The sequence below is a fragment of the Vigna angularis genome, chromosome 3, assembly GCF_016808095.1.
Source record: "Vigna angularis cultivar LongXiaoDou No.4 chromosome 3, ASM1680809v1, whole genome shotgun sequence".
NCBI lineage: Eukaryota > Viridiplantae > Streptophyta > Magnoliopsida > Fabales > Fabaceae > Vigna > Vigna angularis.
In genome coordinates, this window is record NC_068972.1 from 8,148,249 (window position 1) to 8,277,715 (window position 129,467).

General features: G+C 30.6%; 13 protein-coding genes across 24 annotated transcripts; 6 read left to right on the forward strand and 7 right to left on the reverse strand.

Annotated features, from left to right (window-relative positions):
• Nucleotides 1–4,622: 4,622 nt before the first annotated feature.
• On the forward strand, nucleotides 4,623–11,492 carry LOC108325002 (somatic embryogenesis receptor kinase 2). The gene is made up of 11 exons (XM_052874657.1): nucleotides 4,623–5,178; nucleotides 6,580–6,712; nucleotides 6,833–6,904; nucleotides 7,554–7,697; nucleotides 7,854–7,925; nucleotides 8,013–8,084; nucleotides 8,162–8,274; nucleotides 8,716–8,847; nucleotides 8,931–9,272; nucleotides 10,024–10,418; nucleotides 10,907–11,492. Exons 1-11 carry the CDS (start codon nucleotides 5,094–5,096, stop codon nucleotides 11,219–11,221), a joined length of 1,875 nt encoding a protein of 624 aa, XP_052730617.1. The 5' UTR covers nucleotides 4,623–5,093; the 3' UTR covers nucleotides 11,222–11,492.
• A 4,139-nt stretch (nucleotides 11,493–15,631) lies between these two features.
• On the reverse strand, nucleotides 15,632–17,921 carry LOC108325159 (uncharacterized). 3 transcript variants are annotated; one of them, XM_017558175.2, is made up of 6 exons: nucleotides 17,832–17,921; nucleotides 17,620–17,752; nucleotides 17,414–17,517; nucleotides 16,922–17,093; nucleotides 16,535–16,675; nucleotides 15,632–16,409 (listed from the first exon to the last, which is right to left on the reverse strand). In XM_017558175.2, the coding sequence occupies exons 1-6, from the start codon at nucleotides 17,879–17,881 to the stop codon at nucleotides 15,738–15,740; spliced, it is 1,272 nt and encodes a 423-aa protein (XP_017413664.1). In that variant the 5' UTR covers nucleotides 17,882–17,921; the 3' UTR covers nucleotides 15,632–15,737. The 3 variants fall into 3 exon arrangements, with proteins under 3 accessions (XP_017413664.1, XP_052729986.1, XP_017413665.1); XM_017558176.2 differs by having other exon boundaries at nucleotides 16,298–16,386; XM_052874026.1 differs by lacking the exon at nucleotides 17,832–17,921 and having other exon boundaries at nucleotides 17,414–17,562; nucleotides 17,620–17,751.
• Nucleotides 17,922–18,339: 418 nt separating this feature from the next.
• Nucleotides 18,340–23,103, forward strand: LOC108324301 (uncharacterized). 2 transcript variants are annotated; one of them, XM_017557216.2, is made up of 11 exons: nucleotides 18,340–18,496; nucleotides 18,726–18,897; nucleotides 19,103–19,147; nucleotides 19,396–19,515; nucleotides 19,663–19,808; nucleotides 19,958–20,105; nucleotides 20,204–20,287; nucleotides 20,684–20,799; nucleotides 21,680–21,744; nucleotides 22,485–22,575; nucleotides 22,684–23,103. In XM_017557216.2, exons 2-11 carry the CDS (start codon nucleotides 18,768–18,770, stop codon nucleotides 22,906–22,908), a joined length of 1,170 nt encoding a protein of 389 aa, XP_017412705.1. In that variant the 5' UTR covers nucleotides 18,340–18,496; nucleotides 18,726–18,767; the 3' UTR covers nucleotides 22,909–23,103. The 2 variants fall into 2 exon arrangements, with proteins under 2 accessions (XP_017412705.1, XP_017412706.1); XM_017557217.2 differs by lacking the exon at nucleotides 19,103–19,147.
• Nucleotides 23,104–39,208: 16,105 nt separating this feature from the next.
• LOC108326069 (putative 1-phosphatidylinositol-3-phosphate 5-kinase FAB1D) lies at nucleotides 39,209–49,868 on the forward strand. 8 transcript variants are annotated; one of them, XM_017559328.2, is made up of 13 exons: nucleotides 39,209–39,520; nucleotides 40,719–40,976; nucleotides 41,083–41,116; nucleotides 41,200–41,856; nucleotides 42,925–43,069; nucleotides 43,138–43,479; nucleotides 44,253–45,095; nucleotides 45,329–45,645; nucleotides 46,008–46,134; nucleotides 46,286–46,423; nucleotides 46,860–48,185; nucleotides 48,473–48,739; nucleotides 49,268–49,868. In XM_017559328.2, exons 2-13 carry the CDS (start codon nucleotides 40,736–40,738, stop codon nucleotides 49,589–49,591), a joined length of 4,761 nt encoding a protein of 1,586 aa, XP_017414817.2. In that variant the 5' UTR covers nucleotides 39,209–39,520; nucleotides 40,719–40,735; the 3' UTR covers nucleotides 49,592–49,868. The 8 variants fall into 8 exon arrangements, with proteins under 8 accessions (XP_017414817.2, XP_017414816.2, XP_017414818.2 ...); XM_017559327.2 differs by having other exon boundaries at nucleotides 39,209–39,515; XM_017559329.2 differs by having other exon boundaries at nucleotides 39,209–39,515; nucleotides 41,206–41,856.
• A 1,744-nt stretch (nucleotides 49,869–51,612) lies between these two features.
• LOC128195747 (dirigent protein 22-like) lies at nucleotides 51,613–52,017 on the reverse strand. Its single transcript, XM_052874148.1, has 2 exons — nucleotides 51,876–52,017; nucleotides 51,613–51,806 (listed from the first exon to the last, which is right to left on the reverse strand). The coding sequence occupies exons 1-2, from the start codon at nucleotides 52,015–52,017 to the stop codon at nucleotides 51,613–51,615; spliced, it is 336 nt and encodes a 111-aa protein (XP_052730108.1).
• Nucleotides 52,018–55,043: 3,026 nt separating this feature from the next.
• On the reverse strand, nucleotides 55,044–58,413 carry LOC108324023 (probable arabinosyltransferase ARAD1). Its single transcript, XM_017556805.2, has 3 exons — nucleotides 57,690–58,413; nucleotides 57,317–57,570; nucleotides 55,044–55,890 (listed from the first exon to the last, which is right to left on the reverse strand). The coding sequence occupies exons 1-3, from the start codon at nucleotides 58,306–58,308 to the stop codon at nucleotides 55,339–55,341; spliced, it is 1,425 nt and encodes a 474-aa protein (XP_017412294.1). The 5' UTR covers nucleotides 58,309–58,413; the 3' UTR covers nucleotides 55,044–55,338.
• Nucleotides 58,414–58,927: 514 nt separating this feature from the next.
• LOC108325603 (receptor-like protein EIX2) lies at nucleotides 58,928–62,050 on the reverse strand. The gene is made up of 2 exons (XM_017558697.2): nucleotides 59,413–62,050; nucleotides 58,928–59,292 (listed from the first exon to the last, which is right to left on the reverse strand). Exon 1 carries the CDS (start codon nucleotides 61,404–61,406, stop codon nucleotides 59,415–59,417), a length of 1,992 nt encoding a protein of 663 aa, XP_017414186.2. The 5' UTR covers nucleotides 61,407–62,050; the 3' UTR covers nucleotides 58,928–59,292; nucleotides 59,413–59,414.
• Nucleotides 62,051–63,727: 1,677 nt separating this feature from the next.
• On the reverse strand, nucleotides 63,728–65,476 carry LOC108325141 (multifunctional methyltransferase subunit TRM112 homolog A). The gene is made up of 2 exons (XM_017558154.2): nucleotides 65,294–65,476; nucleotides 63,728–64,379 (listed from the first exon to the last, which is right to left on the reverse strand). The coding sequence occupies exon 2, from the start codon at nucleotides 64,330–64,332 to the stop codon at nucleotides 63,964–63,966; it is 369 nt and encodes a 122-aa protein (XP_017413643.1). The 5' UTR covers nucleotides 64,333–64,379; nucleotides 65,294–65,476; the 3' UTR covers nucleotides 63,728–63,963.
• A 3,057-nt stretch (nucleotides 65,477–68,533) lies between these two features.
• LOC128195748 (receptor-like protein EIX2) lies at nucleotides 68,534–69,209 on the reverse strand. Its single transcript, XM_052874149.1, has one exon. The coding sequence runs from the start codon at nucleotides 69,119–69,121 to the stop codon at nucleotides 68,534–68,536; it is 588 nt and encodes a 195-aa protein (XP_052730109.1). The 5' UTR covers nucleotides 69,122–69,209.
• Nucleotides 69,210–69,261: 52 nt separating this feature from the next.
• On the reverse strand, nucleotides 69,262–71,179 carry LOC108324730 (receptor-like protein kinase 5). The gene is made up of 2 exons (XM_052874150.1): nucleotides 69,461–71,179; nucleotides 69,262–69,315 (listed from the first exon to the last, which is right to left on the reverse strand). The coding sequence occupies exons 1-2, from the start codon at nucleotides 71,177–71,179 to the stop codon at nucleotides 69,262–69,264; spliced, it is 1,773 nt and encodes a 590-aa protein (XP_052730110.1).
• A 7,375-nt stretch (nucleotides 71,180–78,554) lies between these two features.
• LOC108324200 (protein-tyrosine-phosphatase PTP1) lies at nucleotides 78,555–83,521 on the forward strand. 2 transcript variants are annotated; one of them, XM_017557062.2, is made up of 9 exons: nucleotides 78,557–78,905; nucleotides 78,987–79,083; nucleotides 79,165–79,247; nucleotides 79,378–79,518; nucleotides 79,620–79,754; nucleotides 80,935–81,083; nucleotides 81,185–81,326; nucleotides 82,874–82,943; nucleotides 83,129–83,521. In XM_017557062.2, the coding sequence occupies exons 1-8, from the start codon at nucleotides 78,717–78,719 to the stop codon at nucleotides 82,937–82,939; spliced, it is 1,002 nt and encodes a 333-aa protein (XP_017412551.1). In that variant the 5' UTR covers nucleotides 78,557–78,716; the 3' UTR covers nucleotides 82,940–82,943; nucleotides 83,129–83,521. The 2 variants fall into 2 exon arrangements, 1 of the variants encoding a protein (XP_017412551.1); XR_008247981.1 differs by lacking the exon at nucleotides 83,129–83,521 and having other exon boundaries at nucleotides 78,555–78,905; nucleotides 81,190–81,326; nucleotides 82,874–82,885.
• A 1,026-nt stretch (nucleotides 83,522–84,547) lies between these two features.
• Nucleotides 84,548–85,721, forward strand: LOC108325289 (oil body-associated protein 2B). Its single transcript, XM_017558334.2, has 4 exons — nucleotides 84,548–84,886; nucleotides 84,973–85,055; nucleotides 85,156–85,270; nucleotides 85,342–85,721. The coding sequence occupies exons 1-4, from the start codon at nucleotides 84,604–84,606 to the stop codon at nucleotides 85,596–85,598; spliced, it is 738 nt and encodes a 245-aa protein (XP_017413823.1). The 5' UTR covers nucleotides 84,548–84,603; the 3' UTR covers nucleotides 85,599–85,721.
• Nucleotides 85,722–96,598: 10,877 nt separating this feature from the next.
• LOC108326076 (protein PSK SIMULATOR 1) lies at nucleotides 96,599–108,465 on the forward strand. Its single transcript, XM_052874933.1, has 14 exons — nucleotides 96,599–96,970; nucleotides 97,192–97,704; nucleotides 99,838–99,841; nucleotides 100,206–100,531; nucleotides 100,630–100,722; nucleotides 100,863–100,953; nucleotides 102,846–102,939; nucleotides 103,745–103,842; nucleotides 104,152–104,221; nucleotides 104,769–104,872; nucleotides 106,460–106,576; nucleotides 107,209–107,285; nucleotides 107,547–107,591; nucleotides 107,668–108,465. The coding sequence occupies exons 2-14, from the start codon at nucleotides 97,373–97,375 to the stop codon at nucleotides 108,179–108,181; spliced, it is 1,965 nt and encodes a 654-aa protein (XP_052730893.1). The 5' UTR covers nucleotides 96,599–96,970; nucleotides 97,192–97,372; the 3' UTR covers nucleotides 108,182–108,465.
• Nucleotides 108,466–129,467: the final 21,002 nt, after the last annotated feature.

A 129,467-nucleotide genomic window follows, 5' to 3' on the forward strand; every position in this document is an offset into this window, starting at 1 on the left:
AATTTTATAAAAGTAAACTTCAAAGTTTAGTAACCATATATTTTATAATGTAACCGTTTATAATTAAAATATTATAATATTTCTTAAAATCACCACTATCATTAAACTATTTTATAAGTTGTCACGTATTAAGGTTATATAACTTCATATTATCACTCATTCTATATAAAATATTTGATATTTATTCATTTTTGTAAAATTTAAAATATTAATTTTATTTTAAAATATTTTCTATGAATTGTCCAAATTAAGAGATCACTAAAAAAAATTAGTGAACATCGGATGTTCAATTACATATTGGAATAAGATATTAGTTAAAAGAAAGACAATTTATTTATCTCTCATATTTTTAACCAATCTAAAACACGGATTACATACTTATGAAATTTTGATGATAAAACACACGCCATCATTTTCCCATGTACTTAAAATATTCACATGAGCAATGGATACATTAATTAAGTTTATTTTTCATAAATAATATATTATACATCAATTACGAAAAATCTTAAATATAATTTTTAAATAATATAATGGTTGTTGTATATACTATTTCACAATCATTTAATAAAATAGATTTATTAATTTGAGCATTTTAATTATATTCATATTAATTTGCACCCAGACTTATTTTCATAATTCTAATAGTCATGGGTTTTATTCAACACCAATCCATAAAGGACAGATATAAAAATACAAAAATATTTATAAGTAAAAATAAGAATGAAAAACAGATTAGAAATGAAAAGGTTAAAGATTGTAATCATGGCATCTACTTATATATTTTTAACTGTGAATAATGTGAATACATTCATCAAGTAGATGAATTAGACCTTTTGGTGCAGTGATGTAGCAGGGAAACATTTTTTTATGGTAAATTGTATGTTCTCAATCAACAACACATCTTCACACTAATGATTATTATTATTATCAAAATATAAGCCAAGCATGATTAAATTTGCATGTTATGTGACTGTCTTAATAGTGTAATTTAACATTTTGGGTTTACAACATTTTCTTCATCATAGAAAGAAAAACACTAAATTTTGCAAAAATATACATTCATATTTTTTTTCATATTTTAAACCCAATGAATTTCTATAATTAGTACAGATTTATGTTATAAGGATTGAATCAGACTTTAATAGAAGAAATGATGCACTAGAATCTAAATTTATTTGAACATAAGATGGTTTAGAAGTAAAATTCTGTTTTACAATTTTTTAAGAAAATATTATTTTAATTATTTCAAATAATAAAATATATTTTTTATTTTCTTTAAATTTTTATTATTTTTAAATGACATTATTATGTATTATTTAATCTTGAAATTAATTATCATGAAATATTTAATTTTTATGTGTAGTTTGAATTTCAAATTCTTATAAATAGAATTTATTAAATTATGATATTATATTTTTTTAACTTTATTTTTTATATAATTTAATTATTAATATCATTGTATTAATGTCAACTCAACCTCCTATTATTTTCGTGTCTTATCTAATTCAAAGATAAAGTTGAATTTAAAATATAATTTCCAATCATTCAAAGAAAATTTAGAACTGATGTTACAATACATAGTAAAAAAACTTATTAAATTTTATAATAATCATTGTACAAATTATCTAAATAAAATTGATAAGAGCATTAAAGTACAAATTCATTAGTAATATGTAAAAACTGAACTACAAAACAATTTATCCTATTTGAGACGATCTTTCATAGATATGGAAAAGGTGTGCATTTTTAAATAAAAAATCGAAGTTATATTTAATGTTTAATTAATCAGAAATAACAAAGTGTCCAAAATTAACTCGCACTGCATAAAGAATGCAATAAGTTAAATGGCAAATTTTGGTTGGTTGGGTCCCTCATCACTCACAAGGTTGATTGAAATTTGTTTCCATAGTTCACATTCTTCCATTTCATCTAACACAACACATTGTTCCCTTCACCCCAAATGTAATTCAAATGCATTTTACTGTTATATATATAAACTCTAAAATTTTATTATGTGTACAATTTTGTACTATTACATATTTTCAAAATTCATATGTAATTATTTATTTATTTTTTAATTATTTGTCGAAATAAATAAAACTTTGCTTTGTTCTTTAAGTCATGCGCATTTGTATTTCAGTTAATAAAAAACACAATAAAATATTTACCATTTAAAAAGAAATTACAAATGAGGATAAAAATAGATTAAATATTTTAAAAAATATATACTGAGTGTTGAAATTGGTATCTAAGGTACCGATATGATTGTATTTATTGTGGTAAAGAGGAAATGAAAATTTGAAGTAATTATTTATAGAAACCTAAAGTACCACGGTGTGTGGTACCTACCATATCATATCATATAATTTCATGTATACACAAGCATGCCTTTGACTAAGCTAGCTATTTTAATGTTTTGTATTTATGTGTAAGAGTGGTCAAATGTGTTATCATCATTCAGTGAAAGAAACACTGTTACAAGCTTTCTAGCTGCTGCAATAAGATCAAATGGCTTAAAGAGATTCCACTCAACTTTCCCCTATTGCTTTTATACACTGTTTAAGTTACACAGATTAATAGTTCTCTAATGTTACCCGAAAACTTTAACATAATTAATTCATTTCTAAAACACTTTTGCTAATGTTAGAAAACTAACACTTTCAAGAATAATTTATTTAAATTGATCCACAAAATTAACATTAATTAATTTAAATAATATTAACCTATGCTATAATTTTTTAAGGATTTAATAACCACATTATTTTGAATTTGAATTTACGTTTCAAAAATAATTATCAGACAAACCATCAAAATCTTGACTATTTTAATTTTATTAAGACGCATGAAATTGAAATCTCATAAGCCAACACATTTCCAAAATTGTGTAAGTACGTGTAAGTAAGAAACACTATTATTATTATTTGTATTGTTTGGTATTATTCAACAAAGTGAAATTGTACTCCAAACATCTTCACTATAATCATCGTCACTGTTGATATGCAGTAGATAAATTGTCCATTACACATTAACTAAACACATCATTAAAATATTTGTCACATTTATATTTAAAATTACAAGAATAATGTTATGACGATATTTTTAAATATAGCATTATTTAAAAATTGAATGACAATATAAAGAAATACAATAAAATATATACAAATTAAAACAATATACAAAATAAGGTGGGCCCTTAATAAATATAAAATAAAGAAGGTTTGAGTTACTTCTTGCACCCGTGTCCAATTACCCCTTTTATTCAATCAATATCTAATTTTTTCTATTCTAAGTTGATTATTATTCTTCCTAACCTAACAAATCATATATAATAATCTAACTTTGCATCTACCACAAATTAAGCATCTTATTTACCTAAAACAAGATATGCATAGTCAAGCCAAACAATTTCAAAGGAAAATTCGATGAGGTTTTTCATCATTGCTTTCTCGTGATCCTCTGCATGCTCCAATGGCGAATGACAAATGGCGACCATTGAAGCAATCGAAACAGTGATATTAACGGTACCAAAGCACGCGTAATACATACAATTGCATGCATTTTTGTTTTCTTCGGGTAAGAGGACAAAATAAATAAATAATTCATAGCAATAAAAAGACACCGGTAATTCAATGAATTGCATTTTGAGTAATTTAATGAATTGCATTTTGTTTTACTCAAAGAAACTATGAAAGAGAAAACAAAGTCGATAAAAACTGAGTCACACATTCATGGCTACAAGCTTTATTAATTCCATTTATTTTAGTTAATTAAGATTTATTGCATAATTAAATGTTAATATAGAATGAGTTAAAATAATCATCCATTGATCTCATTAAAATTACTTGCTCATGCATTTATTAGTCATCAAATATTTGTTCCACACAGTAAAGTTTCCTGGTATAAGCTGTTTACTATTTTAAATTTATGGTTGATATTTAATACTTCATTTAAAATTAAAGAATTAAAATATTTATTTTAACTATCTTCAGAACCGATTCAGAAACTTTTAAGCTGAAAACAACAAAAGATGCTGCATGAACCATTCCTAGTGGTAGGGTTAATCAAAGGCACGTTGAAGGGCAGGAATCGATCTTAATGACTGCAAAACCGTGTCAGGTTGCAAAAAAAAAAACAATTCCATCTTCATCAAATTAATTTAAGTTAGAATAAATATTATATTGACTAAAAATAAAATAAATTTATAATATATATGTTAGACTAAAACTCAACTTATAGATTGTTTTTGTAAAATTAAATTACACTTAAAATTTATTTTTTAATAATTAAAAATATCTATTGTTAAATCAAAGAGAATTAATTCTAAGTGTCTTCAAAATACACATCCATTTAAAAAATAAAATAGTATTTAAGTGAGTTTATTAAAGTAAGGTAAAATCAAAAGGAAAATGAGGGGAGCATTTAGAATAAAAAAAATAAAAGAAAATGGTGATGTGGCAGACCCTCAAAACAAAAGTAATGTTGGGCCCAGAAAACTCACTCGCATTTTGACCAAAAAACGGGGTTTTGCCCCTCCATGTTAGAGTCACGTCACTTTCCACGATCTCGCGCGAGAGCGTTTTTGACTGCGTTAGGGCAGGGGGCAGCACCGTTCGGGCAGCTTCATTTTTCTTTTTCTATCCATCTATTTTACACTCTCACTCCACGCCTCACTCAAAAAAGATAACAATCTTACACTCTCACCAGCTGACAGAGATAGAGAGAGAAAGAGAAACAGTATCTGTGTTTTCCTTTCCAAGATAGCTAGAGCGAAAGTGAAAAAAAAAAGTTTTTTATTTTTTCATATACTCGAAGAGAAGGGAAAATGTTTTGATTCTTTTAGTTTTTCAGAGCTTGTTTTGTGTTTCTGGGTTTGAGTCTCTGGAGTTGTCGAAAATTGGCGTATTTTGGTGAGATCGGGGTGTGGGTGTAGTGTGGCTGGTGGTAATGGCGGAGATTTGAGAGTTAGGGTTTGAGTTCATTTGAGTTTGTATTTATAGTGGTGGTGGCGGAAGAGTGCTGGGGTGTTTTTGTGATGGTGTATTGGTGTGGGAGGTCTTGTTTGGATCTGAAGTTATTGAGTACATAGGTTGATGGAGAGAAAGTTGATGGATTTGAGTTTCATTTGTTGGATATTGTTGATTCATCCACTATGCCTGATTTCTGCTAACACGGAAGGTTTGTAATGCTTGCATGGAGTCAAATTATTCTTTGTTTGATGATTTATTTATGCCTCGTTAAACAAAACCCGAAAGAGGGAGCTGTTTTCAAGCTTCTTTGGACTTTTGGTTCTTGCTTCCTTGATTTTATTTAGTTTGGTAAAGAAGATTCCTTTCTTTTTTTGTTTCCTTCTTGGATATGAAGGGGTTTGTGTATTCATGAAGGAGACTCGTCTTGTTTTGGCACTACTCTCTTTGGGTGTTTAATCCATCTTCATTCCCTTAGCTAAGTGACCCTATGGAATCTTTTTTGTCACTGTTTATTTTTGGTATAACAAATCTTCAAAGATTTTTCTCCTCTTAATTGATGAGTACCATTTTACGACAATGCCTTCTTGCTGGCCATCTCTTCCCAATTCAAATTAAGTATTGAATTATTACTTGTATGCGTAGTAACAGTATTTATCACGGAATGTGCCCGACCTTTTTGACCTTTATGATTACGTTCACCTCTCTGGTCAATAAAGTCTTAGTTATAATCTACTAGACAGTTTAGAATATATTCTGTGTTATAATCTACCAAACTGACCGAAACGTGTCTGTGTGTGCTGTCTTGTTGCGTTAACTCGTGAACTCCTCAATGTTTTTCAGTAATGTTTTTTGAGCTTTAAAGTGTTTTGCTCCAATCAATAAGATATGTTTTTGAAGTGTGCTTTTTTGGGCGCTCATGTGCCTGTCGTGTGTTGTATTGATAGGTGAATTTCTGTATTTTTTAATCCTGTTTTTGTGCTTGAAATGTGTTGCTAAATCTATGTGATATGTTCTTGAAGTGTATTTTTATGCACACTCGAGTGCCTGTTAGGTTGTATTAACTAGTGAATTTCTCTGTATTTTTCAATCCTGATTTTGCGCTTTGAAGTGCATTGCTCCAACTCGAACCTATATGCTATCTTATTGAAGTGTATCTATTTGTGCGTGTGCGTGTTCCTGTCGTGTTGCAATTAACTAGGTAAAATTTTCTTTATTACCTATTGCTCCAATCTGTCTACATGCTATCTTATTGCAATGTAATTCCTATGCGCATGTTTGTGCCTGTCCCGTTTGTATTTTTCAATCAGGATTTTTGTGTTTGAAGTGTATTTCTCCAACCTATATGGTATGTTCTTGAAGTGTAATTTTTTGTTTACAGGAGTTTGTCGTGTTGCATTAATTAGTGATTGAAGTGTGTTCAATCCTGTTATTTTTTTGTGCGTGACGTGTATTAGTTCAAACTCTGTGGTATAATATTTTTCTTTTGTGCAAATTTCTAACTACATTATCATGCAACTTTACTACTGGAAAAAATCATCTGTGTGGATTTGACACATGTTTATTTTGAACTTTAAAGTACCTGATTGCATGCGCTCGTGCTTTGAAACAGGAGATGCTTTGCATAGTCTGAGGACTAATTTACAGGACCCTAACAATGTTTTGCAAAGTTGGGATCCTACACTAGTCAATCCATGTACATGGTTTCATGTGACATGCAACAATGATAATAGTGTTATCAGAGTGTAAGCTGCTCGTTCCTTGATATCTGTCACATATATGTTAATTTTGTCTGAACAGTTTCTGTTAACTGAGGACGACTTCTCTAATGGTTGCTTTTGATCTTTACTTTGTTCTGATGTCAGTGATCTGGGGAATGCTGCTTTGTCTGGTCAACTTGTTCCACAGCTTGGTCAGCTCAAGAATTTGCAGTATTTGTATGTTATCACTTGATTTGATGTTCCAATGATTTTTTATTCTTTTGTAATTTAATTTTGTATGGGCCTTGTTAGTGAAGTGACAACTTTGACTTAACTTTCCTTGTTTAATTTGGACATGTGATTATAAATTATTGAATGTGATTCTCAAGTTGGTTCATGATGTAATGGGGTACTGGTTATTTGAATCTTCAATATCCAGCTGGATGGTCATGTTGTGTGTTGGCAATAATATGTGGTTTCTGTTCCTTTTCATCTGGTTTTTATAATTCTTTTAGACTGCTAGACTAGGTAATGATGCTTATCTGTGTGCTGCCCCATCCTCACTTAAAGTTATCTGTCTTGTTTCAATGGAGTGATTATTCATATGAATATTACTTCGGGGGAACATGGTGTTCTAATGTTTAAGTTTGCTATGCAAGTCAACCTAATGGATAGTTTTTTATCTGTTAGGGAAACATGAGAAAACAATAACTTGTTTTACCTTAACTCTATCCTTTACTTATGCAGAATATGGGGTGCTCCTGAATCTAATTATTGAATTTCCACGAAATATTTAGTTTTTTTGACAGATGCTTATTTTACTAATATTGATTTAAGTATTCTTTTATCTTCGTAACTTTTTGATATAAATTGTTTTTCATAATAGGGAACTTTACAGCAATAACATTACTGGCCCTATCCCAAGTGACCTGGGGAATCTTACTAACCTGGTGAGCTTGGATCTGTACCTAAACCGTTTCACTGGCCCAATCCCAGATTCATTGGGCAAGTTGTCAAAATTGCGTTTCCTGTGAGTATAGATTCTGAATTTTTTATTATGCAAACAGCTGTTTTTGTTTTTCTTTCTTCTGTTGAAGGGTAAAAGATTGATCTGGTGTTTGCAATCTTGTGGATTTTAATATCCGTATGGTTCTTAATTCTTTTCTCCTGTTATGTCTAAGGATAGCCGGCTTAACAACAACAGCTTGTCAGGTCCTATTCCCATGTCGCTGACTAATATTACTGCTCTCCAAGTTCTGTAAGTGCCACTAATACGCCATGTATTTCTCTCTTTTTTATTTCTATGTGGTGCTAATGTTTTGCCCTCAATTTGTGTCACGTGTAGGGATTTGTCTAATAATCATCTATCGGGAGTGGTTCCCGATAATGGCTCCTTCTCATTATTCACTCCTATCAGGTCTCGTACTGAAAATTGTGTTGTTGTCATATTGGTTCTGATATGTAAGTTTTTTCTGAACGTGCTTCCTGTCTCAGTTTTGCAAATAACTTGGATCTATGTGGACCCGTTACTGGGCACCCCTGTCCTGGCTCTCCTCCATTTTCTCCTCCTCCTCCTTTTGTTCCTCCACCTCCAATTTCTGCCCCAGGTAATCTTCGTTCTGTTGCAATTGATCTTTTAGTTGTAAAGGTGATTTTACAAAACTTATGGTGAGGGCTATTTCAATTTTTTATTATAATAAAGGTGTCTTATATTTGCTGACCATCATACAGACGCACCCGTGTAGATGAATATTTTAGTCATGCTATGGGACTGAATTTGTTTTTTTCACTTGTGGTGTTTAAGATCTCTTCCAGTTCTCTGGAAAAGATTCTAGCATTTTATGTAAACATGTGGAGTTTTGAAGATTAAATTCTTTATTGGCCCAATTTGGAATTTAAAATCATTGGTCAGTCATATCTTGTAATATCCTCTAGATTTGGTTGTATTGCTGCTCCTACGTGGTTTATATTTATATACTAATGTTTATGTTAAACATAAAGATAGAAGAAACAGTGATGATCCAACCTTCCTCTATATCTAATTTCAGGAGGTAATAGTGCCACTGGAGCAATAGCTGGAGGAGTTGCTGCTGGTGCTGCTCTATTGTTTGCTGCACCTGCAATTGCATTTGCCTGGTGGCGTAGAAGGAAACCACAAGAATTTTTCTTTGATGTGCCTGGTGAGCCATACTTGAACAGTGAGTGTAACAGTTTCTGAACTTGTTTAAAGAATATAATTTGACTTGATTGCGTATGTTTGCAGCTGAAGAGGATCCTGAAGTTCATCTAGGACAGCTTAAAAGGTTCTCTCTACGAGAACTGCAAGTTGCAACAGATACTTTCAGCAATAAGAACATTCTCGGGAGGGGAGGATTTGGTAAGGTGTACAAAGGACGGTTGGCTGATGGTTCATTAGTGGCTGTGAAACGGTTGAAAGAGGAACGCACACCTGGTGGGGAGCTTCAGTTTCAGACCGAAGTAGAGATGATTAGCATGGCTGTGCATAGAAATCTCCTTCGACTACGTGGGTTTTGTATGACACCAACAGAAAGGCTACTTGTTTATCCCTACATGGCTAACGGAAGTGTTGCCTCATGCTTAAGAGGTAGATCTTCTGTTTCATTTTTTTTAGCTGTTGTTCAAGTCCTTGATTCTCTTATTTCTTTCATTCCTTTCTTTGCCCCTCTCCCCCTCCCCATCTTGAATGGAACAGGGTTCTCATTGTCCTATTTACCATTTCCCCGTAGTTCTACTTTAGCATATACTTATGAAAGTAGTATAGTGTTTGGGTGGTCAAGCCGTGGGATGTTCTATTGGGAATGGTGAAAAAATGGAACAAGTTATGCACTTTTTCTCCATTAATTTGGTCAAAAATATACATTTACTCCCTGTGATTTAAAAAGGAACCTGTAGCTGTAAAAGCCCTGAGAACTTCTTCAAGTCTAAAATCTTAACTGGTCTTAGCTATTCTCTTAACTTCTTAATGTCATCTACCCATTTAGAGTCTGGGATGTTGTCCATATTTATTTTATATTGTTTAACCAGGTGTTAGTTGTCATTAACTTAATTATTAAATTTATTATCCTTCAGCTTGGAAAAATATTCTCAATTTTATCATTTTAATAGGCCATTTATTGGGAAAGTTTATTCCTTAATTCCCATGCTCAAAGCAAAAAGAGATTATAGAGTAAAGATATAAAAAAATCTATGCTGTTTTATGGAAATTTTATTTTTTTAGCTTGATTGCCAAACTGGAAGAAATCCCAAGGTGTGCATAGTAGCACGCATTCTGTGCTTAAAGTAAATATCCTTGGCCCACCTTGTATTTTTAATCATTCAAATATTCTTTATTTTAGAGCGTCCTCCACATCAAGAACCCCTGGATTGGCCAACTAGGAAAAGAATAGCTTTGGGATCTGCAAGGGGTCTTTCATATTTGCATGATCACTGTGATCCAAAGATTATTCATCGCGATGTGAAAGCTGCAAACATATTGCTGGATGAAGAGTTTGAGGCTGTTGTAGGGGACTTTGGATTGGCCAAACTCATGGATTACAAGGACACCCATGTGACAACTGCTGTAAGGGGCACAATTGGGCACATAGCTCCTGAGTACCTATCCACTGGTAAATCTTCAGAGAAAACCGATGTTTTTGGTTATGGTATCATGCTTCTGGAGCTGATCACTGGACAGAGAGCTTTTGACCTTGCTCGGCTTGCAAATGACGACGATGTTATGCTGCTTGATTGGGTATGTTTAGCGTGAAAGTATATGTTGTGTTTCTGTTATTGTTTATCATGCAGTTACTTTCATGCAGCTCATGAATAGCCGGAGTACCAGTTATTGTTATATTTATTGTTAGGAAGAATGATTGTGTCCATCTATGATGTGCATAAGATATGTGTATTGCATATGATATATATCTGACATGCAAATATGGTTAAAACTTATAAAACAATAAATATATAATACTGCAAATCCAAACTAAGATCACTATTCTTCTTCCAAGCACGATTCAGAATATTGACATTTCTTTATTCGGTAAAGTATGCATCTCAGCTAGGCCAAGGCAAGAATCACAAGTATTCGATTATATTTTGATTTCTGTTGTTACTTGTTTGAGTAGTTGAGAATTATCTGCTTATGTATTTTCCAAAACAAGCTTTCTCCCTTGTTTAAAAGTTCCCTTTTCTGTAATGTAATGTATGTAAATCTAATACAGCTGAATATTTTCACAGGTAAAAGGACTCCTGAAGGAGAAAAAGCTTGAAATGTTGGTTGATCCTGATCTACAAAACAATTACATAGAAGCTGAGGTAGAACAATTAATCCAGGTTGCACTGCTCTGCACACAAGGTTCCCCTATGGACCGACCAAAGATGTCAGAAGTGGTGAGAATGCTTGAAGGTGATGGGTTGGCAGAGAGATGGGATGAGTGGCAAAAGGTGGAAGTTCTCCGGCAGGAGGTGGAGCTGGCCCCTCATCCCAATTCTGATTGGATTGTCGACTCGACTGAAAATCTGCATGCAGTTGAGTTATCTGGTCCAAGGTGACCTTGGCACAGTAGTAAATTAAGAAGAAAAAAAAAGAAAAGAATGGATTTATTTATGACTTGTTTTTTAGCTATAAGTTTTCTTTCCATTTTCCTTTTTGGTTCCTTCAAGTTCCATATCCTCTTGATTAATCTCATGTAAGTCCGCTGCATTATATTCATTTACATTTGTGCATAGGGGTCGCTTTGTCAAGTTGCAATTTGTATCATCTGCTGTATTTGATGAAGTGATTTTTACTTAGATGAAACAATGGCCACTTAATCTTTTTGTACACCCTTCTTTCATATTCCTTCAATCTATATAGCTTATATACCCTATCTCATCTCATCCATGTTTTGAATGATTGTACTAGTAGCCCTAAAAGCCCCGGGAGTTGCATTTTATTCAGATCGTTCTTGCTGAAAACCTATGTTGAATGTGGATTTCGTTAAAGTTTTTCACCAAATTATGCAAATAGTAACATTGACAAAAATTTGAAGCCATGATTTTTGGAAGTGGTCTGTAATACACAGGAATTTTTTATTGTATGATGAGATGAGAATTTTTTATGTTTTTAAAGAACCTCAAATTGATAAACTATTTCCCATCAAGTCGACTTTTTAGCACTCCAAGGAAACTATGTTTTGGGAATATTTTGTAACCAATTCTTTTTCTAAAATATTTTCACTGGCTTTTTGTACAAAATTATTTTCATGGAAAGATATAAATATATTTTTCCCTTAATGAAAAGATTACCATGTTGGCTTTGTTACATTACTTAATGTGGTAATAATTTCAAAATTTTAGTAGATTTCAAAGGGAATTTAAACGAATATATATTTTATTGGCCAAACATGCTTTATATTATTTTTTTCAAATAATATTTCTTAAGTTTAGTCAATTTAATTAAATATGTTTGATAAATTACTCAATCTAAATAATTTTGACACATCATATCAAAATAACAGAAATAAAGGTACATGTTTTTTTATTTTATTCCAATGGCTTATTTTCTTTATTTTTTTCCTAAATTTCCAAAGTCTTAATTCTTATCTTAATTTATCTAAAATATTGAATTTCTCAAAACATTCATGTTAAACTATTGTCATATAAAACAAAAACAATAATGAATTAGAGTTTAATTTATGTTTTCTTTTTCAAATATAACACTTTCTTCTTATTGCATTTTTTTCGAAATTCACTGTTAGATTATTTTTATCCAAATCATATTTACAATTTTTTTATCAATATAAAATTATTTAATATCTTAATCATCATAATGTATGTTTTTCAAAATGTAATATAAATTCTTTGATTATTTTTGTTTAATATTAAACTGCAATAATATATAATTATAATTTAACGGTTGAATATATATATATATATATATATATATATATATATATATATATATATATATATATATATATATATATATATATATATATATATATATATATATATATATAGACACACACACACGAAAATAATATTTGTCACTTTTCAGTAACAAAAATAATTTCAAGTCACTTAAAAACCTATTTCACACCTAGCAAGAGAATAAAAGAAAAAAATATGATATAATTAAAAGAGGAATATAAAACACTAATGCATGTTAAATCGGTGTTTAAAAGATAAGGTATATAAAAAACCTCATTTCTTAATCAATCATGAATACTATGCTGTGATTTGTTTCTAATAAAAAATGGTGTGATATATATAGGTGCATGTATGACATGCAAAAGTCAATGAAGAACACGCATAAAGACGACAACATATGTCTACACCGTGTGAGATCCAATCGTGTCCATTCAACATGCACGTGTGTTAAGATTAATAATTACGTATAAAAGACACCACATGGATGACTATAATGAAGTTGAATGCAAAGACAAAAATCAGAAAACTGGATTCAGTTTCCTTCAAAACTCCTACTCATACTTTATTCTAATCGAATGCCACCCATAGAGCCATGGCTAAGTACAAGCCTTAACTTTTCATACAAATAATAAAATTAAACATCACATAAAAAAATTCAGAAATTTAAGATTTTGAGATGAGAAAATGTTTATCCAAATTATTGCTATTTCCCACGACAGAAACGGTAAAGCAAGCACTGCATGTATCAAAATCCTAGCATAAAAAGCAGAATCAAATGTCAAAGGAAACTTACTCAGAAGAAAAACTTACCATGAAGAACAGTGAGAAACTAATGTTGTTGTTGTATTGAGAAGGTGTTTCATGTTGGTACCCTTGAATCTAATAGCTGTCCAGCCATTTTTAGGCACTCGTACTGCATTTAAAAGTTGAGGTCAATGGAATTATAGGTACACAAATGTAGTCACTTATCAATGACTTGGTGCACATTTACTATTCACAGAGAAAGTAAACTTACCTTATAAAGTACTTTTGTGTTAGAGTGATAATGATTTGTGACATGTAAAAACCAAACCAAATAGATTAAAGCCACAACAACAAAGTTTGTGAAATGAAATATTGATTCATACCTGATTTTGTGCAAGGGGGAGACAGATTACCAGTTTGACCATTTAAATTGATAGCATCAGCACTAACTGGTGACCCTCCAATCTTATGAAATTCTGTGTACACCTTCTTGACATGTTTCTTCCACCATAATGCTTCACAAAAATAAATAAAAACTTAGTTAATTTTTAAAATGTTATGTAACTAATTGATTATCTAAAGAGACAGGACAACTGTAAAGGCTTACCCAATATGATTGACACATCTGCATCAAGTTAAGAAAAAGGGTAGCACCAGTGGTGGACCTACGTGTATATTAGGACGTTGATGTGCACATCCTAATTTTACTGAAATTATTAATAGGTATTTGAAAAAAAAATACTCTGTATCTCTAGTTTTATATATTTGAACTCGTTGAACGTTGTTTTATGATATATTTGTTTACCGTTGAGAGTATACATATTATTAGGAATTCAAGTATGACTTTAAATTTTACATTAAATAGAATTGAAAGAGTGAAACATGGTATAAAAATGAAAAAACCTACTAATTCATTATATTAAGGTTTTGAATTAAAAATAATTTCAATCTTTATATGGTTGGACTGAGATTATATCTCTTTAGTAAAACTCATCTCTGTAAACCTAACACAAATATATTACTTGATTTGTCTTCAGTGACTTAGGGTCTTAGATCCACAGCGCATAGGCACTATGCTACCTTGAGTACACAATTATTGTCCCATGTACAGTGACTCTTGACCAGTCACTATGAACATGCCACCATAAGGTCCCTTCCTCAGTTCAACAGCAAATCTTCTGCTTGAATTTTCCTCTAGGTTTGACTAAGCACTGAGTGATTTTTTCAATGCCATTTGGTCATGGTCTCATTATCTGCTTCTCTCCATGCCTACCAGCAAATTAGACAGTGAAGTACTAGAATTATTTTCTCTGATTTTATTCTCCAGAAGAAAACAAAAGTCATTAGACTATGTAATAAATACCACTGTAAAGTGATGCTTTATCTGGCCTTGTTCTGAACAGTAACATAGACAGTGTGAACTTTGTAGGTAGTTATAATTGGCGCAGGAAATTTTCAATTCAAAGTTTAAATGCTTGTGGTGTGGCATAGCCTGGTATATTTCGTTTCTTGTACCTAAAGATTATTGGCATTGGGTAGCTATCAGTGTTAACTTCACCAAGAAAAAAGGTAAAGCATACAACTACATGTAAACCACACATGCAATTCAATTAATAAAAAAAATTTAGAGAGAAAGGAACCATGCAGTATGCAGCCTCCTGTTACAAAATACAGGGAAAGTAAATATGACAGCTTAAATTTTTTTCTCATGACTACTATTAGGCTTGGAACTGATCAAAGATGATGTTAGAAAACATGGGATAGTATTTTGCTTGCAACAAATTTGTAGTGATTGAGAGTTTTGGAATGAAGATAAACAAAGAAAGAAAACAACAGAATCTGGAAGGGAGGTAATTTTCTTGCCATTTCACATCTTCATAAAAAGAAACGTGCATCTTCATGCTACGTCTTTCAGGCATATAAAAGCTTTGTGAAAAATAGAAGATATTTAGATGGTACAAGTTAAGGTGCATTGGGATTTGTCAGTAAACATGGTGATTGCAATCTGTTTAAACATAAAAAATGAGAACGTTGTGCTTGTTTTTTCCTTGCCTCTCAGAGCTATGTTGATATGCAGCCTATAACACTTTACACCTTCAAAGATACTACTTGCTGAATATCAGTAAATAGCAATTAATGGTCCCTTATATGACTTATTCCAGTTACAACATACTGCAAACTTAGCACAGAAATAAACTATACTAATACTTCATAATAGTATAATCTGTATCAAGGTTACAATAATCGCATACGATAATTTAGACTGCCTTTATGCTCCTGATATGGTAATTAAATACGGCAAAGACAGACATAATATGTATTTAATTCGACCAAAAATCCAAATAACTTATGCAGCAGTACAATACACACTCCCGAGCAACTTAAAAGTCACAAGGAAAAATGTGTAGTAGTATTAGAATTGTCTGTCACAATCTTGACTAGAATGCCTATTATTTGAATTATGAAATCCAATATTTGGGTTTTGTGAGGTGAATAAGTTGGGATATGAGAAATCAGAGTAAGCATCCACTGAAGGCAATCTGTTAAGCTGATGAGGGGATTTGTCATCGAGTACAAACTGATTGTGTAGGGAAGAACCAGAGTCTTCCTTGGGCGTATCAAACGAAGAAAAACTTGATGAATGAGAGCATGAGAAGGCATGCTCATGTTCCACATCATTTATGACACCACCATCATGGTCAATTGCAGTATTTTGTTCAGTGAAATGTTCCTTCTCTGTTTCAGATTTATTAGCAACACTTGTACAAAATGGATTCTCAAAGCTGCTATCTGGCACATTTGCTCTAATTTTCTTGGTATGCTTTGTACTACGGATTTCAGCAGTTTCAGCAGCAGCCAACACATCCTGTGAGTCTAGTTTGGCTTCAGTTTTTGTCCAAGACAAGTAGGGAGCTGACTTGAAAGACATGCACTGTTTACTTTCTTTTTTACCAAATGAAGTATGGGGTTTATCTTTTTCAAGTGATCCAAATTGGCTTGATGAGTGAAGATCAATTTCACTGTGTTTTTCTTCAGGAAGAGGAAGTTTTGACTCACATTGACTGCAAAATTTAACGGGGCCATTCTGATAAGGAGATAACATGTTAACACTCTGAAGTGAGAAAAAGAAGTAATAAACTAAGAATGCCATAATCATCTTATTTTTCATCTGGCTAGTAATCCTAAATAGTAATACTATGCTATACTTACAAGTAAGTCCTCATGTGTTTTAAGGAACTTGGTTTCTGAAGCAGTTGGATCCCAATCTAAATTATGCTCAACAGCAATTTCTTTCAGAAGGTTGAGTTTCTTTTCCTCTGAAGGTGCTTGAACCGACAACAGCTCTATTAACTGCCATTGTAGTTCACATGGAGCATAATGTCAATGAAGAAAATAGCTCAACTTGTAAAAACATATTAAAGCATGAATCATCACTTGAGTATATTTTATGTTTATATGCATATGTTTCCAATTTTAATGTGTATCTTATCACATTAAGTTTTTGAATAAACATGCAAATGTTATTATTTACATTGTGACGAAGAGGATACAAGTAACTTGATTGCAAATTTTTTCCAAGATAAAAGTTCATGGAACCTGGCGATTGACACTGCAGTCAGGGGTGACATCAGCTGCTGAAGATACAAAAACCTTTCCATATTTGGAAGCAAATAGCGACTGAACCTGCATTAACTCTGGCAGATCAGCGCATCTTGGTGCAGCAAAACATACACTAGATATTGCTTCCTTCAAATCAAGGGGACATTCCCTGAACAACATTGAGAAATCAGATGTCTAACTTGAAAACAATTACATTGGTTCATTCAAATTATTAATCCATAATGTGTGTCCTCAGCCAGACTAGAGTGTTAACTCCAAGAGACCTTTGCATGTATGAAACTAAATGCAAAATATAACATTTTAACAACTGCTCTGTTTAGAACAAACAAATCGAAAAACAAGTTGGTCATTCATATATGCCGTTCTTGCTCCTCTTACCAATATCAAAAACAGGCTTTTATATTGGAATGTTGACTTTTATCAATGCATGTGCATGTTGTGTGATGGTTGCTTTGTTCTTTTGCAAACCTTTGCGATTGAATCATGGGAAGGCGTGCAACAATAAGTTCACAGAAGATTTGAATGATATCTTGAGCAGCCACCATGTTCTCCTCTCTCATAACATGCTCCACCTAATACCATCATGAGCAACACCATGCGGAAAAGTGTTGAAAATCCTGAAACAGAAACATTAAACAGTATACATGCGTGGAAGCGAAGGGTATTATTGATACCTTAATAACAGCCTTGGTTTCTTGACCAGCCTCAAGTAACATAGAAACGTCATTTCGCATCTGCTTTAGCTGAACCTCTCTTCTGTTTCTAAGCAACTTTATACGAGGAATTGTGAGCTTGAGCAAGGTTGCACTGAAAATGGAAAAGAACAAATAGCTTCAACAGACAAAAATAAAAAGGAGGAGCAGATGAAGGAGACAGAGGCAAGTACCATTTGGAGGCTTTAAAGGCTTTGTTGAAGAAGCAATGAAGTTTTGGCATGGTGAGAATGAAGCTGTGTAGATATAAAATAGCAGAGGGATTAGAATACTGAAAACAGAATGGGAATTCATTAAAGATAGATACCCTTGCTTAGCAAGCAAGAAACCAGAATGGGGTGAAGCGTAGTATTCATGTTCATCAAACACATCCACATCTTCACCTGCTTCTGTTCTTACTTCGTATTCTCAGAGTCATACAAATGGTAATCATAAATGAATAAAACATGCCATACATATCAATTATTGCGAGAGAGGTTCTATTCTACAACCCGTTTCAGGTAGAGAACAATATTTTAGTCTTTTTACATTAATATTAAGGTGTATTTAATAATAAGGGGGTTCAGGTGGAACAATCCTTATGGTCGTTTTTTCCTTAAACGAACCGGACTAGATTGGTAAGTTTTTAGATAGACCGGGTCGGTCCAGTCCGTTATGACTAATTAGGTCAAACGGGTGCGGGTTTGGTCGTTTTGACAGTCCTACGCCGACCCGTTTTCGTGTCTTCCACTTAGCACCCTCCATTGTCGCTGTAGAAGTGAGAGAAGCAAGTAACTGCACGCAAACCACTAGTGAAGTCTTCACCAAAGATTCACTTCTCTTTATCCCTTTTCTTCCGGTAATTTCACTTAGCTTTCTGTTCTAAATTCCGTTATTCTTTATCAGTTGCATATCATTACATTAGCCTAAGTTCTAAAATTCACCTTTACTTGTGACTTCTATGATGTATACTTATTAATGGTCCGTACTTATTGATTATTCACAAGTTTAAACCTTAAAGGTACTTTTGCATTTAATTTTGGTTGGACAAAGAAAGAAGCTATATGATAATGATTGATTTTTCTCAGGTTGAGTATTGAAAATATTTCATTGACAATTGAGCAAAGACAATGAGTTATCCACCTTTCCATGATGATGAAGACGATAACGAACCATCTTTCATTGACGAGGCTGACATTATCCATGAAGTTGAAATGGATAATGAAGATCTTCCTGACGCTGATGATGATTCTGAACTTGGTAGGGAATTGCTGTAAAACCTTCTCATCCTTAATTTCAATATTAGTAGGGTTCTATGTGGCATGTCTTGTGTATTATTTCTCTATTATGTGAAAATTTTCAACTGTTATTTTCGTTGTTATACCTTCATTGTGTCAGAATTTAGATGTATTGTTTTTGTATGTGATAATATATTTGATAGTGATATTCTTTTGAACCGTTTCAGAGGATGAGGATGGTGATTTTGTGCACAAATTCACCGCTCATACAGGTAAGTTTTGTACTTTTTTGTTTGTGTTTAGGCATAGGTATCCTTGTTCTGCTGAGACTTAATTAGATTGAGGTCAAATTCTGGATTCTTAGTAGACGTTCCTCAATGTTTTTATTGACAATATATTGTCATTGTCATTATTATTATTATTTTCCTTTTTTCAAATTTTGAAGTCGTGTATTTTATGTATGCAATGTATTACCAGGGAATTTATGGTATTTTCTTTGTTTTCTTGAATTCTTATATAGGGGAGTTGTACTCAGTTGCCTCCAGCCCAACTGATGCAGCCCTAGTGGCTACTGGTGGTGGTGATGACAGAGGATTTCTCTGGAAGATTGGCCAAGGAGATTGGGCTTTTGAGCTTCAAGGTATTTGCATGACTCCAGGTTTACTTATGAATTGATATCTTTCCATTTAGGACTAGTGCTGTTGCACAATAATTGGTAAAGTCAAGATATGTTACTTGCAGTTTATTGAATATCCAAATGATTTTTGTTATTATTAAATTTGTGCAGGTCATGAAGAATCTGTATCTAGTTTAGCTTTTAGCTATGATGGACAGCGTTTGGCATCAGGAAGCTTAGATGGAACTATTAAAGTCTGGGATGTATCAGGAAATTTGGAAGGTAAAAAACTTGAAGGTCCTGGAGGGGGCATTGAGGTGAGATTGTTAGTCAAAACAAGATGTTATTTTGTAGTTATTAGTAAAAGAAAATATCAACTAGAAATGTAAAGAAAAATCCACCCTTATTTTTCTTGTTTTTCCCTGTTGTAAATAGTTGCTAAGTTAGATGTCATGAAACTTTTCAGTGGCTTAGTTGGCATCCAAGAGGACATATACTCTTAGCTGGTTCTGAGGATTTTACCATTTGGATGTGGAATACTGATAATGCTGCCTTACTTAATACATTTATTGGTCATGGTGATAGTGTAAGCTGTGGCGATTTTACTCCTGATGGTAGTATTTCTCTTCATCTTAGTGCATTTTTTGTTAATTGTTGTTATTTGTGCCATATAATTTTACACGCTTCTGTTTATTCTTACTTGGTACCTTAGGGAAAATAATATGCACTGGATCTAACGATGCAACCTTGAGAATATGGAATCCAAAAAGTGCAGAAAGCACTCATGTTGTGCGGGGTATGTAAATTGCTCTTTATTTGTGTTTATTGTGTTTGCTTTCTATTCCCCGGTAATACATATTGCCGATTATTCATGCCTCCAGTCTAAATAGTTTGTGCATTGCAACTCTCTGTAGTTATTTTATTTTGAAAACATATTCTTGTATTTTCCACTAGAAAAAAGGATAGGATGTAGTTTGAGCAATTTTTAAAATCAATTAAAAGCAACTTCACATGCATATTTTATCTATTTTTCTTATATAAAGTAGGGACACCATTCCTGTGATAAAACTTGATGTACATTATATCATGATAGTTTCACAAAAATCTAATAATTTTCCTGTCATCTGCAAACATTTTTTTTTTCCTTTTTTTTCTTCTATTTTCTTTTGATAACCTTCTAGAGTTTGCTTAGGCCATCCATATCATACCGAGGGGTTAACATGCTTGACAATAAATTCAACTTCAACTCTCGCACTTTCTGGTTCTAAGGATGGATCTGTTCATATTGTGAATATTACCACAGGAAGAGTATGTCTTTTCGTTGCATTTGATATTCACTGCACCCTTTTCTTTAGTCTATTGGTCTTGTCTCATGTCTTTGCCTTCGGGTATGTCTCATTATTCTAAGAAGCCTTTGGCTGTGTCTTGACTATTGATAATGTTTCTAAAATTTGTGTCTTATGACTTAAAGTTATATATGTTGCTAAAAATGTCTGAGACAATAGTTGCTTAAAAGAAATTCGAGGTAAAATCTCTAATCAACTGATTGATGCTAAATATCTTGGCATTTATTTAAAGAATAATAGCCTCCAATATCAGTTATAAAGATTTGACTGAAGAACAATTTTTGTTGGACTACTGTTGTCTTGTAATTTCCTCTTTCCTGTCAAGGGCTAAAGGGAACAATCATATGAACATGTATGGGAATCAGATCATAGAGCGAATAGCAAGACTAATTTTGGACTATATTGTACCTATGTTTTAATTTAAAGTTCACAATAGTCTGAAGCTTAATTCGACATTAACTTCAAACCAGCTGCCATCCTTTCTCCAATATACATGGTCGATATTGGTATATCTTTGTCATGCTCAAATGTACACGGATAATAGTTACTTGGTGGGCTTGGGTTTGGAAATTGAGTAATTAGTTAATTCAGCTAGGCAGTCTGTAACCTAGCTAGACTCTTAAGGAGGTCTTCAATTTTACTATTTTTGTGTTTTATGGAGGAACCAAAGTTTTCTAAGAATTTTGTCCTTAATTCTGTAGCCTATCTTGTCCTGTTTTATGACAGCAAATTCTTACACTTTCGCCACTTTATGCCGTTTTTAATTGTCTGTTTGTATCTGCATTCTACAGATTTTATTAGCGTCCCATTTTGTCTCTAAGAAACATGTTCCTGTTTGACAGGTTGTTGATAATAATGCCCTTGCTCCTCATTCAGATTCCATCGAGTGTGTTGGGTTTTCACCAAGGTATGTATTACGATTAAGAGACTTCTCATATTCTATCTATATGTGCAAATCTCGCATGTGTACAATAGAAATTTTAATGGACGGAAAGGTTTTCTGAAAGGGATGAAGACAATGATGATGATGAGAATAAATATTCCTACTTTTGTTAGATGATTAAGAAAATATAGCTGATAACATTACATCCAAAAAAATGACCCCTTCACATTTTAGACTGCGTATTCCCGTGGGATGGAAGTTATCGCCACAATAACTACCTATTTGCACTACATCGTTCTCTCTTATCTTATTTTTCTGTTTATATGCTATAACTGAATTTTACTTCTTTTTAAAATTATTGAATACCAACCAGACACGGTTATAGGAATATCATTCCTGGGTATAATATTCCAAGGAATAGGATTATTGGGAAAACAATGATACTGTGAAACAAACGTGCCCTTGTTGATATCAGGATGACAGGCATAATATAATAGGGTTAGTTTATTAAGATGAGTGAAAACCGAGGGCCTTGGCCTCATGAATTTATTAGACTTACCATAGCTGAACCAGAAGTTACTTGGTTACAGTAGAAACACCAATTCAAGAAATTATTCTACTTATTTCCGAGGAATAAGAGAGAGCAAAATGATCCAAACCTTGCTCAAATATGAATAGTTTATACATGTGGAATTTTGAATAGTTTGTTCTCTTAAATTTGCTTTAAGTAATCAATAATTTTGTTCCTTGAAATTGTATGATAGTGATTCGTGGGCCGCAGTTGGAAGCATGGATAAAAAATTGATCATCTGGGATATAGAGCATTTAATACCCCGAGCCACCTGTGAGCACGAGGTTTGTTGTAATCTTGCTTTGTTTGTGCATTCAGAGACTAAATTGGTCTGTTTTCACCATACACTGGCTTATATCTTGTGCTTTAAAGGAATTTTGCCTTGTGGACAGGATGGAGTGACATGTTTGACATGGCTCGGCGCATCATATGTAGCTACTGGTTGTGTGGATGGTAAGGTGAGACTGTGGGATAGCCGGTCTGGTGAATGTGTAAAAACATTAAAGGGACACTCTGATGCCATTCAGTCTCTTTCTGTGTCTGTTAATCGGGATTACCTTGTTTCGGCCTCACTTGATGGAACAGCCTGTGCTTTTGAGGTTGAAAATTTTCGGTAACCAATCCCTGTTGTAGCATTGCGTAAGATTAAAGCAAAAATCTTTATGTTATGTCCTTGGCTTGGAGGTGTGGTGTTACTGTACACAAGCCATATTGTTATTTTTATGTTGGAAGTAAAAACTGTAGTAACATAAGCTTTTCCTGGACCCGGGCAATTTTAGAACAAAAGGTTCGATTGTTTTACATCGTTTTCATATTATTGGCTTTGATGTCCATTCATGAATTGCGTGTTATTATATTTACATGTTTTTATAGGGATGTTCACATTTTCAAGTTAACATGGACCGGAAAACAAAATATGAATCTTGTGAAAGATGCTTCGGCATCTTCTCAGATCACATTGCCGTCCAAAAAGTAAATAATTTATAACAAATAACAATTGTTGATGCAGTTCAGAAATTAAAAAAGGGCCAAATTTAAAGGGATATTTTTCGATCAGTAGTCCTAATTCTGCTAAAGCCCAATGAATGTTGTTAGATGCCCATTATTAACAGCAGCCCTACTTTATGTTATAAAAGCTTTTACATTAACTGTGCGTAATCATTAAGCTTCATTTTACAAAATGATGTCGTAAAATAAATTTATACATTTTGTAAGAAAAAGAAAAAAACGTTTGGTGACATGATTATAAGTACGTATTTTCAAAGAAAAGAGAGCCAAATTCCCATTATTTCCACTATCATCAGAAAAGTTTTCTCTATTCACACTATTTCATCCATTTTTCCAGCTCTGACGTGTGTCGAAGGCAAGGAGCACCAAGTTATTCCATTTTTCCTTGTCATGAAAAAAAAACTGAAAATTCCACTAAGCACCGTCTTAATAAAGTAATATTTGATGTTTCAATGAATAAATTCCGTGTATTATTCCTTGCTTATAACGGTTCCAATGCAAAATTATTATAAGACGTGAGTTTAATCTAATCATTTACAGCTCAAAAAATAATTAATTGTTGAATTAATTTTTATTTGTTTTTAAGAACCCAGTCTTATTAAGACTCACACTGTATTCGTATCAGCGTGAATTTAATAGAATTTTTTTTATAACTGAAATTCAGTTTAAAACTTACGTATGAAAAGCACTAGAGTATGGTATTCATTTATGGTGTTTGAGGTTTGATCATCCAAAAGGAGAAGCATTGTCATATTTTTTATTTTTTTCTTAAGGATATGTTCGGTATAAGTTATAATCAATGATTAATAGTCTCTTTTTCTTTAAAAATGATGTTTATAACTATCTTTTCATTTGTTTAATAGTATTCATGAAGATAATATAACATTTGTTTTTCTATTACAAAAGAATTTGCTTGAAAAAAATTAAAGAGTCCGATTAACAGTTATAACTAATTAAATTTCAATTAACTTTTTTATTTTATTTTTCATTTCAAGTGATTGATTATTTCAAATTTAAAATTTGATTTAAAGGGTGTCGTTTTCAGACAACTCCGACAAAAATGGATTATCCTAAATTATTTTCATCATACAAATATAAAATTTTAAATATATCTAGAGTTAATTATTTAAAAAGTCTATTTTATATATAAATATACATTGAGAATAAAGAACAGAATAGATTATTTATGAGTTCATTAAAAATAGTTACGTTGTTCTCGTTTTTCGGCTTTTTAAAAAACATGTTAGAAAATTGTTTTAAAGTTTGGAAAGAAAAAAGAAAAAAGAAAAAACATCAAACAAGTGTTTTTTGTTTTTCTATTTTTGAAAATGATTTTTTTAAAATAAAAAGTAATCAATTTGGCCTTAATAATTTCATATACTGTTTTTAATTTACTTACATGTTGTTTGAAAATGACAACAATTTAAACATTAAGCTTTATGGATAGAATCTCATATCTTGTGTCCAAAGAAAATGACTTGTTTCAATCTTGTAAATGAAGTTTGTTGCCTTATGTAGCATCTTTCTTAGGCCCTGTGTGAAAATTTAACGCGTTAATGCACTGCTTAATTTAGATTATTTTAATTTATATAGTTTTCTTCTGAAAGAAAAATAACGTGTCAAACTCAAATTCATGTAGAGATTTTTTTTAACCACTGTTTAGAGTTTGACTTCAATTTTTGGATAGAATTTCGTGGTATCGTTGAAGCCTCGTATTTTAAATATTTCTGAGACTAATTTTGATTCAGATCTAATCACACTTAAAGTTTCTAATCCTACCTGACAATGCATTTTGATAATCAAATTTAAATTTTCTCAGCCAATTAAATAATAAATTGTTTTGTTATTTTTCTCTTTATTTTTTTTTTATTTTAGGGTCAAATAAGAAACATGCATAAAAATTTGAACCTAATTGTTTGTGGGTTGTGACAAACGAACTGATAGTGACAATGCAAAGGACGATGAAGGCAGATAGAGAAATGGAGAATTTGAAAGCATCCTTAATTTCCCAAATGGAGGGCAATGTGCCATGAAATTAGCATTTTTGTGTCTTAATTTATTGGCAACTAGCATATATTATGTTATTTGTGTCCAACTCAACACAACAAAAAAGAAAATTTCCAACTTGCAACTTTCACTTTCCTACATAAGATAACTATGTTGACATTTAACTAAACATTTATGTTTGGAAACTTTCGTCAAATACCCAATCATACTTTTTGTGACAATTCAATTCTCCACTCATTCTTCGCCTCCATAAACACTGCACTTTCTTCCAAGACATTTTTCTTTATTTAGATAGATCATTTTTTTTATAAGTCTATTTTTTGCTCAATTTTAGGAGTAAAATAAAAATAAAAACAAATTATAATATATTAATGAATAATAATTATTGTTGTAATAGTAATTTTGGTTGTTAACTGAAGTCTGATTAGTATCTGATTAGTATTACAGCAATATATGCTCGTACACAGTATTAGGAATTTAAGACGAAGTTTTAGGTAAAAATAAATAAAATAATTATTATATAAGAAAAAAAATCCACAAGTTTATTATTTTAAGTTCTTTTTGTTATAAATGATGTTTTTGTTTTTATTTTATCTAGATATTCACTGTTTATTGGTGTTAAAATTTTCACGTGTTTTTTTTATAAAAACCTTTACAATAATATTAAAACTAATAGTTCATCTTAATGATGTTCAGACAATTATGATATAAAGTGAATGAAAATTTCTAAAATTTAAGATTGAACACTTCTAACATACTTGTGTTTGAAATAAGGTATCTTAATGTAAAAAGTTAGAAATTCAAAATAAATTAAAAAAAAAATTCATTAGGCAAAAAAATATAAGATAATTAATATATAAGTAAAAGATTTCATAATATTACTTTGAAGTAAAAAAAAATGAAAGTTTTAAGTTAAAAATAATGTATTAATATTTTATATGGATTTGTTTACTATACTGAATTGTTTTAACATTTATTTCCTCTTAAAAGCACCACAACATAAGATCTTTAAAAAATCGATTTATTAGTATTTTTCAATTTAATGACTAGTTATGGTTGTGAGTGGCTGTGAATAAGTGAAAAAATAGTTACTTTCCACTTGAAGTTATTTCGTTTAGTATGAAATCAAGTGTGTCATACTCATAACTATTTGGTGATTTATTTTATCGATTAATATTGAGTTTAAATAATATTCATGATTTATTTATATATATATATATATATATATATATATATATATATATATATATATATATATATATATATATATATATATATATATATGAGGTCTTGAACTTTTAAGTAAAAGGTTTTTTCTCAACGCTTCACTTTCTGTTACGTTAGTATTGAAAGACACAATTTATTTTTTCCACACTATAGTATTTTTCTCATGGAATCTTCTATCCATTGCTATCTACTTAACTTTCTAATCAAAGAGTGAAATTAGATTAATAAAGGTTAATTGAGTTGACACTTGTTTTAATCTCTAAACGATGGTATGAGTGTGCGACAGCGATGTAAGATATTTAATCTTAAATCATGTTTCCTATCTAATTACACAAAAAACAACATTAATAATTACAGAATAATGAAATGTATAAAGCCATATAAGTTTACTTCTTTTTTTCCTATTTATTACATTAAGATAAAATAACACCAACAGATTCTAACTGTAACTATGGAGAGCAAAAAAATTGGAAAAGTAGTATTTAAGCTTACCCTTTTGGAAAGTAAAAAGTGGTATTTAATATTATTTTTTTAATTCACTCTAGATACATTTATAAATAATGTATAATTACTTATCTTTTAGAAAGAAAGAAAAATACATCGAACGTGGGAATGCGTAAGTTAGGAAGACAAAAACTGTCTGAGATCTTATCTTAGCAGAATCATGCGACACGGGTGACGCTTTCAAGATACCACTGTCACCAAATAATTGAATTAAATATTTTAAAATTTTCTATAACTTTCTAGCTACCTAGCTTCCAACCAAATTTTAGGCCATGCGCCACTTTCAATCACCAAAACAAATTAATAATTATGATAATTTACACTTCTTATATTAAAATTCAAATTATTGGATCAGTATAAAGATATTGTATGATAATTACTAAAGATTAGATATGTATTTAGTTATCTTAATTCTTATTAAAGTTTAAATAAAAACTAACTGCTTTAAAGTACTTTTACCAAAATTATTGTTTGTTATTATATTAAAACAATAATATATTAATACTTAGATTAAATTAATATTTATTCTGTGAAAATATATTTTTGATAATTTAAAAACAAATATTTTTGTTATATAAAAATTATATAAAACTCATGCAAACTAGATATAAAATGATATTTTTACATTTAAATAAACTTAAACAATTAAAAAGAAACATTAATATTAATTATTAGGATGTGGTGTGTTTAATTTTGAAGGTAACTAGGTGGTTTGTTGAATGGAGGGTTTGTTTGGTATGGAGTGGAAAAGATGGTTATCCACGATACCACTGTGTACGACCCATCATATATGCTTACTTCCTTTCCTATTCAAATTATTATATATCATTTCAAAAAAATTTGTTCACCAATTCCAAGGATATTTCTAACAAAAAATAATTCTTACTTTAACAAATAATAAAATAATAATTATTAATTATATTATATTACTGTATGGGCAGTCGCAACAATTTGTTCAATTATTAAAACTCGATTAATATTAACTCCGTCACGGTGATTCCTGATATTTAAAAATGCTAAAAAATAATATGGAAATAAAAACAATTATATAAAAAATATCACAACAATATTCTACACGATAAAAATAAACATAAAAAAATATTTTAAAAAATAAAAATAATCAAATTTAGATCTTAAAAACAATTTGACACTGTACTTAATAAAATGGCACAAAGAAAAAACAAGATATATAATTATTGATACAATAAAATAAAAAATATATTAGAGATTTGAGAAAAAAATTCAATAGTGAAACTATTGAAAGATAATAGAAATTATGTTAAAAAAATAGTTATTTAATCGAAACAAAATTTAAGAATGAAAAATAAATAAGATGATTTTTTTACTTTATCTATTATTTATGCTATTGAACACCTATTTGTTAAGCATTATCATGTAAAAAATAAATACAAATATATATATATATAAGTAGAAAAATTCAAATACAAAATATAAAAAATATTTAATTTAGATACTTTATTTAAAGATAATTGCATAAAAATTTTGATAAGAGAAAATAGATTTAATCAATGAGGATATTCATCTCCATACTCAATGAAAAAATAAGATATTATTCATACTCATACACATACACGTACATAATTAATGAGGATATTTTTTATCAAAACAATGACTGATTCAAATAATACTTAGAAAACCAAATTATGTATTGTTGCTAAATATGTTAATATATTAAATAGATGTTAAAATTAAGATCTTTACTTTAAAATTTTACTTGTTATTATGAAATTAATTTCTCACAATGAAATAAATAAACACTATTTTCATATTTTGAATCTCAAATTTTAAAACATCATGTATAATTGTAAACACTTTAATTTTGATTATCACTTTATTCAATTTTACTTACGTGTACAATAATCATATTAAACGATAAAAATAAAACTTTCAAAGGATCCTCTACTTCATTCAAGACCCAAGTAGTTATGTTACGAATTACAATTAGGGATTCAAAATAATTGAGATAATCCTTTATATTTAAAAACTGACGTAATTGATTATGTATGGTTATACTCAAATATTCACATAAAGGATTATATATGATTCCATGGATTTTCCAGCATGATCAATTATATTAAATTCCATAATTATTCGTGTTTTTTTTTTTCTCATTTGAGTGATCCATAATCACAAAAACCCATGATCATGTTGTAAAATATACATATACATAATGACAAAATTAATCCGAGAAACATGTAAACTACTTCTATACAATTAACATTGTCATCAACATAAAAAATATTGTTCGTTTTTATTTAATTATAAACACTTTTTTAATGTGATTGATTAATCATTTCTCAAAGTCTAACAGATATTTTCATACGTATTTACGGATAAATTTTAATTCAGTACATTTTTCATCATTGAATTGCTGTCAAAGTTTAAAAAACACGCCAACAAGGTCTTGTAAATTTTAATTTCAATATCTTTCACAATATGTATTTTTAAGATATTTTAAATTTTAAAAAAATATTATTTCTTGATAGGTTGAAATACCAATAACGAATGAGTTGGATTAGTTGGATTCCATCAAATTCTTAATTATACTTTCGATAGATAGAAATATATTAGTAAGTTTTTTCATCTTAACCACCATACTCTAAAAAATAAATATCAAACATCTAGTTTGTTACTTTAAAAATAATTGACCAAACCACATACATCTTGACCAATTGCGATAATTTTTTTTTTTCTAACAACTTAGTTGAGGGGAGAAAAGGAAAACAAAATTGAAAAACAGAAACTTAATGCTTCAAAAACCTTTGTTATAACAGTTTTTACTGGCGTGGTATATTTTAAATGCTCGTATAAACAAGTAGAAGGACATAATTCAAATTAAATTGAAATGGGTATAAAAGGAAGTTAAAATATGATTACAAAAATCATTGAATAATATAATTTGAAATAGGGACATTTTAATTTTTTAAGAGGAACGTGTTTTATTTGGATTTTAATTTTCAATTTTTGTTATATTATAAGAGGGAAGAATGTAAAAATTATTAGGTGACAAATTTGTAGGGGCCGGAAAAGAGGAAGAAATGGCAATTATGGATGCAATTATATGCTTCCATTCAACACACGAAACGCATCACACCCAATTATCTTCTTCCGTCTCATAACATATTTTCATCATCTTCACAAACTCTCTTCCCAATAATTCATCCTATATTAATGCATAATGCCACGTGTCCACCCACCTGTGATCCCAATCATTCAAGCAATATAACAAATCAGCACCTCTTCCACCTTCTAATCACACCACAACAACTGGACCAATATTATCACTCCACGTACTCCACCAACACATCTTATTCCACGTTCTCAACTCTAATTATCGAGTTATTACATTACCGTAAATAAAAAAAAACCATTCTATGAATATTTATTATTTTAAAACATTCAAATACTTCCAATTTTCATGTATATATTTTATTATCACTTAAAACTAATATTATTCTATATTTATGTACTTCTTAGTCATTAGTATAAGTGAATTAACTATATTCATTACAAAACTTTAAAGTTGTTTATATACGAGTCAGTGTCTCAAAATGTTATCATCTAAGTTTTAGTTTTGTATATTTGTTTATATTTAACAGGTATATTTCTTAAGTAATTCAGTTTAAATCAATATATTCTTTAATTAATATGCGACGAACTAATTAGAATAAATTGAATTGACTCGTCGTCATATATGTGTTTTACTTAATTTTGCATTTTACAAAATTTGTTACACCCCTAGATCAATGACATAGTAACTCAAGCACGGGTCTTGAACATGATAAATAACATATTAAAGGTTTTTAGGTATTTATACCTTTATTTGTTATTGTAATTCTAATATTTTGGTGAGGTATTATGAGAAGAAGAAGAAGGTTAATAAATTCACTTGGTTATATTTGAGAGAGATTGTACAAGAAAATACACTAGAGAGGATAAACGTTAATTTTCATTTTATATTTTATTATTTCATAAAAAATAAAATGAATAATACAAATTTAGAGTTCTTTTATTAACTATTAATTATATTATTATATGTGCATTCTAAACAAAATATTACCATTTATTTATTTTTCTCATAAAATTTAATCCCATATATATAATATTTTATTTATTTACTAGCATGCATTACAAAATGAGATTTATTATGATAATTAACTTGTTACTCTCTCGTGTTATGGTTAAGTGATGAAGAAATAACAAGTATGAAATGACTATTTTTTTCTCTAGTTGAACCTTACCAAAGAAATACCGTGTTGCTTATATGATATTTATATGATATAATTTATATATTTTTAAGCTGATAACTATTTTGCATAAGTGTATATAAATACGTGAAAAAAGTTTAAAGATATTAATTCATTAATGATGTGATATATCATATGTTTTACTAACAATGATATGTGAATTAATGAACATGATTGATTGTAAAATATGAAATATTGAACATTACTAAAATATTTTGAATGTGTAGATATGTATTGATGTGATATGTGTTAATAATTGTCAAATTGATGATACTCTTATTTATATAAGTAAAATTATCACACACGATGAATAACAAAAAAAATCACATTATGTTAAAGATGAGTTTTATTAGTACTCGATTATAAATATAGAAATGATGATATTATTAAAAAAAATTAAGAAGAATCTATACAATTGAGGAAAGACGATTAGACATATTAAGTTGTTAACATGTGTTAGTCTTTATGTGTTATACTAATTTTTTGAAATTAAGTTTGATGTGATTTGTGATGATAAGTAATTAATATAGAGCTGTACATTAAGTGATTTTCTTTTCCTAACAGAAAACTTAAAAAAATTGCATTAGATTATAAATAGGTTGAAGAATATATAAATAAATATTATCTAAATATTGATGTTTTTTCTCAAGTAAGATGGCTGCTATTAAATTATGCACTGATAAGAAGTTGTGCATGTTCCTTGAAAGTTGGCCAAAAAGAAGGCCGATTTGCCTTAATTTTGAGTGACTAATTCTACCCAACAAACGATTTATGGTGAATTGAATAAGGCGTTGGTTGCAAAGAAAAGGGTGTGAAAGAGAATTAAAATATTGAAAAAGGTTGAAAAAGAAAGAGACATGGAACCTCATTAATAAATGCACGCAAAAGACAACGCCGTCTTTCCACTTAAAAATTCATTTCTGTTTCAGCCCACCAATAATCTTTAAGTCTATTCAACCCCTCAATCTTAACGTAATTTAATTTCAACCCCTCTACCTCGACGTATTTGCCTAAATTATACATCAATGTAAACGTAAGACTACGAATTTCAATTAGTAGGGTTTGGGTATAGTGGTATAGTAGTATAGTAGTATAGTACGCGCATTTCAAAAGAATACTTTATGCTAGCCCGTAACTCTTTTATTTATTACGGTATCACTTTTCAAAGGTTGAACAATAATTACGAATATTTACTTATATTTTTCTTATTTAGACATAGAATATCATTAAAAGTAAACCATCAATTAATAAATTGAAATTTCCTTTTTAAATAAAACATAATGTAAAATTTATTTAAACATAAAATTTAAAACAACTCAAAACATTTAGAAATAAATCATAACTAAATAATGTAATAAACATTATTATTTTTAAGTTTAAATTATATAATATAATTATTTATGGTCCACGCTATAGACGAACATGTTATCGTATTTTGGAATTCGGAAATTGTCACTTTAACTTACATTTATTAGTTATAAAAATATAAAATTATATAAATATTTATCGGAGATCATAATTATTTATTTATCTTTAAATTATAACTCTGAATAACTTTTACATATATATATATATATATATATATATATATATATATATATATATATATATATATATATATATCATTAAGCTTTTACCTTTTTTCTCACGAAAATTCTTGCTACATTTTTTCTTTTCACTCTACCACCTATGATATAATAAATTTTATAAGAAAAATAAAACCGTTTATTATATTTATAAACCATCCTTTTTAAAAAATTTAAAAAACTAAATGTTTCGGTGTACATTTTCCTGTGTGTCTCTGTTGCTCCTGGATGTCTGGGATGCTTGCATTTCTTCAACTGTTGTCCTTCGTATTCACCAAAGGAGGGGGAGGTACCTGCAAAGATACTCCGACGTTCAAGTCAGATATGAGTTATGGAGCTGAAGCTCAGAAGAGAGTAATTGGATACTGCTCTCAAATATTATTCAGGATCTCTAGAGCATAAAGAGAACGTACCTGGACTTGGGTCCTGTCACTGTATTTATAAAGAATAAAAATAACCACCTTACCTAAAAGTGTGGTTAGTGGCTTTGACTGATATTTTAACTGTCTAAAATATCTAAGATATTTATGTTATTACATAAATATCCTTACTACATAACACTAAATAATAAAAATAAATTAAAATTAAAAAAAATATAACAGTCTAATATGACGTTAAAATTTTCAAATGCAATATTAAAAAGAAAATCTTAAATAATCCAAATATAAGTAGCAACTAAAAATATTACAAACACAATATTATAACAAAATAATTTAAAATCACAGACACGGCGAGTTAAGTACTAAAGAGTCTATATCTATTAAATTTTATAGTAAATATTGTTTGAAACTGTATTTGATTTCGACTTTTTAATGATGTAGAATGATTGGGGGTAGTAAATATAAGTAGTAATGATAATTTGAAAATTGAGTTTTTTATTTACGGTTAATATTTTACTTGTTAGTTAAATTATATGTTGAAATATGTTTGTTATTTTAAAAATATTTTCTAATATAGAAATCCGTATATACATATTAAATTATAATTTAGAAGTTTGCATAGTGGGTTTGATGTAGGATGAATAAAAAAGGGTAAACAAAATAAGTTGTTGCATTAAATTGTGTCGAACATGCTTCACAGGAAAATGTAACAAGTAGTACATTTTCATTTATATTATCATTTATGTTATGTTACGTACCAAACTTAATCAATCATACAGTTATTTGCCAGAAACTCATTTTTAAGTGTTGACCAATTATACGGATCAAAATACATTAACTGATTATGTAAATTTAAAATATCAATTATTTCATTCAATTAGTTTCTTATTAACAAAAGACAATACCAAACATTCTAAAATCTATGATTTCAAAGATAAATCCTGCATGTGAGCAATGATTTGATGAGGCGATAATTGTTGAATTAATCGGCTTTTAGACACTGCTTCTTATATGCACTTAAATTTCATTTTATATAAATTTTGAGTGGCCTTTTTTATTTTGACCATGAATTTATAAACTTCACTGTTTGATGTGTGGTTTTGAATTGTTGAAGTGTTACTGGTCTTTACACATGGTAAGATTTTAAGTAAGATTTGTAGTTTGATTTGTATTTTTTAATATGAATAAGTTTTCGTTTTAATTGTCATTAATGTAAATAATGTTTGACTCTTTTAATTTTTAAAAAGTATATCTCGAGTTCTTATAATAGAGTTTGTTTATTTATTTATTTGTCTATTTTTGAAATGGTGTACTTGGGTACACAGTTTACCAAAAGGTCCAAATTAAAAAAAAAAATAAAATCACCATAACAGTTAAGCCGTGTCCAACTTAAACGACATTAAAAAATGACTTGATTTAATTTGATCATAATATATATATTAATTTTCTGGATAACATATGAAATTGGTATAAGTTATATTGATACTTTAAATCGCATAGAACAAGATTTTAAGTAATTAAGTAATAAAAGGATTATGAAAAATATATTTTTATTAAAATATAAAGAATGTGAATTCCATCATATTCAATCGAATTAGAGTTTAATATAATATATGATTTTGTTAAAGTTTTAGGAAACATGACATTTATACTACTTCTTTGTTTTAAATATTAACTTTATGTATTATTTTATTTTTTTCTACATTATCTATATTATTTTATCATTGTTTATTATTCTTGTTATTATTATTTTATTGAGAGTAATTAAGATATAAGTCTAAAACACACACAAATCTTATATCATTGTTTGTTATTATTTTACTATTGAGAGTAATTAAGATGTGAGTTTAAATCACACACCAATTTCATACTGAATAAAAATGAGAGAATTAAATATTAAATAAAAATAATATTGATAAACTTATTATTTTAAAGTTGTATATGAAAAGTAATGATAATTCTTTTGTGTTGGTTTCAATCGAATTACATTTATAAAATTTATCTATAAATTTTTTAATAATATTGTACTGTATAATATGTACGGGTCGGCATGTGAGAAATTCATAATTCATTATGAATAATCGATCGGCTCATGATGGGACCAGCTCGTGATGGCCATATTAAATACGATATTAATGAGTAATTAACAAATTATTGCCTAAAAATATATTGTGTAATATTTGATTGATGTACAAGTAAAATAATTTTAATCTATCATAATAAAATAAAGATTTTTTTGAAAAAGATATTCGACTTAAGCATAGTATCTTTTGTTAGTCAACAACTCATCAAAATGAATTATATTATCTCGAAAAGGATTAGATGATCAAGGATTAGAGTATAGGAAGGACGACAGATCCTTCAACAAATTCAACTAAACATATATATATATATATATATATATATATATATATATATATATATATATATATATATATATATATATATATATATTATTTATATTTATGTAAAGTAATCTTATTTAATTTATTTTGACAATGATAATAGGATGCTTAAATCTTAAACCCTCTCAAGATTTACCAATGACTTATGATTCCACTCGTTTTCATACATGAAGCCGTTTTAAAAAAAAAATCTAAAAAAGAAAGTGAAAGTTTTAATATATATGAAACGCGAAAAGTAGTAGATTTCAATATTCCACCGGCGATTGGAAAAGGAAAAGTATGAATGTATTTTAAAAGGCCACACTTGGTGAACAATTACTGTAAGAAGCAATCCAGATATTAACACTTATTTTTAAATTAGGCCCAGCTTAACTATCCATTAATTAATTTTCTCCTAACAAACTATTCCACAAATGCCATATGCCCAACATGTGACCCAAACATGCTTCCATTTCAATCTAGAATCCATACAACCAAATTTTAAATTTTAAATAATAATATTACATTTTGGATTACTGAGTTATCATTACATTTTTAAATTCATAAGCAGATTCCTTTATAAATAATCTTTAAAACTTAAAATTGACGTTTTTTTGAGGTTATCTTTTCGTGCTAAAATGAAATGAAAAGTAATTAAAAAAAAATATTACATAGGTTGTAAAGTTATATTTTCGTTAATCATTAATATTTTAAAACCAAGGAGTTCATTTGAATTTATTACATTTAAAAACTGGAAAAAAATGTTACGTCTTAACCTCCTTCATTTTTAATAAAATGTAAAAATTTACGATATGTTGTAGATGTAACACAAAATCAGAGAACAAAATTTCTAATAAAAGTTAGAACACAATTAATTCCAATTTATACAAACTCTTAATAATGTCAACTTTCACCAGTTAATTATTATTATTATTATTATTATTATTATTATTATTATTATTATTATTCAACCTTAAATATCTGCTAGGACCCCTCTTATTGGTCCCACTTCATAACATGTAGCTACTTCTTTTGAATTTCAAACTTGAGTCCTGTTTTAGTTTTGGATCTACCGAAACACATTTCAATGTCATGGGTAATTTTATCAATTTCCCTCTTTAAATGTATTTTCAAGTCAAATTACATTCACGAAAAAAAATAAAAACAAAGATGTCTACCATGAAATTAAACTTTAGAGAGTTTGAAAATTTTGGAACAATCAAGTGCCGCTCTCCTAATGTTTATATTATTTAATAGGTTAAATTCATGTATTTTATTTGTAATAAACATTTTCTTTACCATATTTCGTATCGGTAATTTTTTTCCTACAAGAGTTAATTAATTCAGTCGTTGTTGAGATGTTTATGTAAAATATTGATTTATTTTAAAACCGTCCTGAGAAATCATGTGATTGAAACTAATCTTTACAGTTCAGTAAATTAACGTATTTCATGAATCACTTAGTTTCGTGATGTTCTAGTTATCATTTGCGTCATAAATTTGTCTCACCGTGATCTCATCTCTTAAGTATGATTATATAAAATATTAGGAAAATTAATGATTTGATTTGTCGCCTGCGTGGGTGTACCTTCATATATTATGGGATTCTAAACTTTAAGGTTAAGGGTATTTGAATAATTTACACTCTCAAAACTAGAAAAAACAAAAAACCTTCCAAACTTTTTTTCACTTCTCTCAACCCTTTCTCTTTCATCTCTATCACTTCAACATTTTCTCTATCATCCCTAGTATAGTTTCAACTAAACACTCGTCTTCCTTCCTTACCCAATTTGTTTTTATCTCATCTCCATAATCTCTCTCACCTACACACAAAATTATTTTGTTATTAAAGTGGAGAACAAATGAACGAACAAAAACAAGAACAACAAATTGCGATGTCGCGGGGTGTTTTTAATTAAATTATAACGTTTTTTAGATTCGAATCTAAAAAAAAGATGTAAACAACTAAGATAAAAAAAAAATAATTCAAAAAATGATGAAATATTTCGTTCCAATTTAATTGAATATAGTAAAAAAGAGATAGTACAAAAAAAAAATACATAGATCTGTAATTATATTTTGTTTCAAATTATCAGTATTTTAGTTTTTTCTTAAGTATTTTTTATGATATTATTGTCCCAACCTATCCATGAATCTAAGAAATAGTGAGAATTATTTATTTCTAGTGAGAATTCTTGATTTCTCTCAATATCTCTCTCAATTCGAAAGTTCAGGATTTGAATTGATGTCCTTTCTCGAATCCTCCTAATTGTATTGATTTATCCGAAAGAATTCACTTCAATTGGATTTGTGTGGGTAAGAGAGAGTACGGAGATGAAAGAGAAATAAATTAGATAAGTGAGGAAGGTGAATTAGAGTTAGACGAGTGTTTCTGATTTTTGTTCAGTTGAGGCTAGGATATGGATGACAAATAAAAAGTTGGAGTGAGAGAGATGAAAGAAAAAAGGTTGAGAGGAATGAGAGAGAGGTGAGTAAGGGTTTTTTTTTTTTAAGTTTTAAAAGTAAAAATTATTAAAATACCGTTAACCTTAAAACTCAAAATCCATAATATATAAGAGTATTTTTGTCTATTAAAACTCGATACACATCACTAAAATGTACCAACTGAAAAACAGGCCTACGACTCACTCGATACACATTACTAAAATGTACCAACTCAAAAACAGATCTACGACTCACACGTATATATATATATATATATATATATATATATATATATTCTAAGTTAAGGAATAGTATTATTTAGAAATAACATTGTAACGATGATTCAATATTTTAATCACATAATTGAGTTGTAAATGGAAACATATAAACACATGTCTTAACAATTTAACTTATCATTTTATAAAGACTAGCTTTTTCCCTTAAAAAGAACTTGTTATTATAATTTAATGTTAAAGATGATTTATTATTTATTTTACGGTTTATGAATGTTAAAGTTTATTTATTATCTTTTTCGTTAAATGTAAGCTTTTGATTCAAATGATTTAATTATTGTTGTTCGTTGCATCACTAGACTACGCGATCTTGAAATGGTAAGTATTCTGGTAATATCTCATGAACGTTGGAAAATTTGATCTGAGTTTTATTGTTAAATTATTGAAATAATAATTTTACTTTTTTTTTAAGATTTACATTTATTGGCGATCTTATATCATGAACAATTGCAAACATTTTAGTCCTTTTATGTACAATTGTTTTATCATAAATGGTACGGAATGCGCTATACGAAAATTGGGGAATCTTGCAATATTAAAAAGATGAAAGTTGTAGTTGCATTTTGAAAAAGTACACTTGGCGACGATGACGCGTACATAATTACGTATTTGGACAAAGATTAGCCCAAAATCTAGCGTATGTAGCAGTCAGTATAGAGTACACGCGACCCAGCAAGTAGCATATAAATAATTACCGTGTAACATTTTTGCTGCAGATAAGAAAATTTGAAAATAATAATAATTTTTTGATATTTTTCGGAGGCAACCAATTAGAGTGGGTCCCAGAGAGGGAAAAATTTCTTCTTGTGTTTTCTTATTCTTTTTGGACATTTTTTTTCTTCTTCGTTCTTTCTTCTTCTCCTCGGCTTCACACAGTTCTCTCATTGCTTATTTTTCTTCCATTCAGCAATTCTTCCATTCTTCATATCTCTCCTTTCTCTTGCTTACCCTCTTCTCTTTCCTAAAAAACGATTGCGACTTTGCCTACGTGGCTCGGTTTCTTTGACTCGTTCACACTAAATTCTTTGCTTATCTCTCAAAACAGTGCATTTTTGCGGGTTTAGGAGTTCGGATTCATTTGGAGGTCACATCCTTGTATTCGTTTTTGGGTTTGCTTTGACGGTAAGGTGTGCATTTCTTCATATTTTTTTTTTGTTTTAAAAATCAAATTTTGTGCACTTCTTTTAAGTCTTGATGGGAGTTGAAAATGGCAGTTTTCTCGATGAATCTCGGTCTAACATGGGAGATTTGATTGAAAACAGAAGATTTGATTGAGTGTTTTTTCTGATTTTGGTGGATCAGTCGTATGTGGATTTCCTTTTGTCTACAAATATTGTTTCTACATTGAGCTTTGATTCATTTATTCATTACTGTTCGCATTGCTCGCCATTTTAAAAGTTCCAATTCGAGATTTTGTGTTCTCAACTCTTTGTCAATGCATTGTTTACAAATAAATCTACAACTGTAGTTCTTCATTGATTTCTGTGGGACTCTTGAATCTGAGCCTTCTCGGTTGTTTCTACTAAATCTTTTGATCTTGTATGGAATGTTGGCTATTGTTTAGAAATTATTATCGCAAACATATCACCTTAATTGATAAGTTTTTTGGTGCACTGTCATACTATAAATATTTAATTTTTTCGCTCTCCCGATGGAAACCATGCTTTCTTGCCCGCAAGGTTTGTTTGATTCAACTTACTGCAAAACTGTTCTGTATTTCCTTTGTTTATTGCATCAATCCATACAACAAAAAAAAGGCCGATTTCTTACCTTGGGTGCTCTTCTTAAAATGATGTTTGATAATTTTCCTGTTTCCATGAATTTGAACGTGTTCATATTTTACGAAGGGGCTTTCCCCCTCTTTCTCTCTGGAAATCTTTTTCCTAAAATAAATTAATTAAGTCCAGGCAATTCTTTCTAATTTCTATGATTATTCTTTTATACTCTATGATAACAGTTAGGGTCTTTAAATAGTTGGTTTTTATTCTAGGATTATATAAGAACTTTGATATTGAGTGCTATTGAGAATTTCAGCTTTTATTTATTTAGGTAGATATGCCTTTTCCTCTTTCTTTTCAATCTTTAAATTACATGTGACAATTTTAATTTATGTACACATTTTAATTTGCATATGTTGTGTTTGATGACTATTATTTTTGTGAAAAGGAAAGTGAACTGAAATTGAATTTATGCATCTACATTCTTTTCTTTGGAGAATTTATTTTATTCTAGTTGGGCTTTATAGAGTAGGATTATGAATTAGTTCAACAAAGAGAAAAAAGAATGTCAAATCTCATTCAGTACTTATACTTTTGTTTGTACCAGAATTAGTGTTGGATCGGATGTGTATTATGTGCCATTATTGTGGTGCGGGCTTGTCAGAATCAAATTTTGACAATAAAAAAGAGGGTAATGAGAGTAGTCTAAAGTTCAATGCCAAAGTTTCCATTAGGCCTTGCAAATCCTGTGGAGAGAAGCTAGAGCGAGCAAATTCGAAGTGGCGTAGTAATAGTCCGTTTGTGACACCATATGTCAGTCCAACTACATCATTGCAAAGTACTGATAGCTGTGTCTCCACCTGCAGTAAATTACCATCCCTCTGTTTTCATCTATAATGCTGATGATGTTTGTCTTATATTGCAATATGGTTTTATATAACTGAGTTATTCTTGAATATCTGATATTTCAGGTGACTTTTCAGTTGATGTGAACTCATGTGACAGGTACTTAGCTACGTCCAAACAGAGTTGTGAATAAAATATTTAACTTAGCTGTGCTCAAATACCTGCTTTGTTTCTTGTGCTAGGAATAGTCAAGAAGAAAGTACAGTTGAAGGTGGTGTAGAAGATCTCGGTTATCAAGTGAATGGTTCACAAAAAGTAATGGAAAACTATTCCGAAGAAAGCAATAACAACAATGAGGGTTACACAGTGAGAGATGTGGAAATTGCACAAGGGCATAACCTTCAAGAAGAAAAAGCTTATCATTCTGAAGACCCTATTGAATCCTCTGTCGAGGAAACTGAATATTCTCTTCCAGATGATCTGGAAGTCCAAACTTGGGAACCTCCTGAGCCGGAGAACCCACAGGATGACATGGACAATAGTGTGACCTGTAATGACGATGATGAAGACCACGGCATGGGGATTGCAAACTTGGGTGAGCCAATTTCTATCAATAGTTCTGAGGATGAATTAAGTGGGACCTATAGGTTCAAAGAGGAAAAACTAAGAGCAATGGAAGAAATGATGAATGGCAAATTCAAGGCACTTGTTGGTCAGCTTCTTAAATCTGTAGGAGTTTCCCCTTCGGACGAAGGTGATAAGTGTTGGGTGGACATAGTTACATCTTTATCATGGGATGCCGCTTCTTTTTTGAAGCCTGATGCAGTAGGAGGTAGTACAATGAATCCTGATGGATATGTTAAAGTCAAGTGCATTGCTGCTGGTTCTCGTGGCCAAAGGTAAATGTAGTTTGTTCATTAAGAATTTTCTTTCTGACATTTCTATTTATTGTTTTTACATATACTCCCACTAACAGGTTATGGTGGAACTTTTACTTCAGAGAATTTTTGTTTCAAATTTGTTATGGTTATAGTTGGACATATCAACAACTTAGTTGGACTTATGTTGTGAGTGTTTATGTGGCTGTTTGAGAGAGTTTATGAAAATACCTTATGACTTATCCAGAAGATGGTTTTGGCTGATCTTAATAAGTTCCAAAGGATAGGTTTATGTGAAGCTTAAAAGACCAACCTCCAAATTCCAACAGGGCCAAAAATATAAAATGAGCACTGTGATTTTTTTTCTTCCTTAAAATTGAATACATTTTTTTATTCACTTCTTCACCCAAATTAATATAGATACTAATTCCTACATGGATACAAAATGTATATTTGTTGCTAATATTTTTTCTCTACATTTCTTTCTTTTCCACTAAAAATATATTTTAATTAAAATACATTTATATTTTTATCTGTGGCCAGTGATTTCTTTTACATGTCGTAAGTTTTTTGTTTCCTTCTAAAATGGTATGTAGTGATGAAATTTTATTATAGTATACTATTTTATATACTTATATTTATTTATACTCATGATAGCGATTTTTAAGTGTATATCATGATTTAATGATACATATATAATTTTAACACTTTAATCGAGTTTTTATTAAATATTTGATATTTTAAATTTTTGATACGTGTCTCTTAATTTTTTTTAAATTAATGAGACTTATGAAATGTTTTTAAAATTTAACTTTATCTTTTGATTCCCACATATAGTGCAATGCAAAAGAAGGAAATAGCAGAAAAAAACGATGAGTGAGAAATACAGAAAGGAAGACGTGAAAACTGAAAGAGAACTTAATGATGAACATGAAAGAGGTCACGTGACTGTTTTTAGTTTGGATAGTAGATTTAGGCCTAACGGTTACTATTCCACCGTCTCATCTCTTGTAATGAACTAGCGTATAAAATTAGCTTGCCATTTTGATTCATAATAGCAAATTTTAATGAAAATATTTTGTGCTTCAGTCAACTAATCAGAGGTTTGGTCTTCAAAAAACATGCTGCTCACAAGCATATGCCAACTAAGTATAAAAATCCTAGATTATTACTGATTAGCGGCGCACTTGGTCATTCTATTGATGGCCTGTCCTCATTTGACTCCATGGACCAGGTAACTTAATTAGATTACATTCTGTTATTCACATTCCATTCACTAGCTGATTGTTTCTTTACTTACAGGAGAAGGATGATCTGAAATCTAAAATGGATCGTATTGAAATGTGCCATCCAAATGTTATATTAGTGGAGAAAACTGTCTCTCGTGATATACAAGAGTCAATTTTGGCAAAGGGAATGACACTTGTGCTTGATATGAAGCTTCACCGTCTGGAAAGAGTTGCACGTTGTACTGGTTCACCAATTTTATCATGTGATAATTTGAATGGTCAAAAGCTAAGACACTGTGAGTTTATTTATTTTGAGAAGTTTGTGGAGGAACATGATGGGGTTGGTGAAGGAGGAAAGAAGCCCATCAAGACTTTGATGTTCATTGAGGGCTGTCCTACACGATTGGGCTGCACGGTATGCCATTATCTGTTGCTTGGAATCTCTGTTTTCTTATTTATTCTAGTTCTTAATCTTCCAAACTAAACTCCTTTTCTTTGGTGACATTGCAAATTTTTGTGTTTACTTTTACGTGCATTTATTTGAAAGTACACATGCTTGTATAGCTGATCATTTTGTCTCTTTAGCATGCCATGATAATGAAGCCTCAATTTGGATGGATACCATACTACCCTTACAGCTGTATATGTCAATATATTGAACAATGAAGTAGCACTTTTCACGTAATTGATACTGATTTTCACTTTGAAAGTATGAGATAGAAATGTGACGTAGAACCATTGGTGTATTTTGGCCTAGAGGGTGAAGACTCACAATGAGTAATCCACTTATATTCCTGGCCAATGCTGAACATCTTAACAAACCTTTCACACCTATGAGTAGTTAGATTTAAAATAAAACCATTCCTGTGCCTTCACATAATAAATTTGAACGCTTCCATAGATCTGTAAAATGCCTGAGGAGTATTGGCTGAGTGACTTTGGATGCAGGAAATTTCAAACAATGTTTGTTTCATTATTATCAGCATATTAGTAAGTTAAAAGGTGGTTATAATCCTTTTTTCTAAGATGCTCCTATAGGGTATTTATTGTCTAATCCGTGCTTAATTTATGTGTATCTCAACTATTATTGACCTTCATCTGTCATTATGAACATGAAATTATAGTTTGGCCTTTCTTCCCGTCTAAAGTTTTGGATGTTGTTAACTGCTACTTTGCCTGCCATTGCAGATTTTACTGAAAGGAACTCACAGTGATGAACTGAAGAGGATTAAATGTGTCTTGCGCTGTGCAGTTGTCATGGCATATCACCTAATTCTTGAAACTTCATTTCTTGTTGATCAGAAAGCTATGTTTTCTACCGTTCCATCTTCGAGTGTCACAGATATCTTGCCAACCAATAAAGATTCCTGTGATTCAGCATCGACTAATTCAAGTATTCCATCTCTTGAGTATTCTGGTGAAAATGGAATAGTTAGTACTGATATTGTTATATGCAATGGACTTCAAGAAAAAAATACAAATGGAAACAACTTAGTAGAGGAGTTTTCTCCATTCTCTTGTGAACCATATAATCCTGCTGTCTTTTCTGGGTTCTCAGCTATTTCATCTTCTCTTAAGAAAGTTATGGGGGATAGTTTTCCCTTTGCTTCTTCTGCTCCTTATCAATCTTTATCAGCATACTTTGGCTTCAATGGAAGGAAGCCTGATGGTCAGGTTGATGAGTCAATTTCTGTTTTAAACTCTCCAGAGGCTGATGGAATTACCATGATGGAAGGAAAAAATCATTCTAATGAAGTGAAGTCACTTAATGATGGGCAATCCCTGACTTCCCCCGTGTACATAGATTCCAGTGGCAATATAAGTAAAGATGGCCATAATGATAGAAAAGAACTCCAAAGTAAAGATGATATCAATTCAGTATTGGATTCTCAGAGTATTTTGGTCTTGATGTCTAGCCGGAATGCCTTAAGAGGCACTGTATGCAAGCAAAGTCATTTTTCCCATATTATGTTCTACGACAATTTTGATATTCCACTTGGAAAGTTTCTTCAGGACAACTTGCTCAATCAGGTTTTCATTGCTTTTTCTCTCTTCCTCTACTTTATTTAGTGACTATTGGTAATCATATGATACAGAGCGTGATTCTGAATCATTTGATAAAGGTATAGTTACATTACAGCTAGCTAAATAGTATGTAGGTACTGAAGTTTCAAAATGCAATATCATTCTTGTGTGTATTTTCTCTGTAAAACAAGGTTGGACTAGGTTTTTGTTCTAATTGATTGTTATTGTTTTATATACAGACAAGACTTTGTGATGCCTGTCAAGAATTGCCAGATGCTCACTTTTATTATTATGCTCATCACAATAAACAGCTCACAATACAAGTTAAACGGTTGCCCCTGGAAAAACGTTTGCCTGGGGAGGCAGAAGGGAAAATTTGGATGTGGAGCCGTTGTCGAAAATGCAGTTCTGGTTCTACAAAGAGAGTGTTGATATCTACCACTGCCCGTAGTCTATCATTTGGAAAATTTTTGGAACTTGGCCTTTCTCGCTATTCTTCTAGCAGAAAATTGAGTTGTGGCCATTCTCTTGATAGGGATTTTCTCTATTTCTTTGGGTAAAATTATCTATATATTCCTTTTTCATAGTATAATCGGCTTTGTACTTGTTTTGGTTTATCTTTAACATGTTCAATATTTGTTTTAGAGAAACAGATGTATTGTTTGACATGTCACCTTCACTTCTAAGGTCTGATGATTATGAATTAGGCTATTAAGTAAAATTTAGTTTATTTTCTTTTGTGCTGATACAAATTTGAAGTGCCACCCAAGTACTTTTAAGATTTAGGAATGTTCCTTAATGTAAGGTGCTTTTTTTTGTGTTGTGCTCAGTAGTATAGACTCCATGATTTGTGACTTGATAAACTCAAGGAGGGTTTTATTGATGCTGGGTTTCGTTTTGTCTTTCCTTATCATGCAGATTAGGTCACATGGTTGCTATGTTCAGATATTCTTCTGTCACCACATACACTGTGTCTATGCCTCCTCAGAAACTGGAGTTCAATGGTGCAATGAGACAAGAGTGGCTTTTGAAAGAGACTAAGAATGTATGCTTCCTATTAGGCTATTTTTATATAGATATTTCTTTCTTTCGTTTGTAGGGGCTGAAATATAATATACATAAGTTGAGAAAAGTTTTGTTCTTAATTCTCATACATTACCTGCATATAAAGTATCTTTAATTTTCTTTGTTTTAAGGTGTATATGAAAGGCATATCATTATTCAGAGAAGTTGCAAACTGTTTGAAGACAATACAATTTGATGGCCTTGGAGGATCAATTAGAGATTTCTCTGAGGTTGAGAAGATGTTAAAGCAAGAGCAAGAAGAGTTTGAGGTTAGCTTTCTGTTTTGAAATGATTGAGACATTTCTTTTTACATGGAACCAACTCAAGTCCTAATTTTAATGTGTTTATACGAGTTGTCTCTTTTCTAGCTATAACCTTAAATTTGGATTTGTATTTGTTTAATTTGATATGCTAGAATGCATTAACAATAGTGATAATAATACATAAAATGGAAGTTTTAGTCTGTGATGGTATTAGCGCAATAAAAGTCTGAAGTTTGATATTGCTGTTACTATAGCTCTAACCAAAGTTTCATTGCCAATGCAAAATTTAGTTTTTTGTTTAATGTGGACAGGTTTAATTTATTGCTAGTGATACATTAGTTTTGGATTTTCATTTCAAGTTTTGCTCCGGATGGAAGCCTTACATATTGTGATTACTATGGTGAATATTAATTTCCTCGGACTTCTTGTGTTCTGATAACAGGAAAATGTCAAGACTGCCATTGCTAAAAAAGGGGATCCAGACCAGGCTTCCTTCAAACTTCTCACTTTGAACCGGTTAATGTGGGATCTTTTGATTCAATCCTATGTGTGGGCTCAACGGTTGTACCCATTACGCTCACTTGATAGCTTAAGACTTGAATCTGATGTCTCTGAGAAAGTTAGTCAAGATGGGGATATAGAAATTACGTTTGACACACCTGTTCAAGTAGATGAACTACCAATAAAGGAAATTCCAATTGGAGGACCTCTTCTGGACTGTAATGAACAAGATGATCCATCTAACACACAGGATGTGAAAGTACCTGTTGTTGATGATTTGATATCAAGGAGATCTTCTGACCAAAAGTTGAAATTGAGTCTGGATGTTTCCACTCAGTTACCAGATCATCTTGAAGTACGCAAGAATTCTCCAGTTTCTACAGATATTCCAGCTAATAATCCAGTTGCAGATTTGAAGCTATTAAGTAAAAGTGCTTCCAATTCACCAGTTTCCAACTTGCTGGATTCAAATGATTGGTTCTGGAAACCATTTACCGACATTCGGCAGATAGGCATAAGGGAATTCCAGAAAAGATTATTGCAAAAATTTGAATCTGTAAGCAGCTCCGTTGCTGAATATATACCCACGGCCAATCAATTAATCACCGATGAAGGTACACGGTTGCATATCCCTCTCAAGACTGACAATCATGTTGTGTCTGACTTCGAGGGTGAACCCTCAAGTATTATTGCTTGTGCACTGGCCTTATTGAAAGATACATATGAGGTATCAGAAATTGATGATGAGGACGATAGAAATGAAACTGGTATAACTTCAAATTCATCAGAAAGTTTGCATAGCTTGACTAATGGTACCTTAACTTCTTTACAATCATTTTCAAGGAGTTCTTCAGATTCTGAGTCTGTACATTCTGCAGCAAGCAGTTCAGAAGAGTCACGGGCCTCTCGTGCTACAGAAAACCATAGCATAGAGATTGCTATGGGTGGTGCAAAATCACTTGGCAGGGAAAAATATTCAGTGATATGTCATTATTTCAAGCAGTTTCGTGAACTTAGAAACTGGTGTTGCCCATCCGAGCTTGATTTTATTGCTTCATTAAGCCGCTGTAGGAATTGGGATGCCAAAGGTGGAAAAAGCAAGTCCTATTTTGCAAAAACACTTGATGACAGATTCATCATAAAGGAAATAAAGAAGACAGAACTTGATTCATTTTTGGGGTTTTCTTCTTTGTATTTCAAACACATGAGAGAGTCATTTGAGTCTGGAAGTCAAACTTGTCTTGCAAAAGTCTTGGGGATCTATCAGGTTGGTGAGCTGTTTGCGCATCTTTTTCTTTTCCATTGGCTAACTTTTTCACCAAATTGTTAAATTTCAGTCTCTATTTACGTTTTTTTTTTTACTTTTAGTTCCTACATTTAACAAAGTATTGTAGTCCCTCAACAGGGATCTTGCTTTTCCTAGTTCTTTTGGGATTAAAGCTGAAATAAAAGCAAGTACACAGGGGAACTAAAGCAAAAGAAAGCCGTATATAATTAAAATAGTGTTACATTTTCTACCTTCATGGAATTTTAAGCATGTCAATCTGAATGCAGGTTACTAAAAGACATGTCAAAAGTGGAAAAGAGGTTAAATATGACCTCATGGTGATGGAAAATCTTACCTACAATCGAAATATTACTCGCCAGTATGATCTTAAAGGTGCTCTTTTTGCCCGGTACAATTCTGCTGCTGATGGTGATGGAGATGTTCTTTTGGATCAGAACTTTGTGAATGACATGAACTCTTCCCCATTATATGTCAGTCATAAAGCAAAGCGTGTTCTTCAACGCGCTGTTTGGAATGACACATCTTTTCTGAATGTAAGTCTGCATTGCAAGCATTTTGCCTATAAGCTTAACTTTTCTGATTGAATTGTAGTATTTCTCTGAACTAATTTCTTTGGTTAATACATGGAGTATATGTTAGGATTCCAAATGAGTTTGGTCACATTAAGTAGGAATGAGCACATATAAGAAATAAGATCCACATATCCATTGTCTTAAGGTTAATACATGGAGTATCTTGATTTTCTTATATGGAATGTTCATAACTTATTGGTGTTGAACCTTCCCCACGTTTTCCTTAATGAAAACCCAATAGTATATTTGGTAGCACAATTCATTTGAATGTGATCCATATTTTCAAATTATGGGAATTCATATAATTCCTCCCTAGTTCTCCCTACTAAATGCCCCTGCAATCCATCGTGGTATTTGTTCCTAAATTCTTCATAAAAAGCATATATAATCATGCCATTACGTTACCCTTATTCTTGAATTTGTTTTTGTTTTGGACTTCTTTTCCTGATTATCTGACATTGTTTATTTCATTGTTTGCTCAATATGCAGTCAATCAATGTGATGGATTACTCCTTGCTTGTTGGAGTAGATTCTCAGAAGCGCGAGCTAGTCTGCGGGATCATTGATTATCTCAGGCAATATACATGGGACAAGCATCTTGAGACATGGATGAAGTCATCACTTGTTGTGCCAAGAAATGTGTTGCCAACTGTAATCTCTCCTAAAGAATACAAAAAGAGGTTCAGAAAGTTTATGTCTACATATTTTTTTAGTATTCCAGATCACTGGTGTTCTCAGAAATCTTCCAATCCTTGCAAACTTTGTTGCTCAGGGGAAGAAGATGATGATCATCCTTCCCCAGAAAAGCCCTAGTACAAGAGTGACGAGTGCTTTCTCTGTCCAAATCTATTGATTTCTTTCCAAAATATATATACAAATTTGAGAATTTATGCAAGTAGTTAGCAATGTATATAGACAATCAAATATTGATTGTAAACCTAGCCCTGCTATTCTGCATTTTTTAGCGAATTTCTAGGGATGCTGTCATTTACAGGTCCATCCTCTCCCTGTAAGAGAAAAGTAAATTTTTGTAAAGCCTATGGTAAATGTAAAGGTTTATTTAATCAATGAAGAGAGCTTGCCTTTGCAATCTTGGTTTTTGCTTCTTTACATATTACAATGAAACCACATTCTTTACCAGTTATTATTACTACTTGAATGGACAGCCCTGTTACTAGACTCGTCAATTTGGCCGCACTAATATGGTTTGGCCCTGACCCACGTGGGTTGGGGTCAGAAAAGTCCACAGGACCAAAAAGCTCCTCATAGAAAAAGCCCATAAGGTCAAAATATCTATAAAAGCCCTGTGGGTTAGGGTCAACCTATGGGTCTTTTTTTTAGAATTTTTTTTTATTTTAAATACAAGAAAAAATGTAATTAATTCTAATTTGTTACAAGTCTAAGTGTTATAATTTTTAAAAATGATCCAATTATATTTGATAGACCAAAATTACCTAATTATCTTTTTTATTATATAAAATAAATATTTATTTTCGTACTTAAAATTCTATAAATAATCTTGTTTGAATATATAAATTATATATTGAATTTAAATTATGATATAATATTTCATTTTTTCTAGAAGTTCTAATCTTAGACAACAATTCCATTTTTCCATATACACTGTCACACCTATAATAATCTAGATTTCTTCTGCAAAAAATTAGACAAATAATTAATTTGGCCCAAAATACAAACAATAAAAAGATAATGTAAAAAAACAGAAATTCAAAGATAACTCATGTTGAAAGACAAAGGTATAGAAAACTCCAATAATTTAAGTGACTACTAATTAAATTCTTTCAATTTATTTTATACTTTGCAAAAAAAAAATTTGTCATAAGAATTATCTTATATCATTAGCAAAGCAAATAAAAAAAAGCATTTTTACAAGCCAAACTAAGACTAGAAATCATCAAATTCATATTAGAGATCTTTATTTGAATTACAACTTATCATTTACTATAAAAAATGTATTTATAGAAAATAATTATATCTATCATCCATGAAACTCATATTGCAATGAATATAAATAATTTTTATTAATTTTATAAATAATTTTTGTTATAAATAATTATTTTAGTTTATCAAAATAATAAGTTTTAGAAATAATTAAATAAATAATAACATTTAATTTACAAAATATAAGATAATTATTTTAATTAAAATATATATTTAATAAGATAATAACGTTTAAACTAATTTTAATTTAGGGTTAAATATGTTTTTCGTCCCTTAAGTATCACACGATTTTGGTTTTAATCCCTACTCAAAACTTTGATGGTTTTTAGTCCTCGTAGTTTTGAAACTCTTAGTATTAGTCATTAAAAATGGATGGCGTTAAGTTTTAGTAGATGTGGCAAACAGCAACGCCAGGTTTGATGCCAGCTGTCGTGCCAAGTTGATTGTTTCATTTTTCAAGTTGAATCTAACTTTGACTTCTACGCCACTCAGAAGCTTCCCGTTTCTGCCCCTCGCCCTCCAGCAGCACCGTGGCCAGGAAGGTCCATTTTTCACTTTGCGTTGATCGCCAGAGGAACGTGTACAAAAAAGTCTGCCTATTTTTTCCCCTTTCATTTGTAAAGTTTTGGATTCTTGAGATTGTTTTGATCTTTTTTTACGATTTGCAGCAATTACAAGAACCTGGGAACATATGATGTTTTTGTTAGTTGTTTCCTTTTCTCTTGTGTATTTCTTTCTTTCTCATTAATTTGTAAATTATATGAGGGGCTGTTTTTCTTGCTTTTCTTAGCAGAAGTTAATGGCCTTTTCTTTAAATTGGATTTTACTGTAAAATTAAGGCGAAATCTAAAGAAAAACTATTTTAATTTAACTCAAAAGTAGTGGGAAACATAAATGTTGTATTCAATGGTAGACCTCATTTTTGGATTAAGAAAAATGGTATTAGTCTCTGCATATCCCATGGCAAATCTGAACACTCCAGTGCCTCCAATTACTGGAATCTCCCTGATGTTTTGGGTGATGCGGTTCCTCCCCAACACAGTGATGGTGCTCCCATTGTACTTCCCTTCAATTAACACGAAGTTCAGAACCACCAACAAGATAAACTCCCTCTACGACGTTCCTACAACCAAACCCTCGATTCTTCCCACCACCTTCGAGGTTGGCTCCGGTCCTCCTTCTCCAAACTTCCTAGCTTCATCAAAATTGTTGGTTGCCTCTCTGAGCTCGTCGAAGGAGAAGACAGAGATCCCAAAGTAGACACCTCCACTTTCCATGGACGTTGTATTTCTGAAGGAAGAAGAATAAACGTTTCTTGATTTGTTTTGGAGGCCTGAACGTTTCTTTCTTCCTTTCAACAACAAAAGAATAACATCAACCAAGGCAAAAACCCCAACCAGGACCGGTATTCCAACACATAACGCTGGCATCAAACCTAACATCGTCGTTTGACACATCTACTAAAACTTAACGCCATCCATTTTTAAGGACTAATACTAAGAGTTTCAAAACTTCGAGAACTAAAAACCATCAAAGTTTTGAATAGGGACTAAAACCAAAATCGTGTGGTACTTAAGGGACGAAAAACATATTTAACCCTTTAATTTATGGAAAACAATTTTTTTTACTTCTCTATTTTATAGGTATTTATATATATATATATATATATATATATATATATATATATATATATATATAAATAAGTATTCACATTAGTCAAAGACGAGACCACCAATAGAACATGTTGTATGAGTAGTTTAGAAATAAGTAAAAATGTAAGAATAAACTAAAAATTATTAATGAAAAACTGATAGATATTAAATGAATTATTTATAATTAATTAACATGTCAAAGAACAGACCACCGATAAAACAGGTTGTATGAGTAGTTTAGAAATAAGTAAAAATGTAAGAATAAACTGAAAATTATTAATGAAAAACTGATAGATATTAAATGAATTGTTTATAATTAATTAACATATTTCTATACTTGAGTGACTGTTTATAAGATTAAAATGTAAATTTCCAATATTAATTTTTTATATCAACAAGTTTAATTTACATAAAACCTCATTTTTTATCTTTCTAATGCGGTTATTTGACCAATTTGATTCATAAATATTTAATATATATAATATATACAATATAATATATATGAGAGAGAGTAAAATTACAATAAATTATGTATATATAAATTATATTGTTTCTAAAATTTAATTAAAGTTTTGCAGTGGAGCTAAACCCACTTTAACCGTGACCCTAACCCACTTGAGAGAGGGTTTTGGAGATTGTGACTTTTTTCTGACCCCTACTTGAAGAACTTCTTAAAATATGACTTTTTCAATAATGGATTAGGGCTTACCCTAGGACCATGGATTAAATTGACACCTCTACCTGCTACTTTGAATAAAAGCTGCAAGTTAGGATTTGACTAGAAATAGAAAATAGAAACTTAGATAGAATAAAGTGACAGGAAATTTTATAGAATCCTTTTTGCTGATTAAACAATATTTTATCTTTTAAATTTTTTACCCTTGTTAAGTTTAATATTAATGAAGCCACTCTTCGAAGATTTTTTAATTAAAAGTTTCATCTCATCAAGTTAAGGATGAATGAGTTTGTATTTGTTCAGTGACATGTGATAGGAAAGTTTTGAATCCATAACGAAATAATTAAGATCAAATAATTATTAATTTTAAATATGTTTTAAAGGAGAAATTTATAATAAGTTTAAATACAAAGGTAGTGATGGATAATGAATTCCAAAGATAAAACGTAGAGATAGATTTTCTTTTCAAAGCATATTTTATCTACATATACTCCTAAATGATGTATCAAATTAAAAGGAAAATTGTAACACTTATATAAAGTTTTATGCAAAAAATACTTTATGTTTCGGCATGATTTAAAACCCTAATCCAAAACATTCAAAGTTCTTCGCTCCATTATTTGGTTGCGATATCTTTTCTCTTCTCCTTATCCAAGCCGCGGGGAGAGTGCCTATAAAAGACACTCCGACGCTGAAGTAAGTAACTTTGCACAATAATTTTGTAATCAAGATTAGTTATCAAAGTTCAAAAGTTACATGTCCTTTTTGTCAGACAAATATTTATAAATTATAATGAGCTTACCGTGTTAGGTCAGACTTATTAATCACCAATAAATTATATTTTTAATTGTCAATAAATAACAATTATTTTCATTAACTCCTCGACAGTTATTACTATTTTTACGGGTTAACTATTTGTCTCTCAGTTCATTTGCCTGAAAGATATCATCGGTCCATAAACTCAAAATAACTTAGAGGCTCTTTTTTTGCATTTTTATCGTTAGTCGACTATAAGTTCATAATATTACTTTATTTTCTTACGAAGAGTTTTGTTAATAAAAGACGTTGTTTTTCGGTCGGTTTTTTCTATTTTAGCCGCTTATTATTTGCTTATTTTTTTCGGGCCAGGAGTCAGGCTATAATTTGATGTGCCCTTTTGCTCTGGCTGAAATTATATTTAAACTTCATCAAAGTTAGTTAGTAATTTGCTCCAAAAAATTTAACAAGACATGTTTAAGTAGAGGCTATTTCTTTTTCTGTAATCGTCTTAGTGAAATGACTTAGTTACTTATTATTATTATTTTATCTTGCTTACAAATTTGTATTACAGACTATATAATTTAAAATGTAAATTTATATTATAGAATTGTTTTTTAATTTGTATTATACATTATATAATCTAAAATATTTATGGATCTTATAATCTTAAAGCACGGGGAAAAATAAAAAACTATCATTTTCTATTAATTTCAGCATATATATATATATATATACATACATATATATATATATATATATACATACATATATATATATATATATACATACATATATATATATATATATACATACATATATATATATATATATATATATATATATATATATATATATATTTGGAATTTTAGAAAGTATAGGTCCAGGAAGAAAACATGGAGTTGCCCAAAAAATTCCCATTAGGTTTACTTTCAGGTACTTTAAACAGCATTATCCCAATCCAAACTATATTCTATAGGCTGTTAGTTATAACCACAGTAATGCAAAGGTATAAACATTACCCAAATTAAAAGCAAATTGGCACCAAAAAGTTGTTGCTGTAGAAGGAAAAGTATATTCCTACAAGAATTTTCATTCCAAAGGAAGGAACCTACAAAAAATATGGAATTGTTTCCTTTATTTAAATATTGAAAATATCCTCATCACAACAGAACTTCAATGAGAAAACTTTTAAAAGAGAAATCAGCGACTCAAACAATAAACAATAAAATCACCGATCAACATTTCACTCTGAAAACTTATCAGTCTACAATACAAAGTGAAGAGAAGCATGGAAACATATCAATTCAGGTGCTGTGAGATTCAAATGCTTAGTTCCACACTACTCACAGTCAATGGCAACTAACTTCTACACCATTAAATAAGCATTCACTATCTAAAGATTTAACAAACTCCTCTCACCAAAAGAAAAGAAATTGGTCCAAAACCGAACCAGATATTAAACTATATCTCGTCCCTCTAAAAGAAGAAAAACAAAAAAAAACTACTTAAATTCAGGTACAATGACAACGTCGTGGAACTGAAACACCAGGTGGCTTTCTTCTCTCTCGAATTATGGTTTCTTTTATCATTGGCAATTTTTGGTGAACTTTCTTCCATATGTGATTCACTGCACCATCCAAAGGCACTGGTCCAATACCACCCGGATGACCATTATCGTAGACAAAAATGGGCTGTACCCGAGCCATATTTTGGCGGAACGTAGCTTTCTGCTCTTTTGAAAAGCTTTTAAGATGATTGACGAGCCAGTTTGGTTTCAGGGCATCACTAATTGCCACAAAAACAGAAAATTCCGAATAATCCACCATACCTTCAAATGGCAGCTCAATGTTGTCACTGACAATGACAGGTATACAAAGACTTTGTATTGCATCAAAAAGTCGGCATGAAGTCGGTGTATCTCCAGCTGGATGCAGACAAAATTCTGATGTTCTCATCCCTTTTATTGATTGATCTCGCCCAGTTGCATTAGGGAAACCTTCTTCCATTATAACACCAGGCTCACCAATCATTAGATCCCATAACTTCTCTCTAATCATACCTCCCTGAAAATTGAAATATTTGTCAATGAATGAGATAAGCATGGAACAGATATGGTTTTTGGGTTTCATAATTCGAAGGACCAGAATGACCATATGTATGTTGGATGAGTATAATGAATTGTTGGCTTCTCTTTACATTAAAATAAGGCGTGGAATCAAATTTTCAAATGCTTTGTTGAGCCGGAATGAATTAGCTTAAGTTTTTATATTTGATCATGACAAATCCTCCAAGCATGTTAAATATTTATCACCAACACTATAGGCTACCTATGACGGTGAAGTGTTACAAAGTAGCCCCCCCAATGGCCAAATGAAGACATGAATAAAATTTGTTAACAAAACTAGATATATCAGTTAAGTTAACTATATAGGTCACATCAATTCTTAACCTTAATACCTCTTAATACAGCTGCAAAAATCTAAAGTAAATATCTTTGCAGTGCCAAAAGGTAGGTTTGATGCATGAGGTAGGAAATATTGGAGCTATTTTGTGACCGGTGCTCAAAGGGTAAATCATACATTTAGAACAAAGAAAACAACGCTATACTTCTCACCAACCGATTTTTCAGTAAATCAAAATGCCATTTAATAGTCATGAATTGTATTTTCCCGGATGACAGATTGATTAAAACTTCTAGTGCATGTAGGAAGCTAAACGATGAAAGGGAAAAACCATAATGCTCATATTGCAATTATAAATTATAAACAAGCATTATGTTAAAATCTTTGAAGTGATTATTTATATCTATCTAGCAACATATCCCACTTTTTGTGAAAAAGGCAGGAAGAGAGCAACATCACAGTCACAGATCTTATCAACATGACGTTCAAGTTGCATAAGAAGTGGCCAAATAATTGAATACTGCCTCCTCCTATCTTGGTATAGGTACACTAAGATTATTAATTCTTATCACAAAGAACGTCCAAAACATGGACGAGTGTGTCTTATGATCAGAGACAGAAAGGAGGACATTTTGCCTCAAAAAAAATCCTGAGCAACAACAATACTCTAAAGAATAGAGGTGACCAACACAACTTTTCTTTTCTGAAAAAAGTTGTAGAAACGCAGACACAGATGGCAGATCTGCTCAAATTTGTAACTTTCTTCAACCTCAGCAAGGAGCAGCAGCTGAGGCATTTTTCATACAATCTTAAGTCAAAAAAAGATAAACCATATGTATCTGATGTGAAAATCCCATCAAGAACAAGTAGTATTAGACAAAAGGAACAACACTCACTCAATCACAAGTCAAAAGGTTTTAAAAAAAATCCACAACCTCGATTGCGATTCCAACATCAAGCAACTAGAATTGTTGCTGCATCAGCCACATTTGTTCGCAATGTCTCACAATTCCAATGATGGTAACAGCAAGCACAACATAAAACACACGAAACGTACCAAAGTTAACACGGATAGTCCAATACTTACCCGGTGCCTATGTTTAGCTCCTTTGAAATACAGAAGTTGGTGACGCTCCTTGTTTTGTGACAAATCCAACCTCGGAAGCAAATGCGTGTAAGGCACAATCACATCTTTAATCACAGAAACTTGAGTATGAGGAACCACACCACTCTCAATAGAGTTAGAACCTCTGGAGTCAAGCCTATACCAACCGCCAAAATCCACAACGAGCAAAATAGCAGGGGCAATCTCATCTTTGACATGCCACATGGCCACCGGGTCTGCCAAACAACGCTTCAGTTTTAATACCCTGAGAATCCAAAGACTAGAAATTCATAAGCCGAAACACCCTCACATTCAACGCAAAAAAAGAAAAACAAAAACTGTTTCCAAAACCCACCCGTCAGCACAAACACGTGATCTCGTCCTCCGGAACGGTTCCAGGCCTCGGTGCTTCTAACGGCGTCCATGACCTCCCTCTGCCGCTTGTAATCCTCGTTCCCGGTCTTCTTCCTGAACGCGCCCTTGTTCGCTCCGAGCTGCATCTCCGCGCTGAGCGTGGCGAAGAACGGAACGAAAACGACGTCGGCGAGACGCGGGTCGAGGACACGCTTGGCGAAGGATGTGACGCGATGTTGTGGTGGGGTCATAAGGTCGCCCATGATCCAGTACTCCGCGCTGTACTGTTTGATGAGAGGGTTGTCCGGGTAAGGCGGGTATTTGGCCACTGGATGGAGGGAGGGGGGATGCCGGTGATCTTCATCGGTGGAGAGTCGGGAGTCGGAGAACGAGGTCCAGTAACGGTGGAGAAGGTCGTAGTTGAGGGATCGGGGGAGGTCGGCGACGTAGACGTTGATGGTGGTAGAAGCGTGAGGGTAGGTAGAAGAGTGTAGGATTGTGGCGGTGGGGAAGAAGAGGAAGATGAAAAGTGAGAAAAGGGAGAGGAGGGTGAAGAAGAGAAACAGATTCGGAACGGTTAAGGAGGTGTTGCTCTTGTTACTCTTCGCCGTCATTGCCATCGCTTTCTCACTGTTCTCTCCCTCGGGCTCCCTGTAAGAACATAAGGTGACACAAGGGAGAAGAAAACAAGAAGATGGTGGGTATTTTTCTTTAAAAAAGAAAAAGAAAATTATTACTTTATTTAACATATATTTTAGAATAAATAATATATACTTAATATATTATACTCTTTCTTTATCTTCTTTTTTTTCTCTCTTGTATCAGTTTTATCTCTCCTCTCTCCTTCATTTTACATGTTCTTTTTCTTTATTTCTCTTCCTTTAGAATTAATATCGAAGTGAAGTGTCACGTACTTTTTAATTATTAAATGTTATTTTATATTAATATTTTAATGATTAAACATTTAAATTATCTGATTTTTATTTATAAATATTATAATGTTAAATTTTGAAAGTACTTAGTTAACTTTTTATGTAGTAAAAATAAACTATTCTTTCTAAACTAAGAACTTAAAATTTAAAAAAACTGAATGAATTTACTAAAACAAAAAATAAAAATATAAAAAAAATCAAACTGATACAAATTTAAACATTGTAAATTTCCTAAAACATAATTTTTTTCCAGATATAAGCTTAAAGAAGTTTGAACTAATTAATGAAAAACATGAGAAGGGTAAAATTTGGCAGATAAATTAAAGAGTTTTCAGATAAAAACAAAATACTATGATTGTAAACGGACAAGAAACTTAAATTGGGAGAGTAAAGTAAAGGTTTTTGAAAATGAAAATGGATGCATCTTCAGAAGATAATGCTGTAGTGATTAACGCCATTAATTACGTAATACTGTAAGATCCTTACGTGGGAAAATAAAGAAATAAAAGAGAAGTCTAGAAGTATAATCGCAGTCTGCCGATGGAATAAAAACAAAATCTAAATCTTGAGCTAATGGACAGTGAGTGGTCGCTGTTGCCATCAAAATTGCATCACTGTCTTTGTTTTCTCTCCCACTTGATGACTTATTCCCTTCTAAAGAATGAGGAATGCCTGAATGTGTAATATAATAAAAGCATTGTCATTATCACAGGCATGTAATATAAAAGCCTCTAGTATGATCAATTCGATAAATAAAATAAATCGAAACCTCAATTGAAAGTTTCTGCTTACCACTACGCAAAAGAGAAGGAATTTATAGTGATGAGTCCCATAACATAAAGTCGATCTATCAAACGACAGAGAAACTTGAAGTAAGCGTGCCTCCATTTTCTATTTAAGAAAAGGGCACAACACACTCCCAAAAAACTCATGCCAAATCCAGTTTCTGTTCCAGTATAAAACCATGACCAAAATTCAGATTTATCCTCATCTTCTTTTATTTGCTTTACATAATCTTGGAAGCATGTTTTTGTAAGTGGAGGTCCACAAAGATAAGTATTACCGATATAGCTAAGTTCACCGAAACCTTGGAGCTGTGTTCCTGATGGTATTTTGCCCGTGAAATTGTTGAATGACAGGTTTAAGTAACTCAAAAAGGACAGATTTGATAGAGTTTGGGGAATTTCACCCCAAAGTTGGTTTGCTGAAAAATCAAGGGACTCCAACTGGTTCATGTTTCCAATCTCATTTGGAAATTTTCCGGTTAATTTATTGTGGGACAAGTTCAAGGAACATAATCCAAGGAGTCTAAACATTTGTGGAGGTAATGCTCCAGAAATATTGTTACTTGACAAATCAATTAAGTTCATAAAGTGCAGGTTTTTTCCGTATTTTATTGCTTGACCCTTTGTAACCAGCTCAAGATTGTCTTCAAAGGTGTAGTAGCGACCATCAGGCAAGGGAAAGAAAAAAGAAAGCATGTGGACTGAAGTTTTGCCGGAAACTAAGGCTGTGATATTGTGAAGGCAGTTGGGTATATGTCCTGAGATTGTGTTATCTGCAATATCCAAAACAATGAGGGAAGACATTTGGCATATATGTGGTGGGATATTTCCTGTAAAATGATTGGATCTTAATTGGAGAACTTTTGCAGCATCTGGTATCCAATTTGGTATATTTCCTGAAAAGTTGTTTTCCCGAACATTGAAGATTAACAAAGAGTGACAATTTTTCAGCGAGGAGGGAATTTCTCCATAGAGCTTATTTTCATGTAGATGGAATGATGTGAGATTAGGCAACAGGCCCATTGATGGTGATATCTTGCCTGTTAGATAATTGCTTCCCAAATTAACATGAACCAATGATTTCCAGTTTCCCCAACAATTTGTAAGTCCTCCCGACAGACGATTAAGTGATACGTCCAAGTACACCAAATTACTTTTCCCATTCAACATCTCATCATCACACAAGAGAGAAGACAAGTTTCCTGATAATGAGTTGTTTGACAACCGTACAACGACCACGTTCGATGACAATCGAGGCAACCAACCCTTCAGATCATTTGATGACAAAGATATGAAAGCAGAGTTCAACAACACGTTTGACAAGTTCCCATCTATCGAATTCTGTTCTAAATTCACTTCTTTCATTCTTGACAGAAAATTCCAAAATTTTTCGCTACCCTCAAATGATGATTCATAAATACTTAAAGATTCAAGAGACTTTTGTGTGTATAACCACTCAGGAAATTTAGTTCCTGAAAATGCAAGATTTAATCGCTCAAGTTGAAAGGCAGGAATCCAGTTGGAGTCAAAATCAAAGATTAATGGTGGTGATATGAATATGCCTAACTTCTTCAATTTTGACAGTCTGGCAAAAGTTTTCTCAGACACAACTCCCGTCAATCTATTTGAGTTGACCGCCAAGAAAACTAAGGATGATAGATTTCCCAAACTTGTGGGAATAGATCCAGAAAACATGTTTTTTCTAAGATTAAGATGTCTCAGATGTTCAAATTCTCCTAACCAATGTGGAATTGGTCCGTTGAAGTAATTGCCGTGCAAGTTCAAGATTTCCAAGTGTCGAAGATTTAACATCGCCTTAGGTAGTTGACCTTGTAAAAAATTTGACCCTAGGTCAATGGAAGAGATACCACTACTTAAATTGAATAGCCATTTTGGTAACACTGACCTAAAATCATTTCCAGGAAGAGAAAGAACTTTGAGTGCTGTAAAATTGGCAAATTGAAGATACGGACTCAAGTCTTTAAGATGACAATGATGCATGTGGCATCGAGGTTAAGATATTTCAAGGAGGAAAAATGAGAAAGCCATTGAAGACTGGTCTTGGCATAAAAGTTGAACGATAAATCAAGATAACGAAGATCTGAAGAGTTTACACATCGATGGGAAGGAGTAGCAGTAGATAGATTATGGCAATTTCGGGCATACACATGAGAACCAAATTGAATAGTTGAGAAGTTGTTATTACTCAGATTCAAGTGATATAGAAATTCAAACTCCAGGACAAACAAGGATAGGTAAATGGAACCTGTGAGGCAGTGTGATTTATCTATTTTATCAGTGTAAGTTGGAGGAGTTGTGTAACAAGGAAGACTGAGTTGAGTGACTCTACTCGTGAAATTGTCACACATGACTCCTTTCCATTCGCAACAATCGTGTTGAGTTGACCATGAAAAGAGCACACCTGCTGGATCTTCGATTCCTTGCTTGAACTTTAAGAGAGCATCCTTGTCTTTCTTGTTGCAGCGAATATTGGAGTTGCAATTGCCAGTATAGAACATGATTGTACATAGCAAACAGGCAAAGATGATTGCAAGCAGAGGAGGAAATGTATTCATGGTCTGAACCTTGATTGAATGGAACTCTACACTTGTAACATTCTGAATTTGTCTTGATATTATAAAATGAAGGACTCTATTTATACTGTTGAAGAGTTTGGACTTTGACGCATTATATTTTAGTAAAGGTAGAATGAACTTTTGTATTTTTTTAAAAAGAATAAAAATAAAAAATAATTAATAAATAATTTCAAATGAATATAAAAATTTTGTGTCGGTCAAAATATCATTTTTCATCGTTCATATCTGGATAACAGGATAAAAAACTTCACATCAGATAAAATTTTATGTTGAATGAGAAAATATTATTACCATTGCAACTGTTTGTGCAGCTAAATCTCCGTGTATTTGTACGCGCATGACAGAATATGTTCCCCCACACGATGGAGTGAGAAATTTCAATCCTTAATAAAAGCTCATTTATTATCTTTGATGCCCAGGTCACATGATGGAATGAGAAATTTCAAAAATCAAAGTCTTACTCTCTACAGTGACAGTATGTAAATTAATAGCTCTATGTAGTTATATTATATTTTATATTAATATTTAAATTTCAATTAAAACATAAATATCAAAGTAGCTTAATTCAGTATTACAACAGAATGTAACTGTAGGATAAATCCCACTGTTGATGGGGTGAGACAGAAATTTGATAGAGTGTAGAAGCAATACCCTTATATGAATGGTTGGATGTGCTATATTGTTAAGATTGCTGCAGGGTAATTAGTGTTACAGTCAAACAAAATTGTCGGTTTCCAAAATTATCAATTTCCTTCAGCTAATAGAATAATTATCAATTTCCTTCAGCTAATAGAATAACGACATTTTTAGCATTTACATATCACCAATAGAATTACATTTGTTATTAGTTATTAACTTTTCTAACGAAAAAGTAATGCTTTTTTTCTTTTTTTATTATTTTAAGTTTTTTTTTATAACCGATAAAATATCTTATATTAATTCGCTCTTATATACAAACTAGAATACACAGTAAAATTCTCATTTGTCCTTTTTATCAATTCATTTATCTACTTCCAATTATTACTAATTGAGAATAATTTGTTAACATAAGATCTGTTTAAATTGTCTTTCAGATTAAGTGTTTCTTCAAACAATCTTAACTAATTAATATTTTTTTGAAGAAAAATGATAAATATTATAATTAATATGATAAACTATTAATATTTTTTGAATAAACTATTTTTTATTCAGATAAGAGAATACGATAAACACAAATTACATAATTCTCTCTCTCCAAACGTTAATTACTGAGGTGATAAATAACTAAATAAAAATAAAAATATTAATCTCTAAAATACTTAAAATAATTTCAAAAATAGAAACAATTACTGATAAATTTAATTTCACCCATTTTATAGTGGAAAGGAGTGTGTGTTTTTTTCTTATTATTTGGGTATATTTTCATATATATTCATTTCTACGTTTTGTCTTTTACTCTTCCTATCTCTATATGGATTTTTCATTTTCAATTACAAAATTATAATGATACTTTTAAAATGAAAGCTTTCACTATTAAGCAATAAACCACTTCATTGATTTTTTTTCAATAAAAATCCAGCAGATGGTTTTTCATAAAGAGCGATAAAAGAAAAGAAAAAGCATTCAGGCAAAACTGTCACTGATTATGCCTTTGGGGATGACATGATCAAAAGGGAAGAAACTCCAATCAATAGCCATTAGCATCAACACAAAAAGCAGTAAATAGTACTAAAAAACACAAGCATATAAAGAAATCTTTTAAGCTAATTTCTAATGCTGCAGTTTAATGCAACCTGCATTCAGGAATAGTCAAACTATCCAGTACAGCCCAGCCAGAGGATACATCATGCGTTGGTAAAAAGAAGGTAAACTTGACAGCCACAACTTTTAAAGTCTGCAGTTCCATTACCAGCATTCTTAACTATGGTGTCCAAAAAACGAGTGCCACTAAACAGGTAGAGGTTATGAAATAACAACAAAACTCAGACCTCGTCCTCGTGAAGAAGCATATTTGGAATGCCCTTGTTGACAGGAAAACGTCGTCCAGTCTCAGGGCAAACAAGAGCCCCTTCCTCAAGGTGGAGTTCCAAGAGAGCATGGTGAAACCTGTTCAGAAATTCATCAGAGTCCAGAATGGAAGAGTCGACCTCCTCAGGTAGTTCAGTGTATCCCATGGCCCGTGATGCATCAACCAAAGCTTTCCAATCAACCTTCTCAAACATCTTTTTCAGAAACTCGCCATTCATTTCCACAGTCTTTTCCACCACTTTCTCTGCTTCAATGCGCAATGGGAACCCATTCACCACACCCTTTATGTTCGATGACAGCATGTTATGTGTTAGCAGTCTCATCTTTACTTACAGGTCAGAATATCAGCAGCAACACTTGAAACTAAACCCTACAAATTCAAAATACAAATAAACACAATCAAGCATCATCCCTACTAATTCCAATGAATCAAGTTTGTTTTCGGTTTCAGTTGCTTCTTCACGGATTTGAAGTTTGAACAAATCAAATATATAAGCAAAATAAAAATAAATGCAATTAAAAAGAAGGAAAAAATTCTTTACCAAATTACAAATATCAATTTCCACTGCTAATTTTCTTTAAAATAAATCTCTATGAAAATCTATAGAAACCAATTTATGCAAGTATCACATAAGTGGTCATTGTTATCACGTATTAGCAATCAATCAGTCATAACAACCTTACGATAAACATAGCATCATGAATTTCTTTCACGTAGCCACGTAACAACTCGCAACTTAAACATCTGAGAGGGTAGATAGAATTAAATTTACTCAAGAACTATCTAGATTATCCAGAGAAACTGGGCCACTTACTGCATCGAACAGCACCGCTTTCAAAGTAACTTGCACGACAAAGTTTGAAAGTATACCCAATCTGATCAAACTTCTCAGTCCACTAAACGTTTAAGAAGGTATATAAACAGAATAAACAAAGCAATGATGCAGACTTTCATCAAACAAAATTGATGGAGTTCAATTTACAAAATACGGAATTGGTCAGCACGCAATCACCTTTCACGATTTAATTGACAAGACCGTACGCAGTAAAATTGGAGAACAACACAAGTATCAAAGCTAACAGGGAACAGACTCGTCTATCACTATTTTCAAGTTTCAACATCTTGAACCCATTAATTTAGATAGACAAAAAGGAAGACCACTAATTAGGTATTTTCTTGTCCTCTTTCGGTCGATTAATTCGTGCACGAAGCATTGAACTATGATCCCTGAACCCTACAAGAGAAAGAGATTCCTGCGAAACGAGAAAGAGAAATAGAGGTACCTGAAGGCTAAGCTACGGCGAAGGAAGTTGACAGCAAAGTTGGCGGTGGCGTTGCGAGCTGCAAAATCGCACTTCGGCTGTGTGCGGCGGCGAGGTGGTATGGGTAGATAGGTAACCAGGTAATCTATGATCTTTAAACGACCATGGAGATAGGAATTCTTATTTTAATATAAAAATACACTTATTTTTCGCTATATTTTCAAGATTTATTTAGATTTTTAAATTTTTAAAAATATTTTACGATTTAAAATTTGTGTTAGTTTGGGCTTTTAGAAATAATAGCAGAGTCTTTTTCTTATTATGAGTATTTTTAGAGGATTCAAAATATAAATCTTATATGACATTCCATATCAATTATTATTGTATTAAGTTTGAAAGTCATGATTATTAAAATGTTTAATTTCTCATTGTGTTAAATGATTTAATAAAATAGTTTTTTTAACTTAGTTTTAATTCGGAAAAATAAGATTCTTAAACGACAATAATTTGATGAAAAATTTAATAAAAAGATCATTATACATTATTTATTGATATTTTTATTTTAAATCTTAATTAAATTTCTAAGTATATCGTAAATTTAACATTAAATTTTATTGATTTACCGAGTATTCAAATTTTATATTTTTTAATTATTTTTTTATAGTTAATATAAAGAATATTATTGCTAATGTAATGATAATTGACTTTATTCATAATTAAGAATAAAATCTTGCATTTTTTAATCTCACATTTCTTAAGAGATTAATACAGGTAATAGTCACTCGTTAATTAACAAAAATTAAATAACAAACTTAATTAAAAATATCAACACGTGTCTCACCTAAGGAATGTATAAAACCATGTTTTTCTTGTAACAATGGTACAATTATTAACATTAACAGTGTCTATTTCATTCTATTGGATCAATGCATGTTTGTTCTATACGGATTTCAACGGATTTCAGTTTAAAACATATCACAATAAAATAGATTTGGCGAATAGTAAAAATATAGGTTTATTTTATTGTATCATTGTATTTTTATCCTTATTCCGTAGGAATTAAGATGCTAATGTATCTTTTGTTCTGAGCTTAATATCATCTTAAAATTTATATTTATATTTAAATATTTTAGATATATTCGTATTTTTTTATTAATGATTGATCTTTCTTAAAAAGTGTTAAAATATTTTTTTTCTCTTGATTATTCAGAAGTTTCAAACTTGAATTTTTATTAATGACTGTGAGCCTGATTTTACTCATACTAATAAACTGTTAGTTTTAATATGTAGTTTAAATTTAGTAAAAGAACTTGTATTTTAGGTATAATGCTTTAATTCATCTTCGATTAATGGAAGATTATTTAGTTTTTTAAGACTTGTTTAATTGTAAAAATGTGTTTGAGAAAAGTGAATAGATGAATTTAATTGGATTTAAAATTAAAATTTTTGTATCTTTTTTAAGAGATTTGGAATTAAATTTAGAGATGAAATTTGTAAAATTTATGAAAGATTTTATAAATGTGATTAAATAAATAAAATATTTTAATAGAGTATAATATAATATTATTTTTTAATAATAATAATAATAATAATTATTATTATTATTATTATTTATTATTATTATTATTATTACTATTACTATTTATTGCTATTAAATATTTAGATATTATTGATTATTATGGAAAAAAGTATTGTTTTTTTATATTAATAATAATAATTGTAAAAGATATGCTTTATATTTCTAAAAAACTATTATATATTTTTGAAGGATTAAATATAATTTTGGTTTTTATTTTTGTTTACGTTGTTTAATTTGGTCTTCATTATTTTAATGTTCAATAAAATTATAGTTTTTTTTTAATTTTAGTCAATTTGATTTTTTTTTAACTGAGTTTAAATTGTTGACAAAAAATTAATTGTGAATGTCACATGTCAAGTAAATCAACATTGTATTATATGAAAAGTTTCTATGAGTATAATGTGTCAAGTCAATATGAATGTTGCATGTCATTGTCTTTTAGTTCAATCTCAATTTTAATTGATTTTGTTTAATTCAATCTCAATTTTAAATTTTAGAAGGAAAGATAAAATATAAATCTAATTATTATATTTTAATAATATAGTTAAAGTTTGTTTAAAAATAATGAAAGAAATATTTAACAAAAATTTAAACTTTAATAAAAATTAAATTTGATTTTAATGTAAAGAGAGTCAAAATTAGAATTAAATCGAAAAATTAACAAAAATTAAAAATAAATTGAAAAAAGTAATAAAAATTGTAACTGAATTGAATATAGAATAATAACACGAACTTACGTGGTACTATCACTTTGATAATATTGACTTTGAATAATTTTTTAAAAATAAATAAAAATAAAAATAAAAAATTACAAAATGATAAATAACGTGTTTATCTTTTAAACATTGTTAAAAAAAAATCAAAATTGAGGAAAATAGGGTTCTTATTAAAAAAAAGAAAAATTATATTTAAGTCATTCTTAAATGTAATTAATGGTAAATGTGTTGTAAGAAATAGAGGTAAATTGTAGTCCAAGAATCTCTTAGAACAGTAAGTGGTTGAAGAAAAAGTAAAGGCGGGATAAAAAAACAGTGTTACACATTATAGTGGTACTTTTGTCAAATAATGTCACTCACAAATCTCTATTAATTAACACGTGAGATGGGATGAAAGGACGGATCTTCTTGCATTTCCGCACTCTCCATCGTCTTCAATTTACTACAAAAGAACACAAAAGTAGAGAGTGAATCACTTCAAAAGAACACACCCTTTGATTATTAAGAGATGCCGGCTTTTATTGATGTTTTAACGTTTTTGATTTTATAAGGAATAACCCACTTTTGGCTGAAGTATTTTCCATTGTGATTAGTATTCTCAGAGGATTTTTTTTTTGGTTCTGTTTGACAGCACACAGAATGTTAAAAACTGTATATTTCCTATTACAATGCTCTAGTCATTTACAAAACTGCATCACATCACCTCTTATTCTCCCCTGCAGTTGATGAATTATTCCCTTCTAAAGAATGAGAAACACCAAAAGATGTAATATAATAATAAAATAAAAGCATTATTGTTCTCATAAATTCTGACACAGCAACGGCTTGTAAATGTTATTATGTAAGGGCTTCATAAAAAGAAAACACTCAGCATGAAAATATCCTATAATACAAAGACGATCTCACACCCTCTATAAATCAAATGAAATCTCGACCGAAAGGTTTTCCTTACCTCTATGGCCATGTTTAGCGGAAGGAGTTTATATTGTTGACAACCATGACACAAAGTCGGTCTCTTAAGTCATTAAGAGACTTGACGTAAGTTTCTCTCCATTTTTTATTTAAGAGAATGACACAGAAAACTCCCAAAAAGCCTGCCACAAATCCAGATTTTAGTCCAATATGAAACCATGGAAAAAATTCAGATTCATCTCCATCTTCATTTATTGGCTTTCTGTCTTTAAATTTATCATCTGACAACTTGAAGCATACTTTTGTAAGTGGAGGTCCACAAAGATCAGAATTGCCTGTGTAGCTGAGTTCACCAAATCCCTGAAGTTGTGTGCCTGATGGTATATTGCCTGTGAGATTGTTGAATGACAGGTTTAAATAACTGAGAAAGGACAATTTGGACAGGGCCTGGGGAATTTCACCCGAAAACTGATTCACAGAAAAATCAAGGGATTCCAAATTTTTCATGTTGCCAATTTCGTTAGGTATTTTTCCTGTTAATTTATTGTGCGACAAGTTCAGGGAACTCAATCCGAAGAGGCTAAACATTTGGACAGGAATTGTTCCAGATAAATTGTTACTTGACATATCAATTAAGTTCATAAATTTCAGGTTACTGTCATATTCTAATACCAGGCCTTTTACAACCAGCTCAAGACTTTCTTCAAAGAAGTACAAACTTCTATTTGAGAAATTGTATTGTAGGGTTGTTGAATACTCCCTGTGGGAAGCATTGTTGACAACTAAGGCTGTGATATTACATAGGCAGGTGGGTATGTATCCTGAGATTGTGTTATCTGCAATATCCAAAATAAAGAGGGAAGACATTTGGCATATTTGTTCTGGGATGTTACCGCTAAAATGATTGGATCTTAATTGGAGAGCCTTTGCAGAATGCGGTATCCAATTTAGTATATTTCCTGTGAAGTTATTTTCACGAACATTGAAGATCAGTATTTGGCAATTTTGTAGCGATGGAGGAATCTCTCCGTAGAGCTTATTCTCATGCAGATGTAGCGAGGCAAGATTAGATAACACACCCATTGATATGGGTATTTTGCCTGTTAAATTATTGCTTCCCAAATTAACATGAATCAATGATTTCCAGTTCTCCCAGCAACTTGTAAGACCTCCAGATAAATGATTCAGAGATATATCCAAGTACACCAAATTGCTTTTCCCATTCAGCAACTTATGATCACACAAGAGAGGAGAGATACTTCCTGATAATGAGTTGTTTGATAACCCGACAAGAGCTACATTCGAGGATAATCGAGGCAGGGAACCTTTCAAACCATTTGATGACAAACGTACCACTGTAGAGTTCAACAATATGTTTGATAGGTTCCCATCTATCGAATTATATTCTAAAGAAAGTTCGGACACCCTTGATACAAAATTCCAAAATTTGTCTGGGGCCTGAAACGATGATCCATAAATATATAAACGTTCAATAGATCTTTGAGTATATAACCATGCAGGGAGGTGAGGACCTGAAAATGAGAGCCCTAGGTTCTCAAGTTGAAAAGGTGGAATCCAGTGGGAGTCAAAATCAAAGATTAATGATGGTGAAGAGATTATATTCAAATACTTTAATTTTGACATTTTGGCAAAATTTCTCTCTGACACAACTCCTGTGAATTGATTGTAGCCAACGGACAAGGAAGTTAAGGATGATAGATTTCCCAAACTTTTGGGAATAAATCCAGAAAACATGTTACTGTCGACAAAAAGATATTGTAGATGGTCAAGTTCACCTATCCAATCTGGTATTGATCCATTGAGGTCATTGTTTTCCAAATCCAGGTCTTCCAAATGTTGAAGATTTAACAATGCCTTAGGAAGTTGTCCTGTTAAAGAGCATGAACTAAGAGAAATACCAGAGAGACCACAACTAAGGTTAAATAACCATTTAGGCAACTCTGAGTGAAATTTATTTCCTGATAGATAAAGAATTTTTAGTGCAGTAAAATTAGCATGTTGAAGAGATGGACTCAAATCTTTAAGTTGGCAATAACTCATGCGGAGCACTGAAAGCGATGGTAGCATAGTGACTATTTGAAGCCAGTTAGTTTCCATGTGAAGATCAACGCCACTGATGTCAATATATTCCAAAGAGGACATGCGAAAAAGAAATTGAAGACTATTTATAACAAGATTCTCGTTAAAGGACAGATCAAGATAACGAAGAGTTGATGAGTTGAGATATTGCGGAGGACGGATAGATACAGATAGGTTATAATAATTCTTATTATGCACAGAATCAAACTGGATCGCCAAAAAGTCGTTATTTCTCAAATCCAAGTAGTTTAGAAATTCCAACTCCATTAACAGGGAAAGGGAAAAGGTACCTGTGAGGCAGTGTGATTTATCCCTTTTGTCAATGTAATTTGGAATACTTGTAAAACATGGGAGACTGAGCCGAGTGATTCTACTGTTGATTCTGTCACACTTAACTCCTCTCCATTCACAACAATCTTGTTGAGTGGACCATGAAGAAAGTACGCCTGATGGATCCATGACTCCTTTCTTGAAGTTTAAGAGAGTTTGTGTATCTTTTTTGCTGCAACGATTATTGAAGTTGCAAGTGCCGGCGTCGAACATCATTGTGCATAGCAAACATGCAAAGATGAATGCATATGGAGAAGAAGATGTATCCATGGTTAGGAGAGAAAGAAAAGGCAAGGTAGGAGGGATGAACTTCAACTTCATTCAGAGGAACTTATTTATACAAGTGAAAGCTAATCTTCATAATCATTTCTATTATCTATAATAAAATTAAGTTCCAAAAATGTATTTTAACGATTTTGACTCAAAATTTCATCCCGTGGTGTCCATACCATACCGGTCAACAACAACGTTTGTATTACTTTTAAAAGGATTTAAAAAAAATGTGAATTTGATATTATTTATTTTCATAGTTACTGTAATTCTGTAAGTTTTAGAAAGAAAGAAAAAATTCTTCAGAATTTTTGGTTCTAAATTATATATATATATATATATATATATATATATATATATATATATATATATATATATATATATATATATATTTACTTGATAAAAGGTAAGCGTTTATTTTTGTCAACATGAGACATGGAAGATGAAGCAAAATAAAATTAAGTTTTGGAAAGAAAGTTAATAAGCTACTTCTTCATTACATTGTTATTCACCTTGTTTTGACTGTTTGAAACATGTGCAACAAACACATTGCTTTTGTAGTTTCCACCATGGAAAACACGGACAGTCTTTAATTCCACATAGAGGAGCTTTGTATTCTTAAACTGGTACGTGTACCTGTACAATACACGGTACTTTTTACTTTATTTAATATTTAATAATAAAAATAAAATTAATAAAACTGATTAATTTAATATATTGTATTTTGAATTAGAATAATACTACAAATAATAATAATTAAAATAATTAAAAAATATTAAAATATTGTATATGTATTAACTTGAATAACTATTTATTTATTTTAAATGGTTTGATATAATTTAATGTGTTTAATTGAAATAAATTGGACAAATAAATAACTTTATATAAAAAAATTATTATATCTTATTTATAATAAATCATTCAAATTTGTTTATAATAAATTATATAACATTTATTTAGAATTAATACATAAATCAAGTTTTCAAATAAATTCAACAATTAGAAATAATATATTAAACAATGTATAAAAATTATTGTAATAAGTGGTAATTTGAAATATCTTATTTGAATTTATACAACTAATACTTAAATCAATTATGGATGATTTGTAAATAGTATACATTTTGCATTTAATTTAATAAGTAATTACGAAATTAAATTTTAGAGAAGATAAATAATAAATATATTACAAATAGAATAATAATTATATTGAAGATGTGTTATTGTATATTATATATTTTTTTCAAAAGATTTTCAAATTCATCACATTTAAAAGTTTTATGGGTTACATTTTTATTTTCATTTAATATATTACGTTGTTTTTTATACTTGTAACAATAACATAAAGTTGATCATGTGTAAAAATTATATTTAAAAGTAATTGACCCTCGACTTTTATGGTTATCATGTCAATAAAATATAAATATATTGAAAATTATTTTGTTTTGAATTTTGAAAGACATTACATAGTAACAACAAACCAATTATAAATTTATGATAATTGTTTTTCTAACGATAACACTAACAAAAATAACATTTTATAAAAATTATTAACTTATAACCTTATATTTGTACATAAATTTAAGTTTATAAAAATATAATTAAAAGTTAACATAAGTATTCTATTTTTATAAAACTGAATAATAGCACTTTACTAATTTTATACTAAAAATGCATTTAAGTTATTTATATGCTCCCTCAATAAAATGCACTTTATCATTATGAAAACTCCTTTTAGATAAAGAAACCAACATATGAAATATATAGTCATTGCAATATAGATAGCAATACTTAAAACTTGGTTCAGACTGCTTATCCTCTTGTGCCAAAATCTTCATATCCCATCTTTCTTCCAACCTTATTGATAAACTTCATTGGGACATGAGAAATAATATTGGGACAAGTCAAAATATTTTTATATAAACATGTTTTGGCACCAGAACAAAATATTGTGTAAGCCCCAAATAATGTAAAAGTTAAGTCTTTTGGGAAAACAAAAAAGAGAGAAGAACATGAACAAGTTGAACCCATAAAATATTAAGTTGATGTCATAAAATATCATAAGAAATAAGATTTTTAAATCCAAAACCATAAGAAATAGGAACATTATCACCTAGGTTGTGATGTATTTTATAAACACTTATAGCTTTTGGAACAATCTCTCTTTGATTTTTTTGTTTATAAAGAATCAAAATTTGTTTATTGCACTCTAGAAACTTTTCTTGCACTCACTGAGGTTATATCTTCAACTTCACTGTTTATTTCGATGAAGGAAAGGGATTTTAAAAAAATTGTTGTAACTACCTACTTTAATAGATAATATTTTAACATTAATTGATTTTATTATTCTAACTCCCATACACCGAAAGTTTTTAAACCTAATCAATTAATATTAAATCTGATCCATTAAGTGCAAATTGATGTGTTTTTTAAAAACATGGATTTAATCAATTACACCTTTAACCTAACTATTGCGAATCATTCTTATTTTCAGTTTTACTCAAATTAATTGATTATATAAAAATATAATGGAATGTAACTTTTCTTGATTGATTGTCTCTATATTGACTCATTTAACTAATTTGTTGTTCGAAAATATTTTATATTTTGAAATGAGAGAGAGTCGAAGAAGCTTTACAATCAAACTAATAAAACCTTTCTGGAAGACATAATGAAAAACTCTTCGTTTACTTCATTAATGCTAACAACTAAGACATCATTATGTATGCACATTTATTTGTTAAAAGTTATCATGTTGAAAAGTAAGAAAATGACACAATCATAGTTTGAAATGATTTAAATGTAGTCTATTTGTTGGGATTTGGTATGCGATTTCTTTTGTTTATGAATCGATATTTATGTATTGAAATTGTTCCAATAAAGTTTAAACAGTGAGATCATTGCTTAAATGTCATTATAATGAATATTTAAACGATAAAATATATTATCCAACAAGTTACTAATATAACAAAGGGTTACCATCATTTCAAACTGAGCTATATTCAAAAGAAATAAAAAAGAAAATATTTGACCTCAATTAATAATTGAAGAAAAAAAAATCATGATTGTGTTTCAATTCAAAAGAATCGAAACAATAAACAAAAAAGTTTTTGGTTGTGATTCTCTTAGGAACTATTACCATAAACTCTTAAAATAAAATAAAAATTGTCATAGATATTTAAACGATCATAACTTTTATTTTGGTTGGCCGATTTGACCATGTCATGTATCAATTTGGGATAAAAAAAAATTTTGAACACCGTGGCAGTGATCCAACTGTTCCTTCTAGTTTTTTTTTTCAAAAATTTTTCTATTTTTCACTAATTTACTTTGCAAAAATATTTCACATACTTACACTTTGAATTTTCATTCAAAACTTTTTGTGGGAGCTTTTCATGGTATTTTGAACAAATTTTCAGGTCATTTGAAGTTCTTTTGAATATACTAATTTTACCTTATGATGTATGAATAACAAACGAACTCAAAAAAATGAAAATGAAAGTTCATCAAAACCCCAAACAAAACTACCCATAAAGTTGAGTTCAGTGTCGAAATAAATCGTTGTCCAGTAATTAGTCAAAACGAAAGAGTACATGTACAAAAGCATAAAGAGTCTATGGCACCAATTTTCAAAACAACGAAGGCCATAGAGTTGTCCATATATAGGGTTGTCAATTGAGAAGGCAACTTGCAACATCAAGACCCTATGACATCAGTTCTGTAGAGAACGGAGGCCAAAAGTCATTTTCAGTAAATTTGTCAGTTCAAAAGTTAGCCTGCAATAAGAATATCAGGATCTTATGATACCGGTTCTGTAAATAATTAAGACTAAAAGTCATATTCAAAAAGTGTCAGTTGAAAAATCTTAAACTATTAGTTTTGCAGGACTCTATAACAACAATTCTGTAGAGAATTGAGATCATAAGTCCTGTATAGAAAATTTGTCAGTTGAAAAATCTTCAATTGTCAGTTTTGTAGGACCATATGACAGTGGTGTGAGAATAATCGATATGAAAGGTACGGTTTTTGTTTTTTTTCTTAACCGCTACCTATATGTTAAAAAAATACAAAAATATCAATGCACCTTTTTATGCTTTGATTTCGTGCAAACCAAAATGTAATAACCCGGTCAAAGGTCTTTATTTTTACTGGTGAATAGGTAGTTATTTGAATAAGAAAGGGTTCAGCACGATCTTTATATATTAATAAAAAAAGCAAGATTATGAGATTGCTCAAATAATGTCATTGCAATAGACACATGTGTGTATCTTATACAAAAGCATACTATATTGGAGATTACAGCAATAAAGATACTAAACAAATGTTTTTAATTTTTTTTAATATTTCGATAAAGAGAATTCTCATTGTTTTATTATTTATGTGATTTGAATTTATTATTCCATTATTTAGAGGTAAAACATGAAAAAAAGAAATACTATCTGATAAGATTGAATAAATATATAGTATAATGTTTTTCAACTTAAAATTTTGAAATTATGTGTTTGTAGATTTTTTTTAAATATTATTTAAATTTTTATTTTTATTCCATGTAAAACTTGAAACTTATATCTAAATTTTTAATTGTGGTAACTTGTTAAAACTTTTTTTCTTTCTAAAATATATATACAGATATAAATATGAATATATAATATACAATATTGCAAATGATAGGTAATAGATATTGACAATGGTAAAAACTTCTACCATATTTCTTACACGTGCTAAAATAGAATAAAAATGTATTTTATAATCTTAGATGTCAAGAACTAGTCTAATAAAATCCCATTTTATCATGAACTCTTTATTTTTATTTTTTTCATTTATAAGTTAGTAACAGTAATTTCGGTCGTCTTTTTACTCAAATGGTATAATTCGTATAAGAAATTATGGAAATGAACAACTTTAAAAAAAAAATACAGATATGAAGAAATCGAACTAGGCTGGTACGACTTATTAAGAAGAAATCTAATGACTTGAATATGATTTCAATAAATTATGAGAAGTTTCTATTATCTTATAAGACTTCTTTGTTCTTTTAATATTTTTGAAATTTTTATAGTTTCATACGTTTTTGTTTTTTCATTATTCTGAAGTTTTTATTGTCTCGTATAACTTCTTTGTTTTTTATTATTCCGAAATCTTTGTTGTGAAGTACAATTTTAGTATAAATTTATTTTTTAAGTATTTGTTGTGAAGTATGACTTTAGTATACATTTATTTTTATAAGTGTTATTCGTCTTCTAGTATAGTGAAGTCGTATTCAAGTTATACAACTTTTTTTTGGTGAAATCATACTGACTTTGTACGACTTCTACATATTGGTGAAATCATACTCATTGTAATGCATCAATTTCCAACTTTATAAACAAACTCCATATCAAATCCAAAATCAACTGAAATTGTAATAAAATTACCAGCTCCCCTTACCTTCACTCTTGTGCTCCTTAAAGAAAGATGAAGATTTTAAAACAGTTAAAAAATTTCTGACTCACTACTAAGACCTAATTCACAAACATAACATATAATTATAGTCCTGTATTAATAGAGACTAATCTATTTAACTTAAATTTTGTATGCATGCAAAAAACAAAAAACAACATATACATGAAAATTATAGAAAAAAAGAAGAGAAGACTAGACTTTAAGGAAAATAAAATGTCACTCAAAAATAGAATTTGATTGTGTCATAATGTCGTAAACGTTATTGTCTACTTAAAAACTATACTGTGTACGTAAAATGCCTTATCAATGTATTAATTTTCTTCCTCACATTTTGTGTCACAAACAACCTAATACTTTGTCTTTCCTTTCTTCCAATACCTTGAGCTCGTGTTGCTTCATGGCAATTAATTTGCTATATTCAACAAATAATTTATTTGAAATTAGAAAGGAATTAAAAGGAAATGATACATGAAATATTATCTTTTTATTTTTTAATACCTTAAACAAATAAATATATTTTTTACTATTCTAACGCTAAAAGAAATTATACTAATTAGTTTTTAAAATACAATGTAAACAAAATTGTAACCTTAAATATTAAAAATGTTGTTTATTAAGGATTTATAATTTTTGTGTGTATCAACATATTAGTTGGAAATTAAATTAATTAATTAGATGAATTTATTTTATATTAAATAAATAGCCGAGTTAATATGAAATGAGTAAGGTAGGTTATATTTTATTGAAGCCTAAATAAATGTATAATAGTTTCTTTTGTACTGGGCTGAATACCATGACTTTTGGGTGCTTTGAATAGCCCAATCTGTAGTTGTTTTGGTTTATCGCAAGTTCTTGACAAGTGTTTTTGTTTGTAAGAATTTGTTTTGGTCAAATCTTTGGATTAGAGCATATTCACCTGACTTATTTGGCGCAATAACAAGTCAATGTAAGAACTCCTAAGAGCACATTTTCTTATATAATAGAAACCATCAATTTTAATATCTAACTGATTTACAGGATAAATAAATAAAACTTACAAAATTTAGATTTAGAAAGCGATAAACTAGATATTATATAAGTAAAATAAAATAAATAATCTTCAAATCAAAGAAAGATAAGTCTATAACAATTAATGTGAATAACAATAATAATAATAATAATAATAATAATAATAATAATAATAAAATAAACGAAATAAAAAAATTGGAAACATTGTAAAGACAATCATACATAAGCGAATTAGAGGATGATTTGATCAATCCAAGGGATAAAAAATATGGTTTCCATTTGAATTTTAAGCAAAATGTGAATTTTAGGTTTGACTAGATATGACGTTAGACGAAGGATTGTTTTGTCTCGTTATTAAAAAAAGAAATAAAAAAAAATTTAAATTTAAGTTGAATTAATTTTAAGTTTTAGATTATTTTTTTTTAAAATAAAATTATAACACATTTACATTTTTCATTGAAATAATATTTTTTAAAAATTTAAAAATATAATTATTACTTTAAAAAGTAGATCAGTTCATTAGCTTGGTCTAATCATAGAAGCTACAATAAGTAAGCGAAGTTAAACATGCTCAGACAAAATTTAAGCTATATTGTTTTTCTTTGATCGTGTTTATTTTGTGAAAGTTTTAAACTGATTTATTAGATAATATTTATAATTACACTTCTTATCACATACATTTGGTCTCCGACAAAGAAGCTGTTTATAATTAAATTTACGTAATTCAATAATTTATTTAATTATTCGACGGATGGCTTCCTAATCCAGCTTCTAGACAGGAATATGCGAGACATGAAAACAAAGATTATCTAGAAACTAACACGAAAGACATATGTTAAAGTTTCAAGATTTTTTTTTTCTTAATTTAGTTTTTTTCAGAAATCAAATTAGAGAGGTAATTCAAATTCAATAACGGCATTAACTTTTCAGTCTAATAAAAATGGAAAAACGAATCGCAAAGTGCGCATTCTGTTATTGCGTCAGGTCAACTCCACTGCACTGATAGCAACAGTGAAGGGAGAATACACCGTAACTGGAGCTGGGGAACCTCGTCGCATCTCGCTCTCGTCCCCGCCGGAGACCCACCATGGACGGCAACCCCACCACCACTTCCTCCTCCGCACCACCTCCCGAGAATTTCAATTTCTCGCCCGATAGCCCCTCCCCGATCACCCTCACTGCGGATCAGGTCAGCCACTGCACCCAAGCCATCAACCTTTTGAAGGACAAACTCCAGGCTCCTCACACCATCAGTCGGGAGTTTGCACACTTGCAGGTTCGCACCTTAACCTAATCCATTATTCTCATATCTCAAACACACTAAGATTCACCGTACTGGGTTGTGTTGCGGTTTCAGGCAAACAGAATAACGCCGAGTGAGATGAGGAGAAGATGCACCGTCGCTCTTGACGGCGTCAATTTGAACAAAAACCGATACACGGACGTTTTGCCATGTAAATTTGTTGCCGAGGGTTTATTGGATTGTTGTGTTATTTTCGGGAAAAGAAATTGAATTTTGTCACTTCTTGTTTCAGTTGACAATAACAGGGTTGTTCTCAGATCGAGTTCGGATTATAGACCTGCAGCACAGGGGTATATCAATGCAAGCTTGGTCTCGGTATAAACTTACTTCTTCTGTTTGTTTATTTAATTTGCTTTTAATTAAATAACTGTTGTGCCAGGAGATTTGGTGGGAATAGATAGATAGTTAAATTGGCTTGCATGTGCCTCTTCAATGTATTATGTAGACCTCCTCCTCTGGAAACGCGTCACAGTTTGTTGCCACACAAGGTCCACTTCCGCATACTTATGAAGATTTCTGGGAGATGATTATCCAATATCGCTGCCCTGCAATTATCATGCTAACAAGGTTGGTGGATAATTATAAGGTACTTGTCACTTGGCCCTTTCGAGCCTACTCACTAACATATTGAGTTTTTTCTTCCTTGTTGTATTTTTTTTATCACGTTTTCTTTTACTTTCTTTATAGATGGTAAAGTGTGGAGATTATTTTCAAGCGGAGGATGGACCTAGAGAAGTTGGTAATATTTCTGTTATTGGTAAATGGGTGAACACTACTGAAACTTCACTGGTGCTGCGCCTTTTAGAGGTGAACCATAGAGAGGTCAGATTATTTTCCTCTTGTAATGGTTGTGACGTTCAGGATTTATATCTTTCTTTACAGACTGTCATGTGTAATAGTTTGTAGATGGGAGGATGTGAGATTCGGGAAGAGGTCCCCTTCTCTTGAAAACCATTCATTTAACTCTTGGCCTTTTGTAGTTGTAATGCTTAAACTGAATTCTTTCCTTAATGATAATATATCTCTCAACTATGTTAACACTAGAACCCGAGAGGCCACTCCAAATTTAACTCTGGAAGCTTAATGAAATGATGGAATGTGCTCATGCTTTCCCGGGGGTGGTGGTTCTAGAACTAGTCATGGCTAAAATATAGCAGTTGACTCTTAGTCTTGTTTTTTGAAGTTTGGGGTGTTCTTTTGTGTACTCTTCAAACATTATAAGAAAAATAACGATGGGAACTTTTATCAACATGAAATAAATGACACCCTTCAAAGTGATTACTTCTAACTATAATAACACATAGCTTTGGAAAGTTTTCTGGATGAGTTCCTAGTTATTCCGCTAATATAATCTTCCATATATAGGTGATTTGAATTAAACGTTGAGGAAGGAGAAATAACATAAGTATAAAAAATAAACCTTCCTTGATTTGTTAGTTTCTTTTAATTTGGAGATTTTTTTTTTCCTGTCCTTGGTTGTATATTCTTCTATTTTTTTCAAATTAAATTTCTTTTGCACCAAGATAAAAATTCCATATAATAACCTTTCATCTTTTTGTTTTTTAAATGTTCTGCATATCAAGCAAAGTTGTGTGGAGGGTATCTATTTTGTTTTATTAATATTTTATTTTCGTGGTCTTAAGATGGCAATTTGTTGTTGAGTTAGATAGACACAAGAAACTTGAAACAAACCATTGATGGAAACCCAACTGGCATTGATTGATGGAAAACTATTTTTTAGTTGTTAAGTTGGTGTTTAGGTTGATGGGGACAATTGCATCTATGCATACTAACCTGAAATATTATTCATCCCAAGCTATATATCTGGGGTTTACCTTATTGCAATATATCATATTTTCCCCCTTGTAAACTTTCCTTTTCTATAAAAAGGAGAAAAAAACATAACAATTTTTTTGTTATAATTTTGAAATGCACTCAATTTCTCTTTATCATCAAGGTGTATTGCATCCTGTTTCATGCTAATCTTTATCTATTGTTGCAGGTAGAAGATGCTCCAATATCTGTTTTGCATATTCAGTATCCGGAATGGCCTGACCACGGAGTTCCCAAAGATACATTAGCTGTGCGTGAAATTTTGAAAAGATTATACCATTTACCACCAAACCTTGGTCCAATAGTGGTCCACTGCAGGTTCATCTTGTTCCTTCTTTTTTTGTGTTTATTCACTTTATGGCAGTGATGATGATAATATATCACGTGTACGTATGTCTGAGACAAACTCTATCACTCAGTGCAGGTATTGGTAGAACTGGAACATATTGCACAATTCACAACACAATTCAGAGAATACTTGCTGGTGATATGTCTGCTGTAGATATTGCTAACACAGTAGCTGTGTTCAGGGCCCAGCGTGTTGGAATGGTTCAGACCCAGGTATCAAGATTTGTTGATTTAATATTTAAGTACGATTAATGAATATACGGATTTTTTTATGAAATGGCAAGATTTAGGTGGGCTGCTTGTTTGTCAAGTTCCATTTCTTAACTAAATAAAAAGACAAGAGCTTTTGAAATATAAAATAGTGATGATATGGTATATTATTTTGTTTGATGGTAAAGAAGGCAGATTGTTGCGACGAACTAGGCTGGCTGGTTAGGCAAGGATGTATAAATTAGAAGTTTCAAAGAACATCATTCCTTCAGTGGAGAATCTATGAATTCCTTTATGTTGAGAAAAAAAGGAATATTGTGTTGCCCAGATTGGAACTCCTAATAATAATAACATTTTGATGACAATGAAGGCAGATTATTGCGAGGAACTAGGCCAGATAGGATGTAATCAAACTCTCTGTTGAGGAACCGTGTCCTCCTTTGAAAGTATCCATCCCTGTTTTTTTAATTACACGAGAAGTGTGTTCTATCAACTAGTTTATTACTGGGATCATGCTCCTATTACTATTTTTCACGTGGAATATAGAGGTAATTAAGGTAAAAAATAAATAAACATGTGGAGGCTCTACCAATCGACATAAGTACTCTAAGAAATAAGATGGGGTACGACTTGCTCTCAAACTAAAAATAAAAAGAAGGGAAATAAACTTGGAAAATTAATTTCCATGGTCTTGCACACACTGAGCAAAAACATGTTTTCATCAAATAAAAAAACTAGTGTTGAATGGACAATCGAGATAGAAGCACTCGACAATTAAGATACGGTTGACAATATCAGCAACTGATGTACTGTCTTTGAGTTCAAGTTATGACAATCAATGCACCAAAAAGTGCCATTGAACTTATGGAATTGATACTATCTTTTTGAGCCTAATCACCCAACACTAATGTGATTCTTCATACACAATTGTATTCAGTACTTCTAGCACAAATTTTTTGTGCAAAGTTTTTTTTAAATCTTAGGGGCATTGGAAATCTTTTTGAGCCTAATCACCCAACACTATTGTGATTCTTCATACACAATTGTATTCAGTACTTCTAGCACAAATATTTTGTGCAATTCTTTTTTTAATCTTTGAGCTTTAGGGGCATTGGAAATTCATTTCTAGCTTTCTGTCAGAAATTAAATGACCTGTTTCAAATTCTTGTCAGATAAATACCCTCCGACTAAAGTTTTGTATAGACATGTACCCTCCTAACAGACCAAAAATCAAAGATAAGGAAAATTTCTATAATTTTTAAGAACAAGAAAGGAGGTTAATGTAATTGAGGAAAATCTTAAGGAAGATGACATGGTAGTCTCCAGTCCAGTAGGCTTTTTGGCTGAGGTAACCTCAGTTTACTAGACACTTGGGAATCGGTCCTAGTTGGGAGCTTATTGTACAGATCTGGCTCCTTATCTTAACCTGATATTCCTTCCCTCCATCCCCGTAATTTGTAATCATAAACCATTAGTATTGTTATTATTGTCTGGGCCTTTTCTTCTATATGCTTACTAGTTGACCCTTTTGGTGACTCTGCAATTATCAGGATCAGTACATTTTCTGCTATAAAGCTATCATAGATGAACTGGAAGACCTTGTATCTCAGCAGTAGAAGGGTACGTACTTCTGCTTCCTTTTCTAGTTTTTCATATAGTATAAATATTTTAGCTCCTCAAATTCTTTTTATACTGGATAGGATTTGTTTGAGTTTTCCTGTATTATGTAATTCTGCTATACCCTTTTCAAAGTTTTTATCTTGCTAGCTTGACGAATTGCTGTGTTTTGTGTGATGTAAATCCAGAGCTCGAAGGATGTTAGGCTGTTTGCCTCATTTTGAAGCTAACTTCCCATTCTTCGACCTTTTGTTTGGTTCATGCAATGATCATGTCTCCCGGCAGCTGACACTGAAACATTAGCATTCTGGATATTTTATGAATTTGACTCTGTTATTCTCTAGCTTTTCATGTATAATGGCAGGAGGGGAAAGCTCACTGATATTAGCATCCTTTTGGTTATATTGTTAGAATTACATTGGGGAACAGAATGGCATAATTATTAATGGCTGCAATAATCAAATGTCCATTGCCCTACTGAAGTTATGTAATCCCATTTTATGTGCTTAGGTCTCAAGGTTAATCAACTTGAGCCAAGATCAAAGAATATTATCAAATTTATCGGGTTATTTATTGGTGCATATTTTATATTTAGTTAACCTTTAAGAAAACAAAAATATTAGAAAAATAAATCATGCGTTGACTGCATAAAGAAGTCATACAATTATTCTATTATAAAAAGTTAAATATATTTTTAATCCATTTTATTATGAAATTGAAATTATATTTAAAATTTTAATATATTTTTGTTCTTAAATTTTAAAAATAAATAAATATTTTTTAATCTAATTACGTCAAATGATATTGAAGTGAAAACGTATTAAGTAGTATAAATAATTTAAATACTAACTTGAAATGTGTTTCACATATAAAAAATATAAAAAAATTGAATGTAATTAGGTTGTAAAAATTATATTTATTTATTTTTTAAATTTAAAAATTAAAATATATTAAAGTTTAGGATATTATTAAATTTCAATTTTATATAAAAGTTAAGGGCTACAAAAATATTTAATTTTATTATATATTATAACTTTATTTTTTAACAAGTATTGTCTTAGAATTCTTATTAAAGATGATTAGTGATTAATTGGCAGTGTAAAGACAAGTTCCAGTGAATTTAGGGTTAGGATTCTTTTTCTTAGAGTTTAAGGTTAGGATTTATGATTGGGTTTTACTGTTTAGTATATCCTAGTATCAATTCAAACTCAATGAAAGAAAGTAGCGGAGAGTTTGTGAATTCAGACCACTATTTTGAAAAATCCACTTACAGTGAATCCAGTTTTATTGATGATATAGCGAGGAAAGTGGCACTTTAGTAATCCCCTTAACAAAATATACTCAATAACATATTAATGTTTTAGAATGCCATATTTTTGTGATAGTAAATGTTTTCGCAACAGAGTCTCTCTAAACTCAGCCACGTAATCATCGCAGCAGGTCTACGTGAAACCAAAACCTCTACTATCAGCCACGCATTCATCGCTGCATGTGCATGTGGAACCAAAACCTCTACAATCAGCCACGTTACGATCGCTGCATGTCCGCGTGGAACCAAAGCCTCAACCGACGATTCTCCATCTTCGGCTTATATATACGGGTCACGAGGGTATGATATTCCACACGCTCTAGAGAGGAGACTGAGTTAAACTTGCAATAGTTAATGGCTTCCACGGACAAGTCATCGGAACCAACTCCGGCGAAGGGTCCGGAACCAACTCCGGGAAAGGCGATGGGAATGGGACAGCACATAATCGACAAGGGTGCAATGATGATACAGTCACTGGAACCCATAAAGCAGATTAGTCACCACGCGTGTTCCTTCGCCATCTATAGCCACGACATGTCTCGCCAGATAGAAACTCACCACTACTGCTCCAGACTCCACCAAAATTTCATGCAATGCGCCGTCTACGATTCCGATGAATCCGATGCTCGTCTTCTTGGTCTTCTTATTTTCGCTCTTTTTTTGTTTCAACTTTCTCAAAACTCAATATCTGATTTATTTAATGTTTTGGTTGTGTGCTGATAGGTGTGGAGTATATTGTTTCTGATGATATCTTTGAAACTATGCCACCGGAGGAACAGAAACTTTGGCATTCTCATGCTTATGAGGTTTTTATTCTGATCTTTTGCTTTGCTTGTCATGTGTTTTGTTTTTTTTTTTTTTCTATTTGGAATTGAAAATTTCTGAATGATGATTTGGACCGTGCAGGTCAAATCGGGTCTCTGGGTGAACCCCAGAGTTCCAGAGCTTATTGGGAAACCGGAGCTCGAAAACCTAGCCAAAACTTACGGCAAATTCTGGTGTACGTGGCAGGCTGACAGAGGTACGCATACATGGAAATAATTTGATCCTCTTTTGAGTTTTTTTTTGTAAAGTATTTAATTACAAATGCAGGGGACAGGCTTCCTATGGGTGCACCTGCGCTGATGATGTCTCCACAAGCAGTAAGTCCTGGTTTGGTGAGGGGAGAGTTGGTGCATGAGAGGGATGCCAAGTACAGTATTTCCTCAAAGAGCCTGAAAAGCTCAAGGGTGGAGATTCCTGAACCAGAGATGATCAATCCCTTGGCTGACTACTGGAAGCAGCATGGCAAAGGATTTGCCATTGACATCGACGAGACTCAGATCAAGTTAAGGGCACCTTTTCCTTGATTCACTCAATATCCCAACTCTTTCTCTCATTTTCTTAGCTAATAAATGGATTGTATCTAAAGCTTAATGACATAAGCTGTTTTTAAGGATAAATTATAATTTATTATAACCATTTCACTGTTCTTTCTTGTTGTTCTTACTTGTTCTTTCTTTTGGACAATTAATCTTTGTCTTCGATCTTTCTTGTTTTTTCTTTGTGTGACACGGGTTGCAACAGGTTTAGGGTTGCCAATTGATCTTTAGGGCAATTAATTTCGTTCTTTATTGTTTGCCAATTGATCTTTAGGGAAATTAACTTGGTTCTTTATTTTTCTTTCTTTCTGGTTTAAGGTTGGAAATTAATCGTCGTTCAAACAATTAATTTTCGTCGTTCTTTCTTGTTGTTCTTTCTTGTTCTTTCTTTACGGGTTTAGGGTTGACAATTAATCTTCATTATTTCTTGTTCTTTGGTTGCTCTTTCTTTAGTCTAATTAATGAGTTTAGGGTTGGCAATTAATCTTCGTTTTAGCAATTAATTTCTGTTTTAGCAATAATTTTCGTTCTAGCAATTAATTTCTGTTTTAGCAATAATTTTCGTTCTTTCTTTTAGGTCAATTAATTTCTGTTTTGGCAATTAATCTTGGTTCTCTCTTTAATTTCAGTTCTTTCTTTATATTAAATCAATTAATTTATGTTCCGGAGGGTAATTAATTTTGGGGCTTGGAGCTTCAGAATCAACTATGAAAGAAAATTAAAAATTAAGAATACAGGAATGAACACTTGTGACAGCATTGATCCTTTGGTCTGTGTAAGAATATTGCAAGACCTTCTCCACTCTCTCCCTTGCTATCCTTCTTGTTCATTTTCTCCTCTGTGTTTTCTACCATGAAAAACACACAATTTCTATGTAATCTACTGAGAATAAGGAAATCCAGTACAACAATAAGAAAGAAGTTTACCCTCAACTCATGCTTCAGTTTTCTTTTTGAGTGAAAGTATGGAAGAATATCTAAATTGGGTAAAAGAAGGAGATTTGGTGCTTTTTCACAAGGGAGAAGAAACCATGAAAGAAGAATGAAAGTGATAAAGGTCTATGTTCAAATTGACATAAAAGAAGATTCCGAGTTAAACTCCTTTTTTCTCTAAGTTTCACGTTTTTTTTTTTTATTTTTTTAAACCAATAACTGCTTTAGCTCACATAAAGCCCAATTATTTATAAAGACTCACTCTCTGTATGCTAACTACACCCTTCTTCTCACACGTACACATATCCTGAGCTGAATGAATTAAAAATCACTTTTAAAACAAATTTAATTGAAAAAAATATTATTTAAACTCACCCGCTTATTAATAAAATAAAAATAAAAATTAGATACATATGTAATTATAAATGTCATCTTATATAGAATATTTCATTACTCAAAATTTATTTAGATACAACAAAACATTTTACATTAGTATACACGTGTTATTATCTATTTTATTTTATTAATATATCTCATTTTATTATTTTATCTTTTAAAATTTATAGTTAATCTTTTAAAACTCAATTATTTATAATAAAAATTATCCATGGTAAAAATATTTATTTTATAATTATTTTTTATGAACATATTTCATTTAAAATCTAATACTATTTTTATTTTAATAATACGAAAAATAAATTTTGTTATCATAATGAAAAAATGAATACAAATACACATATATTTCCACTTATATATAGATAATAGTCAAAACCTTAGTAATTAATGTTAATGACCAATTTAAAATCCAATTAGTCACTGATTATAATTTTTTTATTCATAATAATGAATATCTTGGAAACCAATAATCTTTCTTTTATAAATTAGTGTGACAAATTTTTTTCTATAATTTTTTATTCATACCAATGATCTTTATTTTATAAATATTAGTGTGACAAATTATTTTTTATCTCTAAATCTAATTTTTATTTAAAAAATTTCTTGTAATGACATTGCAGTCAAAATTAGCACAATGTATCCCAAAAAGATAGAAGAGAAGAAATTTTTTATGTACTTCAAAAAATACCAAAATAATACAATCACATAAAATACCACAATTAACAATTATCAGTAAGTAATGAAAATAGAAGGGTTTTTTTTTTTAAGGGAAAATATCATCAACAAAGTTAATAAAACAAGAAACAACAAATTTTTCAATGCTAAACATATAGGCGAAAGTAATCCAAAAAGTTAAAACCGATGATAGTGTTTAGAGAACAACGAAAGAAGATTTCGACCCAAAGAGCTCAATGGAATGCAACATAAAATTTACACCTAGACTGGACCAATACGAATAAACCTATTTGACAAAAAAATTTTTTGACGATAAATACATTTAAATAAGACAATAAATAAATAAATTGTATTTTTACTCTAATACTCTATTGTAATTTTGAAAATTTCTTTTTATTGAAAAAAATTATTTACAAAAAATAGACAGGTTCACCCATTAGTCATGAAATGATCATATATACTACATCCCCTGATGCTTCCACTAAAATTAAAATTGAAAATCTCAGAATTAGCTATGCAATTTTTTTATAAATTTGAAAACATATTATTAATTAAAATTAAGAACTTGAATGAAAAATAGAAAATATTTTGAAAATATCAATTTATTTGTTCTTAATTTAACATTTAAATATTTACTTCTAGGATTCTTATTAGAATTTTTCACCTGCATTTGATTTAATTTAATGGACAAAGATTAATTGCTAATTAGATACTTAAAGTAAAAGAAAACTACAAATAAAGATAGAAAGTAACTTTTTTAAGTTGTTCTTAAAATAGCTTCATCTTTTCTCTTTTCTATATCATTATAATTTGTGGTAACTAATGATAGTAATTTTTATAATGATTCCTTCGTAAAAATATAAAATATTTTAATGAAATTTTATTATGACGTTATTTTTATTGTTTCTTACATTTAAAGTTTCACATAACTTAAAAATTGAGATAAATAGTAATTTAAATATATTTTTCTCTTTTAATATTTTCAGGTGTTTAACGAATGTGTAACATAACTTTAAATTACAAAATTTTAATGAATTTTGAGTCGAACTATTTGTAATGTATATGAAGACAAACTTGAGGTTCAAAATGTGAATCCTTATTAAAAATGAATGAAAAAATGGTTTCAAGATTATTATTATTTTTTTCATTATTACTCCATTGGAGGATGAATCCTGTTTCCCTTAGACATTAACAGTAGAGTTTGTTTCCTTACATCCAAAAGTTATACATTGATTAATGACAATTTAAATATATTTTTTTCCTTCAACACCCTAAAACACATTTTTAGAAAACAAAATCATAACTAAGCTACAAAGTTTAAAATAAATAATACCTCAAATACTATATTTTAACTATGCTATATGTGACACCCGGACACTGATGAGGGCGGAGAGTGATCGCCGGTGCAAGAGGCACGAAGTGCAAGGGACACTGACAAGAAACGGCTCCTGACAGGCTCTGTATAGGTATGGGACTATACAGTTGAAGGATAGCTTACCACACATCACCCTATAAGTTGCCGGAGCGTTACACTATCTCAGTATACTTGAATTAAAAACATAATCTATATTTTTACTTTAATTTTAATATATTGTATTAAAAATGTTCAATAAATAAAATAGTCTTATATGATGTATAGACTATTCGTTATGAATTTAAAATATAACTTATACGTTAAATTTTTTTATTACAAATATAATTTATATCTTTAAAATATTTATTTATAATTAATTTTAATTATAAAAATATTTATCTAATACGTTGCTAGTACCAAAAATCTATTTTCCCTTCTAAGCAAATTGGAAAACCTCTTGAATTCTCCTTATAATAATTGTATTCCTTTTTTTTCCAAAGTTACTATTATCTTTTTGATTTTAGATCCTTCAAAGGTGCCAAGACTAATCCATCAACGCATTCCAGTCAAACACAAACAATCCATGCTAGAATTAGGGTTCATACTTAATACACGAACTTCAAACATTTTATGGCTTAAAGTAATGTGCCATTAAAATAACTTTGTTATTTTATACTAAATCGATTTTAAGGTTTAGAATTTAAAAATTTGCAAATAAAAATGTGATTAAAAAAACAGATTCTATTAAAAATATTCAGTCAAATTTTCAATAAAAAAATCTATAGATAAAAAGAAAAACATTTTTTAACGTATTTCTTTACATTTTTATCTTCTCTAAATACAGGTTAGGGTTAGAAGGTGGTTTCAAAACGTCTAATCCATTTGCACGGTATTTTCTTTGTTTCACAATTTCAAATAACTTATTATAGTTTTTTGTCATATGCAACATTACCACGAAGTTTCCTTTTATAATAGCTTTTTCAGGTTCGTCATTTATACAATTCTACAATTTTTTTTAGTAAATCTGGATTTAAGCTATTTTAAGTAAAATGTAACTGGAATTTTGTACCTGATAAAAAAATATAAACTAAGTAAAAAAAAATTATTACAAGTGGTTGATTTTATATTCTTAAGACAGTTTGATAAATAATTCATATTGTAATATGATTATGGAAAAATTGAAAACTAGTTATTTTTTTCTGTTGATTTTTCCTACCAAAACGTGTTCCCTTTATTATCATCATACATTGACCAATTTTTCTGTAGGAAATTTCATTGAAAGTTGAAAGAGAAGAAAAATTTTGGTTTGGTAACTATGAAACAGAAGTTATATATTAATTGGGCTTAGGTTTCTGCATTGAACACACATAAATTGAGGATGGCTAGGACAACTATTTCTTTTATGTCTTTGTCTTTCTGTATTCTCTTCATGATCACCTTCACTTTGTTCATCCAACCAATTCCAGTTAAAGCAGGTTTATCTTTATCATTAAATCATCCAATTTACAATGTAATATCATGTGTCATTTATATTATTATATCATCATTCTCTAAATAGTATCAATATTCATTTAACAAAAGAATCGTGTTGACTCTTTTTAATAAAAATGAAAATTATACTGAGAAAAAAATATTCAAGCACTACATTAAATAATTTTAACAAAAAATAGGATAAAAGAGACCATTAAAGCAATATGATGGAAATCTCATCTCTCTCATTAGGCATCCTATGTGATTATTATTTTATATTAATTCTTTTTTGTCAATTAAAAAAAATTGATTGTGGGAATTGGTTTTTTCCTTTACATTTTTAGTCTTATGAAAGTAGAAATTAAGTAATAAAACTATTCTATTAATTATATATTATTATTTGATCACCCATCCTCATTTACCATGATAGTTATAAATGCATAGTGTAATATAAAAGGATTTGTAAGTGTAGTAATTAAATTTGGTTGAAATATATTGAGATGATGAAAAATTGTTTTAATTTGTAGATTTGAAGATGAGAAAGTTGGGTGTTCGACCAAGCCCACCTCCTCCACCCCGTTCAGGCCCACAAAGACATGTTAAACCAGTTTTTCCTTCACCTCCACCTCCAATTTCCATGGCATAAGATCTACTTTCTTTCTATCATTTCTTTCACTGCTTTATTTTATACACTATCGAGTTTAATGTCAAAATAACATTATTATGTCAAAATTTCATTACAAACATTCAGAAGTGGAAAGACACTATTTAGTGTATACATTTCCTGCCAGTTGATAAATTGTACTTCCTCCTCGTTCAAATAAAAGTATAATTATTTAATTTAAAAATACTTAATACTTTTAATTTTATCGTCTCCATCCGATAATAAGTATACATACACACACACATTATCAAATATATATATATATATATATATATATATATATATATATATATATATATATATATATATATATATATATCAGTTTCCATATCAAGTATTATCAAATATTTTTAAAAAATTATAAATTTATAAATTTCGAATTAAAATATGAAATAATAATTAGATAAAATGAAATAATTATAAAATACTACACATTAATAACATTTTATGACAATCAAAATATTGTTAATTATGCAACTATTAATAAAAGAAAGTCGATGAAGTTAAAAAATAATTTTGAAAAATTATAAAAAAAATATTCAAGTTTAAAAATACTTCAAATATGTTTTTTTAAAACTCAAATAAAATATATATTTTTTATACACTAATAAAGAAATCAACGTTTACCTATCTCATTAATATATTATCTGAGTATTCTCTATATGATTTTTATTATGCAATGAATATTATATCTCAAAAGTTAATTTAAATTAACTCTTTACATTATGAAATTTTGAGGTTCTATTTAAACAAATGATTTTTAAAACTATATATCAAAATATAATTTTTCCTCGAGTTTGTTTCAATTAATCATTTTAAAGATATTGTTTAGAGATATTGGATTGTTTTGATCCAAAACAAATTTAGAAAATGTTTTCAATTGAAAATCAAGATGTGTTCTAGTGAAAAGAAAAATGTAACAATACGCCCATCTTAATATGCCATTTTATTTTGTTACAAGAACAAACAAATATCTATGCATTGAATGAGTATGAGATAATTCAAAAAAATTAAAATAAAATGTACATAGCCTAATTAAACATTTATAGGATAAATAGTTAATTATAAACAATTACCGAATACCTGTTTATTTATAAGCACCTATATGAGTTGTATTTGACGGAAAAATAAGGCTAAATTGTTTGAGTTATGGGCCATTTTTATAGTGTCTTAAAGTGGCTATTAAAATAGGTTGAGAATAGCATTTGAAAGAGTTATTGAAAATAACTTTAGAATCTGTCAGAGTTATTTTTTATTTTAAATTTATCGTAATAAGGTTTCTACGATGATTTATAAAAGTAGTAAATAATTATATTTTGATTATAAAAAACTTGGTAGTTTTAGCTGAGTCTGAAGCATTAGCATTTTTTATTATATTTATGAATTTGGCAGAACTCAATGCTATTCTTAAACTTTAATCTACAGTGCTTGGGTTCTTTTATTGCTCAATATTAATAGGTAAGCAATCAGCTCTATATATTGTAACTGTCTTCTTTTCATATAATTATACCTTACAATAACTATGTTAAAATTTAATATCAGCAGCGTTCAATTAGATACATAATTTTTTATCGAAAATTTTAAGATAATATTTAATGAATTTTTAACTTTATATTATGTTTCACCTTCTCATTTCTATTTAACGTGAAACTTAAACTCATATATAAAATTTTAACAATATTTCTCTAGACTGAGATTTAAAAAAATAACGTGAATTCCTTATAAAATTAAACTCAAATCTAATTGATGTTTTTCATTGACGTTGTCTACGTAAACCTCCTTCTCCGTTCAAATAAGATGTGATACATGGTTAATCAGCTATCTAACTTCGTTGCAACCCTTAATTTATTGTTTGTGAACTCTTCTCCTGTTCAGATGTACTTGCACTGTGCGTGAGGGTAATGATTATACGCATGTGAAAGCTTAATCGCTTAATCAATGAATCCTTGTTTGTTTGCATTTCCTAAGTTGGCCAACCGCAATTTATAGGATCGATTCCTTAGGCAACGATGCTTTCAGGGGTTTCCCAGTTTTTTTAACTATATAAAGAACTACAAACCATTTTGGAAAACTTCTTTTATGGAAAAACTGCCATATTATTTAAAAGAATCTGTTTGAATAACTAGTTCAAACAAGTTTTGAAACTTCTAAATCAATGATATTCATGTACCTCTTGGGTGGTTGTCAATGGCTATGTATGAAAATAAACAAATATTAGCACCCATCAGTCAAGACTAAAGTAGCATGTAAGCCCTGACAAGGAAAAATCTGAAACCATTTGGGATTTTACAAACTGACAAAAAATAATTGAGAAATAGTTTTTCTTTGTTGTGTTTTTCATTGATGCTTAAGAAATTTCCTTGAAATTTCAGCAAGCTTTCTCACAAAAAAGTATCGAACATGTTGCTTTAATACGTTGGAATATCAGTAGTTATATTTTTCAGAAAATTTAACGTGTTTGTTTAAGACAACTGAGAGCTTAACCAGCTGAAAGTTTAACCGTGCATTTGGATTGTCCTTTGTTTTGTACGGAAAACCAAACCAAACGTAGGCTCATTGTTTCAGCAGGTGGAGCCAAACACTTTTTAGAATCCAAGGATCCAAAACTGAGTTCAAAGAGCCAGGTTGAGAAAAATGAAAAAAAAAAAAATCCACGAATTCATGATTGTGCCAAGATTAAGTTGCACTGTACCTTCTGTACATGTTTGTGTGTTTTAGATGTGAGTTAGGTTAGGTTAAAAAAAGTTTAGCTGTTTTTCTATTTAGATCAAATTATTTACCCTATTTTATCATGTAACAATAAGTTAAACTTAACTTTAACAACAATAACATTTGAAGATTTACTTAAAATGAAGGAAAGGTAGAAGATGAAAACTAAAGTAAAGACTATTATTTTTTTAATTATTCATATTTAGTGACTTGCTTAATTGAGTATTTATGTGTTGTTGTTAATGTAATAAAATATAATATAAATGTTTTGATGTTTCTTTTGTATAAGTTGTTTTAATTTATTTTATAGAAGAAGTTTGTTTTCTTTTAGTGTATGTTTGATGATTTATTGTGCAACGAGGTGAATTTGCGGGTGATGAGGTTGTTTGTTTTCCTATATTTGAAACGATTTACTATGTTATATCAAGATTTGCAAGTATTTACTCTATATATAACGTGAAATGACTATTCTGCCTCTTGGGAATTGATTCCTCACTCGTTTTAATTCATTCTTTCATAGAATCGATTCCCACATAATTCCATATGTAAGAACATACGGCTGTGAAAGGCTCACAACATAATATTATTTATTTTATTTACCTTAATTATAAATAACAACTTCATTTCATTTTAATATAATTTCCATAATTTACGTTAAATTTATATCATATTTATTTTCAATGATAATATAATAATCTAATTTTATCAATTAAAACATTTTTTAATCTATCATAGTCATCATATCACACACAAACTTTGTGAAACTTTCTTTAAAAATTCACTTAAATCACATAATCTTCTCTTTAAAACAAACAATACTATAATTATTTTTCTATTTCTTCAAATCTATCTACTTATCCTCTTTCAAATCCTTTCTTCAATTTAAACATATCATTGAAATGTGTTTTCTTACTGTGATGAATTTGAGAAAAAGTGAAAGAAAGAATTTGAAGGTAAATTTTGTTTTGTTTTTTTTAAAGAATTTGAGAGTGTAAGTAAATAGATTTGAATGTAAAATTTAGAAATGATTGTGAAAAATTTGATGAATGTGATAGAATAAAAAAATATTTTAATAAAGTAAAATGTAAAATTACTATTTTGCAACCTATTTCCCAATTTTATAATTATTTATACACGTATGGAATAGACATGGAATCGATTTTCACCTTCGTGGAATTGATTCTCATCTTATAAAATTATTTCACATCATCCATATTGCGTATTATTTAACCATTTAACCAAAGACGTTATTGTAAAAACATATTTCACACTTACAAATTTCCTCCTCCCTCAAACGAGATTGCATATTGTTATAATTCCGCAAATATGCATTTCTAATTCCTTAGATAAACACAACACGTTTACTCGTATATTCATTTTTATTAATAGCTAATGACAGAAATTGTCATAAAAAACAGTGATATAAATTTCAACCATCAATAAATATTTATATATAATCATTATAAATTATATAGATAAATTATTAAGGTACAGGTTACGGAAGACAAATACCACTACACAATATGATTTTTTTTTTCATGAAAACATATTAAGATTTGTAACTAAATTATATACTTGCATAACGTATAAATGAATATTTAACATGTAACTAATTAATATCTGTTGTAAAAAAAACGGTCATAGTATAACCATGGAAATATTTCAAAACTGTATGAACATCTAACATTAAAAAGAAAACACGAATAGAACATGAATAATTAATGTAAAAATCTCCTATGGTCTTACTTAACTTGCCAATATTGGTATCGAATATATCTGCTTACTTTTATAATTATTTTTAAAATCAGATCAAAAGTAATCTTCTATCAATAGACAATATATACAAACTTTTTTTCGCTGACAGTGCATGCTTCTTAAGTTTAGAAACATGCTAATAATTAGTAAATTTTATTAATATTTAAATTATAAAATATAACTATACCACTTTTCAAGATTGAATATTTTATATAAAAACATAATAATACATAAAGTCACTAACTATTCTGATGGAAAATCCACATTAATATAATTATTTAAACAGTTAAATTTATATCTTTATTAGAATTATTTATTTCTATATAAAAAATTATATACTCATTTTTTAATTAAATTTTGAAAAATTATTTAAATTTCGTACCTTTTATATACGTACCTACATAAGTTAATATAACACGTGGAGACAGGCTTTAACATTATATAGAATTAAATTAAAAATAACTGAACATTTTAATAGCACATTGATATAATTTTGATGCAGAATTAATAAATATTTTAGTATATTTTTCTTTTTTGTTAGTATATTTTATTTCAATTAATAGAGTAAATTTTAACTATTAAGAGTTGATCTGATATTGTTTCATCGATAGTTTCTATGTAATGAAATATGATTTCCATCACAATATGTATACATGCAATAAAGTCAACATTTAAATACCGTTTCCTATCGCTTCATGACCCTCAACATCACTAGCTAGTAACATTTGACATGTTTTTTCTGTAAAAAACATGTTTTTTCTTTCTGAAAGATTTTTTATTCAAACTTGTGACACGTGTAATGTAATTTGATCTGGGAAGTGGAGAATGTTATGTTTTCTGAATCTTGGAATGAAATAAGAAATTTCAGGTTTGACAAGAAAAATGTTTTTATTACACAAAGGTGATTGTTGTCATTAAGAGATAGGAAGGCAGTGAAAAAGACGAAGGCAACCCCATGAATGGATGCGTTTCATTGGTAGTTGGGAGAACATTTTGATCTTCATTTTCACCCACGGTCAAAATAAAACAAAACAACAGTTAGTGGGGTTGTGCTGTGTTGTGATGCGTGTGTGAACTCTGCGTTTTGACCATCGCTGAAAATGGAACAACACAGCAGAGTGGAGAGAGAAAGATAGAGAGAGAATAGCTGATTCACTGAGTCTGCCTCTGTGCCTTTGTGTTGCGTGTGCCAGCTGCTCCTGTTTCACTTCGGGGGCAGAGGACTCTGTGTATGTGAAACAGAGGGAGAGAGAGAAAGAGAGAGGGCAAAAAAGCTCACTCAACTTCTCTTGCTTCTCTTGGATCCCTTTGACCCTCCATTGTCATTCACCTTCTCTTGCACCCCTTTTGCTTCTCTTCCTCTCAGAATGGCACACTTGCTACTTCTCACAGATCTCTTCTTCTGGTATCTCTCTACCCTGTCGATTACCTTTATTTGATCCACTACTCTATTGGGTTTCTGTAGAATAGCTTTGATTCATGGGTTGGGGTGTTCCGTTTTTCTCTCTTTAATTAGTTAATTGGGTCTCTCCTGTTTTCCTTTGGATTTATTTTTTTTACTATGTTAGATTTTATGGATTTTTAATTTATTTTTCTAATTTAGAAAAGATTTTGTGACTTGAACAGAGTTGATGGAGTGGAGCAGTAAGGGTGATCAAAACTGGTATCATCAAATTTTGTGCCTTGATTATACCATTCCTGTGAATTGAAGGCTCTGTGTTGAGGTTTTGTTTGAGTTATAGGGTGTTTTGTATGGGCATTGTGTACAGAGAGTAAAACTATAGAGTCACAAACAATTAGGCATAATATGGGTGGTATTTGCTCGAGGTCATGGAAAGGAACTGTTGATGGTGTAGCTGTGGATAATGCACTCAGTGGAAGCTCGAGGCATGCTAATGGTCATGCTAATAGTGAAGCTGGAATGGCTTATCAGTCTATTGGACCTCCCAGAAGTATAAATAGCAATTCAAATGCGCTTCCTGATGATGATGACTTGGATAAACATCAACGGGAGTCGTTTTCTTTTACTGGATTGGAAAATGTTTCGTATGGGTCAATGGCAGATGATATCAATGATGGGATTCCTCGCCTGTCCAGGGCTTTATCGCATAAATCTAAGACCAAACAAGCTGCTGTTAAGTTGAGTTACCTTTCTCATGTTTGATCTTTTTATTCTTCTAGGTTGGATTAGCTTATTTTGTATTTGGAAGTTCTTATAATCAATATGCTGCAAAGATGCCTCTGGCTGGAAAGCTGTTTTTTTGTGTGAATATGAAGGAAAACCAAGAAGTTTTATAATAGAAAAAGCTATTTCATTAGAGAGGAAAGAGGGGAGGTACAGTTGAGGGGACAATATGCTATTCAGAGAAAGAAAACAAACTGTCTTCAGATTAGAAACGGAAACTCTCTTGAAAAAGCCATGGGTAGAGCACTTAGGTGGAGCCATGAACCAAAATCTCAAAGCATATTTAGCTAAAATGGTATACCCTTAAAAATTTACGTACTTTACTCTGACAAAGATAAAAGTCTCCCAAAAGCTTAACCTATTCTGTGGGAACTCAGGCATTTTTTTTGCCTTGCTAACACGCCAATTCACATTTATTTAGAATAGTGGCATCAAGCATCAAACTTGTGAGCTCTTGTCTATTGACGCTTTGATACAATATCAAGATTATCTCTCCAAAAAGCTTAAGCTATTAGGTCAGAGCTCCTGATAGTATACACTGATGAAATTCACTAAAGAGCCGCCAAATTTGCATAGAACATATTGATTTTCGGGCAGACTGCATCTCCAATTTCTACCACATAAAGCAGTTCCATGCTTGGAATTCCTGTAAAACCAACCTTATAGCTTTTAATCCAACTGACACGGGGAAATTTTTCCAGTGATCCCAAGTCATCTGTACCATTGTTATTAAAATCGTGATTTACCTCATAGGATCATATGATCTGCCAATCGAACATGCCTTGGCAAGCTGAATTATTGTTGGGATTGCCAAGGAGTAAGGTTGGAGCTGGATTGCGACATTCCATGTGCAATTGTGGGATCGTTGGTTCCCAGCAAGGCAGAGCAAGTAAAAAAGGCTGGTTTGTGTTTGACCAGGTTCCAAAATCCCTAAAATCTCTTCTCATTTACCAAATCCTTGCCTACCCATTTGCAATCTTCTTTGTTCCGTACCCATTTGCAAATCTCTTTATGCAAACACCACTGGACCTCTCCTTTATTCACAATGGTCACCATGCGCTATTTGCACTGCTGCCCTGGGCTATGGCCTTCTATGTCATTGCATGACCGATTCTGCATCTTATTATATCATCATGGGAACGAAGGTCACTCTTAGTATCTACCACTTCTCTCAATCTCACTCCAGTTATCTCCTCTTGTGGTTTCATACTCAATCTATGTGATTTAATTTTTCTCTCATGTCTCATACGCATAGTTTGTGCCAGGTTGCACTCCTCACCCTGCATTGACAAGACTGCTGCTGGGCAATGGGAGCGTATTCCACATTTTCCTGCAATTTTTCACGAAGTATAGTGTGTATTTACGTAAAACAATATCCATAAAAAATTTCAATATTTGCAAAACTATGCTAATTTTAATTATTAACGGGATATTTCTCATTATTTTGTGTATTTAATTCTCTAAATTGGTTCAATGAATCTTCTTCAGAGTTTAAGAGAATAATCTTCTCTTTTGTATTTTGTATCGAGCAGTATCTGTTAGGAGTTTTGACTGACTCCTGATAGGCCTGTAAATTAGAGACTCGGTCACTTTTGTATTCATTTCACATTAATACAAATTCTCTTTCATCTTTCTCTGGAAATGTGATTAAAATTCATCACTAGCTAAGGCCAATACAACAAAATTTAGTGTATCAAAGCGAAGGTAAAACCAAATCACATTTGAACCTACAGTGAGCACTGAAGATACTTATGAAATGATTCATGCATTCTCATTGCAGAAAAGATCGGTACAAGGTGCTGTATAGAAAACTGTACCTAACCAACAAGAAAGAGAATAATAAGGATGTGTGCCAAGTGTCCTAACAAACAAGGGAGAGAATGGGAGGGATGTGTGACAAGTGTCTCACTACAAATAATGCATAAGCAATCTATGAATTGGAAAAAATAATAACAAATTTCAGCTGCCATATTCCCCTTCATGCTGGACTGTGGATGTGCAAGAGTCCCAGCTTGGCAACACATTGTGAGGTTTATAGGGAGGAGAGTTATAGTGAATGTCAGCCAATTGATTGGAAGGTGCAACAGGAAGGTCCTTCCTTTTTTTCTTGCTAATCGATATCGTGTGGTTAGATGTCTAGATAATTTCTGTTCTTTGTCATAAGAAGGATGGAGTTTGTACTACAAGATATGTGAGTTTACAGAGAAGTGCTTACATATGTTGTGCTTTTAATTATATTAATTAGACTTCATTTTTCTAATGAGCTAATACCTCCATGGTGCCAAACATTGGTCTTAAAGAAGAACTTGTTCTTGATCTCATGGGTTAGATTGGATCTATATTCTTTACCATTTCCTTTCTCTCCCCCTTCCCCATTTTCAGGTCTTTAAGGCTTCCCATATATGCAAACAAGGGATTAGATTGGCTTTTTGTCTTATCTTTTGCTGTATTACAGGTATCAGAAGTGAGTTCACTTTTAGGAAGAGCTGGTACAGCTGGGCTTGGCAAGGCAGTAGAAGTTTTGGACACACTAGGTAGTAGTATGACAAATTTGAATCTCAGTAGTGGTTTTACGTCGGGTGTGTCAACAAAAGGAAATAAAATTTCAATTTTGGCCTTCGAAGTTGCAAACACAATTGTTAAGGGTGCCAATCTGATGCAATCTCTTTCAAAAGAGAACATCAGACATTTAAAAGAGGTGGTTCTGCCATCTGAAGGAGTGAAAAATTTGATATCCAGAGATATGGATGAACTCCTAAGAATTGCTGCAGCAGACAAGAGGTAGACTATAATGGATATTTTCATGATCAACATAGTAGAACTCTTACTCTAGTTTGGAGCTTATTTTCTTAAAGTTTTCACTTATTCTTTTTTGACAGAGAAGAGTTGAAAATATTTTCGGGAGAAGTTGTGCGTTTTGGAAATCGTTGTAGAGATCCTCAGTGGCACAATCTAGATCGCTATTTTGAGAAGTAATTGTAGTTGAATTGATTTAATCTTACATTTCTTAAGAACAAATATAGCTGAATGGATTTAGTCTTTCTTTATATATTTTCTTGTAACATCTAACATTGTGTTTGTTATGGTTTTCTTTGCCTTTGTTGATGTTTAGGTTATGTTCAGAGCTTACACCACAAAAACAATTGAAAGAGGAGGCAGAAATTGTGATGCAACAACTAATGACCTTTGTTCAATATACAGCTGTGAGTAAGCCTGTTAAAAGGAACAGTGCATATCCCTGTCATCTTCGGATTTGTATGCTGAACTCATAACACTTTATATCTTTGTCAAAGTGTGTATTTGAGTATTGTATCTAAGGAATGTGTTCAACATACAGTTTGCACAAAACTAATGGGAAACTGTGTTTTGGGGTCTCTTTGAGTAAACTTCTCTATTAACACTTTTAGGAGAAGAAAGCAAGAAAAAAAAATGAAATAAACTTCTCCATAAACTTAAATTAACTTATGCAAGAGTATAAAAACATATTTTGGAGAAGCTATTATATAATAGCTCGCAGAGAGATTTGTTTCACTTTTTAATTTATTTTTTTCTTTTAAAAGTGTTTATGAAGAATTTTATTCAAACAAACCTCTGTTGTAGTTTGAAATTCTTTTATCACCCACATTCCCTTTGCCAAGAATATCACTTAAAACAAAACTACATTCATACGAAGAAAATAAAGCTGTCTCAATTGCTTGGTAATTGCATGTTATTAGTTGAATTCACTTTTGTTTTATTCTGCAGCCATGTTGTGTAAAGGTATCTTATTTAAGAGATTCACTGTCACCGTCCATTTTTAATTAGATATAAACTTTCATTTCAGAGATTGATAATTTACTGTCTAGTATATTTCCACTTTATATCTGAAACTTTAATCTTAGCTATCTATGTTATTGCACTTATTATAAGAAAGAATGTGTATTAACAGGTTATACATTTGCACATTTAGATTGAGAGATACTTAGATAGACCTTTCTCCTGTGCTTTCTGGGTTTACTGTCTTGAATTTACGGATTGTTTCTCAATGAAATTGCCACTTTCTTTCATCTGTCATGTTATGCATATTAAGAAACCTATGAACAATTTTTTAACACTTGTATAATTTAAGTTAAGCTTGATTTCCAAACATTCTTGTTTAATTATGAAAAAAAAGTTTGATATAGGTGATCATGAATAATTAAGTTATATAGTGGTTAAGTAGTCTGAGATAAATGTTCCCCCGTTTTATTTTGTCAATTATTTAAGGTTCTTTTGTAGAAATCAAGAAACACAATAATTTTGTAGATCTTAATAAAATAGTTATGAACTTTTTTATTTCACATTACAATAAAAGCTTATAATTAAAGATTAGGTGAAGAGTAAGGTTATAATTGACAGAAGAGTAATTAATGTTATATTAGACTTTTTTTGTAAGAAATTATCCTTACAAACTAAGCTTTGACAATTTTACATACCTTTAGCTAACTAAGGTTTGACAATTTTACATACCTTTAGCTAGATTAATGTGGCATTTATTACCTTTTCATTTTAATTTTCAACTTTGAACTCAACAAACACAAGCAACATCTGTACTACTAATTGGATATCAAATTTTCATTTGTGGGTAAATAGCTTGTCAATTTAATATTTTTGAATTATTTGCATTCCTTTTTTATCATACACACACATATACACATACATATATATACATATATTTTAGTTATATGCATGTGAGACATCAGAGTCAATAATAAAGGAATGTAAGCTTCTTAAAGATCATTTTTATTATATTCTTTTGAGAAGGAAAGAAATTCACAAGACCAAGAGAAAAATTATGAAGGGGAGGGTTGAATTCATCAACTAAAGAACAAAACAGAAAACAATAAAGCAAAGCAGAACGATAATAACTTGGAGAGCAAAGAAGGGTTCGAAGTTTCTTCTTTTTTTAATTGAAAAATGAGTCATGATCTGATTCCAATTCATCTCCTCCCTTTACTTTTTGAAATAAGAGAAAAAATAGACATCCGAAAGGAAAGTTGGTTCTTATTTCTTTATGCTGCACAGCTGATTTTGTTAACTTGACTTAATTTAGTTAGACCTTTTTCTTTGAGTGCAGGAATTATATCATGAATTGCATGCTTTAGATAGATTTGATCAAGATTATCGGCGCAAGCTTCAAGAAGAGGACAATTCAAATGCCACACAAAGAGGTACATGTTGACCTGGATTTACTTGTCCAATTGTCATTAAATACTCTTGAGACATGAGGAAAAATCAATATTATTTCTGATAATTGGAAACTGTACAATGCAAGTTACGATGTATACAGATTTGGTTATAAAGGCTACCCAGAACCATGATTACTTCAAGTACAAATAAGGAAAACTGTAGTAGTTACATTACATATAGTGAGGAAGCATGTGTAATTAAATCTGAAAAAAATAAATAAAAGAAATAATGAATAATAACATACGAGCTACAACAAATTCCATGTTCTTGTATTGAGCATTTGAAAATTTATTTGTTTCTGAGTCAATGTCTTGTTTAGAGTAGTTTTGACCAAAATATATGTCGATTCATCCTCTAGTGGCATTCTTTGCCTGTATTCAAACTAACTTAACCAATTTTCTCCATTTCTTTCTCAATTGGTATCCAGCCAATATCTCCTTATATACAATATTAAAATTATTTTGTATTGTCTTTTGTGTGGCTACACATTCATCTTAACATATTCATTTGTGCGGCTCTCACTTTTTTCTCGTGATATCTATTTAAACATTCACTACCATATAACAATATGAGAAAGCTTTCTTTTTAGTTTGGTTGGTACTTTGTTGTCACAAATAACCTCTGATGCTCTTCTCCATCTTAACTACTGAGCTTGTATGCTGTGTGTGACATCTTAGTTCATTTACCTCCAAGTCATATTTCTCTTGTTGTTATATAACTATGTTTGTCTTTGTTATCACAATAATACTCATATTTTTAAGTGATCAATGATTACAAACTGTGTAGGAGACAGCCTTGCAATTTTAAGAGCAGAACTGAAGAGTCAAAAGAAGCATGTAAGAAATCTGAAGAAAAAATCATTATGGTCCAAGATTTTAGAAGAGGTAAACAGTGTTATTTCTACAAATATTTTAGGTTAAATCGATTATTATAATAGAAGGTTATCTTAGATTTAGTATTTTGTATTTGTTTAGTTTTGTAGTATTGATGATTTGGCATCTGAAATGTGCTTTCTCTGAAATCCTTGAATTATTTTTACTGAATTTTGTTGTTGTTTCAGTTTAACTACATTCATTTCCCCCTTTTGTTCCTCTTTTTCCCTAATAAAATTTACTTTTCCAATTCTTTCAGCCTCCTTTTCTTGAGCATTTTTCTTATCATACAAGTATAAATTCTAATTGTTGTATTTGCAGGTGATGGAAAAGCTTGTAGACATCGTCCATTTTCTATACTTGGAGATCCATGAAGCATTTGGTAGTTCTGGTACGCTTTCAAGAATTCCCAGTATTTTTTATTGTGTTTAGCTAAGTTTGTGATATTCTTTATTTTTGTTCCGAGTATGGACAAATTAGTTACGGTGGACCTGACATCTATTTATTTCCCAGTCATTATTTGTCAAACTTGCTGGAGTTTTATTTGTAGGAAGAGTATTTGATTTATTGACGAAAGAAACTCTTTGCTATAGCATTGATCTATAGTCTGGATATGGTATTCAACAAGGGCAAAAGAGCCCATTCATTTGTATGGTTATAGTTGCAAAGTATATGTGCTTTCAATGGTTTGATGTGAAGTTGTGTGCATCAATTTGATGCAATAATAATGTTTCTCATAATTTCTTTTTAACTTGTCCCATGTTTTTTGTGAATGAATTTTCTGATCTGTTCACCTTGTCCTGACCTATTTTGTTCTTAATCCCGCTCAATTTAGTTTCTCCTCCTTTCATTTTACTGACAAAATGTAGACTATCCATTGCCATTGCTAAAATACCAGGTAAATAAAACATTTGTTTTATACCTCTTCCTCCTTGCAGATACTGATAAGCAAGCCAATGATTCTCAAAGTAACCACAAGAAGTTGGGATCTGCGGGTCTTGCTCTGCATTATGCGAACATTATCACTCAAATTGACACTCTTGTGAGTTTAGGATTCTACTTAAATTACATAATCTCTACTATTTGCCATGGTCTTGGAAGTTCAATTATCTTTCTTTGTCTTTTTTGGCTGTAAAATATTATTTTAATAACAAAATTGGAGAAGGAAAGAATAGAAGGGAAGTAATGCATTTACACAGGTCTCAAACAAGCATAATAGTGTGTTAAAAAAAAATCACCTCAAACTCAGCTTCCTATTCATGATAATGTTGGGGATATGGTGATAGCATTGGTTCTTTCAACTTATCTTTTTATATTATTTTCATGAAATGAAACAGTTCTCTCGTTTTCTCCTCTCTCCATATTTGTCACAATGGTATGAATGACTGTTAGTATAATTAGTATTAGACTATTCTTAACATTGAGCCACCTGTAATTCTAGTAGGACAGCTGGAGTTTGTTGTAGACAGTTAGAACTTAATTGACAATCTTGCAGCTCAAGGTATCTGCTTTTATAAATACTTTAGTATAACTCAATCATTATTAATACAAGAAATTTTATATATTGCAAAATTCCTATTTTCTGAATTCTTTAATGACTTTCTGTTATTTGGCCTAATCTGTTATTGTGTTCACTTTATTTAAAAAAATGTTACCAAAAGGAAGACCACTACCCCTCTAATGTAAAAAGAAACTGATCAGTTGGATACTGTAGGAACATTTTGGGTTTTCCTACCTCATTTTAAAGTCAGTTTGATTCTATGGCTATCTGGGTTCTGATCATTTGTCTATCCAAGTGAAGTTTTAATAACTAAAAGCAGTTAATAAAATGGGTGATATTTTTTGTTTGTTTTGAATATTTTAAGTTAAGCTTGTCCATTATTAGGAAACTTTAAAAGTTGATCAAAATTGATGGGCCACTTCTAGTTTCTTTTGATACACACACCAGGAAGCAAAGCCTGTCAAACAGGAGATGCAATTCTTTTTCATTTCTTGTTTTGCGTATTACCTACTTCTCTTGAGAAGTAAGATGAACACAGAAGTCCTTTCTTATATTTGCACGAATAAGATCATGATTTACTTAATGAGTAACCATGCTCCAATAAACGAGTGACATCTGACATGCAAGGAAAAAAATAAAGCAAAAATAAAATGCTTGAGATTTTCTGTCCAAATCTTGAGGTTCTAGAGTCCGTTTGCTGTCTTCTTTTTTGCCTCTTCTGTCTGCTGGTCCTTTGTTCATTAAGCTTGATCCATTCTAAAACTTGTCTAGTGAAGTGACAATGTAGTACAAGTTTATCTTCATTTTTGGGCTGGCTTAAATTTTTTGGGCATTATGATTCTGACTACTGTGATTCTGATATTATTAGGACTGATCAGGATAAAGAACATACATCATGGAAAGATTATGGCCATCTTTTTAATCGTTTCATATATTTTATTGAATAGAAAAATGGCACCAACTCTATAAGGCGAAAAGGATGTGTTATAGTTTTATATATATATATAATGCTACTCAAGCTGTTAGAGAGACACAAATGGTCACAACTGCACTATTATTTGTTTCTAAAAAAAATGATAGCACGACTATTAGGAAGGTAGCCCTGAGTTTACATTTTAATTTAACCAGGTGTCTCGATCAAGTTCTGTGCCTCCTAATACAAGGGATGCTTTATATCAAGGGCTTCCGCCTAATGTAAAATCAGCATTGCGCTCAAGGTTACAGTCATTTCAGGTTAAAGAAGAGGTGCATATTCCATTCCCATCATACATTTTATTAGCTGGGTATCCATACCATAATACTTGATTAATTATTGATGTGCCCCTTTAATTTTTCGTTTAGAAAGTTTGAATCTAATTGGAATTTTTATCTCACTTTCTTCCAAGTAAGATCATTAGTTTATTAAGATTATAAAATGCACTATTTCTCGCATGTATTCCAGTTAATAGATTTTGAATATATAAATCCATTCTCCCTCTTTTTATATAAGTCGTATTTTGTTTTCTTGTTATATGTACTTCAAACTTACATGCTGGTCTATGCTTTTGCAACAGTGAGCACTTATTAAATTAATATTTAGTTTTTCTTTCTAATATTCTCTTAATATATTCCACATAATGATTTACTCAGAAAATTTTTGCCTTTAAAAAATTTAACGTTTACTTCAGAATTTTCAATTTTCTTGTAACCCATACTTGACGAGAAAGGTTTTATTTTAAATTTATTAAATGCTTGTTAATGACTTTACCAGTTCCGTCTTTTAATGATTTTTATTGAATTTATCTCTGCCGAAAGAGTTGTACTAATAAAGCTTATACTACATTCCCAATATTGATTGTGACCAAATCTTTGAATCTAAATCTAAAACATTCTTGCAGCTTACTGTCCCACAAATCAAAGCTGAAATGGAGAAAATATTGCAGTGGCTTGTCCCTATTGCTGCAAACACAACGAAGTATATTTGCTAATCCCTACTAAGCAATTACTAGATGTCCTAGTACTGCATTTGGTACAACAAATCTGTTTAATTTTTTTTCCATTGTGATCATTAAATAACAATGCTCATCATTCTATTTTTGAATAGTAATTTGGGATGCCCAAAAGACACTATTGCTTTAACCGTGTTACTATTAGGCATTAGCTTTAATAAATTATGTTCTACTACATGTTCTGCTCTCAAATTTAACTATCTCCTTTTCACCTTGGATTAATTCAGAGCTCATCATGGCTTTGGATGGGTTGGAGAATGGGCAAATACTGGGTGAGGACAGATAGCTGAATTCTATTCCTTTATGTTTGTATGTTCTACCTATTTTTTCTAATGTCAGCTTGTATAGGTCTGAGATCAACCGGAAACCCGCTGGTCAGACCGATTTATTGAGAATTGAAACACTACACCATGCTGATAAAGACAAAACAGAAGCTTATATACTTGAACTTGTTATCTGGCTTCATCATCTTGTCAGCCAAGTAAGAGTTGGAAATGGAGGAATAAGGTCCCCAGTTAAATCACCAATCCGTTCTCCTACCCAAAAGACAGGGCAGTTATTTACACAGAAAACCTGTTCTTCCCCCATGCTAACAGTTGAAGATCAACAAATGCTCCGAGATGTCAGCAAGAGGAAGCTAACACCGGGCATTAGTAAGAGCCAAGAATTTGACACTACCAAGACCAGGTTGAGCAAACAGAATAGGCTAAGCAAGAGTAGCAGTCACTCCCCAATCAGTGAAAGCAAAAATGATATATTCTCAACAAGGAGGCTACCTTCTGTTCCTGTCATTGACTTTGATAATCATCGAATGAAGGCCTTGGATGTCATTGATAGGGTGGATAACATTGGAAGTTCATAGTTGTGTGGCATATCTTGGTCTTTAAGCCAGAGGGGATGCTTGAATTAAATGAGCCTGTTTCCCTTCTTCAAGTTAAGTGGTCCCCTATGTTTCTTGTGAGCCATGAGAAATGTTTGTTGATTTCCTTGGCAAGAGTGTTATGATGTGAGCCATAGTCTTTTTGAGATTGTTGTAGATGATTATGGAGCGGGGACAAAGGGGGTCACCGTTTTTCATTAGATGTATATGTACAGATTACATGATCATATAATAATTGTTCTTCTATATATTTTCTCTTCTGTCAATCTTTTGTCTGTGTATATATACACATATAAGAAACAACACAGAATGAACTAACTTAAGAATATAGAGAAGGTAATAGCAGATGAAGGGAAGGGAGCTTTCTAAGCAAATTTTTATAGATAGCGTTATAGATGTTTCTTGCATAAACAGAACGCAACAATGATAATATCGTTTTTTTTTATCTAATTAAATACTGATACATAACATGTTTCCTATTGACACCCCACTCATTCTTATCTCCACTTGCAAATAAATAAAGGGTTTTCCATATTTTCTTCTTTACTCTCATACAGTGTAGAAAATTATTAATATATCTTTGCAATAACATTCGAAACTACATTCTTTAAAACATATAATTCTATAATGTAATGGAGAAAATATGTCACTGATAAATTTAAAGCTACATAATCATGCTTTAGATTCCACAATTTTATGTTATATAGGTATGAAAAGAAGGTATGGAAGTTGTTCAAGAAATTCAAAAATCATATTTTAAGCTTAATCCAATCTTATAAAATTAAATATTGTAATATATTATCTTTTTTCATTATATATTTTTTCTCTAGATTATAAGTCTTAATTATTTTTGTTGATAAAATAAGATTTGTATTCACTTATTTTTAATAGATAACTTTGATATAGCGTTAAGAGATGAATTATAAGTTTATTTCAACCTCAAAAAATAAATATAAGATTTGTATCCATTTATATATTATAAAATCGTCTTATTTTCGATAAATGTGAGACTTTCAACTATTTTGAAATCTACCATCTAAAATTATATTTTAACTTACATAACCTAACTTTTTATGTTATGGAGATATGAAAAGAAGGTATGGAAGTTGAAGAAGAAGTAGCCAAAAATAAATTGCATCCAATCCAAGAATGCTCCAAGAACCTAATAAGAACATAAGAACCTGATGCCAAACAAGCTAATGCCCAGACATAATTCCAGTCATAGTTGGGACATGGCAGAGATTCTTCTCTTCTGTACGTATAAAATGCTCACTAATATATATATATAGATTCCATTTGCAAGAAATCGCAGATGCTATACGATTTCATCTCAGCCATAGTATATACATAGATCCTATATGGCGACAACTGGATGAGCATAAAGGATGTAATAATGGTATATATCATCCTTGCATCGCAGCCCATGTTTCCTCTCCAAAAAATTTTATTCCATTATCTATATATGAACATTTTAAATAATGCTTCTATTTTTTTTAACTTAGCTAGATTATTCTTGCAATTGATAAAACAAACAAAAAAATTTGCTAGCTTGTTGTGGGACTGAGTGACTATCAAGTGAGAGAGGGTCCACAATTCCCATAATCGTTCTTGGACAAATAGAAGAAATTTTGGAAACCTTAACCCAAGATATTTGAACATATTGGATAGAATTACGAGTCATAAATTATAAGGTCTGTATTTTTTATATACTAATTTTCATGAAGATAATCTAAACAAATATATAAAAATGGCATTTATATGCATGCTATATAACATTATGGTGAAAGTTTCCCTCTATATATGGTTTGCCTAATAAAGATTATGTTAAAGTTAATCCATAGAAGGTGTGAGATTAAGTTTTATGAAATTGAAAGAGATGATGATAAAATGTTAAAAGATGCGTGTTGTTGGTGTGTAGGTATATAGAAACAAATTCATAGCATGAGAGTAACATTAGCCAAAGTGATGAAAAGCATATTATGTAATGAACTGCAACACCAATGAAGTTAACTATCCACCTAATTCGCAAGACATTATTCCCACGTAATTTTTTTCTGTTTTTGTGGCTTTGACAGCACATCAAGCGTAATTTCAGGTTCTGTGGCATTCTCAACATAAACACATTGAAATTTTTTTAGATGCCATGCTCCGCAAGCAAGATATTCTGTTACTGTATTTTCTTAAATGTTAATTACTATGATACCTTTGACATTAAAAATATAACTGAAGGGCTTCACAATTATAATCAAACTAGAGATAAGTTAAGGTGGTTTCATTTATGAAAAAGTTATTGACTTAAGGTGAACAATAATGTGATGCTTTTAAAAATTGTAACAGCTAGGAGTTAAACACACGTTTAATAAAAGAATAATAAGAAGAAAAATGTTGGGGTTTTGAATTCACCAAAGGTATACCTCTCATGCACTCACTCTATAACCTATTATAATAGTATTTCATCCCTTTTCTTGAGAAATTAATTATGTACTTTGTATAAAGATTAGAGGTTAAAGATGGTAATAAACCAAGTTTTTATCTATAGATACATAGATTTATTGGGAGTTTAACTTCAGTTTTAGGTTTATAACGACCCAAGGCCTTTAAAAAACCTATAGGGAGGCCCAAACCAATCACACTTTTTGGACCTCAAACTCCTATCCACACCTACCTTCCATCACTACTCTTGTTTCTTTTTATTTTACTTCCTTTCTCATATATAAAATTTCATTTTTTCTTTTTGTTCAATTTGATTCCACTTCTATTAATAAAAGCTTTAAGTAGTTTTTTATTTTAATTTTAAACTTGTTATAATGAGATAAATTTTAATAAAATCATTTAATAAATATTGACCATTTTAATTTGCAAATAATATATTTCATAACTGACGCATATTAAATCGTAAAATTATAATATTCTTACATTTTTCAAATTGATAAAAAAATACAAAAAGAAAGTATTATTGGAAACGTGATACAGTGTTATTATTATAGGTAAAAATGGAAATGCATTTAAAAAAACGCGAATTTTATTAAATAAGAAAAATCTGAAGTTGGATTCATATCCTTCAATACAACAGAAGATGAGTCATCTCCAAACTTTGCCTAACGCCTGACAAAGGGGAATCAAATAACAAAGATCAAACAAACTTATATCAGACCAAACAAAGAATAACAAAATATTAAGACAGTTAATGTCAACGAATCGGAATAGTTAATTACTAACATTATGGTATGGTGTTTTTTTTAATACACACAAAGATATATATATATATATATATATATATATATATATATATATATATATATATATATATATATATATATATATATATATATATATATATATATATATATATATTGATGGAGGATCTATTCTCGATTATTAGCTGTTGACTTAACCCTGATTTTTTTTTTAAAATTATGAAGACTATATTACTGGTCTATGAAATTTGAATGATAGCCTGGGATCTAGGTTTTGAAAATAGAGTGTTGATGTCATAAATTGCATTTATTGTTAGTTTTAGCGTTTTTTCTTGATAATAAATAATAGAACATTTGTAAGGTTAATAATTATGGAGACATAAGTAAAGAGAAAGAAGAGAAGTTGAAGCGGAAGAAATTCCATGTAGATTTTAAAGGTTGCTTGTTTGAATCGGTGTATATATGTAGCTAGACGTTATTCCCTTGTCACATGCATTTGAGAAGCAGAATAGGAAAGTTTCGTAGAAGTGGTTAATCAAATAGAATTTATTTTATGTTACGGTAGGGAATCAAATAATCTGTATACTATTTTTTCATGAAGAAGCAGAGGGAATAGATATTAAATGACAGAGGAAAGAAGAAAACGATAGATTACTAAAAGGATCACTCATTCTATTTCTGCCATTCACTCTAATAGAAAACCAATAAAGTTCAATGGATGTATTTCATATATATAATTCTTCATTCATTTTCTTCCACTCGTCTCCCCTTTTCAACTCTCAGTATATATCATAATGTGGATCGCTCTCTCATTTATCTTACTTTATATTCAACCCGTACAAAATGGGTTGATTGACCCGTATCGTATAAAAAATGGAGACTAATTTTTTTTAATTCGTTGCGTATAACATTTGGCCTATAGGTTTCTGAGTTGGTCCACAGCTCAAATAAAAATTTATTTATTTTTTGTAATTTTTTTCTTTTATAAATATTAGGGTATGAGATTTTAATGTTTTCATTTTTATTTAATTAAATTAATAGAAATTATAAATTCTATAAGTCTATTTTTTAAAATATAATATTTATAATTTGTTAGTTTTTAATTTTTATGTATAAGCGTTGATAATAGAAATGACTTTAAACTAAAGTGAAACAATGGTAAAAATGTGAATGAAGGAACTACTTTTAGATGGATAAAAAAAAATACAAATGAACGAGTTACTTAAAAGAAACACACACGATTTACTATTATAGTATGGTTAAATTTTAGAAATTTCAAACAAAGATAATGTGAAGCAAATATGGGTTAAGTCATTATTAGCCAGTATAAACTACAAGTTATGTGGGACATGTTCTAGTTAACTAAAATACTCAATCCATCTCACACGGACAATGTGGATCAAATATGGATTAACTAATTATTGGCCTATACAGACTTTAAGTTATGTGAAACAAGTTCAAGCAGTTAGTTGACTAAAATACTCAATCCATCTCAAATTTTGTTGTACGCATAGATCGATCCACATGACTCATCCCATATTATCATTCGTAATGGTAAGCTATGAAAAATTTATACATTCAATCTATATATTCATTTAAATGAACATAACAAACTTTTTGTCCTTGAAAAGAAAAAAGTTATATCAAAATTGATCAATTATTAAGTTTTCCAATTTTAATGCTCTTTAACTTCATTTGATTTATTGACAAACCTAAGGAGTGAAATTAGAAAACCTTCTTCATAATATTAGTTTATACTTTTTATCTAGTTATTTAATGATAATTTATTAGTTATTAGAAAATTTTAAACATAACTCAAACTTATAAAATTATCACGACCAATTCAATGACTTTCTTTTTTAGAAAAAGGCACGTAAATTTAGTTAACTTTTATATATTGAATGGTCAACTTAAATTTTCCAAAAAAATAAAAATAAAAAAAAAACAGTTAAAAATTGTGCAAAAAATTAACTAAAATTTAGTGGTTTTAATAAAACTACATCTTCTTATTAAAACGAGATTTGATTCACTGCAAATTAATCTCATTTTTTATTTATGTGAGTTTTCGATACAATCTCTCTTATGACACTAGTGCAGCGAGGGGCTTTTACCGCGGTTATTTTTCACTATACGTCGCGGTTTACGAACCGCGGCATATTCAGCCGCGATAGTAAGTCAGAGACTTTATGCCGCGGTTCTGACCGCGGTATATAAGTTGCAGAATATGCCGCGGTTGTTCAAAGAACCGCGGCCTAAATCCATTTTAAAAAAAAAAAAATTTTGGCCACTATATGCCGCGGTTGGGGTTACAACCGCGGCATATTCCCCTGCAGTTTTTTAAAATTGCAGGTCTGTTTTTGTGATATCCACTACCACAAAAACAGACCTGCATATAGTAATGTCTTGAATCTCTGCAAAAGACAATTCATATTAATTAGTGTATATGAATTCAACATTTGGGAAAAAATCAAAATTTGTTAAAGTTATCAAAATTTGTTAAAGTTACCACTAATGAAGAAATCATGTTAAGAATGTAAAAGGGCATAAATACCTGGAACAGGGGCGGCGAAAAAGCTTGGTGCAACAAAGGGGAATGGCAGCGGAGAGGAATGACAGGCGTTTCAAACGATTTTGATCGGCTAAAACTGTTTTTTATCGTCAAAAATGGGAAATGACCGAACAATTTTGAGTTTAAACGGTGAAGAAACAAGAAACTGAGATGGGTGGTCGACGGGAGAAGAAAACTCGAAGTCCAGAGTGTCTGCGCGAACAAGACAATATTGTTCCAAAGTTTTATTTTTTAACTCTGACTGGGGAATCTACCGCGGTTCACTACTTAACCGCGGTAGAAGATGACATTTTTGAAATTATTTTTAAACTATATGCCGCGGTTCGGCGGCAACCGCGGTAGAAGATGGCATTTTTAAAATTATTTTGAAACTATATGCCGCGGTTCGGCGGCAACCGCGGTAGAAGATGGCATTTTTAAAATTATTTTTAAACTATATGCCGCGGTTCGGCGGCAACCGCGGTAGAAGATGGCATTTTTAAAATTATTTTTAAACTATATACCGCGGTTGCCCTCCGAACCGCGGTATATTCCTCTAAATATTTCAAATTCGTTTTAAATTTATTTCAACACAACTGTCTCCCCAACTGCCTTTCACAGAATTTGAAAAGTTACAGGGGGTATATGCCGCGGTTCTCTGGGGAACCGCGGCATATACCCCCTGTAACTTCTGAAATTCTCTGACTGGCAGAGAAGTTGAGACGTTACAGAGGTATATGCCGCGGTTCCCCAGAGAACCGCGGCATATACCCCCTGTAACTTTTCAAATTCTCTGACCCAGTCAGCACCTGCAATAAATTGGCAGGGTATATGCCGCGGTTGTGCAGAGAACCGCGACATATACTCTGTTATTTAATTTTTTATTCATACGTGGCGTCAAAGGCAATGGTTGACTGGGGTATATGCCGCGGTTCCCAGTAGAACCGCGACATATATGTTCGTTTTATTTACAAAACTGCCACCGCGCACCATTATGCTGCGGTTTTCGTTGAACCGTGGCATAATGTGCGCTGTAAAAACCCGATTTTTTACTAGTGTGAATATTTATGTCACATAAATGATATCAAATATAAAAATTGAGAGAAATCCAATTACAAATAACAAATAAATTCAAATATTGAAATTATGATGTTGTAATTAGAAATTGATGTATGTATACATATATATTCATATATTTAACCGTATTTCCTCGTTAATAAAAAATGTTTTTATTAAAATAATTATTCAAAATTTTGGAGGACTATAAATATATAAATTTACACTTTTATAATGAATATTATTATTTAGTAATAACTTGTCGGATCTTAAATCTAAACCATCACCATGATCAATTCTACTTATCCTAGGTAGAATTGACTTTACCTTCAATTTTAAAGGTTGACTTAAAAATATTTGAGTAAAAAGGTTGAGCCAAATCAAGAAAAAGGTTAAGCCAAGTTAAAGGTATATATATCTAAGTAAAAAAGTTGAGCCAAATCAAGAAAAAGGTTAAGTAAAGTTAACTCAGATGAATATCTTAATAAAAAATTGAGCCAAATCAAAAGAAAAATTAAGCCAAATGAAAGTTATAGTCAAGTAGTCGTGGCCAATGATTTCTCTTGATCATAGGCCTACTGCATTATGACTATCCACTAACATTATCAGTTACCTTACTGTACTTTACTGTGACTTATCAATAAGGTAAATGATATAAATATATCTGATACACAATAGCAGGTATCTGAAGAAACGTGCAGTGGTAGAGTTAGCGGTGGTTGTTAGTGTTTCTAATGTTTATATATAAGGTTGTTTATGTCCTGTAATAATTCATTGACGTAATAATACATGAAAAATTATCTTCTCTCTTGTTTCTTTTACTATGACAAAAGTGACCATGGGAAGGGAGATGAGATAAGTGATACAGAGTGGCCCAAGTCATCCTTCAAAAATACCTCACTTACATCTTAAGATATCAATGCTGAACCCTTCATATAGAAGCCACATAGGTTGGCAACAGTGCGCTGTGACCACTCCTGACTCAGAACCTGATACCAAACAAACAAAATAAACCCCACAAACCCATTCTCTTTTATGTTCTTAATCACCTGTCAACGTAAGACAGATTCTTAATTGCCTACCACGTATACCACACATGAAGGCCCTATGTATAAATGTTCTGTCACAAGATCAGATATGCTACCATTTCATCTCCACGATAGACATGCAGTATATACAAGTATTGTACCAAAATTAATGTCATGTCAACGTGGAAACTACGTGCACCACCTTCTCCTGCCTTCTCAATTTCACTACTTCATCGCATCAGATCTGTAATGGCATCTATATGCATATCTTCCTGCAATTTGCAATTTCCAGATCATCCACGTCTCTCTCATCCTCTCTAAGATCATTTTATTCCATCCCTTCATTATGAACATATACGATACCAAAAGGGCTCCGTACCTCACAAATGTCACCTATATGTTATATATTTTCACCATACTTTTCACATGCAATTTCTGTAAGAGCACTTCAACGTACGTATATAACTCAATTTGCAATGTCAAAAATCTGCCTCAGACTTTTCAGATCTATTTGAATACACTCTATATCGAGAAATAACCCACCATTGTTAGTAATATACGCACAGAGAGACCCTTTTACATAAATATTAAGTTTCACCGTGTTATTTGATTAAGTTTAGTTTACTATATTGTTTGGTTATGTTTGAAAATTTATTAATTAATGAGATATTATTTAGTTATGTTATTAAAGATTATTGTATATGTTTTTTATTAATTTTGTTTAGTTATAAAGCTGATGAAATCCTTCATGAAAAGTTTGTTTATGTTATTAGTTGAACTTTATTCATGTATATCTCATGAAAGAAAATACTCAATTATATGTATTATTTTTCACAAAAAATAAAATATAAAGAAATTTCAAGAAATCTAACAAAACAATGTTACACCCATAAATTTTTTCAAGAATATATGTTTTGTTTTAGAAAAAAAAAATAGGAGAAGTAAGAAAGGAAAAGAAAAAATCTTCTCTGGGGAATTATTGCTCCACATCTTATAAGAAATGAAAGTTGACGATTTTCACAAATTACATATTAGGGATCATATATAAAGGATTCAATATAAAATTGTAAGTTCATTATTAGTTTATTTTGAAGTTATTAGTTTTTATGATATATTATTATTAATTTTAAAGCTTAACATATTTTTCTGTTATTGACTGTGAAGTAATACACATTATTGTCTCTAGCGTGGATATGCGATGAAACTTCATCTATGTTTTAATTTACGTATATACATAGAAATAGATTTTATGTGTATATATTTTGTTTTAATTTAAGTTTTAGTATTTTTTAAATTAAAATAATTATTTAAGTTATCTTTTTAAAATTTAACTGTTTTTTTCAATTTGATTATTTTATTCTAAAATTTTAAATATTCTTTCAAATTAAAATAACTATTTATAATAAAAAAATTATTTACAATAAAATTATAAAAAATATTTAAATCTAATTTTATAATTATAATAGTAATAATTTTATTATTTTCATTATAAAAAAAATAATATATGTTTTCATGTATCTATCTATTTATCTATTTATTTATTTATATATATATATATATATATATATATATATATATATATATATATATAATATTTGACATCAAAATTCATTAAAAGAAAAATGTGTTTCTAACCTCATCAAGAATTATATTATAATTAATACATTTACTTTAAAATATTAAATACTTTTATAAAAGTTCAAAATTGAAAATATAATCACCAACCCATGTTATCAAAAGACTAAACATCAAGAATCGATAAACCTTACACCAATAGCATTTAGAAAACTTATCAATAAATATGTATGAGAATTTTAGTTATTGATAAATGGAAAGATTGTGAATATATTGATGTGTTGTGGTAAAAAACAAGAAGAGAAATATATGAAAAATGCACCTTTGGTCTTCTTATGATGGAGGGTTGTGTCGTTCAACAAACATATAAGAAATCCATCTCTCAGTATAACCATCAAAGAACTAATCAACACGTAAGGTGTTTGCCTATGTAAAATTACAAAATTCTACTAATATAAGTTTATGTATACGGTGTGTTAAACTTAAACTCAATTACTAGTTCCAAAGGATCTACGAGAAGACGACATCGACCAATTATTTATCATGCAGAGGTTGCTAGCATAAATGATTCGATTACAACTTACAAAGTAGTTGAGATGTGAGTTAGAGCAATTCTCGTTATCTAATAACTCTTAGAAGAGCTTAAAAAAATATGTAATATTTTTTACACAATTAAACTCACATGTTTAATTCATGTTTCGTTAATATATGATATATGATCTGATTTGATCGGTAAACAAGATAATAAGGTTGTGCTGACAATCCATGATATGTCAACTGAACAGGTTTTATTAATGATAGTTCGGTTTATTCCTTAACATAATAATTACACAGGTTAAGTGTGATCTGTGAGTGTTGAACCATAATTGGGCCAATGCAAATATTATTGATAATGGACCAATGTCAATTTAAGATCCACAAAATATTTAAGTTGTTGAATCAATATTAATTTAAGGTCTACTAGATGCATATAAATATAAGGGTAAGCTACAAAGGTAAGGTTAACTTAATTGAGTTTTGATACTTAATTATGAATTAAGTTCATTGATTAAAATCTGACTTGAGTGTTGGAATGCCTTTAGTCGGTGTCTACCACTCAACTCAGACTCGAAGAACTTGGAGTAGGTGATTCAGAAACCAGAAGGCAAAGAAGGTGACGGTAGAAAGATGTGTCTCTCAACCCTACTCAGTTATATAAGAAACCGTTAATAATTATATTATTGTGTAGTTTTATTCATTAAAGAAAAATAACATTCGCCTATATTAGCAAAAAGAAAAGAATGGTGGCAAAAAAAATCACAATCAACTTCAAATTAAAAGAAGCTCTACCATTAGTAAAAAAAATATTCAAGCCAACAACATCTTGATCTTGATTCAGTCAAAACAATTTTAATTACATTAATTGATTGCATCGTACTTCATAAATTTTCATTAAATTATGTATTATGTGTTGTGTGGGTTCAATATAATTGCATATCCATAGATCTCCATACTAGTAAGATATTGTTTGTTTTAGGTTAAGTCCTCACGGATTTGTTTTTAGTACCATTCCAAAAATCTTTTACTAAGAAAAGTATGTTATGTGTATATAAACTCACCCATATATATTCCGTATTTTATCTTATGAGACTTTGTTTGAACCCAACATTATGTTCATTTTTCATTAAAAACAATACTGTTCCCAACACGGTTCCCTCATGCTTAATCTTTCTAAACTTAACTTCACGGGAGTACTAACCATAATAAACGTGCATTTATACGCTTTCTTGCAAGATAAGATTATTTTTCTGGGGCTTTCGTCACTAACATCCTTTAATTATAGGCATAGAAGGTTTCGAATTAGATATAAAATTTACCGACAATAGGTTAACTACAATTAATTATCCATCGTACTTTTCAAGAACCAAACATTCAAAGCAAAAGGATAAGTTTATTATACCAAGGCGAAATTACGTAAAGCACTGCTCTTACAATGAATGTTGTGTGATGATAGTGCAATAAACTACGTTATCTCCGACACAGTCTTCGACTCCTCATAATTAATTAATACCCGTTGACAATAAAAAGTATTCATTGACTCCATCTTCCACGTATGTATAGTATTAATTTCTTCATTCATAGATTAAAGTAAAGTACGTATAGCATTGTAGGACCATATGTTGGTATAGATTCTGAGTTTTCTTCTTCTTCTATTAAAGTCTGCCTAATGAATATGAGTGTCACCAAAACTCAGAAAACTTGTGAGATTAATCTCTTACCCCTTTCCACCGACCATTATCATAATCTGGCCAAAAGATGGTGGTGATGAGCTTCTCATTCTTTCATGATGAATTGTTTGGGAGATTACCAGATTGAGGAATCACCTTGAAAACAAGGTATAACTGTCATCAACAGCAGACATTAATTAACTTTCCAAGACCCTTCCAGATAAACCATAATCACACGTAACTAACAACTTTTTAATTATGTGCCATTCACCACACATATACCTTATTATACACATCATTCCTCATTCATATGTACGTGATTATTCACTCTGTCTGATACCTAAATGCTTTATTTAACGAGTTTAAACCTTAGTTTAAATCTTATTAATCCTTGAGAAAATATAAATTTTGGTAAGGAAGGTATAACTAATTAAACGCGTATGAACCTACTTACGGAGAACAAAATTTCAATTTGAAATTCATCGTATATACATACAGGTTCTGGTTGTTCGATTGTTCAGCAGTTTCTTTGTCTGGTAAATTTTATCTGATAAGGATATGTGCTGAGTTTCAAAACACACAATTGTAGCATGACATTAGAGCGATTTAATTCAAATTGAGAAGGAATATATAAGTTGTTAATTGCCTGAACCTTTTTAAAAGTGGATTGTTATATATATATATATATATATATATATATATATATATATATATATATATATATATATATATATATATATATATATATATATATATATATATACCTATGCTTCTGTAGGAAGAAGATATTCTTCCCTTATTAGAAAGTGAGTTTATGCCTAACTCATTCCCACAAAACCGGCTTGTAAGGTGAGGTTTGCACCTCACTTATATATTATCATTTGGCCTTATCTTTAGTTGATGTGGGACTTCCAACACACCCCCTTCACGCCGAGGTATAGACATCTCGTGCGTGATAGTAGAAATTGGGTGGTCCGATAGCGGCCCGATTGCGGGTGGAAGAGAAGAATAGAATGCCCACTTAGAACTCGCTAGGATAGGCTCTAACCATGGCTCTGATACCATATTAGAAAGTGAGTTTATGCCTAACTCAACCCCACAAAACCGGCTTGTAGGGTGAGGTTTGCACCTCATTTATATATTATAATTTGGCCTTAACTCTAGTCGATGTGGGACTTCCAACACACCCCCTTCACGCCGAGGTATAGACATCTCGTGCGTGATAGTAGAAATTGGGTGGTCCGATTGCGAGTGGAAGAGAAGAATAGAATGCCCACTGAGAACTCGCTAGGATAGGCTCTAACCATGGCTCTGATACCATATTAGAAAGTGAGTTTATGCCTAACTCAACCCCACAAAACCGGCTTGTAAGGTGAGGTTTGCACCTCACTTATATATTATCATTTGGCCTTATCTTTAGTCGATGTGGGACTTCCAACACACCCCCTTCACGCCGAGGTATAGACATCTCGTGCGTGATAGTAGAAATTGGGTGGTCCGATAGCGACCCGATTGCGGGTGGAAGAGAAGAATAGAATGCCCACTTAGAACTCGCTAGGATAGGCTCTAACTATGGCTCTGATACCATATTAGAAAGTGAGTTTATGCCTAACTCAACCCCACAAAACCGGCTTGTAGGGTGAGGTTTGCACCTCACTTATATATTATAATTTGGCCTTATCTCTAGTCGATGTGGGACTTCCAACACACCCCCTTCACGCCGAGGTATAGACATCTCGTGCGTGATAGTAGAAATTGGGTGGTCCGATAACGGCCCGATTGCGGGTGGAATAGAAGAATAGAATGTCCACTTAGAACTCGCTAGGATAGGCTCTAACTATGGCTCTGATACCATATTAGAAAGTGAGTTTATGCCTAACTCATCCCCACAAAACCGGCTTGTAAGGTGAGGTTTGCACCTCACTTATATATTATCATTTGGCCTTATCTCTAGTCGATGTGGGACTTCCAACACACCCCCTTCACGCCGAGGTATAGACATCTCGTGCGTGATAGTAGATAAGGCCAAATTATAATATATAAGTGAGGTGCAAACCTCACCCTACAAGCCGGTTTTGTGGGGTTGAGTTAGGCTTAAAACCCACTACTAATATGGTATCAGAGCCATGGTTAGAGCCTATCCTAGCGAGTTCTAAGTGGGCATTCTATTCTTCTCTTCCACCCACAATCGGGCCGCTATCGGACCACCCAATTTCTACTATCACGCACGAGATGTCTATACCTCGGCGTGAAGGGGGTGTGTTGGAAGTCCCACATCGACTAAAGATAAGGCCAAATGATAATATATAAGTGAGGTGCAAACCTCACCTTACAAGCCGGTTTTGTGGGGATGAGTTAGGCATAAACTCACTTTCTAATATGGTATCAGAGCCATGGTTAGAGCCTATCCTAGCGAGTTCTAAGTGGGCATTCTATTCTTCTCTTCCACCCGCAATCGGGCCGCTATCGGACCACCCAATTTCTACTATCACGCACGAGATGTCTATACCTCGGCGTGAAGGGGGTGTGTTGGAAGTCCCACATCGACTAGAGATAAGGCCAAATTATAATATATAAGTGAGGTGCAAACCTCACCCTACAAGCCGGTTTTGTGGGGTTGAGTTAGGCATAAACTCACTTTCTAATATGGTATCAGAGCCATAGTTAGAGCCTATCCTAGCGAGTTCTAAGTGGACATTCTATTCTTCTATTCCACCCGCAATCGGGCCGTTATCGGACCACCCAATTTCTACTATCACGCACGAGATGTCTATACCTCGGCATGAAGGGGGTGTGTTGGAAGTCCCACATCGACTAGAGATAAGGCCAAATTATAATATATAAGTGAGGTGCAAACCTCACCCTATAAGCCGGTTTTGTGGGGTTGAGTTAGGCTTAAAACCCACTACTAACATCCCTATCACGTCTTTCTCGCATCCATACAAAAAGTGGCTTAGCAATACCATTTTGTTTTCCAACACATAGGAATCGGATTCATAAATTATATATTTATATCGCACAAAATTAACTAAATTTCATATAAATAAATAAAAAATTATTATTACTCCAAGCGTTTTTCATTTTCATTTTTTGTTTGGAATAAAAATAGAACACGAATTGTTGTTTCTACATAAATATTAAAAAATGGGTTGTTATGTTTCTTTAATTTAATAATTAAATAAAATATATTATTGAAGTATATTTTTCAAGTTAAACTGATCAAAGTTAAAATTTATTATACGAACGGTACTTAATTTGTCCAAATCTAAATTAGGAAAGTTAAAATTTATTATTTTCAAATTCACTTTTATTTACCTTCAAATTTACTCAAATAAATGACAAAAAAAATTATCTTCAAATCCTCTCAAATCCCCTCAAATTCATCCTCTCAAATCCACTAAAAAAAGGCCTTATGTTCGCGGAAGTATTCGATATCCATCTCAAAATCAATGTTAAAAGAGGTGAAGTTGAAAGTAAACCTTTTTAAAATTTATTTTCCTTGTATGTATAGATTTCAATTCGTAACACAAATTGAAAGTAGTACGTACCTCAGTTAAATAATAATTTAAAAATTTTAAAATATGTGTAAACAACAATTTTATATTAATTTATGATAATAAATTAAGTGAACAAATTTTTATATTGATTATTGCAATAATCAATTTAATATATATATATATATATATATATATATATATATATATATATATTTATATATATATATAAAGAGAGACTGCTTTCAGATAACCTTAATCTATAAAAGTAAAAACAATCTTGTGAAGACATTATACTTAATAACATGAAAAAATAAATATGTAATTATATTATTTAAACTACATAGAAACTAAAATCTGTTTCTAAAATGACAAGGAAACAAGTTATAATATTTATATTTCTAACTTATAGGAATTGTTTTCATGAATAATGATTTTTTTTCTAAATATCTAAAACATAATAATTGCCCGATGTACATATTACTTAAGATTATACATGTAAGTTGTTAAACTTTTAAAGTATTAATAAAAATCTCATAATTTAATTTTAATATTAAGTTGATGAAAATAATTATTCTAAAAAAATGTCACATATTACTTAAGATTACACATTTAAGTTGTTAAAGTATTAATAAAAATCTCCTGATTTAATATATAATATTGAGTTGATGAAAATAATACATCTTAAAAAAAATGTCACATGTGAGATAAAAATAAAGTAAAATTAGATGATAATAGTTATATAATAAATTTAAAGTTAATAATATTTTCACATCCCAGTAAAAACCATTCATGTATATAAGGACACAAGTCCTTCTTGCCTGTAACGTAGACATATGCGATCTCTAAACTAAATCTATTTGTTTATTTTATTGCAACATATGATAAAATATTACATATAAAATTTAAATCAAATGAAAAAGTTAAGCTCATATTTTTTTTACCTTATTTTCCTGTTTGCATGCTCAACATCAGAGTTTAGATAGAGAAATTACTTTTACGATTTGTTCCATGATTTATCTTCGTGATATACGCAAGGCTAAATACATTTAAATGAGGTGAAGATATTCTAGAATTAATAATTTCCTTATTTTAAGTAAATTCATCAATTTCTTAATGTTAACTTTAGTAGAGTAATTTAATATAAAAATTATGATTAAAGCATAAAACATTTCAACATTAAGTAAATATATGTATGAATATTAACTTCTAAACACAAACTTAAATGTGATCGTATTAACTAACGGATTTATATATATTATCATGAATAAATTTTTATATTCAATTATTCTAATTATTAGTTAGATAAAATCTTAAAAATACATAATATTTTAAAAAATTTAATGCGTTGAATATTTTACTTTTGTTAATATTAAAATACATTTGTCTGAAAACTTTTGAACGTGTCTAATTTTCAGTGATTTGAGGTTTTGTCGTAACAATTTTTAATTTTTTTTGTTAAAAAAATTCGTTGGTTTAGGTTTCTTTCCTTAGGTAGGTATGAAACTTTTTTTTTTTATTTCAATTTCTTCACATTTTCCAGCTTACATTAAAAAAATTAAATGGTGTGATCAATTCATATACTTTAACTGTTGTTTTCAACTACCAAAAAAAAAATCCATATAACTTAATTCGGTAAGATATCATGGTTTCAACCGGCCAAAACTTTATCTATTCCCACCCAGAAAATAAAATAAATTCACTCCGGTGGCAAACATGTTTGAGCAACTGATTTTTGTTAATAAAAAATTTAACAAATAAATAAATATAGTTAACTAATATTCAAACAATATTCAAATTAATTTTTATAGTGAAAGCTAATTGGGTGTGCCTAATTGCACCCACCAACCACCTTTATATAGTTAAGTAATAACTATTATTTATGTTAATATATAGCAATTATTAAAACCAGTGATTTTGTAACACGTGAGTGATCCAGTCACCACAATTCATATTCATGAACACACTCAAGCTTCTATATGAGGCTTTTTTGATGTTGGCACTCGCGCCACGTGTGAGCCTACTCAAAAGTTTATGTATAGGAGCCATCAATTTCAAACCAAAGTTTTGATTTTTCTTTTTCTTTTTTTTAACTTTCCTTTTTTTCTTCCTTTTCCACACTTTTCCATGGGAAACAAAAATGTGTATCTTTTGGTCCCACGAAGCTTCGATCCTAATTACGATTTCTCATAACTTCTCAGTGCAAATGTGACTTCATGTCATTCTTGTCTGGTTTTGCAGGTCAATTTCTTCTAGAACATGAAGCTGTAGTTATGGAAGTGCTTAGCGAATAATTAGTACTAATTGATAGAATATCACTTTAGTACTTGTATATTAATTTTGTAAATATAAAACTTCTGATTTGAAGTTAAATATACATATAATAATTTTACATTATTGTGCTCGTATCATTTCTAGTAGGATTGGGATTTTGTTGTCTCGTATAAACGATAAGTGAGAATCATATTGTTAAAGTAATTAACTTTTTTATTATTACCTTAACGTGTGTGCACCTCTTCTATCTCAAACATGTCATAGCAAATTAACCCTCTGCATATGTATAATGGCATGCTTTTAGACGAATATACTGTAAAATCAACTTTAAACCCTAAACCTAATTCTCAACTGAGTGACAAAGCAGCACGTAGTTTCTTTAAGTGAATTTGAGTTTAGTTTTTCAAGTAATGTTTTATATTCCAATTTTTAAGATGGAAAAAAAATGTTATTACTTAAGAAAGATGAATTCGTCAAAGATAATAATAAACCAAATTTTCTGCAAAAATAAAGAGATCCTAAATAATCAACAACTATTTATGGAATTAAACTAATATAACTAAATTCTGGATTCCAAATTATTTTCCGGGGTTGATTAGGTTACAAGATGACACGTTATTAGGTTATGGAATTTGGTCATTTGGTCGTGTCGTTGCTAAATGCCAATACACAGTTCTGAAGCTTTGATGTGTGAGATATGGAGTCCCCTTCCCAACCCTAACACCTTCACCAGTTACAACCTTTTCTATTTAATTACTCACCCTAAAAACAAAACGTAAATTCCCACCAACTTTCTCAAATTTCATGCACATTTTCCTAACTTATCATTTATTACACAAAACTTGTAAAAAGTTCAAAAGGAATAATATTGACTCAGTGAGATTTCTTACTTGGTGATGACCCAAATTCACCTATTCCATTGTTTGCTGTGTTTCAAAGTAGAAATTAACGACTGGTTATAACTTCTGTTCATTTCAATTCAATGGACTAATTTTATGCATATGGAAAAAAGTTTTTTTTTTAATTGATGTGAAAAGGGGATGTGACACATCTAAAACAAACATATAAATGAATAAAAAGTAATTTGAATGATTGATAAGAAGATTAAATATTTGAAGACATTTCAAATTTATATATATATGTACTATCCATATTTTTATTAATGATTGAGTTTACTAATTTATCTTAAAAAGTAATGTCCATTATGGAGGAAGATATATATTATTTGTGAATGGTATATTAGGAATAAATAAGAGAAAGAATATTAAAGATTATTTAAAATTGTGAGGAAGCATCTTAATTATTTTGTTTTAAGCGAATGATGAGTGGAATTTTGCATAGAGAATATAGAATCGAGCAGGAGTCATTTTCTGGCAACAAGTTGGAGTTATTGTTGATATTGCAGAAGTGGGTCACTCTTATTTGTCGTTATCCAAAACCTGACTAGGGCACATATGCCTTACTTCATTCATGTATTCTCTGTCCAAAAAGTGAAAAGGACTCCATGTTGGGTGACCCTGACCTTCTGGGATATAGTTTCTTTAATCACATCTCTATGCACAAGCACACCATTTTCTCTCTCAATCTACCTTGCAAAATAAATAAATAAATATATATTATCATTATTATTATAATGTATACCAGTGGATTTTTTAGAGAGGATTTGAGCGACAGAATAATAATATTAATGAGATATGACATGAATCTATAAATAAACTATTGATACTATCTCTTTACTATAAAAATTTAAAACAATAGGTATGCAGTTTTTCTTTGTTGTGTATTGTTAGTTTTTTTTTTTTTTTTTATTTAATGTGAGATTGAAATTTATACCATTTCCTCTTCAAGCTCAAGGACGGACCTTACGTGTGTTCTATTCTACTGATTTACTGTGCAAGAGGATGGTGCTATTTACAAAAGGAGGCCTTGTCCCTTTTCCTTTCTCTGAATTTTTTTTTATATTTTAGTATAAATATATTTTTTAAGACTAATGTATAACTATTTTATCTTATTTATATTTGTATTTTTTATTTTATAGTATGATTGATATTATAATATTAGAGAATGATTAAAAAATTTTATTATATGGCCATCATGCAAGTCAGGGAACAGAGATTACATTACAAAAATATGAATAAATGTTATAAATTAACTTCATAAACAGCCAACTTTAGTTCAGCGGTCGGATGGAAATGAACAATCAAACAGAGAATAATGTAACAATTATACAAAAACAAATAATTTATCTGATTATTAAAAAGCTGTTAGATTCCATTAATGTACCTATACTCATTTCAAATTGATGATTAATTACTATTATAGTTTGAATATTTAATAAAGTGACAGAATTTAAGGAAGGAAAGTCAATCCTGCCAAAAAAGAGAGGCCAAAAGACATGTCGTATTTATTTTGCTTGCTACGGTGTGTTTGGTCCATCACTCCAATTATTACCATTATATACCATTGGTCCCGCTGAGAGAAGAGAAGTTATGTATGATCAGAAAAATTGAAAAAACAAAAATAAAATGTTTTTTTTTTCTTTTGGTATATTTTTTCAACAGAAATACATGAACTAATGAAATAAAAATCATGTTTGGAAAATCTTATTTTAATTTTTTTTTTATGATTTTGGGACTTAGAGTATAATTTACTTGAGCTAAATTAAGAAAAGAAATTCCCAATTCAATCCTAAATTCTTTAAAACAATATATTTATATGTGATTGAATACTTTTATTATATAACTAAATACAAATCTTATTTACAAATCGTTTAGAAACTTAATCCGAAGAGTTAAAGTGGGTATATTAACCTTAGGTGTAGAAGAAGCAAAGCTAATTAAGCAAGTGTGTGTAGCAGCTTAGAGTTGTAGCACATTGAAAGAGAATGATGAAGCAAAATTGGGGAAGAAAAGGTGAAGGTGGGCATAATTGTATGTGCAAGAGGAAAACCATAAGTTGGTATATGGAAAAGCATTGCAGGCAGAGAGAATGAAGCTCCATAGAATTTGCACTGTGGACCTGAGATTTGTTCTCGTGGCTCGAGGTTGCTGTTACAACATGGAATTGGAAGGTAAACACCCGTGACGGATACCGCTAAAGTCTTTGCTTATTTGTCCACACTGCATTTGTTTTTAACAACAATGTACCGATATTCTTCTATCTCAAAAGAATATTGAAAACACCTTGTTAAGCCATATGTAGATGGTTATTATTATTATAAAAGATACAACTTTCAAAAGGAGGACACATGCATAATAACAGGTTAAGGTAACAGTAGGTTCCTATAGTTTACTTCAAATGCTGCTATTGCTACTATTTAGGATCACTTGATTAGCACCAATCATGACCCAACAAAAGGGTAACTTGATCTAAAATTATACTGTCAGAATAATCTGTTTTCTCTTTTAGCTTCGAATTAGATACTATAAATGCGTGTATGAGGTGAAAAGTCAGATCAAAATATGCACTTAAAAGGATACAAGTAATTGCAATGGCAGAGGTACAGACAGAAAAGGTCAAATAGAACATTAATTGAGTACCGAAAAGATTGAGAATTTATAGATATTTCCCTCTCTAATCTATTTCATTCTTTTGAGTCATTCTGCACATTGTAACGAAATAGAAATCTAAGAAATAGCCGATGGTGTGACCACGAAAAAATATTCTATAAATTTTAATGGGAACCGAGAGGTGTGGCAGCAATATATAGAGGATATATATATTTATATTTAGTTATATGGCAAAGAACATATCTTATCTACCTGTGTGGATAGAAAAGAGTGGCACAAAGAGTTTTTTTTAAATATATCTGTGGCTTGAATTCTAATGCGAATATAATGGTTTGGCGCATGATGAAATGCATGCTGATACAAAGGTGAAAACAGTGAAG

Bases quoted from the DNA above. Each gene is read 5' to 3' on its own strand.
- LOC108325002 (XM_052874657.1), top strand. From the start codon at position 5,094: ATGGAGAGAAAGTTGATGGATTTGAGTTTCATTTGTTGGATATTGTTG. The intron at 6,713-6,832 runs GTAAGCTGCTCG...TTCTGATGTCAG, and splicing joins GATAATAGTGTTATCAGAGT to TGATCTGGGGAATGCTGCTT. The intron at 7,698-7,853 runs GTGAGTATAGAT...GTCTAAGGATAG, and splicing joins TTGTCAAAATTGCGTTTCCT to CCGGCTTAACAACAACAGCT.
- LOC108325159 (XM_017558175.2), bottom strand. From the start codon at position 17,881: ATGCCAAAACTTCATTGCTTCTTCAACAAAGCCTTTAAAGCCTCCAAA. The intron at 17,518-17,619 runs GTATCAATAATA...TGATGGTATTAG, and splicing joins AAACCAAGGCTGTTATTAAG to GTGGAGCATGTTATGAGAGA. The intron at 17,094-17,413 runs GTTTGCAAAAGA...AATGTTGTTCAG, and splicing joins CCCATGATTCAATCGCAAAG to GGAATGTCCCCTTGATTTGA.
- LOC108324301 (XM_017557216.2), top strand. From the start codon at position 18,768: ATGAGTTATCCACCTTTCCATGATGATGAAGACGATAACGAACCATCT. The intron at 19,516-19,662 runs GTATTTGCATGA...AAATTTGTGCAG, and splicing joins TTGGGCTTTTGAGCTTCAAG to GTCATGAAGAATCTGTATCT. The intron at 20,800-21,679 runs GTATGTCTTTTC...CCTGTTTGACAG, and splicing joins TGAATATTACCACAGGAAGA to GTTGTTGATAATAATGCCCT.
- LOC108326069 (XM_017559328.2), top strand. From the start codon at position 40,736: ATGTGTATTATGTGCCATTATTGTGGTGCGGGCTTGTCAGAATCAAAT. The intron at 41,117-41,199 runs GTACTTAGCTAC...TTCTTGTGCTAG, and splicing joins GATGTGAACTCATGTGACAG to GAATAGTCAAGAAGAAAGTA. The intron at 45,646-46,007 runs GTAAAATTATCT...CTTATCATGCAG, and splicing joins GATTTTCTCTATTTCTTTGG to ATTAGGTCACATGGTTGCTA.
- LOC128195747 (XM_052874148.1), bottom strand. From the start codon at position 52,017: ATGGAAAGTGGAGGTGTCTACTTTGGGATCTCTGTCTTCTCCTTCGAC. The intron at 51,807-51,875 runs GTTTGGTTGTAG...TGTTAATTGAAG, and splicing joins GGTGGTGGGAAGAATCGAGG to GGAAGTACAATGGGAGCACC.
- LOC108324023 (XM_017556805.2), bottom strand. From the start codon at position 58,308: ATGGCAATGACGGCGAAGAGTAACAAGAGCAACACCTCCTTAACCGTT. The intron at 57,571-57,689 runs GTGGGTTTTGGA...GTTGTTTGGCAG, and splicing joins TCACGTGTTTGTGCTGACGG to ACCCGGTGGCCATGTGGCAT. The intron at 55,891-57,316 runs GTAAGTATTGGA...TTCAATTTTCAG, and splicing joins GAGCTAAACATAGGCACCGG to GGAGGTATGATTAGAGAGAA.
- LOC108325603 (XM_017558697.2), bottom strand. From the start codon at position 61,406: ATGCATCATTGTCATCTTAAAGACTTGAGTCCGTATCTTCAATTTGCC.
- LOC108325141 (XM_017558154.2), bottom strand. From the start codon at position 64,332: ATGAGACTGCTAACACATAACATGCTGTCATCGAACATAAAGGGTGTG.
- LOC128195748 (XM_052874149.1), bottom strand. From the start codon at position 69,121: ATGAACTTAATTGATATGTCAAGTAACAATTTATCTGGAACAATTCCT.
- LOC108324730 (XM_052874150.1), bottom strand. From the start codon at position 71,179: ATGGATACATCTTCTTCTCCATATGCATTCATCTTTGCATGTTTGCTA. The intron at 69,316-69,460 runs GTTCGTGAAAAT...TGGATATTGCAG, and splicing joins GCCAAATACTGATCTTCAAT to ATAACACAATCTCAGGATAC.
- LOC108324200 (XM_017557062.2), top strand. From the start codon at position 78,717: ATGGACGGCAACCCCACCACCACTTCCTCCTCCGCACCACCTCCCGAG. The intron at 79,755-80,934 runs GTCAGATTATTT...CTATTGTTGCAG, and splicing joins TAGAGGTGAACCATAGAGAG to GTAGAAGATGCTCCAATATC. The intron at 81,327-82,873 runs GTATCAAGATTT...TGCAATTATCAG, and splicing joins TTGGAATGGTTCAGACCCAG to GATCAGTACATTTTCTGCTA.
- LOC108325289 (XM_017558334.2), top strand. From the start codon at position 84,604: ATGGCTTCCACGGACAAGTCATCGGAACCAACTCCGGCGAAGGGTCCG. The intron at 84,887-84,972 runs GTCTTCTTATTT...GTGTGCTGATAG, and splicing joins ATCCGATGCTCGTCTTCTTG to GTGTGGAGTATATTGTTTCT. The intron at 85,056-85,155 runs GTTTTTATTCTG...TGGACCGTGCAG, and splicing joins GGCATTCTCATGCTTATGAG to GTCAAATCGGGTCTCTGGGT.
- LOC108326076 (XM_052874933.1), top strand. From the start codon at position 97,373: ATGGGTGGTATTTGCTCGAGGTCATGGAAAGGAACTGTTGATGGTGTA. The intron at 104,873-106,459 runs GTGAGTTTAGGA...TAATTTAACCAG, and splicing joins TCACTCAAATTGACACTCTT to GTGTCTCGATCAAGTTCTGT. The intron at 107,286-107,546 runs GTATATTTGCTA...GGATTAATTCAG, and splicing joins ATTGCTGCAAACACAACGAA to AGCTCATCATGGCTTTGGAT.